The sequence below is a fragment of the Xiphophorus couchianus genome, chromosome 23 (genome assembly GCF_001444195.1).
Source record: "Xiphophorus couchianus chromosome 23, X_couchianus-1.0, whole genome shotgun sequence".
In the NCBI taxonomy this organism is placed as follows: Eukaryota; Metazoa; Chordata; class Actinopteri; order Cyprinodontiformes; family Poeciliidae; genus Xiphophorus; species Xiphophorus couchianus.
Window position 1 is genome coordinate 7,264,987 of NC_040250.1, and position 104,907 is coordinate 7,369,893.

Here is a 104,907-nt window from a genome sequence, read left to right on the forward strand (position 1 = left end):
GAGAAATTGGGTAGAAATGGGTGAGTCGTCACACTAATAAACACGTTTCAGGTAGTAATTATTCACTGACATGTGGGAGGATGGAGGTTTGATGTGGGTCAGAGGCTGCAGATGTGGCTCATGTGGTGTTCTGACATGACGGCTATAAAATGTGATCTCGGTAGCTGCTATGTCACTTATCTGACATATGGGAGAGAAATATGACAGCATTAGTTACATTTTGACTCTGACCAGCAATATTTCTTTATTCGCTGACTCTTTCATGGTCTTTGAAATTAATTTCAGACTTTTGAAATGTAAAACATACATTTAAAAAAAACATTGATAGTAAAACATTGTTTTCTATAATATTGATGCAGTCATCCATTTTGAACACCTGTATATTAAAATACACAGACGTGTATGCGATCTTTACTGTATTTTTCTTTTCAAGTTTGAATTTGGCTTTGTTGCACATTATTACCCCATATTGTTTATTTATAATAAATAAGTGAGCATGGAATGCAGTATTTTAGCCCAGTCTGTGCTTATGACCTTTGTAAATTCGTGAATGCCAACTTTAAGTGTTGTTTCCAAACCTCATATGTTCATATGACATTTTTTATATATGAAAAGTATATAGTCTACTTATTTAGTCTACTTGTGTCTTTAATAAAATTGATGATGATTATGAAATCTCTTTCTACACGGTCACCTCCTTAAATGTACTCAGCTTCTTTTTTTTTATTTATTTCTCAAATGTCACCTTAGGTAGCAACCAAACAGTCCTTGACCTCACTGATTAAAGCTGGAAACTGTTGTCATTAGCCACAATCATGTAGGAGAAGCCTGATTATCTCATCAGCGCCACCCTGAGTGTGAATACAGTGGGCTTTGTTTAATTTGATAGCTAACTGACACAGCAATATCCAAGTGGTCATCAAAATTCAACCACCAACAGCTTGCTCCTGAGAGAGAACTTTAAGTTTATCCACATTACTCATTTTGGCTTTTCTATGCAATGGTTCTGATTTTAAGTAAAGCTTCAAAGTGTTTAACACCATAAAAAACATAACACTGTGTTCTCATTGGGTCAAAAAAGGTGATAAGAAAACAATATCAGCAGCCAGCTTCAAGTTTTTCTGGTGGGTTTTATTCTTTAACATCTTTGTTTTCTGACGTCCCTCCCATGTATCTAAAATCTTACTAGAATTGGCAACACATCTGCACTTCATTAGACCAAACCAAACCACAAAATCTAAACAAAGAAACAGGAATCAGGATATTAATCTAGTTTACAATTTCATCTGCATAACTAAATGGTCTGCAAAATTAATAATTTAATGTGTCGAAATTCAAAAGGTTACATGAAAGAAACCAAACAGTACAATAAAAAAAAGAAAACCCTCCATTTGGCTGCACACAGTGATGCAATCAGTGACATCATGCAATCATTTAAACAGGAAATGCTGGGCCGGCCCCTCCCATTCACCTGCTCTGGCTGTAGCATCTAATGGGTCAAACAATGGTGAGTATAAAAGAAACAAACAAATAATTAGACTAGACAATTTCAGACCCAGAAATTAGAGTTGGTAATTGTTTTCTTGAGAAATTATGTCTTTATTTTGGAGTTACCAATCTCATAATTTAGAAGAGCTACACATCTGACTACACAGACACCTCTATTAAAGACCTTGTTGTCAGTTTCATTTTAGTTATACAAACTTAAAACTTTCATTTACATAACATACACACAGCTCTAAATTATTTTAAAACTTTATCAGACATTTAAGATATTTTTCTAACATTGCTAAGCATTTTGAAGGGATTTGTCTGTTACATGAAAATTGTAATTTTGCAAGCAAGCAAACTTGTCTTTGTGCATGTGTGGCATAACGTTAGTTGAAAGCATTGTCATTGTTATCCGACTGAAATATCGCAATCAGCAGCTCAAAACAAGTGATTCAGAGTTATTTTGTGACATGGGTGGACACTGCCTGGGTATGACAGAGTGTGAGTCAGGAGCTTGCTACTGCCGAATCAAACATGCCTCTGGGCTTTGCTTTAAACAGACTGAGGACGGACGCAGCTCTGCTGGAAAGGTCAAAACAGGTCACAGGCCGTGGACACAGTGGGAACACAATCCAGTGACATTTACACTCTCTCTAACCCTCACATTTTATGCAGTAGCTTGTGCAAGTGTCCATCTTGTGAGGCAGATCTCTGCACTACTTCAGTGTTTATGTTACTCTGTATAGACTTTCTTTGTTTTATAACTCGGGTCAACTTAAACTCTGAAATTATTATTTTTTTAATTCAGCATAGGTCATTCTTTTAATCCAGAGACCAAAGGAAGTATCTTTGTGTAAAATCTGCACTGACCATTTGAGGCAAAAGCACTTTACAACACATTTGAGTGTCCTCAGACAAATGGAAGAAGATCTGAGCATGTCAAGAAAGTTCAAAGAGGTTCAAGTTTCTTCTAAAAATAACAGATCTTGCGACCTTCCAACTACAGGTCTGTTTCCTTGTACACCACTGAGTAGCACAGACCTGCTCAACCTGGATGGAAATGTCACAACACCTCTGAAAATATCCAGCTGGGATTGGACTGGACTTCTGGATCAAAGCTAAAACTTTGCTGTGAGTTGTCTTCTGACGTCAACATTGAAGCTCTAATGACAAGTCGAAGTGAACTTTCCATGTGGTGACGTTACTGCATGAAACTGGAGACTTTAACAGGAAGTTTCAGCTGCAGCTCCCAGGCTTCTCCGCAGTGTAAAGGTAAGGACTTTATAATATCCATACCCTTCAAAATCGAATGTTACTGGGAATAAAACTATTTAATCACAATTTAATCATATATAGTCACAAAGCAAAACAATTATTAGTGAATGGTAAGAAATAGTCAAATAGCTGCTGCATGCTTTTTGTAAAATTAACCCAACTTACATTAGATGTAGTTTGTCTCCTGAAGATCAACATCCTTTGGTCAGTTTTAGTATTTTTTTGTTTGCTTCTTTGCTATTTAGCTGTACAACAAAATGCAAAGCCCTAATCGAGCTTCCATAAACTTGTATCCAATGACATCACAAAAGGGGAAAATAATTAATTAAAATTTTTTTTTAGTCTATCCATTTGTACTACGCTTTCTTTTATTTTTTTTATGTTTCTAATTCCACTTCTCCTTCACCAATAGTTAACACCTACAGTGTTAACTATTTTCAGCCTGACTTGTGTGCCTCTTGTGATTTCTTTACCAGTCTGCTTTTTAAAATCATTGCATTTTGTGAAATTTCACAGTGGAAATTCAGACTTTATGACCCACTGTGTCAGTGTAAATTGGTTTTGGAAAAATACACCAATGGAAAGTTAACTGACAGTTAACATACATTACTTAGCCACTATTGCTATGGGATATTAAGATGGCAACCTAAGATAAGATGCAATTCAACACAAGTGTTGGCTGTTCACATAAGCAAACATTAAGAGTAAGTACAGGTGGAAGTGAATGTGAATAAACTGATACACATATTTACAGATTGACACCCTCCATGATAAGTACAAACCATAAATGATGCTGGCTATTAATAGTGATGTATCCAAGCATATTAATGGAAAGTTGATTGGGAGAAGCAACATGGATTAACCACACTCTGGAGAGGAAAAAGCTGGGGGAGATTTATAAAGCCTGGTGTCAGCGGTTCGAGAGCAGCAACAAGACGTGTCCCGGACATGGATCTCATTCCTTGTGTGTGACACTCGTGAACCAGAGACGATCTCAGAAGCCATCTGCTGGTTTTGTTTGTATTTTATTAAGTCTGTGGTCCGAGCAGCTGTCTACCAGAAAACTTTAGCTCGCCTCATTCTTCCCTCTGCGGACGAGCTTTATGGAGGCACAGATTTCATTTTCCAGCATTGCTTGGCACCGGCCTACATTTCCAAAACCATCATTACCAAGTTTAATGACTCGGTTATTGCTGTGCTTTGCTGGCCGGCAAATTTGCTTGGCCTAAATCCCACAGAGCATGTATGGAGTATAGTCAAGAGGAACACGACAGACACCAGGACAAACAATGCATATAAGCCAAAGGCTGATATTAAAGTAAAATGGGCTTCAGAACTCCCAATTACCTTTAGGCCACAACATTTTGGTGCAATAAATCACAAAAAGAAAGCCCTGAGGGCATATATTATATGGCATAGATAATATACTGGAAGCCTGATATTTCTGTATTGCAGTCATGTTTGCAAATTCTTTTTAATTAAAAGCTTCAACTGTGCATGTAATAAATCTATATAAGACATGAGCTTGTTGAGCTTAAATTGCACAAAGTGATACCTTTTTGCTTTAATTTACTGAGATGCAGCTACTTGGGCCCGATTTCCAAACTTTAGGCACCTGGCAGGTCACACAGGTTTTACAGTATGAACTGGTAACACTATCTCATAAATCACAGTTCTTAAATTATTTATCTTCTGTTTTTGCGTTATATTAGTCAGAGCCACTGCTTCGCATTGTAAGTTATGCCTTTAATAAAGCCAGTGTTTGGAGAATGCGCAGCCTGGATGTGAATGGGAAAACGCAATGCTCCGCCACTGAGGCGACTGAATGAGAGCAACAGCAAGATGGTGCGCGCCATGCAGCAGCAGCAGCAGCAGCAGCAGCTCAACCCCCTGCTGTAATTCTTCACCGCATCGACAGCACGGCTCACACACACCGCTTTTATGGATGGGACAGCTCGTTTACATCCCAGCAGTGATACTGAGGTCCAAAAACCAACGTCCGTTGCGTGAATCGGCGCAGAAACGGGCGGAGCGCTCTCACTTTGTGTATCCTGTTGATTGTGCCTGCTGAGCGATCAGAAGAGCAGGGCAGAGACAAAACAAAGAGGCAGACGCCAAAAACAAAAAGCTGGTGGCAGGAGCTGCGCTGGATGGCATTCCTCTCTGGGTTTGTTAGGTGGTGTGCTTCACTGTTTTGACTTCAGAACCTCTTGGGGGGAGAGAAAGGCTGCGCTCCATTTCGCAGCTTTTTTTTTCTTCTTTTCTTTTTATCTGCTCTGGTCCTTTGTCACAGTAGAGTAGGTCGTGATTTTCTTTTTTCTTTTTTGGTACATAACAGGATTCATGGTGGGAGCGCTTCCTTTCATCAATGTGCATTGATGTAGCAGAAAAAGTGGAGGAGATAAGGTAGGCACGGAGATGCTCACAGTCCTGGTTCCGGATGTTTAATGAAACTGTGCTACTCCTTTTGTCTTGTTACATGTGAGTGTGTGCAGAGGACAGCAAGAGTTGGATGTTTTCATTGATACCTAATTGAACTGAATTGGGTTGCACCCCCCACTGTCCTTTGTTAGGCTTCATGATGTGTCTGTCACCAAACGCTGCTCTTCTCTTGTGGAAAATAAAACAATAATGTGACTCTCATCGGCATTTCTCTCCTCACAGAACCCTTATCTCTGGGAAGGATTTCACTGAGGACGGTCAGCAAATAGGGGGATTTCGATTTTTACCTAAATCGGGAATTACACATCCAAACTGGGATCTATGAGCGGAAAAGTGGCGAAGGCTAAAGAAGACAAGGATGCTTCCAAGGGTAAGAGACGAGCCTTGCCTTGCACGGACTCCTTTCATCCCTGAAGGGGAACATGCACCAATTATTTCCCCCTGCATGATCAAATCCCCCTCTGAGGTTGTAGAGCAGCCACTGGATGGGGAACCATGCCCAGCATGATGCATTCGGGTCGCGAGAGCAATGCATTTGCTTCTGTAGGCCTACATGCTGCACACTAGTTTTAGATCACATGCTTCAATTGTATTCACAAACGTGGGCAATTTGGACAATACATCCTTCTATGGACCTGGCTGCCTTCTCATTGAATAGAAACCCACATCTACAGTAATGTTTCCAACGCTGGGATGGTAATTATTTCATCCTGTTGTGTTACTGGCATCCTGTTGAAAGGTCCTTTTGTGTTTCTCGCTCGCGCCGTCATTGCAGCGCGTGAGATCTCGTAGCCTGAACCTGTGATCTGTGACGCAACATATCTATATTTAATATTAATAATAATAATAATAATAATAATAATAATAATAAAAGTGTTTTTACATTGCCACAGAGACAAGGTTGTCAGAGAAACATGGCAGGACTAATTAGTGTACCCGTTTCATCCACGCCGTGTATTTGCGCGACTCTTACCGTCTGTTGCACCTTTTCTGTTTTCTTTTAAACACACGATACTTATAAAATATATATGTATACGGCGATAATTATTTTTAAGATGACATACCTTTATTTCCCAGAACTTTAAAGCGATACTGTAAGGTGTTAAACGTCACCGATAAGTATTTAGATGCTTATGGAAAATTAGTAAATTAGTTTTTGTTTTTAAAGTGCAATGTAATAAAGCAACATTAGTAATGTGGCACCGGAGCAAGCGCTGTTTATTTACAATACATAGAAATATAAGTGGATCTCCTTTTGTCACGTTCTGGATCAGTTTAAGGTGTTCAAACAAATCAATAACCCAAGTGGCTTAAATTGGCAGCACAGCTAAGATATTCATGTTACTTGTTGTTATTATTATGAAGGCTATAATTCACAAATAGCTACAGTGTAAGCCAGATGGTTACATACACATTATAAAAATTATATATTTTTTTCACTATCTGATGTTAAATTAAGAGTAAATTTTGGCTGATTTAGGTCAGTTGGTTATTTCTAATGGTTAAATGACAGAAAATGAAGCAGATTGTTTTTTTTTACTTCAATTTCAAATGTTTGCATACACCAAACATAATATTCAATTTTGGCTATCCGGTTGAGGACGCTATGGCTGTGCAGGCTTCTGATAGTTTAATTCACACAATTTGTGAAAACTGGAGGCAGAGGTATTAATGTAAAGCAGATCTAAAACACTCTTCTTTGTTGTGTGACGTCATGGTTCATCCTTTCAGATGCAAATGGTGCCACATTCATCTGAGCAAACAATTATATGCAAGTTTAAATAAACTTTCAGAAAGAGGAGAGGTTGTTTTGTCTTGTGACTCAACCCCAGATGCAAGGCAGAAAAACTTGAGATTCTGGCTGAAGGTGTTAAATGAGCATCATTAGCCGCAGTCAAACAAGTCCACTGACTGAAAAACCACTGAGAGGAATAGATAATTTATTAAAAAGCATATAAAAAAGTAGAGTACACTTTTCAAATTAACTTGGCAATAAAGAGCTTCATTTTAGGAAATTTGTAAAAAAAAAGAAAAAAGATTAGCATTCTCTTCCTCTTTACAGTTGCATGCAAAATGTGGTGATGCAAGATGTGAAGGATGAGCAAATAAGAGGTTTATGGATGATGGACGGTGACAAAAGAAGACAGATGATCTGTGGCGACCACAAAACGAACAAGAAGAAAAACATTTTTTTAACACTCATTTATTCGCACAATTATACCATGAAAACAACAACATGTTAATGCTCACAGCAACTTTAAATTATCAACATCTGTAACTCTACAAAGTATGTCACCTTCCGTCCTTAAATCTAGCCAAACTTTGACTGACTGAGTGAAAATTAAACTCCAGAAAAAGAAGAAGTTTGAGATAAACTAAGGTACGGACAGTTTTTCAAGGTATAGCATTTCCTAAAAGATACCAAATGAAAGGTAAAAGCTGAGTTTCCCTACTGTTTTCTAAATTTAGAAAAAAGCCCTTAGCTTTCACCCCAGTCATCACTGACATGATCACGCCGGTGAAAGCTGCCCTTCATCATGGACTTGAATGGCACACAAGCAGGGACTTGCATGGAGAAAACCACTCCTGACCCTGCCAATGTTGGCAACCACCCGGCCTGCGAATTATTTCAGAGAAACAGTCCATTAAGCCAGAAGCACCTGCCATCTCCGTGGCAGTTTTTCTGGAAGCTCTTGGCCTACACTGGTTTCTAAATCTCCCACTCTTTCATAGCAGAAGAAACATTCAAAACATTTATCACTCACTAGCTGCTAAAATTACCCTCAAATCTCTACCATCATTGTTGTTTAAATAATAGATTAACTTTCTAATGAATCTTGTATGCAGTTATTAAAGCCAGTAACTGATTTGCCATAATTCACATTGACAGTCAGTCTCATAGTCCATCTTAGTTTCCGCAGAACTTGGCAGAAGAATAAGTGAGTGGTTTTAGATTCTGTAATAAAAATGTTATTAAATATATCAGCAGGAACTCATGATCATCTCATTATGTTTCTGTATGATTTTACATATTCTGGACACAGGAAACTAAATCAGAAAACCTTCACAGTTCTTTTGCTTCAACTATAATAATACTCAAGTCATCCGCTTTGTTTATAACCTTTATTTAACCACACTTGTACAAGAATTTGGGCTATCCAACAGCAAAACAAGATAAAAACAAGATAACTTCAACCTTTAAAACATTTTAAATACATTATACTTTAATAAAACAAATTACATAAAACATCTACAGCTAGAAGTTTTTGTGTCCTTGTCATTCAAGAGAGCTTTAAAACTGTTCAGTGAAACCATCTCTTCAGTCTTTAGATCCTTCTGTAATTGGTTTCAGTAATGAAGAGCAGCATATTTAAAAGCTTTCTTTCCCAGTTCTGTCCTGGTCTTTGGTTAACAAAGAAATAATATCCTGGTAACAAAGACTGGAACCACTTGAACTTTTCCTCAGTAACTATTTTCTCAGTAGTGGTTCCAGTAATAATCATATCAAAAAGACATACCAATGTTTTAAGTTTTAAGTTTTGTGACAAATATGTCTCTTCACCTCTCAGAAAATTTACTGCCTATCTTCTGCAGTCCATGTGAAAGGAGGAAGCTGAAACCTGGCGGGGTAGAGGGGGATGTTGTGAATCTGGGCTGCGGTATCAACATCAGTGAATCATGTTGTGTTAGTTTTCTCTGTCCTTGTGAAGGTAAGCTGTGCAGACAAAGTGATGTGTCAAAGTGAACAGGACGTACACACTCTAAGCTTCATGTCTCTTCTCGCTCAGAACCCACAGATAGATAACTTCTATATATGCAATTTAACAGTTTTGCACTGAAGCATCTTGCATCAGTTATGCAGGAATTTTCACTCTGCTTGTCCTCACTGTAGTCTCATATCACAAAAGATCAAGCCTATCCCGATTTATGAACTCTTTTTAAACCTTTGCTCACGAAGATAAGATCAGGGGATAAGATCAGCTTCACATGTAAGTATCAGCAGATCACAATCCCCCAAAATTAAGGAAATCGGCGCCCAGAAATCAACTGGTCAATAAATCAGTTGGCCAATAAATATATCCTATTATACATGTATATAATGTAAACAGCAATGCCAGAGATGCAATAAGTTTATGGTAGGTATGTGAATAATCTAATGATCGGACTGCTGATTGCAGCCAATCCACATGGTTAGCAGAACTAGAGGGCCCCATAACCAAATTTTGCTTAGGGCCCCATGGAGGCTTGGGCCGGCCTTGCTTCTGTGCAAATAATTTTCTCTGCTTTTCGGTCATTCTACTCCAGCCTCATCCCTGTGCAGCGTGCTGATATACTCCCCTCCTGGGCTTCAAGTGTCAGCCAGCCGATTCACTGCTGCCCCAAACTGCAGATATGAGTAAAGCACGGGGCATAAGTCTCGCATATTTGCTGGCAGATTAATTCAGTGTAAGAAAAGTCATTGAATCAATGGATGCCCAGAGAGAAGTTTGTAGCTGCTTCATTAATCACAATGGCGGCAGCTCTGCCCCCCGCAACACTGACACCTGCTCTAATCTCATCAGCAGAACTGCACACAGTGTCATTAGGACCCTGGTTTGCTCTTTGAGGAGATACCGTGAGTAGCCTGTGGTCAAAGGAAGATCAGCTGGTAATAATTAAGAGAAGATTTAACGGTATAATCATTAAGACACAGGATTAGATGTCAGCACCTGAACTGAGAGGTTTTATTTAACTCTAAGGTCTTGCAAAGAGTTTAAAATGTAGTTCTTGCAGCCCTGAATGTGGAAGTTTCTTGAAGTTTTGATGCTTTGTTATGTTTCAACGTCAAACTTAAAAGAATTTTATTTGGGATGATACGTGATTGATCAATGCTACGCTGTGCATATGCAAAGACACAAAGTGTTATCAAGTATTTTTGTCTAGTTTTTAGTGTTTCTAGTATCTTTGTACACTTGAAATTGTACACAAATAACTTAAAAGTAACTTTTCATCAAGAAATAGGAGCTTGTTTTAGGTTAATTAGAAAATATGCTGAGGTTTTAATGTGGCAAAACCCAGTGGAGTATGGATAGTTTTGCAAGGCACTATATATTCCATAGTATATTTGTGGTTTTGTAAATTGCTCCAATCATATTTGAAAACATTTTTGTAAGATGTTCACTCATGCATGTGGCACATTTTCTTTCCTTCATTTATCTTTTTTATGCACTGGTTAATCCTGTTTAGCATCAGTGGAGGGGAGCATCTCTAGAGTCTGTTTGTAGCTGAGAAGAAGCTCAGTAAATTCTGGACAGTCAATTAGTGTTCTTGTCACTTAGCAGTTTCAGAAACTACAAATAAATTAGGATAATTTAATTGTCTCACCAAGCTATTATGTTACTTTGTGTAAGGATTTACTGTCAGGAATGGTTACACAAATTATAACAAGATATGTTTACAGATCAGTGTTTGTTCTGTTCCATTTCATGAGGTTTGCCGGATTTAGCCGGTGTGTTTGGAAAGGATGTGATGTATTTCCGGCGACAGAGCGGTGAAATTGTTCCCTGTCAGATTCCTTCCTGGTACTGACGCAGATCTGATGATCATGCCTGGAGGAAACCGTCTCTGAATGGCGTCAGGGATCCGCCACGCTTCATCTCTCAGTTGTGTGCTGATTGCTTTGAGACTGAGGACCCATCTCTGTCAGTGACCCAGCATGGCCTTAGATCAGTGTGTTGTAGTTCCAGTTTTTGGTTTGTTGGGATGATCCACAACATCTTCTGATAAAGCACAGTTCTTTATTGCATAATGATAAGTTCTTGGATTAGAAATGGTTCGTTTTCTGTCTGACGTCATCATTGCCGAAGTGTTCCCTCCATAAAAGCTCAAATGCATTAGTCAGCTTAATAATCCACAAAGCTGCATGGCTTCTGAGGTGAAAGGCTTTGTGAGTTGTCCTCAATTGAGATTTCAACACACTTCCTGTAGATGTTAATTTGTAGGAGCCAAAGAACAGCATTTTAATTATTTCTAGTTATTCCTTCAAGCTTTTTTCTGTTAAATGTCTTCATTATCTTCAACATCTCCATCTTTACTTATTTTCTAATCTTAATAACTAAAAATAAAGGAAAGAGGTCAAGAGTTAACAAAAAATAGGCTATTTAATAGATCTAGTAATATCATAGCAACAAATGTATTCCTATGTTTTTCTGATCAGGTGAAGAAAGCCTTCCTCTTTCCTAAATGTTCATCAGTGATTTTTTTACCTTTGAGAGGTGAAGGGAACTTTTAAACTTACCTTAAAGCTGCATTATGTAACTTTTAAAATATGTTTGTCTCTTAAAACTCTCACCATGCTGTGACAGTATAACATGAAACAAATAATCTGTGAAAAAATTGAGCTCCTGCGCCTCCTCCCTGTGGTTTATTTATGCTATATGCATAAATGAACTGCTCCCAGTCAGCAACAACCAACAGGAGCCAGGGGAAGTGTCTTAGTGCTGACAGTCACGCTCATGTATGTGCTCCAGCTGTGATAACGGCAGAGAAACAACTTCTCGCAACATGACAACTGTTCACCCACTGTCATCAGCGGCCATGCTAACTAGCCTGTGCTATGGCTGCAGGCTCTGTTGTGAGGATGGAGCTGCACTGCTCAAGAGAGCAAAGGGAAGGGTGTGACCAGAAACATTTATAGTCAGAATCTTTCACTTGTGCTGTGATATTTTCAGATAACACCAGACAATAACAGTAACAATTCCTAGAGTCCTGGTGCTTTGAGAACCAGTGCTGCCTTTGTTCTGGAAAAGACAGTTGAGCAAAGTTTAAATCTGCTGTATTTGTGTTGTGTTACACAGGGAAGAAATTGAAATAAATGTTGAGCTGCAGATGTGTCAAAAATAACCTTTATGAAAAATCATACTTTTTCCTACAAACTGGTTTTTTATTACATTAGATTATTTTAGTTTTAATCAGTATTAAACACTAGATCTACCCAAATGATTGCGTGTTGAGCTTTTCTGCTTCAGATTGATCAGAGGTCATTGAGGTTAATCAAAGATGATTATAATGATCTAATTATTTACCTGAATTAATTCATTATAATAATTGTGGATCCAAACTAAAAACATACAGTGGGATTTGCTGATACCTGTACGCTTTGGATTACTGCAATTTACTTTCAGATATGCACTTCAGAATATAATCTCATCTAACTATAATCCTCCATAATTGTGGTTACATGTGTCAAACTGGCAGATAACAATAAATTATGTTAATCCTCAAGGTCAGTATTGTGAACTGTGTGGCGGACTGATTTGCTCCCTGTTCTACGATGGTACAAAGCAAATTAAGGTTACAGGTGCATTGCAGATTAGAGTTTTTGTAAAGGTGAAAAGTTCAAGCATTTCTATACTCAACCAAAAATATCGGCAGAAAAATGGTTTTTAAACTACTCCCTATCTGCTGCAGTGAATAATTGTTTTGGCATTTTCTTTTAACTCAAAGTTTTAAACAGACAAACTGTAGTATTACTGAAAACACTTGTAATAACTTTTTTAGGTGTGCAGCAAGCAAACTGTATTTATCAATGTTGTACTGAACTGACTTCAAATCATGTTACGTACTTTGATGCTAAAATCAGCCATAAAATCAACTGTCTCTTCAGGATTTTGTGACGGTCTTCTGGGCTATGAAAAATGAAATTCCCTGAATTATAGATATGCAAATGCTTCCTGTGGAACAGGGCTCCAAGCTGGTGAGAAGCATGTACAACTCCAAATTGTGCATCTGGTTTCATGGACGGAAGCTGTAAATTCTCAAGGCTGCAGGTGAAATAGAAAATGCATCTGTAAGACTGTGAAAAAAGTGTTGCTTATATTTAGTAAGGTTTTGTTTTTAGTAGGAAAAGGAAAATAAGTAAAGGTGGAGAAACCACATGTTGTGCATTACAGTGCTTATTAAACTTTACCATTACCTAAAAACAACTTCAGATTTCAGAGTCACAGTGTGATGATCAGCTCAGAGTGACTGCAGTTCTGGCTGCACTTGTGAAGATATACAGTACACACATATAACTTTTTCAGGGTAACATTTTGCATAAAATTGCACATTGATAGTGGACTACATTAGTGCTGAAAACTTTTGTGACTTTGCCACTTGCATTTTCAGACTGTAAGCTAACTAAAATATTGATTATGTCATCTCATGCACTGCACAGTTAAGTTTATGGTGCATGCGCAGAAACCTCCCATATTCCTGGTAAAATTCTGCAGATTGTAAGGCACACCCAGATGCAGATCTGATACATGTGGGAGTATCGCTTTGCTGAGATGGTCTAGAAAGTAGCAGAAAAAATCCTGACTAAAATTATTATTATCACAACTTCACTCACAGTTAAATCACATTTACCAATTTTTTGCAATTCAAAATGTCTTGAATGTCAAAGTGGGAAAATGCCCCAACGTTTTCTACTGTATTTGACACATAAACTGAAACTCGTCTTCTTGCTGCAGTTGGAACCAGAGTTTTAAAGTATTGTATGGATGAAAAAATAGTTACCATAAAAGTCTTAAGTCAGTTTCAGTCCTTCATGGCTCGATGTCCAACAGTTGCTTGAAGTTTGTCAAGATTTGAAAGGTTATTAAGGTGGGGTAAGAAAAAGAAAACTATTGGCAATAAGTAAGATATCTGGCTGGAACAGAACAGGCCTGGGAGTCTGGCCGGCAGGCCTCTGTGGTGAAGATGATCGGGCTAAATGATGGCCCGGGGATGTAAGTAAAGAGCAGATTGCTTCCTTCCAGTTTTCTAACCTCTTCTAACCTTAAGGCATGATTTCAAAAGCCTTCTGAATTCACAGATGTTCTTTTAAAACAGGCTATTAAAAGCAGATTTTGATGTAAAGCGAAAGTATAAGATGATTGATGTTCAACATTAATTCCTGACCTTTCCTGATGCAGTGAGGAAGGTGTAAAAAACCTAAAAGGTGAAAAAGCTCTATTCTGACCTGAAAGGAGATGCAACCAAATGTTGCATCTGATCTTACTGGCTTAAATCTTGACAACATTGTGTTCTCTGTATCAGCAGGCACACCGTGCTCTCTCAAAACGTGCAGTGAGTAGTTAACAGGATTATCCGCTTCCTGGTCTTCTCCAGTCCTGCAGCTGATTTCACAAGCAGGTTACAGGTGGCGCATCACTTCAGTTTGCATCAATGTTTCATCTAACAAGAGCACTGTACCTATAAAAAGAAACTTCACAGCCCTGGAAAACAGGATCCTGAACTGACCTGATGGACTATTAGATAAATTTGATTTTAAAATTAAAACAGTGAAAATGTTATGAAATTAGATCTATTTGTAAATTAATCCAGTTAAAATTGTCCAAACGCTGGATGTGTGATATTTAAATTGTGTTTGCTACATTGGAAAAATAAGCAGTCTAAATCTAAGCTGTGTAGAAACTGTAACATACTGTAATTTCATGTTGGTATGACACACATCAGCTTGAACACAGATTTACACTGTGGACTTAGACATTGTGTGCATTAAAATAAATGTTAATTAAATATTAATTAGCTAAACATCTTTTTTCTCATTCCCTCAGTGGTCAGAACAAATTTAAGTCATTGTTGCAGAAAAACATTTATTTATTCAGGTTCATAAAAAAACACTAACAGCTTTTCTCAGAGAATTTGTTAATGGGCTGAAGCTTTGCCTTTTAAAGTTGTTCATGGATGTTGATGGAAACTGGAGGTGTTAAAATAGGGAAGCAGTTTGCTTATTAATTAAAGTCTGACTGACTGTGCTGAAGTCACCCCGCTGTGACTCTGCACTCCAGACGATAAACATACTACGGATACTGCTGTAACATCTCTAAGTAAATTGATCTCTTGGTTTTTATTAGCTCAAACTATTTTTATAACTGTTGAGTAGTGGTGTAATGATAAAGGCAGCTCATAAAAAGGGAGGATACACAACATTCAGTTCACAAAACAGGCTGAAAATGTTTTCAAAGATATTCTTGTAAAAACGTAAACTTTACTTTACAAATGTTTCACAAACTACAGTCTGTGTTTTTATACTTTTTCAAACCTAAGATGGTCCTAATGCTTAAAAACCTTTTCAAACATAATTTCATTTTTTTATAAAAAATTATTGGTTTCGCATGTATGTTTCAAAGACTGCTCAGTGTAGAGTGACTCAGCTCAGGTTTGATTATTCTAAGTATATTACATCTTGATTTTTCTCTTTATGTTTACAACTTTGTGTTTATTTTGTACTGTACTTTAGGTGTATTATGTGCTGGTTAAGAATCTGATTTTGTCATGAAGTGTGGTGTGAGGCGGTTAGGCAGCAGGCAGTAGACCCAGGATGAGATAAATAAATGACTTTAATGCAGAATGTCCAGAGAAACTCAGTCCAACATAGTCCAGAACACCGGGCAGCATGGCTGAGCGGAAGCCAGGGTTCGACACCGGTAGCAACCGGTAACACAAGAGACGAGAGGACGGACTGGGCACACAGAACGACAGAGACTCGATGCCGAATGAAACGAGAACCCGACAAAGACACAGAGACACGGGTGATATTAAATACATAGGAAATAATCAGGGAACGAGACACACCTGGGAACAATCGGGGGGAAGACAGGACAGGACAGCACAGCGACTCAAAGACACAGAAATTCAAAATAAACACACAAAGAGCTCAAATCACAGCAGATTTTTGTTGCAGTGTTTAGTTTGGCAGTCAGGTTCTTTTAGTACAGTGTTGTTTTGCTTCTATTTTGATTAGTTTTAGGGTTAGTTCTGCTTAGTGATTGTTTAGGTTCGTGGTTTCTGTTTCCACCTTGTCAATAATATTACCTTTTCTTTTCCAGTAGGCTCTCTGAGAGCATACAGTATATCCAGTTCATTCAGTTTACTCCTAATTCTTAGTGTTTTCTGCTCTGTGTTCTTAGTATAGTTTGATTTTATGGTTTGGATTTGAAGTTTTGAACATTTCAGTCTTTTTATTTGCACTCAACTTACATTATGCCTGTTGACTGCATTTGGATTCTACATTTCCACAATTAAACCACATAACTATAGAGAAGCTATAACACACATGCTAACTTCAGCATTGCTAACAGTTAGCCAGTCACCATATTCCCACAGTGCTTTATAAATCATTTTTATTCTTCTCTAGCTCTCTCTCACCATTTAATTTTTTCTATTGAATACCCAACATGCTAAAACACAAAGTATTTTTGTAACCTGGGCTTTTGGAACTAATGTTGTTGATTGTGTCACACTTCCTACTTCTTCACTTCTAAATCTTTCAATCACAGGTGCAAAGATGTCAAGTTTAAAGCACTCATCTGCAGGACTCATGATTAATAAAATGACTTATTATAGCAATTATAAGTGTGTTTCAATATAAACTTTACTCCACGTTTTCGGAGATTTCTTGACTGATCAAACGGTGTCTGACACTTTATACTGTTGTTTAAGATATTAATATTATTTAAGATGATAATCACTGACCTTTTAAATACTGACAAATGCTGACAAAACAACACTTCTGCTTAATTTAAAGATAGAGAGGCTATTTCTGATTGAGTTGATGTTATGCTAAGTAACTAGTGGACTAAGTTTGGCTTTAGCTAGAATATACAAGACAAAACATAGTATCAAAGCGTTAGTACCATTTCTCAGAGAGAGCTTACGTATTCATAAATAATAATGACAGAATTTGCAGTAGCAATTTGTAGAAATCAAAACCAACAGAGTTGAGTGAGCTGAAGAAAGTCACAGATTCTTTGAAGTATAAATGTCAAACCTACAATTATAATGTACTAAGAGAGAAATATTTCAGATTTCTTGAGGTTAAAACGATGAAGCAAGGGTCAACGTATTTCGATTTGAGAATGAATAGAGAAGATAGCTTTAAGATGCTAAATATAGCAACAATCCTTCTCCAGTCCATGAAGGCAATTTTACAGTCTGGAGAAATGAGTATCATGCCTGCTCCTGCCTCCTTCTCATCAGGGAGTCTTCATTTACATAATGACATGCAGCTACTGCTAAAAAGACCCCAATAAGCATGAGAGTCATCAGTCAAGGATACCTAGCTAGCTTGGATTATTCTTATGCCAAGTCATGCATACTGTATTACACACATAGTGCAACACATTAGTTGTGAGCAAATTACCAAGACAAACTCCAAATGTGAAATGCCATTCAGTTAACACTTACAGTATATGCTTTCACTTCTAAGGAAGGAGCTAAGGAAATATATTCCCATTGGTTGGTGCAAGGAACTAGTTAGCGCCACATTGAGGAGCGCAACATCCTCCTAGCATCCTCTGTCGCACTAATTCGCTTTAAGTGCTTAACCTGCAAAACAAAATGCATCAGTGTTGTGTTTGCATTTGTGTTTGCAAAACTTTGCTTGGATATGAAGAACGTAAGAGCAAAAAACACTGAGAAGTGAATGATGTGCATTGAATTAAATAAAGAAATGATTGAAAAAACATGACAACGTTTGCATGTAGTCAACTTGCCACAGCAGTATAACCGTAGCACATCTGCCATCTGCACCATTTTGAAACAGAAAAAGATGAAAAAAGTTATACCAGCCAAACGAGTTATAATAGTGTTTAAACAATGGACAACTATTCATGAAAATATGAAGAAGCTGCTGATAGTGTGGTTGATGGAGAAGCAGCTCGTAGGTGTTGAGAATAAATAATTCTGTGTTTTCCTCTGTCTCTTTTGGCTATTTGCATGCTTGTTTACACATACATGAATTTACATAGATCACATGTGCGCAAAGCTAAGGTTAAAGGAAATGACACACTAGGGAACGCCCGCTTTAGGGCGGAGCTTAGGTACAGGCTAACAAAGGGAATTACAAACTGTTGTTTGAGGCCATTTTGCTCTGTTAGCCCATAAGAATGGACCTTACCAAGCTCCGCCCACAACCGACCCACGTGACCGCAAGTCTCACAAGCAAAACCTCATTGGCGCGTTGTTTCTATGTAAACATGACTCGATTAGTGCATCATTTCTACCGGATTTTCACAATATACCAGCTACTACAATGGACAGAGGAACTAACAAGTTCATGTCATCATCTGGGAGGAGGTTACTGGTTTCTCAGTCACAAGCTGGTTGCAAACCTGAGGCCAGCAGGTGTCAGTCAGTTATGGTAGATCTGAAATTTGGTTTGATGACGTCAATATGAGAAGCTACAGACTGATAGGAGGAACCAAAGAGCTCTGTAAAGGTAAAGACAAATCTTCTGAAGTTGGGATATAATTAATTTAATTTCACATAATTACCGCGGTAGAAGCCATTTGTTGTGTCTGAAATATATTTGTTCTATTTGATGTTTGTTGTGAATCACGTAAACTCACAAACGAACGAGGTAATTAGTCCAACGTTAAGAAACTACAGCGGCTGTAATGCGCCACAGCAAAGGTAAACAAAGGTAAAATAACCCGAACAGGTGATCAACTCAAAACCACTCTTACCTTTTTACTCTCTCTCTCTCTCTTTGTAGTTTAAGCACACCTGTTACCGTGGCAACCGCCTGCGCCCCGCAAGACGAGCAAAGATTACGTTAAAAACATAACATTCAGTCCGTTACGATATCAAGTTTCCAGGCTTGATATTTATTTCTCGATTATTAATCAGCGCTTCCCTGAACACAGCGATGGTTGACTGACTAGCTGTACTTGGTGCTAGCGTGGCTAACACGAGTAACAGTTTAGTCCAAAGCCTTTTCTGCTAAAATAAAATCGTTAGTGTATGTCAGATACAGCACACATTGCATATTGATCTGTTTAGCTAACGTAAGACTGTGTAGCAGACAGGCTTCAAGGTGTAGAAGTTGTATCAGTGCTGCCATTATGCTGTACTTAGCTAACGGGAAGCTAAGTGTGTTTGTGAGACGGCCACGCACGTGACCACGTAGAATGGACATCAGCCAATGAAAAGCGGCCCCTGTGGTAAGGTTCATTAGGATGAACAAATGGAGCAGCTGTATTTAATCTTAATGCATGCAATTCATGAATTCAACTCACTGACTCTTCTTCAACCTCATACATCAAGAACCTAATGGAGAAAGGATAATTCTCCACATAGACTATGATTTGCAAGAACAGATGAGCTATTTATGATGAATTTTGAAAACAATTTATTGTAAGATATTGTATTGCATTATGATTTTGATACAACATTGGTTATTTCTAAGTGTGTTTTTGTATTCAAAGACTTCGAACAAAAAAAATTGGAAAATTGATTTGGCATACTCGTAAATTCAGTTATGAGCTCCAACATGGAACAAGTAAAACTTGTAAGCTAAGTAGCTACTGTAAACTTATGAAAAGGTAAATGAGCACACAGTAGTGTTCTGAATGCTCCCGAAACCCCTCAGTAGTGCTAATGCCTCTGATATTTTCCTTCACAACCCTTAAAATCACAATCAGAAGACCTGTAGCAACTTCTGACTTTAGGACGATTCAGTTTCCCTCTTGACAAACTTTGTCTTTGTTTTGTCAGATGTCAGAGAGATTCTCTGCAGTGAATGATCACATCATTTTCAATGTAATTAGAGGAGACAAGTCTCTGCCTACACTGCAGAGAGGGACAGATAAAGTGAAGGAGAGTTAAACAAAGGGATAAAGAAAGGCAATGTAAGAGAGAAATGGCAGCCGGTGATCTAACAGTAATCCATACCAGCAGAACCAGCGTCCTATAGAAGATGAATAGTGCTTTAGGGGAGATGAAAAGGTTACATGCAACAAAATGCTTCCTTCATCTATGCTTGAAATTTACAGCGAAATAATTAGGACAGGGACAATGTGTAAATGCGTCAATCCCTTTATTTAAATAACATCTTATGTGTTTCACCAAATCCCAACGTGTCTTTTTTGTTTTGATTAAACTGCGATCCATGACACATCTATATTAGGTAGCCTAATTTTCAGGAGTTGTGTAAGTGGTTCTTGCGTGTACTGACCTTTACGTCATGTCTGTGTGTCTGGTGTGCTGTGTAATCAAATGGTCAGTTGTTAATGCCAGTGCTTTGATGTGTTCTCTGCATTTGAATATTACATTGCATTATTATAAGCACAGCGACCTTTGCATCACATTAACCTTCAGAATATATCTGACAGAGATGGAAATGTGCTGAAAATCTACAAGATGTCGCATACTGGTTTGTGATTATCTCTCTGAGCTCATGTTGCCGTGTCTTTTTCAGCTATTTTAAGGTTTTGTCCTGCTTCCCTTTTTGCTTATTCTTTACAGACAGGAATAGAAAGCGATTATTTGAGCAGATTGTTCTTTTTTTCTGCTTTTAATACCTTCCAGTTGTGCTTTTTTTATACGGAAGAAATAGATTGAAGTTTTATATTCATATATTCATGTTTGACAGCTAACAATAAACTTGAACCATGTGTTGAACTGGTGACCTGTCCAGGTGTGAACGCCCCAAACTCTACATTTAACCAGTTTTATTTAAAAAAAATCCTTGAACTTCTCTTTGGGTAAACATCAAAAATAAAGGTAGAGTTTCACAGGGCTATAGAATCGGGTCAAAATGTTACCTTACATATTCACCTGTAAGAGCTGTTTTTGACGCAAAACTAAGATTTTAAAGTATTTAAACAATTTTCTGTCTTCTCAATGGTGATCACAGTAAAAAGGGTGCAGGTATTTGAGTTATTTACTGCTTAAGAGGAGAACTTCTGTGTGTAAACCTAAGAAACAGAACAAGTCTGTACACAAATTTTTCTGCAGTTGAAGAATATAAAAAAGTTATGTACACAGTTTTTAAATTTACTGGCTAACCTTAGTTGGCTCAAGCCAAATCACTGTGGACGTTGCACTAACAGTAAAGAGTGGTCACAATCATTTAATGGTGCCAGAGTGGTCAAAGTCTAGTTTATTTGGTAATCTATTGTTACAAAACACTTCAAAGCTAATTTATACCTGATGATTTGGGAAAAAAAATATCACAGTAAAGCACAATTATGTCACAGAGTTTACTCTCTGATATCCCACACCTTTTATCCAAGGAAGCGCACAATGTGCATTATCTGCAGGACAAACTTTCAACTTTTCTTATCTGATGTAGCTGTGAAGATGGATGTTTAATATTTAAACATTGTGTAAAGTTTTATCTTCTGATTTTCAAAATCTAATCTTTTGACTGCTGTTGAAATTTTCACTGTATGCATAATTGATGGGGGAAAAAAAGATAAAGATTAATGTTGTTGCCATGTGCATGGCTGCACGTGTACAAGAGGGTTGCATGCCACATTCCCCTGCTCTCTGTAAAACATCTCTGATACTCCTTCCTCCTGTCTAATGGGATAAATTCAAACTGACTAGAAAAAAAATAGAAAAGCAAGAATCTCAAACTATTTGCTGCAGATATTCTTTCTTTATGTCTGCAAAATATTGTCTGGCTTCATCCATTTGAAATGTTAACACATTCAGTCTCAATAATAAATAATTCAGAATATATGAAGCAGCTTAGACACCGGCACATTTTCACACATCTTTATGCACGTCACCGCTTACAATAAGGATGCTCCGTTTTAAGGAGTTGTGTTTTTCAAAGGTTTTTCAGATTTTTAGTGTTAAGTACTTAGATGAAATAACTTTCAAACATAGTCAATCTGAGCATCATCGGAAGTCCCTGATGCTTCCACAGTTTTCCCTTTTATGGGAGGATGTTGGGTTGTTTGTTCGGAATCGAGGACCCTGTGGGCATCTTTGGTGGGATGTTGTTAACACTGTGTGGAGGCAGACCTCACACTTTCTCTAAAATCAGTCATCACACTCAAAAAATAAAAACATCCATGATTCTATATCTGCGAGACAAAGAAAAGCCAAATGATTAAAAATATTTACTTGTCTGGTTATTGAACCTCATTGAGTTTTTATCCTTTCTTGTTTAACAAGGTAAAAGGCAAACATAACAAGTTTGAGACTCTTCCATTTTCAGGCGCTATGTACAAGCATTGATTCATGTGATTGATTCATTCAGACCAAAAACTTTGCTTCAGTAGCTAACCAAGGGGAAGTCCCCATTTAAACAGAGTTCACATTTACGGATCTATTAAAAAAAAAAGCTTGTTTTCACATGGATTTACAACACCTAACTCTGAGGATTGAGTCATACGCATGTTTTGCAAATGCAGAGTGTATACCAGGTAAATGTGTGAGGTGTGTTTTGGTGGAGATTGGATATGTTTGTGTGGGTGATTGGAAGCTCAGTGCTCTGCACTGCAAAACCCTGAGGGACAGATGGCTGCTTAGTTTCTTTGCTCCACTGCTTTCTTAGCTTTGGCACAGGGTCTCCATTCTGACTTGGCATTAATGTAGCAGCAATGCATACAACTCCATACATTGAATAATGTCATACTTAAATAAAATGTATTATATGGATTCCATACTGCACTGGCTTACCTAGCTGCATTTTCTTTTGAATATTTTAGATATGTGCTACCAAAAAATATGAATAGAGAGATTTTCAGCAAATAATTGGTGGAGTTGGGTTCTACGGAAAAATCTCTGAATACTGAACCATGTATAGGCAGGGGTCCACTGTTGTTTGGAGTTAGCAAGGTCGGACATTTGCTCATGCAGTGATCACAGGCTAATCAAGCAGTGCAGATTGCTGTCAATCAAACTTGAGTGTAATAATGGCTTAGTGCAGCTTGTTCTACCCCTGAAGTGGTTGCAAAAAACCAGCAGGAGGATCTGCTAATGGAAACAAATCTGGCTGGGGCAGACTGGGACAAAACCGGTTAAAGCCGCTCCTGTGAGAAAGCAGCTTTAGATTATATTTAGACAGCAGGTCTTGATGCTCAATTTAAATTTTGTCCTGAAATAGTTTTTTTTTTTACTTTGTTATTTATATTAATAATTAAAAGTGACCCGAATCAAGCTTATGTGTAAACACTTTGTTTACACATAAACCCGCATGTGCTGAAGAAGAATGTAGAAGTCACATAGCAGCGCACTGCTTAGGGAAGTAATAATGGATGCTAGCAACTATACGTTTAATTGTTTGGATTTTTTCTAAAATATTTTTAAAAAATTGAAAATACCTAGAAGCACTGCTACTTGACACACAATTTGTGACGTTTCCAAGGGACCTAATCTACGAGTGTCACTTTCTGTATAACGAAGAATGGAGATAAAGAAGACTATAGATTTTAGCTGCTGCAATAGTTTCAAGACAGTTTCCACTGTGCATATTAATGCATATCATGAGATATTTTGTGTTTGTACCATTAAAACTGTGGTTTGTAGCTGTTTCCCTAACCCCCATGAATACCAGGGGCCCGCTGTGGTATCTTTCCAAAAAGGAAACTTATGCTTTGATGTCCAAAAAAAATTAAATAAAATCTTGGAAGCAAGATTAGCTTTCACCTTAAAGAGTGAAACATTAGTTATTAACAGATTGGAAGTTCACACTAAATTAAAATTAAAATAAGTTTAAAAGTTCAGGTATATGATTTGAGTGTTGTAATTTCCACAATGCAGTATTATATTGATTAGAGAGTGATAATACATACTGTATCGTATTCAATTTTATGAACGATCTGCTGCCTTTATTTGTTATGAATAAAGTTACAACTGCTGGAAGGCTGTGAGTAAATCTGCAGGTTTGAGCAGTTGTTTTGAATGTAAAAGCGTTTATTTTCTTAGTTTAGTTTGCTTTCCCTGGCAGCTCATTCTTAGCTCTGTTAAGTTGTTGACAGCACACAGGAAACAAAGCACATTTCTTTCTTTGCAAAGAAAGTATGACAGATGCATACAACGATGTGGATATTATGCTCTGTCATTCCGTTTGCACATTAACAAGGCAAAGCATAAGAGTTTTTAACAGCTCTCTTCTACTGCGCGTCCTCTAAATATATAGATGGCATATTATTATAACTGGTTATTCCATAATATTTAAACAAAATCTAATGTATGTATGTATTGTGTCACATTGAAAACAAAGGACAAACAGTACAGGGAAGTTGTGGGTGGTAAGTTAGGAGTCAAAATGTTGCCCAGCTATAATTACAGTGCTTTTTTTTTTTTTTTCACCAGCCCTTCCTAACTATTTTGAGCTGAACTTATTAAGGCTTTGCCGCCACTAATTAAGTTGTTTGTCTTTGCAAAGCGATCTCTGCCTGCCCACTGCTGCTTCCTAATAAGTGGTTGTGTCAAAGCACCCTGCCTATTAATTGAAGGGGAGATGAAAGCAGAAATATGGTGGGAAAGTGACCTGGTGATGGCAGATTTTCTAACAGTCATTACTGAAGCTGCCGTTTGAGCCACCTAGCTGGGCCTGTTTGGGCTTGTTAACTGGAGGTTGTGTTGTGCCTCTGCAGTGTCTTGTGGAGGTTTTGGAAAGCACAGATATTTTTCTCTTAGATAGTGGAAGTTTTACTTGTATTGATTTGAAAATTTTGTTCAATAATACAACCTTATGAAGGAAAATGTTGGACTTTCACAAGCTTATTTATGCATTTTCCATCTATGGAAACCTCTTGCAGTTACAAAATGTGAGATTCTGAAAAGGGAGATCATACTTTTTCTTGTATGTTTGAGAAACATGTGAGGGACATTCAAAATAGATCTCAAAAACTTTTTTTGTCCTCTTCTTATGTAGGTAATATATTTACAATATTTGATTAGGTTTGCCTTTTGTTCAATATAATTGGCTAGTCTTCATAACAAAAACATGAATTCCTGAAATCTTGGACTTGAAAATTGGACTGTACCTTACATTGCTTGCTTCATTTTTGTTTTTTCCCCCAAAACACAAAAAAATGCCTGCAAAATGCACTGCAAAATGCAGTTCTTTTTAAGCTGGACATTACCTGAGTAACAGGTCTCTATTAATATACTGAGTTCAGTCGAGTAAAATGCCTCGATTGGGACCCTAAAGTGATATTTGAGATTGGACTGGGACATTGGTGGTTAAAACACTTCAAATTAATAGTATGTTTTATTTTTAAAAAACTTTCATATTTTTTAAAACATACAATCTCTTGGTGTGTTAAACATATTAGTGCAATTTTGTACACCTTTTCAAGGCTTCAATATTTGAAGGAGAAAAATAGATTCTTACTTCAAATTGTCACTTTAAAGTAAGTTTATTATTTCAAGTTTTTGACTTTGGCTTCTGTCAACAAAGGTGACTGAGGCACAGGAGTCATCCTATGTTGAGTAGTGGATTAGATTCTCACTAGTAGTTCCAGAAAGGTAAGTTCTGGCTTTTGTTTTTGAAAGGTTGAAGTTTGAATCTGTATAATTGCACAAAAAGAAAACCTTGCAAACCAAGAATAAAACTGTGTTGTAACGGTCCTGTCTGCTGCGTCTAGGGAGTGTCAGTTTAGGTTCTACTGGGGGATTCATCTCCCATAGTGCATGTTATTCATAGAGCAACATTACTAAGGTACAATGCAAAGCTATTACAGTCAAGAAAGTGTAAGCGTGGATTCAGAAACATGCAGTCATATTAGGAAAACTGAGTGAGAGTCCATAATGAGATAAGAAGATTTTCTTCCATAAATGTTGATGGAAGTTTAATTCAAGGTTGATACGTCAAAGTGTAGGAAAGCAGCAAAGACAAAATCAGTAATTATTATGTGAAAAACACTTCCACTGAGTAGTACAAAATAAAGCATGAATGTTGCTTGTGTAAAATAAAAATACATTTATCGTGTGACTAGGAATCTCTTCTAATACACATTTCTTTCTTTGAATACTTCATGACTACATGTGTTTTTGTAAGTTTGCTTCATGTAACTTCTTTGACTGTGAACTTTGTCTCACTCCTGTTTCTTTCCTCCTTTTCTTCTCCCTGTCTTTCCAACTTTGCAGCGTGCCTTGCTGTAGGAAGCTGTCTTACTGAGGTGCAGTCAGAAGGCTGATGAGTGTCTGCACAAATACTCTGTCTTATCTCTCTCTCTGTATCTCGTGTCAGATTGACCCCCCAATAACCATTTCCCAAACATCCACAGGATGATTGTTGAGTACACTAACTCAAGCGAAGCTTTTGAAAACTTTTCTTGCAGGCATGAGGCTTTAAGAGTTTAGAAATTTACCTCATGTAGAATGTTTAGTACTAAGAATACCCCACTACAATCCCATGTCTTAAAACTCTTAATGATTTTTTTGTCTTTAAATCTCCACTCTCAATTTGCTGTTCTTATTCCTCACCAAAGCTCTATTTTTTTTAAAAAATATATCTAATCTTTCCCTGCAGTTACTTCTTCACTATATTAGTTTCTGTACATAAAAACTAATTGCTACACTTAATTTTGCTTTTCTTCTTCCCACATGTGAAGCTGTAAAATGTTTTCTCTCTTCTGGCTAAAACGTTGTGATATTCTGACTCTGAAGTATTACAAGGTTCAGTTGCTGCTTATACGGAGTGTGAGTGGTTGTAACTGCAGAGATCTGTGCCAGTAATGGCACCTTTTATATGTTCTTTTAAAATATTATCAGACATAATGAGTTGCATAGGCACTGAATGTTCAATCACTGTAAAACTATTACAGTCTATAAAAACCATGCAAGAAAATTATACTGTCATATTCAATAAATATTAGTTTTGATGAGGCTAGTTTGTCAGATTAAAAGTACTTTTTGAAAATAACTACTTTTAGAGCAGGTAATAAACATACTTTCCATTAATCCGGCATTTCTGTACTTATAGTTTTTAATGGACTTACAGTATGTAATATTTTAATCCTAAATGTCATATATTTATTAGCCATAAGCAGAAAATCATCATTATTAACAGGAAGAAAGTATTCGTATAACTGATCTGTATAATGTTCTGAGATGCTGAAATATTATAGCTTATTGAATACCACTATATGTTCTATACATATAGTGGTATTGTTAAAATTATCTTAGGTTCCTAATTCACAATTAATTCCCACTAAAGCTAAATTTGTGCCTCTCTGTTTTTCACTTCATCTGGGGGAAAAAATGACTTTTCATACTTTGAAGCACCAAGTTTAGGACTCATAAATAAAACAGATAAACAGAAACAAGCAATAGTTGCTAGTAATTGATAAAATAATGCATCTATTGACCTTATTATTCCGTCCACATTTCCTCCAGTTATGTCTCATTTTCCCCACTCTTTCTTAACCAATTTATAAAAATTTTTTTTTTTCTCAACTAATATTCAATTGGAAATTTCTGTTTTGGTCTATTCTTTGGTAATTTTTTAACATTTCACATATTTAAGTAATTTAATTCAATTATTTTGGAAAAAAACTTACTGATGTGCTTGCACATGTAAAACAATCTATTATTTAATACCTCTATTTTTAATGTATAGAAGTACATTAAATTTGAAATGCATTTATATTGAATATTGCATTATTTTGGATCAAATAAAATATGTTTTTGGAAAGCTTATTTCCAGACTGTAAAACTACTGTACATATGGAGTCACACTGTAATTGAAACAATCTCTGTAACAACAAAAAAGGCAAGATATTTTATATAAATATAAATAAATATATATATATATATATATATATATATATATATACACATTGCTCAAAAAAATAAAGGGAACACTTAAACAACACAATATAACTCCAAGTGAATCAAACTTCTGTGAAATCAAACTGTCCACTTAGGAAGCAACACTGATTGACAATCAATTTCACCTGCTGTTGCGCAAATGGAACTTTGTACAGAACAAAGTATGTGTTATTTGAGTGTTCCCTTTATTTTTTTGAGCAGTATATATATATATATATATATATATATATATATATATAATTCGGCCCTTTTTATTACAGCACAAACAACAGTGAGGAATCATCATAAGGAGTCTATAAAAATGAATCATGACTCAATGACTGAACTTCGGATTGATTTCAAAGATGTTGTGAAGATAACAAGTGTGAGACAGTTTTCACTAGTTCAACATTAAAATGACACTGATGCCTTATATGTTCCACCGTGACATAAACATATATTACACTATAATGTTACAGTGGAAATCCACCAATTTGCTGTTCAGTCATTTCTGTGGTTCCTAACCCCCTACTTTAATATACAATTCAGAAGAATGGATCTGCTGACTCACAAATTAAAGCCTGTGCTTCAGTCCACACAGAAATTCTGCAGATGTGAGAAGAACTCACATCTGCACACTCACACATCTGCGTGTGTGTGTGCTCTAACACACACACACACTCACACACACGTGCGCACACACAAAACTTTATTTTTATGCCTCAGTGGTACCTCGTTCCACCTCTCTCCACAGACGTCTGGGATGCTCTCATCTTCAGGCTTAGCAAACACACTGATGTGTGCACGTGCCTTCCACTGATATCGCTCTGTATGGTGTTTAGGAGGAGATGCTTTTCGCTGCGCAGCTTTGTGTCTCTGACTGCTTTGGTGCGCTCATCACAGTGCCTGCTCACATGCACTCGACGTATGTGGAGCTACGGTGACAGCAGCAACCCAAAGAGTGTAGATCCCAGGGTGCACTGGGAGTGCTTGAGGAAATGTAAGCAGCTTAAACAGTCCATGATGTTGTCATCTCCTCTCAGCTGAGCTCCCAAAATAACAGGCCCTCTGGGTACACTCTGACAGAGCTGAGCAGGGGACAGTCAACAGACATACGCAGAACAACCCGGCCCAGATTGGACCAGATCAGACTAGCCCAGTTCCTCAGTCTGTTTAAGCTCAGACTGGTCATTTTGGCCTCAGTTATTACTTTAGTGGAAGTTTTTACATTACATGTCAGTTTTCACCCGCAACACTCTGAAATGTGCACAGCTCAGCCCATTTTACCAAAGAGCTGAATACAGCAAACATCTCTCAATAAAACCATTCATTTTATGAAATCACAGGCAAATGATTTTATGTATTGTTTTTTTTTTTTTAATAGTGGCCAGCGAGGAATATTCTGGTGGACATGTGACTAACATAGATCGTTTATCTTACTTAATTATTATAGCAGTTTGAAAAGCAGAGCTGTGCTCTTCCAGTGAGACAGCAGATAGAGAGAAAAGTGTTTGAGTCCCTCTGCTGTTCCCCTTTCTTCCATCTAGGTCATAATGTAGGCTATAGGGCTAGTATACTCCAAGTATGGCAACATGCAGGATCCATTTCTGTAAATAAGGGATTGATTTAGAGCAGCTCACTCACGCTGTGTCATGCAGGGTATTCTCACCTGAAAGTTCTTTGCTTAATTATTTGCAAGCTTTATAGGATGCAGATTACAACAGGCTAACTGTGTGAATGAAGGATTACTTCCATGAGTGGATTCAGCCTGTGCTGTTCTGATCTGAGTATATTTAAAAACACTTGCATAGTTCAGAGTTTAAGGAACTTTGGTAGGTTGAGTGTGCATAACATAAAATAAAACAGCAACAGTTTTTTGCTTCTTGCTTATAACACTTTTGTATATAATGTTTATAGATCCTGCTTGAAATAGTTCATCAGTAAATCAACCAAACCAGGCGTTCATGTTGTATATCTGCCTAATTAATGTAGGGCTGGAAGCTTACTCCAGAAGTCTTGAGTAATGTGTATGGTGCACCTTGGAAAGGTCGCTAGTCTGTCACACGACTCCACACAGACACTCTATACAACAGCCGTGCACACACACTTTTAGATCTATGGGTAGTGACCAGCTAACCAAATATTTAGACCCATATCCAGGATTTGAATGCAAAAGCTTCTTGGTGCAAGACAAAGGTTGTAACAACACAGAGAAGAAATGTTCACCAACATTGGATATTTTCAACAGTGTTTCTGTATCTATTTTAATATACAATTAATTATTTATGTAAATATTTCTCCTGAATAAATAAAGATATTCAAATTAAATAGTAGATTTTTGTATTGATTTCAGTGTCAGATTATGCAACTGTAATACAAATTTTATTTTGAAACCTTTTAAGTACAGAAGAGTGCCAACAAAGGTGTCAACTTATACAAGTTGAAAGTTTCATAGTTCATTTTATTGTTTGACTGGATTTTCTGCCAGTTTTCAAATGGAAATCTTAAAAATTCAACTGTTGTCTATATAATTACCAGAAATAAATCCTGAATACCAATAAATCTAGAGTGCAACTGTGAAACAAAACCTAAAGTTATTTGCATAGAAAGGAACAACAAATTGGAAAAATATCCAGAAAATTGCTTTTTCTTACTGCATTGATCTGCATCTTTTAGTTTAATTTGATTTCAAACCTTTACAAAACAGTACAAAGTATATTTTTCTGTATTCATGCAGCTATGTCCATTAACCTGATTACATCAATCCCATCAATCCAACATGTGAAAAGTCCAAGGTTGCTGATCTTGCCCCAATGTCCCAGATTTAGAGTATTTAGAGCACCTGATGTTTGGTTAACTGCTTCCATGCCGTCTGCCATGGACCTCAATGTTCACAGTTTTACCCCTGAAGAGTCTCAGTGGGTCTGGTTATGGTGCAGGTCAGAGGTCAGCACAGTGAGCAAAATGAGGGCATGCCAGGGATCAGGCATACAATGATGGATGCAGTAATGAGGTGGTTATCTCATCTTTCTGCATTACTGACCTCTGTAAACGTCATTTATTTTTGAAAAAAAAAAACCCCAAAACATTTGGAATAATCAAAACAAAAGTGACATTATTGAAGATTTACAGTTTAAATATTCAGGAGACTGTTTGTACCTTCCAGTCTCCTTCTGTTGTTGCCCTTATGAGAAATAACTAGCTTGTCTCTGCTTTACCCACAACCCTCTGTGACTAGTGAAACTGCAGATCAGCAGCTTAAAAGGTCATAGAAAACCACTGTTGCTCACTTTGCTGATAGGGTTTCCAGAGCTATAATTTCAATCCTGACTGAAACCGGTACTTTGTACTTGATAGCATTCCCTCGTCTCTCTTTGAGGCTTTTCTAATAAAGGGCATGGCGACTGACTTCACAAAGCAGACAGAGGATCACACATAAAAGTCACTATGCAGAATGATGAGCTAGCTCTAATGGCTTCTTTGCATTTCCTACTGGTCCCAGATGCAGAAAGATTCGGGAAAGGGAATTGTGCTGAATCAGAGGTGTGTTATGTAGTAAATTCTGTCCCTCAGATGGTTATGGTCTTCATCTATAATGGAGTGTTTTGGGTTGGGTCACAAGAAGGACAAAAGCTAATCCAGTCTGCATTAGATTTAAATCTGATAAACTGTGGGGGGAAATCCACTTGTAACACTGTGAAATCATGTGTACAGTTGTAAGCTCTTCTCACACTTGCCAGTGGTGGCATGTTCCTGTTTGCTGGCTTACTGCGCTGATATTATTGAGGGACAGGATATATAGAGTAGCTGGGTGGCCACAGCAACAGACCGGATTAAATCCTTTAAAAATTATACTATTGGATCTGAAATTTCAGAAAAACAAGATAAATCAGTTTTTTCTTTTCCATACCTGACGACATCAATTACATTCAGATTACTTCAATTCACAACAAATGTTGTATCGAGGCACTTTACAAAAAAAGTTATTTCAGTTCACTTGATCCTAGATATCGAACAGTACAGAAAGCTCAACTATTTATTCAAAGTAGTTTAAATATTTTCTAGAAACCTGGCAGATTGCATCGTCAGCATTATGCCATATATTGTTTTCTTTGAATACTCAGATATCCCACTCTAGGAACACACAATTACTCTTGTTTATCCCTGAAAATCAGTCATATTTACCCTAATTAATTTATCAGATTTGGTCATGTATTTTAAAGTTATTTTATTAGCTGTTTTAGTAAATATCCCTATTTTTACTCTCAATCTTCCTGCTGCCTACATGCATGTGGGTCCTCTGTTTTCTTCATTTTTGAAAACCTTCTTGATACTGAAAATAGCTACTTTAAACTTCCTGCACAACATTCACACCAAAGAGTGTGGCATTTATAGCAACCTGGTAGCAGTAAGGTATGGTGGGTTCAGTGATGTTCACTGTGATGATTTGAATTTAGAGTTCCTGCCCCATAAATCAGTGGTTAGAGCCAGACAAGTTGAAAATGAGCCAATTTGAGACACTTCTGTGATTTTCTGCCCTACAGTGCATAACCCCTCTTAAAGACATCTGTGATTTAGCAATCTGTCTCTGAGAACAAAGTAATGTGACCAAAGGCAGAAGACCAGAAATTAAATAGTAACTTATAAGTGATGATATGCATGGCAAAAATATAAGAAAATAAGAGAATATTTCCCAAGATGCTGGCTATGACTCATAAGAACTCTGGATGTTTCTTTCATTCTTTAAAGTTGCAAATAACAGAGAATCCTTGATTTATTTTCAGTATCTCTTCATCTCAGCTGAATGGGACATCTGGCATGGTAGCTTTACAGGCATAATAACATGAGGAAATGGATGCTTCATCAAGTATCTCTCCCTCTCTGAGCCATCTCTTCTGCTTCAGCGCGGCATTTGGTTCTGTGCTGCTTGGTTTTGAGTAAAAGCTAAATGGTAGAACTGCTATTGCAAACCCACCTATGAACCAGATGAGGAAGCTTTTAGTTATGATGACAGATTTGATTTTGAGGGAACATTTTAAAGTTCAGGTTTTTTGTTTTCTCCAGAACAATTTACCTTTTAGCTAATTTATACCATTCTATCTGCATGTTTTTTTAAATTGGATTGATAGTATTTTGACAAACTATGACATAACATTTTTCAGGAAACTTTTTTTGTCATTTGACTGTATTTCATATTATTTTCCAAAAATCTTTTTCCATTTCCTCCTTCCTTTGACGTCGGTTCTTATCCATTTTTGCATCAGTCAATTCTTCTGAAATATTAGAAAACAAATTCTTGCTCAAACCTTCAGAGAGTGTATATTGATTTGGGTTACATAGCTAACATCCTTAAAGCAGATCCACCATAGTTGTGAATCTTCCAGTGCAATGTGTCTACTTTTTGTGTCCCCACCATCAAGCACTACATCCTTGTTTTTAATAAAAGTCATGTTTATGGTGGCCTTGAAAAGAAAATAACAGTTGCTTCAATTATTATTAAAGAGTGCAGTCTAATGGGAGCCAAAATAGGTAAAATATTTCTAAAATAGCAATGACATGAACACCTATGAGTATTTTGAGAAGCAGATATTTATACGTGGCTAAAGAAATCTGCTGTCACACCTTGCTGGGGTTTTTTTCTATTCTTGCAGCTGACAGTTTCTGTAGGTGATGGATACACTGGACTGGAACATAAATGTGAAACTCACTTCAAAGAAATCAAAGCATCCTTTGAGGAATGACTTTAATAGAAATATCCGCTTTCATTACTCAGAGTAAATCTTTTGTAACTAATACTCAGTACAGCACTTTGCAGCGATTGAACCAAAGCCGCTCTTGTTTGCTCCAAATAGCATTTTGCTGCACATATATGGCCATCAAATATTTAACAAGGACTTGTACTGCAGAGTAGCAGCAGACAAACAAGCCTTTTTACGTCAGGAGTGTTTGTGTTAGTCATCCCTGTTTACACTTTATTTTGTTGCACAATCAAAGAAGATATGACTTTAAGACTTTGGGTTTTTACAAGTTGAATTGAATCCCAGCTTTAGAATGGTAAATGAAGATGAATTACCAGTTGGTGATGAATACTTGATTGATACATTGATATTTCATTTCCCATGAGAAAAAACAGCCTAATCTGATCGGTGACTTGTACATAAAATCACACAGATTGCAGTATTTCTCCTCCAGCAATTCTATCTCATTTCTAGCTGTGGGTGTTGTCATGGTAATTATCTGCAACACAGAGAAGCAGTTTAGTGTTTTGTGGCCTTTTGTGTTTGCACGTAGCATTTACTGTTCAAATATACACTGGCACCCAAACAGCTGGTGGGGCCATTAGCGACGGGGTAACACTGTAATCTTCCTCTGCAGGAGGAAGAGACTGTAAACACGAGGACGAGAATTTATTTGATTCATTTCAGTTATCCTTTCATCCAATCCATCTATCTATGTGCGACATGAATGAGATCTGCAAAGTACTGGAGTATGATGGGACTTGGCTCTCTCGTTTCTTCCAGTAACACCTCAGTGTGGACTGTTCTGGAAAAGAGCAGGGGGCTGAGGGGTTGGACCTCAGTTACAGAATTATTTTCACATGAAGATCATCAGCGACTGCTGATTTCCCTCTGCTCACATCATAGTTCCCCGAGGCTGTTTTAAATCTTACATGCTGTCAATACTTGTTTTGACAGCATTTGTGTTGGTTTAAAAATAGCTGGTGGACAACCAGAAACCCCCTAATTGATTTGTTGCATTGCATCATTTTCTACTTTTAACTTTACTCTGAAGAAGAAAAATAATTAATATGTTGAGAATTCATTCTGATTCAGAAGCAAAATCAAAGGTAGTTAATGTTGCTTATGGATGGTTGGATGAATATTTTTACCTCTTTAATGTATAAATATCATGCACATCAATAATAGAGATAGACAGGTAAAACAAAACAAACAGAAAAACTAAAACAAGTTAAAAATACATAAGATGCATCCGAGGAATGGAGGGACTAGAGGGATTATGCTCAGGAGTAGGACATTAAATTTGGGACCAATTCATGAAACCAGTTTATCACAAAACACGCCACATGTTTTAATATTTTGTCATGAAATCTTGCAATTTTTGTAAATTTTAATCTTAAATTTAAAAGTATTAGTTGCATTATAAATAAAAACAACTAAAACAAATACATTTGAAACATTTTTTTTTGTCCTCATTGTATTTGTGTCTGTATTACATGGTCTGATCTTTTGTGTTAACCTCCAGTGTTGGATTATTTTTATAGATTTATTTGATGTGTTTTGCCTACCAATCAGGTTTCAAAACAGGTCACTTTCACTACTTGATTGAGTTGTAAATTATTGTGTATTGGAGAACTTTTTTGTTGGTGAATAACATGATTTTGTATCTCAGGCTTCCTCATAATTATATTTTAATTACTCCAACCCCACCAGCCTCATGGTTTTCTGATGACTTTCTCCCCACTTTGTGTTGTTTGATGACTTTGCTATCATAAAATCCCAGTGGTAGACAAAGTGCAGCTTGTAAATTTTCCTCACATTTTACAGTTACAAAAGATTGTTTCTATGCCTTTAGAAATAGCTTTTCTTCAGTCAGTCAACAAAGCCGGTCTCTTAAGAGAGACCGGCTTTGTTTGTACATATGATATGTTTTTAACTGCTGCTTTTAGTTGCATCCAGTGGGCTCACTGGTTGTAGGTCACTTTTCTCATGACTTATGACCAGTGAGTGGAGAATTATCTGGGTTAGTGTGTGAAATAATGGACTGCTTGGGGGGGGAAGAGTTCTCTACTCTAGTACAATTCAATGCTTAAAACGTTTCCCTAGATTATATAGTAGATTAGATTCACACTGACTTTTAAAGTTTAGTTCTTAGCTGTAAGTGTCAGTTCTTTTACTTTGTGAAAAAGTAAGTTAATATTTAAGTTGGTCAACTCTTTTGCAACCATTGCTGGAAATAGCTTTTCTGGTGGCTGCTCACACTCTTTGAGCCAGCTATTTTTGTACTTTATGATGGGATAGTTTCAGCAGGGGTAAAATCGCTACTGCACCCTGCAGCAGAAGGGTAGTTTTCAATTTCATTTGAAGCAATTTAAATCTGTTACCAATCATAATGAGAGTAGAAACAGAAAGAGATTTTAACCTTTGCATGAATGCTATAAGTGAGCAATATTTAGCTGATTCACTGTTTTTTCTCGATACATTCCTCACAGAAACTACTCCCAATCACAGTGTTACATTTTTAAAGATATTGCGCAATATTTAAGAAAATCATGTTAGTCACAATTAGCTTTAAGTATCCTCAATTAAACACAAAAAAATCTCTTAACAGAGACTGTGCTGGTATCCACTCCTATTTGTTCCTTCAACTTTCTATAATTGCTGAATGTTGATATATTAATAAAAAATATTTACTGTCGATCTACATTCCTTTATGGAGGTCAGGGATCACAACAATCCATGAATAGCTAAGTCAACAAATAGTTGAGACCAACTCTAAAAGTGCTTATATTTCTCTGTTTCAATAACTAACTTGTAAAAGTATCATTACTCCCTAAATGTTTACATTTATTCTCCAACCACAAACTTCAATGTTTTGGGATTTAGTGGAAAATAGGAACACCAAGTCATGTTTCCTCCACCAGCGCCTGAAGTTCAAGAGATATAAAAACCTTTGCAAGACAACAAAGTAATTTTATCTTAACACAGCAGCTATACAGAATTTCCAGAAGCTACAGATTTGTCTGTGATGTTGGGAATTCTTATGACTTATACAATACAATAAAATGAAAAATAATGGTTTTCTTGGCTCTGCTGTTATTAGAAGCATCTGTATAATTGCTTATGATATGTTGTCGATGAAAGCTCCTGCACCCTTGATAGTCACCTGTTGCCAGTAAGTGCTCATAAATACCAGGAAGGGTGTAGATTTCTATTTACCACTTGTTGTGGTTGATGCCCAGTGTCAGCATACGGCATGTGTGGGCGGTTTGATATCGCTGAGTAACACAGCTGTCTTAAGCAGTTTCTGTGTAATTGTAATCCCTCTGATCCGCCACGCCGTAAACACCAGATAGTAAACTTAGCCTGCAGCTTGTCTCAAAGCCGGCCAGCATCATCTTGCTGTATATGCATACTTGCAAATAGAAACAAAAATACGCAGAAATACTCGTGCCTTTACAATAACACAGTTCACTTATAACGCGTTGTGGCCTCTGCCTTGTATGATGTTCGTAAAGAGTTCAACATAGTGGCTCTTTCTATGGATGCCAGCTCTTCATATGCGGTGTTACATCTGACAGAGGCTTGCTTTTTATTTTTTATTTTTATGAACACTACATTTGGGTTCAAATAGGAGAGAAGAAGAAATTTAAGTATCACTTTTTAAGTCCCTCAAGTGCAGCGCCTGCATAAGACTTATGGTATGAAGTCTTTTTGCTGCATTGCTCCTGGATGTCACTTTTTTATCTCTGCTGTGCCAGAAGCTTCAGCTGAGAACGCTCTCTCTCTCTCTTTCTTTTCTCTCTCTCTCTCTCTTTTTCTCTCTTTCTTTGTCTGTCTCTGTTTCTTTGTGTATTGTGCTAAAGTGGAGGAGAAAATATTAACTCAACTCGACTCTGTAAAGCGTTTATGAAAACTACAGGGAAACAACTCTGAATGGCCCAGCTGCATAATTAATGCTTAGGTATAGAGTTTAACTTTTCAGATGCTATCAGATCTTAAAATCATGATAGTTTGGGAGCCACTCATGTCTTCACTGGCCCCGTTCAGTCCTGGGACCAACATCCAACTTGGTTGATCTGATCACCTCCAGAAATTAGTAAATACAGATGTGAATTTTGATAAGAATTTAAGAATTTAAGCTATAAAGCACATGGTACATTGTGCTTTATAGATAAGTTAGTCAACTCTGCTGCACCTTTTGAATGGTTGACTTTTTTTTAAAGCAATTTACATAAATGACCATTAATTAAATAAAGGTACTGCGATTGTTTCTGCTCAGTAACAAGGTGAATTCTAGTTTAAGACAACTTAATTATTTGTTGAATAATTAGGATCAGTACATGGCAGATTTATTTATGGATGATTAATTTAGAACAAATATATATTTCTAGTGAGTTAGAAGACAAGTGTTATTTAAAGTTATTCAGTAAGTACCTGGTGCAGGTTTAGAAAAGGACAGGATTTTTTTCCAAATTTTGCCATCTATCTCTGTAACTGTAACTGTTTCAGCTCATCTCATCTACTGGAAATAGATAAATGCTTACTTTGAACTTGCTTTAGCTGCCTGCTTATCTCTTTTTCCAAGTTTTAGGGTTTGGTTCCTGTCTTTTGGGCTAACAAATGCTTTTAATATTTCTACAACTTGATACAAACAAAGAAGGAAAGGAAATTAATTTTCTCAAAATGCATCATGAGGAAATAGAATCACCAAATACTTATCGTAAATATTTGATGATTCAGATATTGATGTTAGCTGTTTGTTAATTACGTTTGGATGGACTTGAATCCTTTATGTAATCCTAGGCACCAAGGCTAAGATAGTTGAGTCTCTTGGGTCAATTGATATTGAAAGTGAATTCATGATTTTGAATAAAACAAAAACAAACAAAAAAAACAGGAGAGCATAAGCATAGTGGAAAATCTTTTTCTTGATATTAGATTTATGCTGCCATTATCCTGTGTTGCATTCTTACTTTAATTTTTTTTTCAATTGAAATCTTTTCCACACTTTAATTGAAATATGAAGTATGCATCTTACAGAGATACATTTATTTTCAGCTAACAATCATTTTTATCATTGAAAGAAAGTATTAGTTTCTATGATTCAAAAGAAAACAAAACTTAACACAATAATCCTTTTTAGGGGGCTACTGATTTATTAGTTCATCCCTAAACTGAATTCCTTCATTTTTCGGATTCGGTGAACAGCCTACTTACACGAGAAACCAATGTTTTCTACCTTCACAAAGGTTTGAAAGTCAGCCATTGCTGACACTGTTGCCAACTTAGCCTCTTTGTCACTGTATTTAGTGATTTTTCAGACAAAAACAGTCAGCACAGGCCAAAGTTACAATTTGCAAATCAGACTTTTTAAATATTGGTGATTAGCTAGAAAACTCCAGTCAGTGCAAAAAATATGCATGCCTACTTATATTTTCTCTTCTTTCACAGATCTAATAATGAAAGCCTAACTCTACCTCCCTGCCTCACATATCGTCATTGATAAAATACCAACAATAATGCGATTTTAAGGTCAAATCCATCTTCTCCACTCCACCTTTTACTCGTTGATCTACAATTTGCACATGACTTCACTCCTCCACTTTCACTCTCCACCCACTCTCCCTCTGTTACCTTCTTTCCTCTAACAACAGGAGAGGCTGTAAATCTGCATTTATGAACTAAACTGTGAGCAGTCGATGCCCATCTGGGAGCTGATCTGGTTGGCAGAGAAAGATGCTGCACTCCATATGCGTTCTTGGCAGAGGGGTTTTTGGATCAAGCACTTTTTTTGGTCACGTAATTAATAAAGAGGCTTCTCAAAATGTATGAAAACTTAGTAGTGATATGATTACATAGTGCTCATGACTAATAATATAGTTAATAATATGGTGGCAAAACACTATCTAGATGAAGTAACGGACATCTGAAAAGTTATTAATTGACTGAATGTGGTGTTTTATCACATGACCCAGAACAAAGGTGTTTGAGACAATGAGGTCATGAAAAGATAAGTGTCTCAAAGTGCAAAACCTCTAAATTGTGAAGCAAAAATCTACTGAATCCTCAGATAAACTCATAGCAATGGATGGAAATAGAAATGACCCATGCAATCCATGGGTCATCCATGCGTTTAGACATCAGTTTGTGCATTCAGCATCGTAAAACAGCAGAACATGGGGACAGGTCTCTGCTGGCCCTGACAGTACAGAGCAGAAGCCAAATAAAGTCAACATGTTACATAATGCAGCTAGTTCGTACACAGAGAAAGAAGACATTTGGTGGGTAATAATAATTTATCAAACACTGATGTTTCATATTATCAGCCTATGAAAAGTTTTTACAATATTTTATTTGAAGTAATGTGCATAAGACAGTCATGAAACATAAACATAACAAATGGTATGAAGTGTCATTGGTAAAAAAAAAAAGACATTTCTAATGCAAAGTTGTACTAAAAGTTGCATTTAAAGTCCATTAAGTGCCAACTTTACATTAAGTGTCATTATTTACTGAATTACACTTCATGACAACAGTCATAAACATTCATTAAGACTCCTTCATGTTCATGACAGATGTTATATCAAGTTTATGACAGCGTCATGTCAGTCTTATACGTGAATAAAGTGTTACCAAACTCTTTATTTGCTTGGATCATACATGTTGAGCATCTGATCAGGTATTTCTTAGTACTGAGCAAATTTGGGACATATGCAAACTTTAGATTATGTGATACAATTTAGCTGTAATTAAAAGATCAGAGGGGGATAAATGCTAAGAGTTTGTGATCTTTGAGACTGAAGTCTTAAGATAAAACAAGTTCTATCTATTTAAGTTTTGTCATTCCTTTTTGCTGGGAGTTATTGCGTAGAGGCACATAATTACAAAAAAGTGTAATATGTATGTTCTCCATAAACAGTTTCAAATGCTAGTGCATTGTTAAATTAAAGAGGTGGGTAAAATGGAAGTATATACAAGCCATCCAAAGTAAATTTGGTACAAGCACTGAATACACATCAATACTTAAAAGCAGCATAACAATGACAGCGATTAGTTGTTAATTAAATGGCCAAAGTTCACCAAGTCCACATCTTTAAGGGGTGCAAAACTGCAAGTCAGCAAAAAAAGATTATAGAAAAAAAATCTATTAACAAAAAGAAAAAAAGGCTTATCTTCCGACAGGTTAAATGCTTGCTCTGCTTCTCCTGAAATTCAGATCAAGGTGCCTCACCTAAGTAGTTAATTAACAACCCAGTTTTCATCCATCCATCTTCTATACCCGCTTATCCTTGCAAGGTCTCAGGGGGGCTGGTGCCTATCTCTAGTGCTAATTGGTTGAGAGGCTGGGTACACCCTGGACAGGTTGCTACTCCGACACAGGGCAACACAGAGGCAAACATCCACACACCCCCACACAAACACACACACACACACAATCCCTCTAAAAGGCAATTTAGGGAGAAAACTTCACTTAACATGCATGATTTTGAACTGTGGGAAGAAAAACCGCAGCCTGAGATTCAAAAGCCAGGATCTTCCTTTTGCAAGGGAACAGTGCTAAAAACTGTGACAACATGCAGCCTAAAAACCACTTTTGTCTGAACAATATTACTTAGGTTAGTGTACTTTATAGAAGGACAACAGTTTGAGTTACCTTTAGATTTTCTAGAGAACCTCCGAAAAAATCAGTCCTGTTTGATGCTCAGTTAATCATTTATTGGGAGTTATTTGAGACTGTTTGCATCAACTCATCTCTGAACAGCTTTATGGAATCTGCAACTGCGATGTAAGCGTCAGCACGAATGGAAACAACTAAATTGAAAAGGTCGATATGATAAATGTAATATTGTATAAACTACATCCAGTCCTTCAGAATGTAAAGTTCAAATGATCAGCAGACAGCAGCAGGTTAGATCCACATGCTTTTAATCCTCTTTGCACATGTCAGGTGTTAATTGCAATGAAAAAGATCTTAAGCATTAAGCAGCTTTACGGGGGATGTTTTTTCCCTTATTCCTGCCTGTTTCCAAGATGAAAAACCTGGATCTATGACAGGGATGAAGCTTGTTTATGTCATTTATGTGCATACTGAGTGCAACCACATCCCTTTGCCTCTTCTATAAACATTTAAATGTTATGCGTGTTGGCAATTTGATGAGGGCAGGTCAAGCTGAAAATCAGATGATCCTGGTCATCAGCTGATTTCTTGTTGCATCTTTAGTTTTCCCATTTATCTATGTGAAATAGATATTTTCACATAGATAACTGGGACAAGAGCAAATTACAGTACATCTCGCTCTTTGCCTCCAGTTTAAATATGTATTTTACAATAACACCATCATGAGAAATTAGATTATTAATAATAATTAGATTATTTACGTAGGCTAACCACCAAGTTCACAATAGTTAAACTACAAAAGAGGCAACATATCAAATTTAAGGTGAAATGAATGCTGCCTTATCTCACCAATAATTTTATTTGAAGTCCAGTTCAGTCTAATTTCAATATAATTCAATATAGCACAGTCTTACGCTGAAAGTAAAAAAAAAAAAATAAAAAATTCAACTTTTAATCCGAGATGCATTTTTGATCATTAATCTTTGTAAACTTTCTCTCGATAGTTCAAAGTGGGAGATATACTGTATTTCCGTAAACATTTTGCTGTGGCTGTACTTGATGTTCCCTTCATACATGTTTCACTGATGTTGGGTTTACCTGCTTTAACTTCACCACAAATCATTTATTGTCATTTATAGTGCCAAAAGAGTGAACTACTTCAGGTTTTCCAACTGATTTAGGTAGATGGCAAATGGCAATGGAAGAAGATTGAATTTGTGTCTGTTGAACAGTTTTGATTTGGCCATGTATTTGGGCTCATTATCCTGCTGAGAGACAATTGGACATATTTTACCTTCTCACTGTGTGGGCTGAGAGGATAAACCTGGGTCATCATCCAGCTTAGTGACCGATGACCAAAAAGAAGTCTTCCTCTGTGTTGCATAATGGTTACACCCAGAACAGGGGAACCCTGCTATTCATACATTTTTCTATACAACTTAGGTGATATTTTTATAGAGCATATCTAAAAAATGTTAAAGAAAATGCAGCTTGGGAAGCTGAAATACCAAGGCACAAAGATGCTGACTAATGGCTGCCATTTTCAAAGCAGCCAATATCAAAGCACCATTCATTTTGCTTGCTGCTGATTGGTTGTACCCCAAACAACAAAGATAAGGAAAACTGGAGATATTAGCATCTGCAGTAGTCTTAAGATGGTTTCCGCTGTGTGTATTAATTTATATTAAAGTATATTTGGCTTTTAAGCTGATAAGATATATTTTAGACGGGGCTTGAAGTATTCATGGATTCTTTGATATTCATGGGTGGTTCTGGTCCGTGACCCCACAAAAACCAAAGTCCAAAGTACTAATTAAAATATTATAAAACTAAAATCAGCTTAAAAATGTAAATGGTAAATATAAAAACAGATGTTTCAGTGGTTCAATTGCACCATGAGTGATTTTGTTAAGAGGTATTTCTTAATATGGCATTGTTTTTTTCACTAAATTAATGTACTCAGATGAATTTTCTACATTTTATAGCGAGAGATTATGTTAATCCAGTAAAATATTATTTAGATTTCAGTTAAGCCTCAAATTTGATTGGAATTTATTCATGTAGTGTCAATAAAAAAAGAATTACAATGAATTTTCACTTTAATTTAATATCACATTGGACAAAAATATCGCAGAAGGTAACAGTGAAGAATATAACCCATTTTAACAAGACACCTTCAGTAAAATCACTCCAAAAATGTAGGATTATGCCATGACCAGCAGGGTGGTTGGAAGGACAGGTTTCTGACAGACACAAAGACATTGGTCAGGAATATCAGCCAGAAGAAAACACAGCTGTTCCCTGAGCAGCTTCACCTTATAGCAGCATAACGAAAGTAAAAGGATTGTTCAGGGTCACTCTGTAAGCCCAACTATAAGCCTTATCACAAAGAAAAGTTTTAAGCCAAAGGGAGGGTGCCTTCCTCTTAAACCCAAACTGGAAATTGTTCCACATGAGAAGAGTCTGATAACCGAGAGCTCAGTCAAGTTTGCAAACTCAAAAAATGTAAGTTAACCTGAAAGTTGGAAAAGAATTCAGCTGTTGTGAAAATATAGCAGCATGATCTCTTAAATACTGTTCATGATCTTAGTGTGTTAAAGTCTTTAAGGTGGATTAAAATGTTATTTTGGATATAACTAAAGCAAAACTAAAATATTATTACAGAAACTTTTACTGCACTTCTGAATGAGTTTGGCAGGTAACAAGCGTTAAAAAAGCTTATGGTGATTGACTACAGTGTAATTATATTAAAATACATCAAATAAAGTTACAAAATAGAGTGGTTATTTAATCTAAATAAATTCAAAGTGGCCATTTAATTTTTTTGTAGATATTTTTGAACTCGAATATTGTTACAGTTAAATCAACTATTTATGAACAGTTATTGGTTAATATATCAGAAAACAAGAATATTTACAGGTGTTACAAAACTTTGGTTCATTGGTCTTTTTCTGTTCTACTTTGTTAAATGTCATTCCATTTTGCACTTCAGAAATATTCTGAGGTTCTTTTCAAGGCACATTTTTTACCAAGTATTTTTTTTCTTGTTTAAATTATATTCTTTTTGAATTAGTGTGTTATTCCACATATTTACCAAAAATTGACTCATCCTGCACATATGCTCACACACAGATAACATGCTAAACATATTTCTGAATCACCAAGGAGATCCTCTTTAGTGTGAGCACAGACTAATATTAGAAAGGCTTTAAAACATCTCAGAATAGAATCTTTAAGCCAGCTCTCTGACTCTTTCACAGATAAATAATTTTTGTTATGGATGTTAAGTTTAACAATTTTTGAGAGCTTATTTTCATTTAAAATTTAAAATACTCATCACTCCCACAGGTAACCAGTGTAACAGAGTGACTAAAAGATTTCTCAGATGAATTGGTTGAAACGGTCGTCTCATTCCTGTCTTTGATCATGTCATCATCACTTTGCCATGACAGGTTTATAAATAGTAGACCTCTATCAGTACTGTTCTATACTGTACTGCAATGTATGCAACCTTCAGAATAGAGCAGCCTATATGATCATTGTGTGCCATCAAGGTCAGCTCCATATCTCTCACTGAATTTAAGGTGTGAAGGCACATATAATCCTAACAGTAAAATTTAAGGCATCACTTCTTCTCAGTTTAATTGACCAACCTCGTTTTCTGTCTTAAAGTAATAGCATGGTTGGATGTTGATACAACATGTTTAAATAAAGCAAAATCTAATGGTATTATATTATGTAATATCATGTAAGGTAGATAATTTCTTTTGTACAATGAGTTCAAATTAGAGATACATGCTGATAATAATTGTATCTGATTTTGATTTCCTATTACAAACTTTAGAGTAAGATATTTGAAGACTCCATATTTTATTAGCCTTCTTGGGTTGTCCATTAATTATTTATTAAGGGGCATGCTTAATATTACATTTAAATTTGATTTTGAATCAAGGACAAAATGAGCAAAGTTGACCCTGTCAGCGGTTATTGTCAACTTATAGTAGGAATTAGTGCAGATGTGGTTAGCATTACTAAAATAGCAGTTTCTCTTGCTGTTCAAGAGAACAGAAATGCTTGAAATCGTTTTCCAACATGTCTGACTTTCTTTCAGACTGATGTCTCAACATTTCTAAAAGATACAATCTACTTCATAATAACCATCCTACGCTATCCTATGCTTCCTCCTAACCCTACCCCAACAGATGTTCAAGGTGACCGATAGAGTTGATTTTCACAAAGGAACCAAAATAACCAGAAACAGAGATTCCAGGCCTTTTCTCAACAGTGACGACATATTGCCATTTCATATTATACACCAAACAGTTGTAGCAAATGTTTGGTGTTTTTTTTAGTTATTTTTTACTGATTTCATTTTCTTTATTCTAACTACAAATGCCAAACTTTGATAACATACAGTATCTGTTGATAATACAGGTTATATGTGTATTTTGATATTTTCTTGCAGGAAACTAAAGGATTTTTTCTAACATAAAGACTAAAAATATACAATTTAAATATATAATATGAGAGCTGTGCTGAGAATGTGCATCTTAGTAGAAAATGTGCTACATTCTGCTCCTTGGAAAACCACATTTAGGCCAGGCTATTTCTGAAACAAAAACCCCAGGCTACAGACCTGTTTCTGTGCTTAATTCAGATTTTAATTCAGTGAGTATGCCTTTTGTCAAACCATGATGACTGAGCTCCACCTTCTTGATGCATATGAGTCATGACTTGAATAAATTGTGCAAATTGCATTCGGGAATCTGGTTCATTTTTGTTGACCTGACTGTGCTTTAGTTGATTACACGTGTCCTTGAACCCCAGTTCAACAGCGGCATATGTGAACATGAGTGAACATGATAAAGGCTTGGCACATTAGGCCTGCTCCCCTGTGCCACAGAAGTCCCCACTCGAGGATAAGCACTGCAGAGTCATTCAGAAATTGCATGTCATTTACTTTATACTGCAAATGGAAATTACTACAAGGGAAGATATCACTTTCACACTGCTCTGGATCTAAACCCATAAAGATGACTTGCAATAGTGGTCTGAAACAGATGAGCAACTAACCAAACTAAACTACCAACCCTCACCAAAACAGCCTTATTTGGGCCAGTTTCTTCCTCATGTAAGATTTATTTATGTCATTGGGGCAAGTGTATTTATTTCAGCTGAAGGTATAGTAGCAACACTACTACCTATAGATCACCAGCCATCATAAACTTGTGTGACAGCTCACTAGTCTCCAGCAGACTGTGGTCCCAGGCTCTGATGCTTAATCCATCATGTTTCTTTCAGTCCCAATGTTTGTTGTTCATCAAGGCTGGAGTAAAAAGGACAGCTGTAAAAGATGGAGTGAAAACTCCTTCCATTTTCTTTTCACTCACTGATACCTGATGATCTAATAAGTAGCTGACTCTTTAATTAATGCTGCTTGATATTAGATATTTCTTTAAGTTTTCCTGAATTTATACAATCTTTCTTTTGCACAAGGAAAATTGCTTTTTACTACTGCAGTACTGAGCTCAAATAGAAATATTTAATCATTAAGAGAAAAGGCAGAAGGAATGGTAAAAGAAAGGACCTAAATGAATAAAAATGTAAGATTCCATCCCTGACAATTAATATTATAATAATTATAGTGATTATTCTTCAAAAATCTAGCTTCCCATCACTGCCCACCAACCTAGAAGCCTACACACAACCTGCACACAGAGCAATGCCATGTGACAGTTGTTCAAGCTTTTCACAATGGGTCTGTATTTCTAAAGCTAATTGATGTAGCTCAAAACATGTCAGCACAACAGCATGTTTCTTACTGTCTTTCTGATCGCAGACGTTTTTAAAATGTCTAACAGAAGAAAATACCATAAGAACATTTTTTTAAACTAATTAATATTGATGGAATCTAAAGTTAGAAGGAGCAACTAAAAATGTTGCTGCTGTTACCTTAAAGCTCCAGAGTTCAAATGTCAGTCCAGGTTTCTGTGTGTAGTTTTATGTTCTCCTCATGCACAAGTTGGTTTTTATTGGATTCTCTTATTTATTCCCACAGTTCAAAAGTGTATTTTTAGGTAAACTGAGATTTTAAATTCTCTTGAATATGAGCAGTTCTTGCTCTCATACATGCATGTGATGGATTATATTCAATCTCTCACCTATTGACTGTGTCTAACACCCTGACCAAGATAAAGCAGCTTTAAAAGAATCAATCAATGCTTACCGCAGTGTGTTTACATTTATTCACAGCAATGAAACGTGACGTAACACACACAGATGTACGTCAAATAGTTTATGTAAATTCAAATGTATGTTTGAATTTTGAACACAATGTCAATGCAGTAGTCCTATCACATAGAATCACAATAAATTATATTGAGTTTTGAGGTAAATGGAAAAAAAATTCTCGGAAATTTCAATATTTTTGCAAGACATTGAGGTTGGATTTGGAGATCTGCACACTTGTTGAAGAAATCAGTATTTTGAATATTTTAGCAATTTGTTCATTCCTGAGAAATATTTGGAAGAAATAATAGGTGACTGATTGTGCAGAACGTCCTCAGAAACACAGGGAATTTCACAGGATCCCAGAGTTCCTAAACACACGAAGGAGTGTTATATAAGTTTTCCTTGCTATCATGGTATGCATGACTTCTTGACTGCAAATCTGCCATCCCAGCTGCCTGTGTGACCTGTAAGTGCATGAATCCAGTTGAGGGCCATTAAGGCTACCTCAGTGCCAGCAATGCTAACCTGCATGTTTGCCTTGCTATCCCACAACTTCATTCAATTGCAGCAAGTCCTGGTTTAATTTTAAAACCTGTCATAATAGTGATTCTGCAGATTGAACTGTTCTTGTTCGCTGTCTTGTATATTTTCTTTGTGTTATTTTAATCCTTGTCTTATTCAGCAAGCAGGATATATATAGATACAGTATATGTTTCTTTATTTGGTTGTTTTTGATTTGAGTTGTTCTGTGATTGTAGTATTCTTGATCTAAGTGTGTCTATTTATTTCTCTGACTTTAGTTCTCTCTCCTTCTGTCCTCTCCTACAGCAGTCATATTTAAAGCTACTACTGCTGTTAATGTTGTATATTTTTCATTTGCCTGTGTTTTTGCCTTGTGTTTTTCTTGTTGATTTCTTTTGATCCTCTGTGGTGAACCTTCTAACCCCAGTTCATTCTGTCATGGCACCGCTGCAGTCCAGGATGATGCTGCCCCAGGTACCCAGGAGTACATTATGTTACGGCAGGACTCCATCCACTCTGCGGATATAAGGAGTAAAGGGTCCCCTTTTCGTGCTAAGTGTCACGAAATCTTCTGCTGCCCACTGAAGCAAGTTGTCCTCAAAGAAAGTGCAGAGCCCGAAGGTTTGTGTGCACCACCTTCTTGTCTTGATTTACTGATGCTCACAGTTGCTGCTCTTTTCTTGCCCTCCCCATATTTCATATTCTGTCTAAGGTGATAGTTCTCCACCCCTTCAAACTAGGCTCTCCTTCATTTCTGCACCATTTTTAGAGAGCATGGCGTGCGCTTCTAGCCAGCTGTACCATGGATTCACTTGTGCTACTTTGTATGTGTGCGTGTGTGTTTGAGCACAGCATACAACTTAATGCTTAGGGGGTATTTCCTTGCAGAGAGCCTTTGGGACATTTTTTTCTCTTTATCATGCAAACAGACTGGTTTAGCATGCATTTGAATGAACGCATGTGTGTGTTTGTGTCTGCCTTCATACTGCTTAAGTTGGTCTGAGGAGCATAGCATCTGTTGTGCTCCTGCACATCCCACCCTTATGTCAACCCATTAACTCGGTCATTGCCACCCTGAGGCACATGCTCAGACCAATACAACGTGCAAAAAAAGGGGTAAAATATGGAGTCTGCTGCCACTCTAATGAGTTCAGTGACTAGGCAATTTTAAAAAGGAAGATCTACTTCAAAAAGCCTCATAAAAAAATGAGGCACTTTTTTTATTCACCCCTTCTGGGGAATTACACTTTATATTCATGACTAAAGAATGATAAGTTCAGCTAGAGAATGCAAGTCAACAAGACTCCCACCCTAAATTGTTCTATGTGCCTCCTTTCCTTCATTCTATGAATCCATATGCTCTGCAGCTGGTGTGTCTATCGTGTTAATTAATGTCCCTTAAAACCTTTCACACTTTGTCATGTTACAACCACAAACTTCAATGAATTTCAGTGGTATTTAATGTGATCAACTAACATAAAACAGTGTGTAGTTTTACAAATGAAAATATGAAAAGTGATGTATGAATGTGTATCTATCCACCAGTGTAACCTGCCTTCATATGTCACCTGATTTGTTAAAAACACATCTGTACTTTAGCCTCTATAAACACAACTTTTCTGTGCCTCAAATAGAGAACTAGAAAGGGCCAAAATGTGGAAGAAGGAACTATGTAAACATGTTATCAAAATGTAAAATATATGTTTTAGAAAACTAAGACTGTACATCATTGAAGATACACTCTGCCAGTACAGAAACGTGGTGGTGACAGCATCAAGTGTGATTGCTTTTCTTCAGCAGGGACAGAGAAGCTGTCCAATAACATAAAAAATCATTGCTTTCACAGTTAGTTTCTGTTTTTGTGGAAATCTTGTGCAGACATTGCATTAAGAGATACCTACTAAAACTTAACATTTTTTAATACTTTTATATAACAAAACGAATAATTTGTCTATTTTTATATAATTTTTGGCCAAACTTAAGAGCTCCTCGTGTGTCCAACAGCCTGAGGTGGCTCTGGAGCTGCAGGATACAAACCCATTAGACAACTAGAGTCCAGGCAGAACCTTTTGGAAAGACTTGAAAATGTGTCACCATAATTCTGTCTATGCAGTCTGAGTTTTATCTACTTAAAAGAAAGAAGGGAGAATATTTCCACTCTTTCCACATAGAGTGCTGATAGAGGTATATCCATAATAGATGGTTGCAGGCCAAAGGATCTCCTGTAGCAGTCAGTTTTACAGTGTCTGAAGAAGATCCTGACTGAGGACACTGTTGTATGACAATCTGATGGATAGGATGATCAGCATGGTTTATGTTCTTTCTTTTTTGAACAATCCCTCACATGATGCTTTACTACAACTACTACACTTCACAATTATGCACAACTTTGTGTTGATCTGCCACATAAAATACGTGTCACGATCTATGGTTTTTACATGACAAAATATTTTAAACTAAATAAATAACATATAAAACAATTCCAGGGTTTTGAATAATTTTGCTTGGTACCCTGTTCTAACGGTCCCGTTTCTTCCATCCCAGCCAAACATAATTTCCCGTCTCACACTTTCTTCCCTTATTTAGTTTTTCTGCTTTGAAGTTTGCAGATGCATGAAAAATGTGCAGAAACTATTTTTGCTTCCGGGCTTTGTTCAGATAAGGATGTGTAGTTATGAAAATATGTTTAAATAACAAGCATGTAGCCATACCCTGCTTTGTCTGGCTCTCAAGCTTTCTGCTCCCCATGCATTTCATCTGTCCCTGAGTGCTAAGATTGTAGAAACTGTCTTCTTTTTCAGACTTCCTGATAGGTAAGAACTCTCTCACTTCTGATGCGTTTGCTGCAGTGTTTTGGTCTGTTTTTGCTGCATCTAAAAATGTCTCATGTTTGGCCGTGTATCTGCAGTAAACATCGGTTAACCTGTTGATAGCTTCCTGTGTACTCTCTGAAGAGCTCAAGCACATGTACTTACGCTTGTGGGAAAGAGAGAGGAGGGTAAAGAGATACAGAAATGATGTGCGAGCAGAGGTCTGCCTGGAGAAGCACAGATGTATTATTCAGTTTGTCTGTAGCTCTAGTTGGACGTGACTGAATTTACAAAGCAAGGAGGGGAGACTACAGCTCTTACGTAAGCGGTTCAGAAGACATCATTAATGGTGATGTATGATGCGGATGGATATTGCGTAGAACTGTGTGTGTAGATGACACATGGAAATGCAGTCCCCGGTTTAAAACTGGGACAGAAGATAAAAAAAAACAAAACACACAAGATAGTATTTGTCTTCACTTTTATCAGAAAATGGATTTTGATCTAAAATCTTAGGTTTAAGGCAGTGTTACCATGACAACACTATTACAACTGGTTTGCAGTGCTCTAGTTAAAGCTTATCACAGATTTTAGATTTTATGATATTTGGCTATGTTGTAAACAGTTTGTAATTCACAGGGCACTGCAGCAAACATGTGCTGTCAGAACCGAGCCTGGCTGTCTGTCTTACCTGCATGATTGAATTTTAATCTCACAATAACTACTAGATTTTAAATGGAAGATGCACAACAAAGCAGTGGTACATGTACAGTATTTAGGCAATAGCACTGTAAATGATGAGTTCAACACATATCAGTGTGTCTCTGTAGATCTACAGAGAGGTGAGGACAGAAAGCCTTGGACTCCCTCTCTATTCCCAGACTTGTATCTGTGACCTTATGCTGGTTTGAGCTCAGTAATGATCTCTGTGGATTAGTCAGTGTCATTACCTCATGGCTGATTTGGAAATCATTTTGTCCTCTTACCTCCCCTTTTGTTTGGCTCTTTGACTCTGTTTTGTTATTCTACAGAAGAAGTGAAAAATCATGGTGCCTGAGGGGGGCTGATCTGTGTAAATATCCATCCATATTTCACTCAACTGCAAGACTTTGTTTACAATTCCAGGCCATGCAATATACAGAAAAGAAAGTCAGAGGTCCCTGAAGAAATCTAAATACATATTAAGGGCTTCTGATGTTTTCTATTTGTGTAATTCTGTTTAAAAGATAATGTGAAGTGTTAATCCTGTTGAGTGATGCGGCATATGGCTCAATATTCAAACTTGAAGGCTAATTGTTATGTTTATAAGGCCTCACAGCAGGTTAAAACTACCCAATGGTGTCCAGTATTCCCAAGCTCATTCCCATGTGCCTTTACTGCAAAACATGTTAAAAACTTTATTTCAATGTGAACCTGAGGATGGCACTACTGTACTGTCTCTATGCTGCTGTAACTGCGAAATAATTTCCCTGCTGGGATGAATAAAGTAATTCTATTCTATTCTATTCTATTCTATTCTAGTTCTTCACACAAAGGTATTTCCTCAATATTTTATTGGTCATCACAATTATATCAACACAAGATTCTTATCTGTAAGATTATTTTTTTTCTTACAATTTGAGTAATTTCCCTTTAAATATTATAGGTTTCTGTACATCTACCAACATTTTCAATCTTAGTATTCTCATGGAAATCATATCACTGTTTTCTCATATCAGCAGAACACTTTTTTCCCTGTTTTTTAAGGGCGTGGATTCTTTCTTTCAGCTAGTTGGCGAGATCCGCCTCATTGCAGTATGAGCATTGGCAGGACACCATGCACATAGCAATGACGAAAGCACTACAGTAAATTAAGCTACCTGGAGTGCTGCCATCCAGGTGTGAGTGTGATTAGGTTGTGGCCTTGGAAAAGGACCTGCATCCTCCTTTAAATTCCCTGATGACTAATCCACACCAGTGTGAAAAACCCACACATCATGAATCAGCTGCCACTGCTGCTGCCAGGCTCCTCCATGCAGCACCACGGATCCAAACATGCTGCCACCACAATGATTAACCAACGCTGAGGTTTTGTGTCTGCTCAAGCAAGTTAGGAGACTCTCAAGCTCCAATAAAACTTCTTCCAGTCTCTGCACTGACCATCCATGATTTGGCGGATTATTAATGGCACAGAGTGGACTTAGTCTGGTGTAAAAGGAAATTTAGTCAAACTCTTTGTAGATCAACCGTTTTAAATACATTTTAGGTTTTGATTTTGGCATCTCTTTTTGATGAGTGAGACAATGACCACAACATAATAACATAAACATATCTCGTAAGATAAAGTATCACTTGTAAAAATATCGCGTCCATTTTTAAAATTTACATATGCACTTCATAATTAACAGTCTAATAAGTCTTTATTGTCATTACAGCATCCGAACCCTTTTTATAAGTTGTAACCAGCTTTTTAAATGCTTTCACTGTTATGTTAACAGTGTAGCATAACAGTGAAGTTATGCTACATTGTTAACATTTAACATTTGTTAACAAATGTTATCATTTGTTATAACAATCATAACAAGTAAAGATCACAATCCAACTAACAGTAAAAACTGTTGAACACTTATAGAAAATTAACGACAAAAGAATTAAATTTAACAAAACTAAATACAAAACTCAAAAAAGTTATCAGGTAGAGATAGAATGTGGTCCAACATTCTGAGTGCTCAATCCTGAAACCTTCACTTCATTCCATGAGCAAAGTTTTGATTCGATGAATGAGTAGCAGCACCATTTATTTACTGGATCCAAGTAGAAAACTCTTGACAATGACTATGATAATTAGATGACACAATTATACTATAGGAAAGTGGTTTTACTTTTCATGACAGTGTAAGCTGTCTGCTGTTCTTATATTACATATTTCTGTCTTGTAAAAATATACACACACACTTAAATGATGCCCACATGTCAAATAAATTGCTTATTTCCTTTAAATTGATCTCTTTTCATGAGCTCTGTTTCTCTAAACAAGTACATAAATAGCTGATGCATGAATAAATCATGCGGATAAGAATGTCCTTTGGTGATTTGAGAGGTTGAGAGCAGGGATATATCAGTCTTACATCAGCAGTGCGAGTACTGCTTACAGTTGACTGTAATGAGGTATAAATTTGTCATGTTAAAGTAACTGTGACACCAGCAATGCGTGTGTTTTCTCCTGAGTAAACAAGTGTTAAGGTATTTAATAGGTGCAATGAGGCACGCTGCTGAGTCAACAGCATGGTAATGTGAGGCCAGCAGCAAAGTGGCTTCAACTGCTGCCAGGATGGAATTCACACATAAACATATATGATATTATCATGTTACCTTTTTATGATGAACGCAACTCCACATAAAGTTTACAATTCTGGATCTCTGATTGCTCTTGCAGTTTGATATCCTTTTTACTTTAACCCTTAAATTGTGTTGTAACTCTGTCCACAACATCCTCTTTGTTCTCAGCAGAAACAACTGGTGATACATTGGTTGCATGTTTTCTGTCCCAATTTCCGCCCACCAAGCCACAGCCTATTTTCAAAATGACAATTTAAACAATTTGTCCACCAAATGGTTCCCAAAAGCAACTGTGATTTTGTTTTTCCATTTCTGTGACAATTCCTAGAAGACTTTACTTAGTGAAAGAAACTGTTTTTCCAGACATCACTTTTTATTATTGCTCTTTGCTCTTGATCTTAATCAGATACACTTTACAAAATAATGGTTCACATGAAATATATGTCATCCATGTGGCAGGACAGTGCCTCATTGACTGCAGAGTAAAGTTCTAAAGTATTCACACAAATTTAGGATTTTGAGATTTAGGTAGAAAAAATTATTTGAATTCAATCAAGAAGTTTATGATAGGAAATAAGCCAGGTATCTCTCCAAATGTAATAAATGAATAAATGAAAAAAGAGCATTGATTTTACAAAAAAACTTGTTTTTAATTACATTTCATTAAAAATGTCATTATTTTTTATGCTTGTCAAAATTAAGTAGAAAAAATAGATGGTCAGATGGCTAATCTTAAATCACTTAGATCAGAATTGGAAACAAAAAATCTCTTTTTTTGGCTAATGGCAACTGTTCCAATTATGTCCTTTAATATTCACAAATAGATCACTGTAAAAATGTGGGTTGCTTCAGTTACTCACCACTACTTCATGTTATATTCATCATACGTTTGTGCTGTGTCATAGCTTTTAGCTTTTCATCTTTGGTTTATTTTGGCTTGTTGAATGGAGAATAAATCAGGAAGAGATGTTACCAGGCTCCACTGCTGCTGTTTGAGCAACCATAAAGCGCAGATTTTTGATTTTTGTGTCTCTATATTACCTCCTGTCAGATCAAAGAGTATTCGCATTATTCGAGTAGCCCATCCCTTTTATCAACAACAACAACATCAACAACAAAAAACATTACATTATTATTATGTCACAAAACAATTTGGCGTTATGCAGAATATACTAATAGATTCATATACTTTTAATTACTCTAAAATGTTATATTTCTTTGAAAATTATGTGTTAAGTCCAGTAATACTCTGTCTCAAATGTCCAGAGTATATTTAAACCAAATGTATATGAATAAGAGGCAATATTAATGTAATTTAATATGTTGGTCCATTCCTGCTTGGTAGTTCAACATTACATTTTCTTTTTAATTGCAGAAAATTCAGAACATGTTTTTCTTAGTTCAGCATCCAAGCTTTCTTTTAGTCACCATTGAGTCATGCTTTTGTAAGTTTTGCAGCTTGTGATTTCAAAAGCCATGCTTTTTCAATGGAGAAATGTTACCTGGATGGCAGTGTATACATCTGCAACAATATGTATCGTTTAGCAATATTGATTCAATCACAGTTCAGCCAGTCCAGTCAGAATTTAGGATCTCTGTGCTGGAGAAATCCAATGTTTCTTAAAGTCAAAATTCAAAAACTTCTTCATTAACTCTATGACTGCCATGATTATAAAAGCAGTGATGTTGCCGTGATGAACTATTTGCAGTTTGTATCTCATTGAATCGAGTACACATATTGTACATCAACTGTTGGGGAACATGTGCCTGTCATGTTTAAATTTACAAGCTGCGAACAAATGCATTGCTATTGTTTTAAGTAGCTGCTCAAGAGGCATGTAATCCCACTGGTTTTACAGTCTGCAGGAAAAATTGGGCCTCATTCCCAAATTCTAGCCATTCTTACAAATGTAAATGTTCCTGTCACTGTCCCCTGGCACAAAATATGTTGTGCCAATGGACTACAGCTTAAGCAGGCTATTCAACTTAAATAAATGTAAAGCTATAAAGTGCCGATTTGAATTAATTCAAAGATCAGTGTTTGTATTCTTAAGGTAACTCTAAAACCTGCCCTGTAACAGTTGGATCTATCATTTTTTAGCCCTCTTCACAGACGTATGCTGCAAATGTCTAAGTGAAATCTTAGAAAAGACTGAGAACACAATTCACACAGACAGTTGGAAGAACATCTTGGATACTTGCAGGGTTATGTAAAACCCTTGCATGTTTCATCTTAGGGTGCTTCATGTAAAGTGCCAGCCTGCCAACAGGGCAAATGCTGGCTGGGATTCATGCAGACACCCAATTTTCTCCATCATGTCACCTGCAACCAGCTCTGAATATAAAGAAAGTTATATATGAAAAAGGCCAGACCTGGGACTAAAAGATATTATACTCACAACATAAAGAGAGTGTTCCTTACAATGATACTGCCAAATCTGACAAAAAGAGTCACTCTTCAGAATATTTATAGTTCAGTGTTGAAAAGACATCAGACTTTTTCACACACCATGAAGAAATCTTCTGAAAATTATTTCTGGAAGTTGCACAAAAGACACATTATTTATATTTTTTTCCATATATGGCTGGGGATGATTTGAGTATTTGAGCACTTTAGGTCCATCTCTGTCTCATACTCAACTTTGCAGAAGCAGCAATTTCTAAAAGATAGCTAGAAATAATGTATTTCTTATGGATTATATTTCTGTTTACAATGAAATTGTACCTTAAATGTTGGGCTTACATTTATGCAATCTAGTAAATTTCTCATGATTCTCTGCCTAAGGAATATATTTGCACTAAACATATGAAACTATAGATATATAGATTTATTTTTTTTATTCTAGAATTGTATCCTTTTGAACTGCTTTCTCCAGCAGTCTTCTCTGTTTACTGAGCTGCACATAACTTGTATTTTTGCCTATAAGCTTTTAGATAACTAAGTTTCTCTAGATGACATGGCCTTTACTTTCAACAAGCTCTTATGTAGTCTTCCTGTGTCCTTTCTCTTCATTTTCAAAACTCAAGCACACCCTGAGTTGGATGTTTGGCATTAATATGCTGTGAACCATATCCTATGAGTTGTTTTAGGACTGTTGGTGTAACCTTAAATCTAATTTCCTAGGAAGCATACATGCAATGTATCAGGGATAAAATTGAAGCACTTGCCTGAATGTATAACAAAGGCTCCACAAATGTCTGAGTCAAATCACAACTATCCATTCAAGCATGAACACTTGGTCATATTTTTAAATAAAAAACAAATCAGGACAATTAAATAAATGTAACTTCTTCAGATTCTGGTCTCTTGAAATAGTTTTTTTAAAATCAGTTTTAGAAAAAGTATCACAAGACTAGCATTTCAAACCTGGGTTAGGTTGTATTATATTTAATCAAATACACAGCTAAAGAAATCACACCAGTGTAACAGGACAGATGTAATAAATTAATTTAGGAGAGACATGTAACATGTAACTGTGAGTGAGAGAAAACAAGAGTGGAAAAATGTGCAACAGCTGTCAGTGAATCCAGTCAGAGACTGATGTGCATTTTCTAATTATATCTCAAAGCAATGGATTACCAGGCAAGACCTGGTATTACATCTGCTATTCAGATGTAATAAATTAATTTTAGGAGAGATAATAGTGATATATGTTCTTTCCTAATGGAATAACTATTTCCTGACATGTCTGTCTGATCTACATTTTTGAAATTCTGTCTTCCTGTGCAGCTGTACTCTATGGCAGATATTTGGTCTTGCCTGGTAATCCATTGCTTTGAGATATAATTAGAGAATGCACATCAGTCTCTGACTGGATTCACTGACAGCTGTTGCACATTTTTCCACTCATGTTTTCTCTCACTCACAGTTACATGTCCAAACAAAAGGTCAAATCATTAGTACAAAAGGCTTACAGTTAGTAAGAATGCTAAACTGAAAAGGAAGATGGCTAAGTGTCTGTTTCTGACTAGCTTGGCTGCTTTCTTAGAGCAAATGCTCAGCTCTGTTGCTGTGTGTATGGGCAGAAAGCTACAGCCCTTAGATCTACGTATGTTCAGAATGATGTAATGGGGAACAATCAGTGAGCCAGAGCTCTAACGGTTCTGATCATCACACGTAAGCAGTCATCACAACAGGCCAGTGTCACGCAACCTCCCTCATCTAATCTGGGCTTCTGACTGCCAAAACATTGCTTAGTATGTCATAATCTTCTGATAGTTTCTCCTAAAATGCAAACACACACTCATCCTGTACACCATGGGTTGTGCACAGAGATTTGGCTCTGGTCATTTTCTCCCAGTCTAGTTCAAATTTGAGCCAGCAGTACTAAGACGAACCTGTTCTGACTCGTTGATGAGTATGAGTGTATGTTTGTGATAGTTACTTTTGCAAGCTGGCTAAGCTCTACATGTAACACTGCAGCAGCTGGGCTGCTTGGGAGCCACAGATTTGGTAATACGATACAGGCTATGAGTGTTTGTACTGATCATAAAGATGGCCCAGGACAATCAATCAATCATTTTGGGCATAACCTCTGACTTACTGTATGCCTGACGGATCAGCTGAATAGAAGAGCCTTAGAGAAAGAGGAGCTGATTGTGAAAAAGGGGAACTGGTATCCACGGTTCTTATTTTAGTGCCCACCTTGATGGCAATGTTCCAGTAGATCAGCATCTATACAAAGATATATTCAAAGCATGCGCTCTATGGATCAAGTGACTGTAGAAATCTGCACAGTGATTGAGCACTCTAGGCTAAATTGTGCCTTGAGAAACATATTTTGTTTTATTTTCACTCGCTAATTGTCTCTAACTTCAAGCTTTAAGCCACAGTAGTCATCATGCAGCGACTATGTAAGTATATGTTTATTACAAGACATAACCAGCAGAAGTGTTTGACTCATAAATGACCTTGGGCTTCATGTATGTTCCACACTGTTTGCATTTGGACCAAATCTATTCTGTTTTATAGAAATTTAAGGATTCAGGAATACATCAATACTGCAAAGAGTTAATTTCTATTTAACTGTTCCAGACACAAATATTAAATATATATGACTGCAGCGCTGCGTTTATGAAAACTCAGAATTCTCATATTCAGAAGCATGTCTGGAGCCAGCCTTATACATAAAAATGGTTGGAAAAAACTCCACAGTTTTAAGAATACATGAAATTAACAAAGCTATACAATTGAAAATAATTGATTTTATACACTCCAAATACACTAAAGGATAAAAACAGAATAAAGTCTACAACATTTAGTGCTACTTAAGTGAGAAGTCCAATTTCTTGCCAAAGTATTCTAACTGTTCTGAGATTTTGTGATGTTAAACATCAATCCCAGTGTATTTCATTCATATTTTATGTTATAATAGCAGATAAGTGGAAACTGTGACATGCGCATGTTCTTTAAATGTTTATTAAAACTATGACAGTATAATATGGGACAGATAATCTGTGAAAAAATCCAGCTCCTCTGCTTCTTTCTTGTGGTCCTATTGCAATCTGCAGAAGTATACCACTCAGTCAGAAGCTACCATGAAATGAAAATGTAACTATTTCCCATACAAATTTCTTGTTCTTCATTCATTAAATGGGGATCCATGTCAATGTGATTGTGTGTGGCCCTGTACACATCTCACGATTTAGTGCTTTTTAAATCTCTCCTGCAACTCTAAAAACCTCGCCCTGCTGCGGTATTATTACTAGAAACAAACAGCAATTAACTAATCATCCAGCTTCTGACTCTAATTCACTGAACACAAGGTTAATGGGCTTTTCACATAACAAGTTATCACATTTGCACTTAGTTTATTTTAAGTGAGGTGCTGCTGGAATTGCTTTGGCCTTACTGACTCGCAGCCAGCCACACATTGCTGGAGGAGTCCATAGCAAAATGAGGGGAGGTCTCGGCACCAGCTAGAAACCTCTCCAGATAGCTTTTGTTGGTTGACGCACAGAGTTTTTCCCCAGTTTGTGTGCCCTTTGGACGCAGTGGACACCACTGTCTGCTGCCTTCCCCTTGCAGCTGTGGGACCTGCCGCTGGGAGAAGGGGCATATGTTTTCCCAGCCTGTTTTTCAGAGAAACAGCACACACAGGCGTGCAGGTGCCAGTGTTTCTTCTGCAGCTGGGTAAGCCAGCTCCAGCCAGGCTTGCAACCAGGACTGTTCATGGCACATTCCCCAGCAGCTGTGTCCCTGATGACAGGAAGAGCAATAAATGACAGAAGTAAGAGGAAAGACATTAATACAATTAACTTACCAGTAGACCAAAATGCCCACTTCAACTTGTCATGTCGCTCTCAAAAAGGGTATTTTGTAAATGATCAGTTCTGAAAATTGAAAATGGAAGAGAGAATTTAGACAAAATGAAACAAATTTCATTGGGTCCCAGGTTAAGGCAGCTCATTGAGGTCAGAAGTTTTTACACCAGTATGAAAATTCTATGTTTTCAATTAATCTGTCTGAGACAAGAATGTAGAAAAAATGAAAGCTGTAATATTGGTTACAGTATTGGTGCTTGGTTAAGCAGGATGATACCTAACACAAAGCAGATGTGCTCCAGAATAGGGCTGGGCAATACATCAATAACAATGTATATTGATATGGACACATGATCAATATCAACAAGTAATAACTACATCTGATAGAATATTCAGTCATTTCACTGAGCCGCACAGCATTTCTGGGGGATGTAGACAGAGGAAAGGCTGTAGCTGCATAACTTCTCACAGCCAGCTAAGCAAAGTTGATGACATCAACTAACTCACTCACTCTTTCGTTACCTAGCAACAACTTGCTGAGTAACTTGTGGTTTCCTAGCAACAGCCTTTTGACTAACTTGCGCAGCAGAAGTTTAAGGTTTTGCCAATCTGCCTCATAACTGCTTAAAAATTAACAAGAGCTGGACTGAAAACTGTGGATAAAACAGGAAAAGTCAAGTCACCAGTTTGGAAATATTTCAAATATTTAAAACAAAAAGATAATCAATAATTATTGATGTGATGTCAACTAATAAGAAATGCTTTTCTCTTGATACGATCTAAAGCTATTCTGTCCAGCCCTTCCCCAGGAATAGTTTGAGGAGGGCAAAAATGAACGTAAGTTGTTGATTTGTCTCCAACATTCTCCAGATGTCAAAAATTTGTCTGATCAATGGAGAGTCCATTTTGTAACTTAGAGGATCTAAAGGAGGGGTAAGCAACTCCAGTTCTCAAGATTTCTTGCAACATACCTGAATTGTCTCCTCAGTGTGCAGTCAATTTCTCCAGTTCTGCTAATGATCTGATTATTTGACTCATGTGTGTTGGAGCATAGAAACATCTAAAAGTTGCAAACCCTTCACCTCTAGGACCTATTGGTGTCAGATACTATACTCCGTTCAGGCATCTTTTAGGGTTTTGGTGGTTCAGGACTATTTTGGCAGCAAAAGCTGGATCAGCTCAATATTAGGCAGGTGGCAATACTCCTATGACTGTTAGTATATAAATATTACTTTCAGTGGAAAAAATCTTAAATTTGATCTGTCACATGTCTTCCATGAAGTAGAAATCCAAGAAATATTTGTTCTACACTGCAGAGAGTAACCAAAATGGAGTGGCGATGCTGTCATTTTCAGAGTAATTTCCCCGGATCTGTCCTAATCCGGCCCACTTTTAAGGAGGAAAGCAGAACATTTAGTTCTCACTGGCTCTGTTCTTCTGTGAGATTGTTTTGCTAGCTCCCTCTTGAGAGAGAGATTGTAGATCTCAACGAGCTTTTTATCGGGTTAAATAAAAGTTATTATTATTTAAAAACAATATGCTTGCCAAGACCACCGAGGTCCACGTCTGGACTTTTCCCTTCATTTTAACACAGATGTAAGGTTCCAAATCAGCTCTTTCACTTTTTCTGTTTCTAACTAGGATTCATTACAATTCACTATCATTATGCTTTCATTGATTTCTCTGTGGGCCGTCTTCACCAGGCACATGGTCTGCACAATATAACTGGGATACAGTCTGGTAAGGGAACATGACCTATTTACCCACCCACTCCCATTAGTTGACTCCTGTCTGCTGCAGTTTCATTTCCTGCCTAGTTAATTTGTTCCGCATGATGATTTTGCAGAAATAATCTATGCCAAACTGAAACCATGCAATAACATCGGCACATTCACACACATTCTGATCGTTCTGTAAATATGCATAATCATTTTAATGTTATGTGTGGCGCCTTTACAGTAAGAGATATGACCATTCACGGATTACACGCCACGCATAATCTTCCATATCTGTGCTGGGGCATCGGGAGCCTTCCTGCTGGGAAATAAAACAACCAACTTCTTCACTGAGGACACTCCAGTGCAGGAGAAAGCTGGAGTGTGTGACCAGGCTAAAATTAGCTTCATTAATGTTCACATCCAGTTTCCCTCACTGCACATTTGACCTCTGTGCATAATGTTCACAGATATGCTGAGGCTAGTGAGGAGGTTACCATGAGGACACAGACCTGGTAAATGGCAAAGTAAATTTTACTCATTCATTGGCTGTCAAATTTTAGAGTCTCCAAGGTGTCCTTTGCTACCATTGCTTTATTAATGATGGAAGAAAATATATGCAGTACTGTTTAGTTTTTGCTTTTAAAGCTTGAAAAAGCTGCTCCAGATACCTGAATTCTTTAGTTTTTCCATGTAGTCTCCTTTGGAAACGACTTTTATTCTGTATAAGCTTTGTGTCAGTTCCCACATTTGTGTAGTTTGTGCTATCTACAGTTCTTTTAGGTCATTGAAGGACACCCTTCTAAAAACTAGAAAATGGGAATGAGCAGTTTAGTTGAAGTTAAGCATAATAAATGTTTTATATAAGGTCCAAGTTTAATTTAATGTAGTTTATTTGTACAGCACAGCACCAATTTACAACAAATGTAATTTCAAGGCCCTTGATATTATCTTTCATTTTTTGATAACAGAACATGAACAAGTTTCTTTTGGATAGTTTTGTTATAAAATGCATAATACATATGGCAGATTTTGTTAGTAAGTTTTATAATCCCTGTCCAAGGTAATTTAAGGTCTGAGATCAGAAGCTTTTTATTACTAACTTGAAGGCTTAAGTGGAAATTTGCATTTGGTTTTAGTTCTAAGACACAGGGAGCCTCTGTAGCCTGTAGTTTCACACTTTTGTGTGTGCTGCTTGGGGTAATGAATGCTAAAGCATTATTCATTCCAAGCAGGCTGCTGTCTGAACTCTGGCCATTTCACACACCGTTTGGTGCCTCTGATTGGGATTTCTGTGCCATTACAGCCTAAGAACTTACACACACAAAACATGGGGAAATACACACACACACAAGCACCAAGACCAGAGATCACAGACTGTTAATGCTCGCAGTATGCTTCCCTGATAAATTATCAACTTCTCTTGCGGTGGAATTAACGAGCCACATTGTGCAGTTAAAGTTGTATAAATATATACACCAGTGTGTTTTCAGTGTTTAATTAAAACATAGTCTAGTTCCAGAGGGTTAAAAATGTACAAAGTCAAATAAATACATCATTAAGTTATTAATTAAATTCACCACAAAATGGAAAATATATTTTTAAATAATGTTATTAAATTATTAAAATGCAAAAGCACAGTATAACTTACTAAAGGTTTATTTAAGTATTTTATGATTCCTCTTCCTGTAGCACAACTTTGAAATAATTGTATCTGTCAAACTCATCCATCAAAGTTGAGGGGCGGAGCTGTTGGGACATAATGATCTGTTAAACTCTGTTATTTAAGCTGTAGAACTGATTGAATGACAACTTTGTTTGCCATGAAGCTGACATTCAATCAGTTCTTTGACTTTATCCATCAAGTAGGCTGCTTGGCTATCTCCTGCTTCTACATTGTCAGCTAATTGTAAAATCTGTTTGAGCTCAAAAGAAAGTTCATGAAAACCCTTCATTGCAATGTCCGCCATTATTTTCAAAGAATGGGGCTAAACTAGTGGAGCTCAAAAGATCAGCGTTAGCTCCTATCAAAGCCTATCAAAATTTATAACGTCACTAGAGTCTTAGAAGAACTTTGGAAAACAAAGAGCAAACTCGCTGACTAACATGGTAAAATAAAAATCCTTTCACATTTAGACACAGAGATCTTTTCAGGGCCAATGTTTTCTAAACCTTTCACCTTTGCTGGTATTTGCCACTACTTAGGTTTCAAAGTGCATTATGCCTCATATGGATAGCAAAATATAATATTCCAATTTTATCTTCTTAAAGGCATTGTGGTGATACTGCAACATATTTATGCAAAAGGAAATACTTTAAATGTGAATTTGTAAATAAATGTCATTGTTTTCTTGCTGTTTCTTAAAAATGTTCATGGTAACTGAAATTGTTTATTGCACTTTGTATTTCCATGGCATCAGTTCACTGCTGTGGTCTGTAGTTCTTTTTTGTGATATGTAATTAGATAACTGCATAAAAATGTATGCTGTTTTTTTAACAACAGTTTGAGGAATTAAGATTCATTACATTTTCAGTTTCAGAGGTGATCATGGCCTTATTTACACTTTATGTCTCACATTTGCTGTAAGCTCCCAGATTCCAAACCTGTTAAGCGTTCAGCAGTGAACCACAATGGCTTTTTGTGTCATTTTCACACCAAACAGACCAAAAATGGCTGGCAGACGTGAATGTCCTCCATTTGTGTGAGTTCTGGGTCTCGCTGCCAAAAATGAGCTTTTATAGACATATGAAACAGAGATGAATTACTTTCTCAAATGAAAAAATTCTTGCAGTCTCACAATGTGTTAAAGAAAATATGGCATTAACAAGCAGATAGAACACTTTGAAGGCAGTTGCTGTACAAAAGGTTATAGGTTACAAGATAAATGCCGGGCGATCCCTGTGTTCCCATTTACTTCTGGCATTTTAAAGAGATAAAGAGCTAGAATTGGTGGTTTAATACTGTAATTTAAACTGGAGCAAAGATCAGAGATGAGACTATTAATACACCATATTAAAAATAGTTTTGCTTTGTGTTATTTTTGCCTTAGTTAAAACACCTTTCCTGACAATAAATCATATTGCGTTTTGAGTTATTTAAAAATCAAAGTGAGTTTGAGAATATAACTGAACTGCTTCATGCTTCAATAATCATAGGCTTTAAGACTTTTTGGAAAGATGCTGTCATGATGTTTCTAATCTTGAAACATATTGAATGTAGCGTCTGTGATGTTTGTGTGTGTGTAATTAATAATGGGAGTGAAATATAGAGTACCTTTGTGTTAGCAGAGTATATTATTTTTGCTGTAACATCACCATCTTTAATGTATTTTCCCATATTTATGATTACTTGACCATTAGGGGCTGGAGAGTAAAGCCCGTATACACACTCCATCACTGCCCATAGATGGTCAAAAGCTGAATTCATCAAAATATAGGTCAGACAGTTCTGCTGTTAGAGCCACTAGGAATTTGCCGTGTGGAGGTGAATCTTTCTTAATGCAGAGAAAATGTCCACATAGCATTGCATGAGATTAAGAAACATTATTTAGTCAGTGATACGTAACTTAAGTAGTAGTTGCATAGGTTAACTTGTTAGGTGTGTAAACATTATGGCTCAAATAATATTCATTAAGATGAGAACTAACACTGATGCAGAGACTCATTAAAAAATGGGGATGTGTCATGACCACATCCCTGTACCTGAAACAATAGAAAGATAAAGACTTCTTAATGTTACAGCAGTATCACAAGTTTCTCAAGACGTTCATGACACCAGAGGTAACTGCACCGAATGATCAAAAACAAGTGTGAAATGGAAACTGATGCAAAACATACTAATAATTTTTCTTGAAATATTTTTATAAAGCATTCAAATTACAACTTAAGGTAAAGTTGAGCTTTTCCGATGATAAGTTTAGAGGAACATTTAAGACTTTCTTACACTTTATATTGAAATCCTCTCTACTGATGGGTTTCTCTGTTGATTTTTGTGACATAAATCCTCAGGGGTTGTTGCCTGTGCTTGTGGTTGAGCCGTTTGCCCACAAAGGTTTATATTATATGAACCAGAATAAATAGCGAGCCTCATATTCTTCCATTTCAGTCCTCTAACTCATTTATCTATGCTATGAATACAGCACTGTTTTAAAATGAACAGGACAATTTATCTGTGCTGAAGCTCCTGAAACCCTGAGCGACTGATGGCTTTCTCTTTCTGTAAAAACCCAACCCCCCATTCCCAGTGTGCAACATGGTCTCTCCACCCCATCTTTCTCACACACCCTCTTACGTATGTGCTGTATCCATGGTAACGTGTGGTATCACCACAGAGCTGGTGGCCGAGCATGCTGTAAGCTGCTGTTGTCGTGGATGAGGCAAATTCATGGCACACAAGGAGGAGAGAAGAAGCACATTGTTGTCAAGGGGCTGAATGACCAAAGCAGCTACCTTTTAAGCTATTCTGCATTTTTCACAATAATACTGTCGTTTATCCACCACCGTGTATTACCACAATGTGCATCCTGTTACAGGATTTAGGAGTTATTCACAGATATGATTTAATTTCGCATAAACCACTGTGATAGTCAATAGGAAAAATCTTGAAAGCATCTTTTTCCTATTAATAAACAGCAAGGTTACTGAGTTCTCTGTAAACTGAGAATTTAATTAACCTCAGATTGCTATATTGACAATCTTGAGTTGTTTCAAAGAGGAAATATGTATAACTGTTTTGATATACTTAATACACAAAGGTTAACACAAGTGATTCACCTCAGCAGCATGCAGTCTTCCTGTTCTTTTTTGCTGATGTTCTGCTCTCTAGTGGCTGACACAGGTGATGACAGGTATGTTTAAAGACAAGGGTCCTCCTCCCTTGGGTGTACTTTCAGGTAAAAATGTTTGTATTTTGTAAAAGCTATGTTGAGACAGCAGCAAAAAGCTGAAGCTACAAGTGAAAATAAAACCATCGGATTTCTTTAGAATACTTTTTACATTTATGGAATAAGTAGACAAACAATAAACAATAATGTGTCACATTTAACTTCCTACTAAATGGTGGAAATATGAAGTTTATTTCCCTTGAACTAATTTTCTGTCGTTTAGGTTAAATTAAATGAGTTCTCTGAACTTAGTGTGGTTGCATGCTGGGTTCAATCAAACATGGATGCTTTGAGCTGCTCCTAATGATTTTTTTTACTCTCCCGCAGCGTGTATGGCTCCGTGTGCGTACAGTACAGTGACTGTGGCCCCATGAGGCCGCAGCATTCTGGGGCAGTACAGTAATTAATGTATCCATGACACATTGCTGCACAAGCAACACACATACCACGTGTAGGAATTTTCTATGTTTGCTCAAGTCCTTTTGCGGGCTGTGTATGCTGCTGAGCTTTGGATCATTGCACAACCAAAGTACTGTTTTCTTTTGTTGTTTAAGACATAAACTCGTTTTCAAAAGAGTGATTTTGCTGTATAGATTTGTTGAATTTTCTAAACGCTTTTGTTGTTGAAATTGCCAAGACTTGAAATTAGGCTAATATTGCACAGGCTTAATTTTGACATTTTAAAACACTGCAGACAAGCTTTGTTTTTTTCTGAAACTAGTCAACACAAACATCCCTTCCAGATTTTAGATAATCAACAGATAGCTGGTTAGATTTGTGAACTACAGGCTTCTTGCTTTCTGAATATTGCAAGCGTAGTTTCTTCCTATGTAGTTTTTTTTTGTCTCATTTTAAATGCTTAACTTACATCACTGTTGAAGAGCGCCTCCTGACTCTATCTGTCTTCCGAGCTGTCAGTGATAAAGCAGTCATTCTTTTGGAAGGCCAAATGGTCTGCTTGAGTGATTGTCTAAATTTATCAGTCATGGGGATGACCGATGCAAAACCTTGGATAAGTGAATCAAGTCATCTCGGTGTGTTTGCAGGGAACAGAATCTGATTTTAAACGCAGGGTTGCTATATGGGAGCACAAGCATTTCTACATTACAGGTGTTTCACTTTCACACGTAAATAATTTAATACAAATATGTTACAATTTAAATATGTACTTTTACAACTATGAAATTCGGACCAGGCTCTAATTTTCACATGAATCTTTATCTTGACAGATCTATAGGGTTAAAAAAAATAATTAAGAGTTTTATTTAAAAGACTTTACTTACAAAAATGTACAGTTGATCATTAGACTAGACTGCACTGATGAACATGCCCATTTGCAGAAAGTTGCCAGACTGACATTTAACACATTTCACATGAGCTTTGCTGCATGTAGACAGAACCGTTAACACATCACTCTCCAGCTCTCTCACAGCTCTCTGGTCTTCCAAATTATGAAAAAAAAGTGTTTAAAACATCAAATTAAACTTGACAGGGTACTGGTTAGAGGTTATTTTTGTAAATAAAAAAAACAAACATCATCAAATGTCATAATAGCTTAAAATCTTTCCCTGTATTTGCCCTAGAAAAAAATGCTGTCACATGTAAAAGGAAAAATGCTTTTTTTTTGCATGTGTGGTTGCTCTTGGTGTGAAGTTTACCATAAAACTTGAGAAGGAAAAATAACTAGATATTTCTATTTTAATGATTAACATTTTAATAGCTTTGTTACTTTGGTACTTTGAATGTCCTTTCTGTGGTACATATTATCCCAACTGAGGAAATCTACTTTTAGGAAACAGTTTAAGATAGAACCAAACAGTAGTAATCAAAATGTCTAGTACTGTACAAGATTGAATTTTATTCTGTTCTGGAATGTTTTATAACTTCTGTACTATTTAATATCTTATTTGACCCATTTTGAAGTATTTATATTGACACAAAGATGGGATTTTACATTCTTACAGAATTTTCTTTGCAGTCTGCAGGTTAGTTTATTTTGTGAATTAAGGTTAGTTTCTAAATTACAACTAGAGACCTTTCACCTGTTTGTAAAACATCTGAAACTCTGTTGGATGGGTGGCATCTGTGAACATTTCCTTTCCTTTCCTTTTTATATCAACTTTCAAGTCCTGCTATAGATTCTGATTTGGATTAAGGTCTGGAGTTTTATCAGATTTTTGCTTTAATCTCCATTTTTATAGTAGCTCTGGGTATATATGTAGGGTCATTTTCCTGTTTAATTTGAACTCCCATCATCATCTGGACTTTTGAACCCTCTGCCAGACTTTCTTCCAAGATTGCCATTAGCTTTCTGTATCTCTTTCAGTGAGTGCCAGAATGGTCTCATTTGACATGAATGTTTTAGTCTATGTGTTTTCTGAATACCCTACATGGCCAGTCTGTAAAAAGGACTTTCTGTGACTTTTTTCAATGACTTCCTTCTTGACCCTCTCTTGAGCTGCAGGCAACTCCTCCAGAGTTACAACGGTTTCTTGGCTTCTTCTCTGATTAATTTGTTTTTATGGCTTGCCAGTTTAGGTGGACCCATGTCTTTGTAGATTTGTGCAATACTATTTTATTTTTTGGATAATGGGTTGAATCACTGTGTTATTGATAGATTAGGATGCTGTTTATGCCTAACTTAAAACAACTGCTTTAAACTTATCTGAACATTTTTCCTGACCTGTCTGGTGTGTTCCTTGGTCTTCATCATGTTTGTTCAGTAATGTTCTCTAAAAGAATAAAAAAGCCCTGAACCCTTTGCAAACAACAGTATTTATATTGAGAGGTGGGGCAGTTGCTGACACTTCATTTTATTTAGGATTAAAAATAATTATTTTCTCATTTATTTTTTTGTATGTGTTTGTTTTATCTCTTTGTTATGGAGCTTTTATGTTTCAGTAATAAAGGTAATGATGATGAATTATGCATATATACACAGTCTGCACTTCATACTTATATTTTAATTATATGGCATTTTGAAAAAAAAGATATTCCACTTCCAAATTATGAACTCAGCACAAGAACACAACAAAATTTGAAAAAAAAAAAAAATCTTTGGAAGACACAAAATTTACATGTTGAGGTTATCTTGTGTTTTGAGGTAATTACTGAAACGGTATAGGATCATAAATATGGTTTTTGTAATGACAAGTTTGGATAATGAAGTTCCAATCATCAACCAAGAAAAGTTGATTGTTGGTACAATTACCCCATCTAGTGTTCAAAACAGTACACAACTCTCAGAGCAGACACCACAGATTACTGCTGCTGAATCACCCAATCTGGGTTTACCATGGGGTCAAACTCTTCAAAACACTAAACACCATGGTGCATATTGGAAGATAGGTTTTTCTGAACATTGTCTTGGAAGAACATTTTGTGGAGGTCGCCTTTTTATAAGTGTTATGACTTAATAGGATAAAACTGCCAAAGAACAGAGAATTGTCTTTGCAAAAAGCATTGAGCCTAATGTAAAGATTCACCATTGTCTCGTCGATATGTTCAGCCAAAGTGGAAATGTCTGAGTAACCAGTTTAGACAGCGCATTAACGGATCATTTTACATCATTTTTGTAACAGGAGAGCAAAGTCTTCAGTGCCCCAAGAAGGAAGTAGACAGTCGCAGCTCGCATTTACGTCCACTTTTCTCTAATCTGCCCTCTCCTCCCACCACCACTAAACTCTCCATCTGAACCCAACAACACACAGAACTGTGTTTGCTGGATCCACAACGACGACTAAATGAATCTTTAATGAGCGTTTTAGAACTTAAAATGGCATGTCGCTAATGTCCTGTAATGATCCTTCCTGTTGATGGCCACGCCTCGATGCTTTCTCCTCCACTGCGCCTCTGACAGTTGTCTGACAATGCTTTGAACTTTGGAGAATCGAGTCTCTTATTCTTTTCAGCAGCATTTTTACAACTAATGCAAGTATAAAAATATCTGCTTCTGGGTTTATCTGGGAAAAAAGATGACTTTTCCTCTGAGAAAATCTGTTTCAGGTAGGTTATTTATTCCTGATGTTAGATTTAGAATGCTCATGCTTCTTTTTTAATTATGCGTTATGCGTCTGAAATCTGGTTTTCATTCAAAGACTTGGTTGCTGTGCATAAAGGAATGCCAGGCATCATGCTGCATATCTTTTCTTTGTTTTATTTTTGTTTGGTTTTACATTTTACTCTGAGATCAACTCTTGGTTGAGTTTATGTTGCTGTCCATGGTTCTGAAATTAATCTTTGCATTATATTTTTGACAGTTTTTGATGTTTACAAAGCTTTTAGTGTGAATGATATTTATACCAGTTTTATCCTTGTTGGAATCTCAACTTCATGTCCCTCAAATTGTTGTATATGAAGCTTCTTGTGTTATTTATGACAATTTCTAACCGTAAGGTGTGGCGTTCCTATTTCTTTAAAAGGTAAAACAAACCAACAAAAAAAAAAAAAAAAAAAAAAAGAAGGTTCAGTGTCACTTTTGGTCTTACAACTGTAGATGGCACCATTGGTTAATCTTTTAAAAGTGTCCAGTGGGAAGCGAAGGTAACCTGGTGATGTTTGCATATCGCAGAATCAAACCTTTAAGGTGGAGTTTATTACGTCTCATTATTGTTAAGTGCACTTTTTTAAATTCTAGATTTATTCTTCTGGCTTCGTTCCTTGTAATTTTCAATTTTGACAACATTTTAGGATAATTTTAAATTACTATAAAACCACAAATGTGTTCAAATAAAGTCTCTTCTGTTTTCTTACTATTTTCACATATCTTATTAATTACATTTAGTTCTTAGTTTTTTTAAAGATATTAAGGCAGTGTGTAAGGTTAGGATGCTTGCAATTGTTTTCAATCACAATTTACTACAATGTTTTACTCTGTTAAAGCTGTTTGTCATTTTAATAGATAACAATCTGTGATGTTCCTTTACCCCTCGTTTGGATTTCTTCACTTCACTACCCACCCATTTTTTTTTTTTTTACTTTTGGTACTTAACATGAAACATGTCACATGGCAGCTTGTGTTTTGTTAGTGGTGATGTTTCTGGTCTGTGTTTGTGTCAGTACTACGCGGACCGACCGTCTTTCCTCCTCCCCGCTGCTCAGTCTCCAGGTTGCTGTAGGTGGGGACGCGTTGAGCAGCGCGGCTCACTGGGTTTGCGCTTCACGCCTATTTACTGATTCAGCATGGGGCGCTTCCTGCGACTCTACCTGGGGTAGCCTCGCTCTAACTGTACAGGGGGGGGGGAAAAAACAATACTAACCGGATCTCCGAAGTGATTCATTCACGTCCTCTGCTGTGAATTTTGAAGTGTCTTTCTCTCCGCGGCACTTTCACAGTGAGAGATTAAGGGGAACAGTCACAGAGGCGTCTGCAAACAGGTGTTTTCCACCCACTGCGCTTCATTCACCAAACCGGTTACTATGCATGTGCGCTGCTCTGGTGTTTTTCGTGGGATAACGCAAACCCATTGACTGAGACAGGGTTTGTGTTAGAAAGATGATCCTGTTGGAAGAACATGCACCGCGCTTTGGTGAAAGTCTTTTTGCATCTTCTTATGGACCGTCTAATTTTTGTTTATCAAACTTGACTTTTTTCTCGGAGATACACCGGGCAACTCCTGAATATCGCCTGGATTCGTGGAAAATGATCCTTTAGGAGGTTATTCGAGCGAGTTGGCTTTCCTCCCCTGTGGGACTATTTCATTTCACTGTTTGATGCGCTTTGCGAAATCTTCATCTCGAGCATCATCGTAGTTGCCTTAGACTTTCTTTAGCGCTGCGCCTGGAAGTTTTCCTGCCAGAACCCACTGTTCCGGATTCATCCACTTTTCTCTGGAAGTTTTCTTCCCCAGACCGCTGCCAAGCTGGCTATGGCGGCGGCTATCGCCAGCTCCCTCATCAGGCAGAAGAGGCAGGCGAGGGAGCGGGAGAAGTCAAATGCCTGCCGCTGCGTAAGCAGCCCCAGCAAAGCCAAAGGAAGCTGTGAGAAACCCAACCGGCTCAATGTCTTCTCACGGGTCAAACTCTTTGGTTCCAAGAAAAGACGAAGGAGAAGACCAGGTCTGTTGTCAGGATGCTTGTTCTCTGACCTCTTTTTCGCCTTTGACAACTATATATCAATAAGATAATTTGCGTAAAAAGTTTGCAGTGTTTAACGAGCCTCTGCAGAGAAAATTACCAGATGATTCTTCAGTTTATACAAAATGATTGAACTGATTCTAAGTCATATATTTCTAACTCCTAAGCTGAGTGTTAAATGTAAAAGAATATATATATATATATACATATATATATATTTTCCTGTTGCCAGTGACATTAGTTCACATTTGTTGTGACAAAACCAAACTTTTAAAGAGTTCTTAATTCCATAATTTTAGAGAAGCACCTGGTGACTGGAATCTGTTGATTTCCCTTTGATCAGCTCCCATCAGTGATACAAGCAAAAAAAAAAAAGAAAAAACGTTTTGCTTTGTCAGCAGCATACTTGAGTATGATCTTTTTAAGTTTAAAAAATAGATATTTTCCTCTTTGTATTTTTGTGCTTTAAAAAAAAGTAAATTAGAAACTGCCCAGTCGAGGTCTGTTGTGTTGTGTAGCTCTAACAGGACACCCACAGTTGTTCAATAACTTTTCTTCCATTACGAGCTGTATAAAAGACATAAACTGTAATAAACTTTGTGCAAGTTGCTGAGAAGATGACTGCAGAAAAAGTTGGATCTACATCCAAGAAACATTAACTTTGTTCCCATTATCCAGATCTGAAGGCCATACAAAACAGATCACACCCCTGATTTAATCTGACATGGGATAGGAAAAGATTTAATGAAGCAAATAATTCTGTTTGTTTGAAAGCCAGAAGTGTATTTTCTTGTTTTGTGTGTATAGGTGCAAAAGTTGTCATTTTTGCAGGAGTTACCATCAAGGTTTACATTTTTAAAAGAGAGAAGTCACAGTATAGTTGTATTTTTATTACTTTTATTTATTTACGTATTTTTTTATTTTTTGCGGTTATATTTAAAACACTTTTTTCATTTTAAACCCTTGAAAGTCAGGGTTCAAATCCCAGACTGGGGTTTTTCTGCATGGAGTTTGCATGTTTTCTCCATGCAACTGTGGGTTATCTCTGCGCAAACCAGCTTCCTCCCACAGTCCAAAAACATGACTGTTAGGGTAATTGGTTTCTGTAAATTACCCTGAGTGTGTGTGCTGCATGGTTGTTTGTCTCATGCGTCTGTGTTGCCCTGTGATGGACTGGTAACCTGTCCAGGATGTACCCTGCCTCTCGTTCAATCACTGCTGGAGATAGACACCAGCCTCTCTGCAAGCCTGCATGGACATTCAGGGATGGATTAATTTGATTAAGTGAATGTTTATATAACTGTTCAATATAGAATGTTTCCACCATCCATTATCTTCCTTAAATAGAGAAAATGACGAGACTTAAATAATTTTCAGACTCAGAAGTACAGCTGGTCATCAGACTTTAAAAAAAAAAAATATATATATATATATACATGTTCTTTTTTAAAGCTTAGTAACTCAATTAAGCATAAAAATGTTTACAATTACAATTAAAGCTCAATGTCATTCTTGGCAAAGGTAACTTTAGTAAACCCACAATGGTTTCACTAAAATACAAGTAGGACAAAAGAATAGATGAAAGGTGTGGTTGACCACTAAAAAAAAAAAAAAACACCCCAGCAGAGACACTAACCAGATAATGGAGGGCACTTAGCTCTAATTGGACATTCATGATGTAACACAGCACTAACAAGAATAAATACAGCGTTCTATTCCCCTTCATGTGAACATCTGTGACATGTGACCAAATTAAAAACAGGAGATTATTATTACAGTAATTTAGCTGTGATGACGTGCGAATGCACCAGTCTGATTACATCACAACAATATTCCTGCTATTGTTGTGTGAAGCGCCTTAGTGTTGGCTTTCTCAATGCAGGTGGAACTAAAAAATTTATGTAAACTTTCTTGGTTAAAATTATAAATAACAGACTTAATACTGATGATTACTAAATATGAATTTGCTTCCATTTGATTCAATTTAATTCTGTTCAATTTAGTGGGCCCAGTTCACAACAATCTCAAGGTTTTTTTTTTTACAAAACAACAAATTAGTTTGCAATTGCACTCAAATATCTTATGAATTTTATTTTTACCAATTTGATCTAGTTATATACACAGATTAGACTAACATCTAGATGCGAATTTAATTCTACAAGGACAAGGCGATTTGTTTAAAAATATCAGAATCTTGGTTATCAGTTATCATGACTTTATATGATCATCACCTTGTTTTATCTTTTTTCTTGCATAAAGTCTGAATTTTTAAAGAATTTGAGATTCAGCTTCCCTCCACATTTGATATTTACAAATAAGATTAAGTGTAATTTTTGTCTACTGTTTGCCAAATTTTCTTGTACTCCTCTTTGTGGTGTGGTGCATGACATTTTATTGCATATTTAAAGTAAAAAGCTGAAAGCAATGTGTTATGTCTCAATTTTGGAACCATGTTGAAAGGTTAAACCTAATTTTAGTATTCCTCTTGCAGTAATGTTAATATATTTTTGGCCACATTCATATTTTTTTGAGGTATTTTGATGATAAAACATAATATGTCAATTTATTGGTGTTTAATCATGCATGGAGTCAGTAAAGAAGTGGAGAAAAAGACAAGTGAGATGGAAAAAAAAAATCTTCAGCCATCTCTGACAGCTGCAGTGTTACATGTCCGTGGCCTGAGTCAGTTTTAGTTTAGATAGTCTTTGCTCTTGTCCATCTGGGGTCTTTTTCCTTTGAAGTCGTGCCGCTGGGGCTCCCTTTTTAGTCCACTCAGTTTCATAGTATTAACAAAGAACTCTCCAGTGCTCATTGATTTCATAACCAAAACATCCTGAATCAAATGAATTCCTATATACTTATATACAATGAGTCAATTAATTAATGATTTATTATTATTTTTCCTAAAGTGGAAGTCTTAATACATACAAATAAGTCAAAATGATTTTTATTCCTTCTATAGAAAAGCCCATAACAAGTAGATTGCTTCAGCTTGGATTGTTGATGTTTTTATTTTGGGATTTAAAATGTGACTGGCTGACTAAGTTAATCTAAATCATCAATTTGCTCATTTTAAGCTTTCCAGCTCCAGCTAGATTTGACACTAATCATTTTATCTGGTTGTAGTGCTATTTATATTAATGATGCGCTTTAGAGCTGCGCAATATATTCACTCACAACCATCATCTTCACACCAGCATGGTGAAAAATCACAATTGCAAAGGACTATTTGGATGCTATTTTTGTTCCGCTGGTATATTTTAAGTACAATTAATTTACACCTTTTTCTTACACCTGATGGCAATATTAGAATTTGAGGTGCAGTGTGACTTGATGATTAAAAAATAATAGAAAAGTAAAGATATGTGGATTATTTGCCACTGTCATCACTGCAATATTCATGTCACAATGCATGTTTTCTAAATGTTGCGTAATGCTAGTGTTCATTTTATTTTTCTGTTTTTGTGTCTCCTGTGGGTCCACAGAGCCCCAGCTGAAGGGGATTGTAACGAAGCTGTACAGTCGACAAGGCTTCCACCTGCAGCTGCAGGCAGATGGAACCATCGATGGAACAAAAGAGGAGGACAGTAGTTATAGTAAGTTCCTAAATTTCTGTCTCAATGGTGTTTTCTCCTCTACATGCATTCAGATGACAAAATAAGGATCCAGATTAAACTTTACCTTATCTATATTAATTCTATAAAGACCATCAGTCTGTCGGTTTCCACTGAATGGCTCTGATCAGTGAAATTATATTTTCTCTTATTCATTAAAGCTGTCAAAACTAAGAATTTTTTACATTTGTTGGTCTATAAGCACAATAATGCTATGTACTTTTATGCACTTTGCTTTCAATTTAATAAAAATATGATTTGACATATCTGGAAAAGATTGAGACCACTGCACTGATCCCCATTGAAAACCTCATGGTTATTTCACCAAATGGTGATTTCTGAACTCTTCCTGAGTTAAAACATTAGTATTGTTGTTTCTAAATGAGTATGAACCTGTTTTCTTTACATTATTTGAGGTCTGAAAGCACTGCATCTTTTTGGTTATTTTGACCATTTTTCATTCTCTGAAAATAAATACAAAATTTTTGCTTAGAATTTCAGAGACATGTTGTCAGTAGTTCATCAAATAAAATAACAATGTTAATTTTACTTAGACATATACCTATAAAAAGTAAAATCAGGGGTGTGCTGTGGTGGCATAGGGGATAGCGCGACCCACGTTTGGAGGACTTGAGTCCGTGACCCGGCTGTAGTGGGTTCGATTCCCGGACCCGGCGACATTTGCCACATGTCTTCTAAAATCAGAGAATCTAATCATTTTAAGTGATTTTTTTTTTTAAATTCCAGAGCTGTAGATGGTGATAATCTTGCACTTCCTCCATTTCCTAATGGTTTCCAAATTCTTACCACTATTGAAGAACCTAAAGAACATTTTGTTCATTTTTATGTTTCAGATCTTAAGTGAAATAAATTATAGTTAGTCAAAGTTTTAATTGTTGTGCCAAAATCTAAGGAACACCTGGAACTCTTTATCGTCCAATTAAAGCCTGATTGGTGCATCTCTACAATTGGATGCACCACAAGCATCCCTGGAGTTGCTATACTTCCCAACAACCCATCAATTATAACATAACTTTCTGCTCAAGTTGCAGAGAGACAGTTCAATTTTCAGTGTTTCATTCATTGTATTCAGCAGCATTCAAACTAAGTAAATAGGTCATTACACAGAGCAAAACAAAAGTTTGTTTGAGTACTTCAAGTGGCTCATTACTGAGAAGCACTTTAATTTCCTCTGATTAATCACTCTGTTGAAAAACCTGAACTTGGGTCACGACCATCATCTTCCTCTCCTACACTCTGTGTGAAAGACAGAAAGAGACAGCTTTGTCTTATAGCATGCAATGATGCATTCCTGCCGTAGCCGCAACACCCACCAGCTCTTTGTTTAATAGTTGAAACAGGAGATGAGTGGAGGAAAAACAGTCAAGCCACTTGTCTGGTAACAATGCAGCAGAAATGGATCACCTCCAAATTAGAAAGTACAATAAAAACCTTGCATGCTGGGGCAGTGCGGTGCTTTGTGACTTAATTAAATTTGATTTATTCAAAAGAATAATTTAGCAAACGGATAGATATTTGATCTAACAGTTATCTATGCTAAGTAGACTGCAACAATGAAAAGAAAGGTAAACTTAACACAGAACCAATTAGCAGAAGTTGGCATAAAGATACAGAAAGGATGTTTCAGTGTTTTAATCTTGCATACGCCACCTATTAGACGCTCCTTATGTAGCAAGCACAGCACACCTTACATGTACTTGGACTCAGTGTTTTATTAGGTTGCATAATAACTGGCCTGCATCAGCACAAAGTATTTTGTCAAAAGAAAATTAAAGGGAGATGCTGAACATGGAGGAGAAGGAGTGAAGCTCTTTGCGCTGCTCCAAAAATAGCGTTGTTAGGCACTGGGTGCGCTTGTCTCCATGGTGACGGAGAGTGCAGTCCTCTTGGAGCTGGTGGTGTCTTGTGATGGTGGGAGAGGACCTCCTCAAATCTGAGCACATATACGAGGAAGGATTTGATCTTTGCTACACTAGCTGGCTGAGCTGACAGTTTCTCGCCTGTTTGAATGTTTAGCAAAGAAGTTTGTCTTTTTTTTATGAAGAGGAGATGTGATAGGAAACGCTAAATAAATGTTATAGTCTCTCTCAACTCAGATATTCAATTGCATTGCATCACAGCTAATTAAACTGAACATCTGGAAAACTATTGAAACAAAAAAGCTACATTTCTCTACAGATAAATTTCAACCTATTTTTTAAATTTACAATGCCAATCTTGTAACTTTGTTGAACTCCAAAATTAAACCTATTAAAGTTATTACAGAGTCTCATAACCAGACTGTTTTAAAAAAGCAGTAATGATCGGGCCAGATAAAAACCAGCCTGTTGTTGTTGTTCTACGCTGTGTTTCCTCAGCTATTGAGAATTGATTTCTTTCTGGAGGCGATGGCACGGTGATGCTTACTGGAAACTGCATCCCTGTAAACAAGCGGAGAGAGAAGGACGGAGCCAGACGAGATGGCAGTTAATGTTAATTCAATGTTTGGAAGCGTTGCCAAACATGGACTGAATGGTTTTGTTCTTTTCCTTTGTTGCCTTTGCTAAAACTACCACCATATGCAGACTACAGTTCTAAAACAGCAGATAATCAAGGTCATTGACAGCTTCTCCTTCTGATTGGCCCGGTTGAAATTCAACTGGAGAAATCAAGTTCAATGGAAGAAATCTCAGATGGAGTAATGAAGGGAAATGAAAATGAAGTGGACTTACATAAGATGACAGTCTAGTAATGAACATCTAATATCTCATGTTCATTATGTTTAACTTTGTTACAGTGATTGCACTGTACACAGTCCAAAGGTTTGGAAGCAATATTTCATTGCATAAAAAACAAAAACATAATTATCATATTGCTTGCCACTTATTTGAATACGTTATTCTGATTATCAGATATTTGTGTTTTTCTTTCTTACACAGTCTTGTGCTTTATCACTAGCATGGAACCAATACAAAATTCAAAGAGTGAATTTTTCTTTTACTTTTGCACTGAATTGTGACTCTTACATATCTTCTCAGCCCTAAAACTAAGCCTTTCTTTTCTGATGGGCTTTTTTGATTAAACTAAATGCACAGTAGTCATAAAGTACAGCTCAGTGTATCGTGACTGGCGAGAAGAAAAGAATTACTGGGGATTAAAGTCCCAAACTTTTACCTTAGAATCAAGTGCAGTAGCCTGGTGTTGCAATGTGAGCAGCAACAATATTTAAAAGTAAAAAAATTTGTGTTTGCTTCCCTAGTGTTAGGTTGGATTTGCTGTTATACAAGATATAAGGTGTCACCACATAAGCTTCACCAACATAATCTTATTCTCTTAATCAGATTTTGGTTCCTTTCCAACTTTACTCCCCCGTTTTATAATATAGCAGGTTTCCATGCCGACCTCCTCATTATGGTAGCTGAATGATTTAGCCGCTTAAGGCTGTTTGAACATATGAAGTATCAGGTGCAGCATATTCCGCTTCTTATCTGAAAACAGCCTAACTTTGCAGAAGGAGCAGCAAAGAGCAGCATTTCATAGAAAACCAAGAGATAATAAGTGTAGCACTGACATAGAGGAGAAAAGAAATTAAAAAATGAGTTTTTAACCAATTATCCTCTTCTTGTAGTTGTTCACATTAGAGATAGAACTGTAGCACAGATAGCTACAACAAGAAGTTAGAAATTTAGTGTAAAAATGTGCAGTGCATTTTGCCTCTGCCTTTTTTTAACTTTGTTAGTTTTGGTAAGCTATATGTTTATGCATTTAGCAGATATTTTTAGCAAATATTTAACATTTTAAATTGAAAGAGGCCATATCAGTGCAGGTAATATTAAAGGTAACTTTAATTTGCTTAAGCAGAAGACAGATAGGTTTTGTAAGAGGTGACTGAGGTGAAACAGAGTGCAGGCATAGAGGGAAGTGCAGAAACAGGGTCTAGGAAAGCACAGAGCAACTACTTTTTTTCAAACTCGGAAAATGATTATGGGAAATGTTTATCAATTTATTTATTCTTGTGAGTTTTTTTATTAGGAAATCAGGAAAAGAGTGTGGATGTACTCCTTACACTCTGGGAAATTTCCAGATGGGTATCTCAAAATTACTACTTGAACCTAAAATGACTTCTGTGATACAGGCACACATATCTGATTTTATCTCAGTGAACTTCTGAGTTTTTTCTTAAAATCTTTTTAGTAAGTAATACCTTAGTTTTAATATTGTAAATTTATGCCTGGAATAATGGAAAATTAATTTTTTTCTCACAAATGTACAACTTTTCAACAGACATTTTCAAAGTTTTTCATTGAAAATATGCAAAATTAATCGAAAATTCTTTGACTCCAGTCAGTCCAGGTTATTTTTCTTGCTTCTACATTGGCTCTAATACTATTAAGTTAAAAATGATGTCTCATGTTTACACTAACACGTTCAACATTTCACAGCTACTAGTTTGAACTGCAGCTATTGTTGGGAGATTCAGGTTGATCGTCACATTGAATCGGTCATGACTGTTTATGTGAGTAGGTGGAACAGAGATGATCATGAAAGCTGTCCCTCAGGCCACCCTTCTCTTTCTCATTCCATGTTCCTCCGTGCAGCAGGCTGTCCGTGCGTGGGCGGCAGCCCTGTCACTCTTCAGTGTGCTCAGGTGTTTCAAGGAGCCAGAAAGTAATTGAGTCCCCACCCCTCCCTTTAAAAATCTCCATCAGTGCTCCGGCTGGTAATCCCTCTGAAATGAAGTAGATAGCAGATGTGTTCGTGCTGATCGTGTTGGAGGCACCAAGGGGGAGATCTGAGCGGAGACATGTGACATGAGGAAGGTGCCTATGTAAGGAAAAGAACTGTTAATACAACATGACAAGCAAGAGAGGGAACATCAAGCCCTAAGCTTTGAGGAATAAAACTAGACATACACACATACTGTATCAATCATAACTTTATGACCTCTGACAGGTGATGTTAGTACTATTTATCTCTATTATTTGGCCTTTCAGTGGGCAAACTATGTTGGGCAACAAGTGAACGTTTTGATGTAGGAAAAATGAAAAGAACTTAAGCAAGTTAAATAAGGGTTAAATTATGACCATTATGAACATCCCCAAAACTCTTGTGGCGAGTTCCTGGTCAGCAGAGGTCCGTATCTATCAATAGTGACTAATTACAGCTCGTGAATCTGGTCCAGTTCCACAGACGAAATATGTTAGATCATATTGCTGAAGAACTGAATACTGGCTCTGGTAGACTGCTTCAGACTACCAGACATTTTGAACAATTTTACGCTTCAAAACTTTGTTGAAATAGTTTTGGGATGACCTCCTTCCTGTTCTAACTTTACTACACACCAGTATACAAAGGAAGTTATGTATACATGAATTATGCTCAATAAGAAGCATGGACTGCCTGAGACTTAAATAACTCAAGAATTCTGACTTATTTACTGAAAATCTTGAATTGTACAACACAAAAGTTCACAGTGTTCATTTTCTAAGATAAACAATATTTCAGAAGCAAATCTGGTTCATTTCGACACTGGTGTCTTCAAGGATTATTACTCCCTGGGAAAAATTGTTTTGGTGAAAATAGATAAATCTATTTTTAATGTAGTTCTTTTTTAACTGCAGATGATTGTACAAGCCACAGTCCATTGCATTTGTCAAAAATTACTTGAATGATTTTCTATCTTATGTTATTGATGCTGAGGAGTAAGAAAAGACAAATGTGCTATTGTATACTGTACATAGAAATATAATCCAAATGTATCATTTCAAACAAACATATATCTAAAAACATACTTTGTAAGAGAAAGTAATAAGTAAGAACAGAGCCTTTCTTGACTGCTTGAAATGGATGTATTTCCCATTAATGCAAAATTAATCTCTCAAAGCTGCTGTAAAGTAAATATGATATACATTCTTCTGGCTGATGCTTTTATAAAGCAAACAGTAAGAGATGTCTGCTGCGCTTAGACACCGAGAGCAAATAAAATGACCCTTCAAAAAGCCTCTATAGTTCACTTCACTCAGAAGAGTTTGAGATGTGGATATTTATAGTGAGGATACACTGAACCAAAGCTTCAGTAGAGTTTAAGTTAAAAAAAAAAACATACATGGACATGAACTTAAAGGGATTGTTTAAAATAACATCAGCTTTGTTATGTTTATCTCCATACCCACTATAGTAAAACACACCAGGCTTTTCATTAATTAAGTCCCTGCAGTAGTCAGCTCACCAGAAAGCAAAGTTTGTTTTGTTAGAGACGGGTATTTATGTGGACATTTATAGTCAACCTTTGACTTCAATATGAGTAAGTTATAAGTAGAAACACACACACACATGCACGCCCACCCCCACACGCACATGCATAAAAAAGCACTGAACAGGCGGATGTTAATTAGGTGGAGATATACCTCAGTGACCAGCTGGGTTGCTGCTGCTCCTTTCAGACACAAAACCAATATCCAGCTTCCTAATCACAGACAGGTTTATATTTATTTATTTTTTGTGTATTTTGGCCTGAGTTCAATCCACAGTGTTTATATAAGTGACTATTGTCTGTATAAATGTTGGTGTGGCCACAAAGAATAGTCTTTGTTTGGAACCACACAAAGACATTATTATTTTTTAATGGTTTTGAAATCTTATCCTGTGCTCGTGTGTAGTGGTTAGTTGGAGTAAATTTAGAGTGATTCAGGTCACTGTTAAGTAGTTTTCAGAGTGGCAACTGTCAGCTATCAGTGACTAATCTGATATTTAGCTTGTGTGATATGAAAAAATGCTTTTAACTTTTTATCTTAATAGTTCAAACACTAAATACGCACAGTGAAAACCGTTTCAGCACATCTGCAGAAGCCAATTACCTAAGTCTTCCCTATCTCCACTTTGGCTGGGGGTACAAGAAAATAAATAGCACTTGTCTTGTTATTGACTTGTTATTAGCTGCAACCAATAACAAATCAAGTAGTATTATGCCTATAGGTATCTAAGCTTCCTCAGTGGCATTTCCTTTCATATATTTTAGATGTGTTCCACAAAAAGATCCATAAATCAGTAAAACATAATTATCAGTAAAACATAATTATTAAACTTTAGAAAATCTAAATAAAACTGTAAATGGCAGATTATTTATTTAAACGAGGGGGGAAAATAATATTTTAACAGCGGGAAATCTCCAAGACAGTTTGGTCCATTAAACAGGAAAAAATAAAACATTTACCCAAAACGAATGGAGGCTATACATGTTAAGTAGAATGAAAAAAATCATTGGGACACAAAATGTGTTTAATTACATCACTCTTAAAATACAAATAAAAATTTTTTAAATTCAGTCAAATAAATAGTCAACAATTTCAACACTTTCTTCCTAAAGCTGGTATATCATGTAGGTTGTTGCATTGACATGGTCTGTGAAATATTTATTCTTTCATATTTCCTTATCTTGAAAGTAAATGAAACATTTTAGGTAGGGAACTCTGACAAAGCAGTTTACATATGACAGCTTCAGAAATGTTATCTTGCTTGTATATCCCTTTTAGTTACTCTAAAAATGTTGTATTTTCCCTGTAAGTGATAAACGTGTTTCTGTTTTCAGCCATGTTCAACCTCATTCCGGTGGGACTGCGAGTGGTGGCCATCCAAGGGGTGCAGACCAAACTCTATCTAGCAATGAACAGTGAGGGCTACCTGTACACGTCGGTGAGTGTTTCACTCAGTGTCAGTGTCTTTATACATGGATGTGTTTGTTACCCAGGAGGGTTTTAGTCCACCTGTGTTCAAAGTGAATGTCTGGTTTAGATGACACAAATGGGCCAGAAAGTAAATAGAGAAATAAAAGTTGCCTGATGAAAGAATAACAGCCTTTTGCTGTTATCTTGACAATAAATAGTCCAAGGATTGTATAAGCCAATCAAGCGGTGAGATCTCTAAGGGTGGTTGTTGGCTGTTCATCTTTGATTAAATGTGCAAGGTTATGAATAATTCAGTTACCGGCCAAGTAATGTCAGTCTTTTTTCCCCAAATGCCACTGTGAGATTGGCGTCACTAACAAGACTGACAGGCTCGGTGGATATGCGACCGGAGGGGATGCAGACACACACATTCACCACTGACAGACAGGCTTAAGAGTCAAATTACCAATGATTTTTCATTTTAGGAAAAGGTCTTCAGACAGATTGCAACCAGCACAGACAAACAAAATCTGAAATCTAATAATCTTGTGACTTTTTATTGTGCGACTTCTGCTGTCAGATATTGATTATATAATATGAGCACTCTGTGAACTAAAAGCAGAAAAACACTCTTTGGATTTTACCTTTATTTTATATTCTTAGTTTCTTTTTGATGCATTTTTTAAAAAATACACAAAAAAATGTAAAATGACCATCCCAATAGACCTAAAAAAAGATCTGAAAAACTGAAAATAACAGCATAAAAAGTACTTTGTGCTGTTTTCACTCAATTTGCCCTAAACTTTAACTTGTCAAAGTTTAGTTTATATAATGTTCTTTCCTTATGACCCACTTTATGTTGTGCAGTGCAATCCTTCCTTGTCCTCCTTGCTTATATCTAAATATAATAATGATTACCATGGTAACACAGTTGAGTGTTATATGTCGCCAAAATGTTTTTTGATCGTGAGTGGATTTGCAAACCAAAATCTGCCCATTTATGTTGATTTATTAAATGTTACAGTGGATGTTTTTCGTGAGATTCTGCGCAATGAAGAATAAGCAAAAAATTTAAAATTAAAATATATAAAAAGTTGCAGTTGTAACCAGACCAAAAGTGAAAAGGTTTATAATTTTGTATGGCCCCATGGCCCAATAAGATAAGAATCCCCTCACTGAGTTTGAAAAGAGTGAAAAGTTTATTTTGCATAATGAGATACGTAACTGCAGCTATACACATTACTTTTCAACAAACTAAAACATTTTTCTAACATGATGAAGTTATTTGAACAGTGCCATATTTTGGGACAATTGACAAAATAATTTTGAACATGCAAAGTATTTGCAAACAGTATTATTACAGGCAGAGACTGCTGGCAGAAGTGCTTTTATCCACAGCCTTAGCAGGACAGCTGGCACTATCTGTTGCTACACCACCACAGCCATGGTGTTAGTTTTCTGTTTGGCTTGTTGATAGTATTGCCAGACATATCTGCTTTGTGGAAAAATAAACTAAAGGATTCAAACAGTGAAAGTGCTTTCTTTTTCCTTGTTTGTTTTGCACATAGTAAAAACTGCAATATTTCATGTATAAATTAAATGTGCATCCACATGTGATGATACATTTTGCATAAGAGAACAATAACGCTGGCACTGCAGGATTTTGTGATTTAATCATGCAGCCAAGAAGGTTTATACACACTATAGAGACATACAAACCACATCCCAAAATGCTTCTTGTCCGTTTTTTTGAGTATTTCTTTTTTAAGCTCTTCTATACCTCATTCACCTAGTTTCTGACATGTGAAATTGAACGATCCTGCAGCTAAAATGAATGCATGTCTTTCTGTTCTCTAATTTAATTAAATTAGAGAGCTTAAGTAAAGTTTCTTTTTATGAAACTTTACTTATACTATGTTTACCTGAGACTGATCTCTGTTTGGAAGCTGCTGGTATTTTCAGATGTTGATTGGGGAAAAGTTTAGATGAGACATTTATATTAGATTAGACCACTAAGACACCTTGAATCCGCTGTAGCTATCATGCCAGGGCTCCATGTGGCGCTGTGATTTTATCATGTTGTTGAAATGCGTGTGCTGTTTTCACCTCACTAGCTTCCAGCTCATTTTGAAAACAGTAACCCATCAGATTAAACAAGTGCTCATATAACACACACATATTCCTTATAAGAACTTGTGTAAAACTGAACAGGTTAAGTGGCATAAAACAGCCCAATGCTGTCCACCAGTGATTTTGTTGTTACCTGCCCAAACATGCATAGAACCAAGCCTGCAGCCATGAGTTCTTTGTATGTGCGCTTTCATACTTGCACCGTATTTCACACACCTCTATATGGGGTGTTCCCAAAAGTTTCACTCTAAAACCTGGCTTCAAAAAATTCCAGTGTCAGAGACTCTGATCACTGGAGACATGTAAACAAGTGGCTGGATTGCAACAAAAATGTTATGGTTTCTATAAAAACTGACTAACAGGAAAATCACAAGGTAAATTTAATTGGAAGCAAAAAATACCATGTGCTTAATTAGGATTGTACTTCATCGCCTTAGCTGGTTATGTAATAATGTGTGAAATCTTACTCAAACAGAGGAGAGAAAAGCTGGAGTCTAATTGTAACCATGTTGCCTGGACACCATGTATCATCTATGCCGTTTCAAATAATACCCTCACAAGGAAACCGGTTGATACTGATCTGTTAAATTGGAAGAATACAATTGGGGGATGGGTTGCAGGGCTTCCCATTTCACCTAAATTAGGGAGAAAATTGTACTGAATGTAAGGCTTGCTACCTAATAGTGCCTATCTTCCTGGGATTGCTGCTGTTGCAAAGTGCTGCCTTCCAGCCACACATTAAACCAACCAATCACAAGTTAGTATTTTGGGAAGAATCCAAATCAAAAGTAGAGAGACAACAAATGACGCAGTTTGGAGGGTGTACGGATGGTTGCTTTTATGAGATCTACATGTCTACATGTTTGCGCATACATGCATGCAAAAGGAGAAACACTGACTGAATGGTGAGCATGTATGTTGTGATCAAAAGTAAAACAAATTCATATTTTCATTCCTTTCTAAATGTGTTTCTAATTAGGACCAGGCAATAAATGTACATAGATTCCTTAGATTTAAATTAAATTCTCTATTTTCCCTTGCTAGCATTCATGTAATTAGATTTTGGTACACAGAGTGTGTCAGGGGAGTTCAGCAGCAAAAACACATGCACCTGGGTGACTCAGTCCTTAGACAAAACATGTATCAGTGATTTTGGGTATGCCAACTTACTGGTAAGATGGAGAAAGATTTGCAATTAATTGTCCACTTTTGGGTATGTGAGGAAAGATCTTTGGAAGGTGCTGCAGAAATATATTTTTGCAGGAATTTGGTGTGACAGCAGTCTAAGTTCTTCCACACACTGTGCAATTGGAACAATACAATGGAAATTAAACATGTCACTTTGTCTGGGTTCAATATGATGGAATCTAGAATTTCCTGTCATATGGTAGGATGGAAAATGTTGGTTCACAGCGGAAAGATTTAACAGCAGTTTTGGTCCAAGAATAAACCGAATGCAAAATAGCTTGTTTCACTTAATATCAGTCATAATCTTGAAAAAAAGAGAAGAGGAGAAAACTGTGTAACTTGGCAAAAAAAATAAAATAAAATAAATAGCTGAAAAATTTCAGGCAGTTCTTGATAGGTTTTCTTTAGTTGAGAAAACATAAAAGGCAGTCTGTTTGCCTCTCTCACTGAAAATCCCCAGACCACCAATCACAACTCATCACCAACAATTTTCTTTGGATTTTTTCACGAGCCACGACAATAGATTTTGTCTAAGATTGATAACAATCACAGTGTGATAGCAGCTTTAGGGGGCTGCTGGTGTCTGGACTCTTTGTTCTTTTGCATTCATCTATGTTCTGTATGCAGCATCCATGTTATCTATGGATGCTAAAACAAAGCTTACTGATGTCTGAACCTAACTACCCCTCCCTTTTAAACTGAGCATCACAAATTCAGCAAAACAGCTGGCAGCTTTCAGGAATTTGGAAGCATTTGTTTTCTGGACCATTTTTCAATCACTGACTTTTTACACCATTACTCAATTCATCTTGAGATTGGAAAACAACACAAGTAGGTAAACAGTTATTTGACTACCTGTAAAGAATACGTTTAACTATTGTCAGAGCATGGCTAATTATACTACAATTTACTCTGCATTTTTCTTTCATCACGGCCAGTTGTTGAATTAAAACATTTTATTTTCGTTTCCCCCACAAAGACAGTTTTTAGCTCACAAATGCATTATGTATATAGTGTTCTGTCTATATATATATATATAGATGGTGTGATGCGAGATAAACAGCATGTGTGTAGGTGAACAGAAGTCGCCAGTGATAATATATTCATCTATCACCATCAATGTGTGGGAGAGAAAGAATTCAGTATATATTTATTTTACTACCTATTTAGGTCTACTCATTTCAAAAAGTAGTGAAAGGTCTGCAGTATCAGAACTGAAGAAGCATCATCCTTCAAGAAAAGTGTTTCACTACAATCTGTAAACATTTGCAGTTACAATCCTTCAAACTAAAATAAAGGAAATCACCTTTTATTCATCGTTTATATCTGCAAGCTTGCTTTTGAGCCGATTTGCACATTTACTCTTATACTCACAAGTGCCTTTCAAGTGGTGTTATTAATTTCCTAGTGGGTCATTTTTGAATTAGTGTGAGTCACTGAGGCTCCAGCTGAGTCTTCTCTAGACTGCTCAGTGAGAGTGAGAGTGGACTGAACCGTTCAGCTTTTGTGAGGTGGAAATATTTATCAAGAAATCTCTGCGATTCAACAAGAATACTATTTTTAATTTTATGTGTTCAATGTCAGATATTTAAAATTTAAAAAGCTAAACCGGTAACACACCTATTACCATCACATATTACATGAAAAATGCTGTTAATGCATTTTCAAATGTAAGTTACTTATCAGCTCTGCCAGCAAGTAATGTTTTGGTTTTTTTCTAATTTTGCAAAGTTCAGTGTCAGCACACATACTCTACACATATGCTCTACTGCCACAAAATTAATGCAAGAACTACTAAAATGTCACAACAACAACCCGAAAATAAGAATACTAACTCTTATGATCTATACAAACACTTGGTCTTCACTAGTAAAGATTCACTTACAAAGGCATTTTAAATACCCGGTGAAGCTCCAGCTGAAGGCAATCAGATCTGAACAAGCTACAAGAATTAATTATAAATTTTAAGTCCCTTAATTGATTTTAAGACAATTAATTTAAAGACTTTTTCATTTTTTTAATGAAAAAGTGTAACTGAAAGGAAATTCCCATTTCTAGTGTTTTATTTAGATTTTAATTGGTACTTGTGTCTTCCTGTGGTAATTACGCCTACAGATAATTTGCTTTAAAATCTCTTTTGAAAAAGAGCCCTGAGTCACAGTCAGACTACCTGGGTAAACGAAGATGCTAAACAAACATAAACTAATAGGCTGAACGTGACAGTAGAGAAAACAATAACTTGCATGAGAAACACACAAGGCAAGTAGGACAGAGATAAGAGACGATCTGGCATGCAACAACTACCCTAAATATAATGAGGGAGTAAATAAATGACACAAGAAAGGGGGGTTAGCAATAAAGTAGGACAGGGGGAGCAAAACATGAATTAACTAATCACTGCCTGACATTATTTTACAAATATATACAAAATGAACTAGATCTATTTTTGCTGATGGATTCTAAATAAACTACAGATTGTTTCTGAAAATATAACAAATGCGTTTTGGTGTTTAGCATGCTAAATCACTAAATGAAGCATAACCTGGTTCAACTCCAAGCTCTAGATGTTGACAATGTGCTTCCAATATGATTCATGCTATGTGTTGAATATGCACCAACAGGCATAAGCGATTTACGAGGAAAAAAACCCTATCCTTTTTAATAAAAGGTCAAATTATATAATGAAGATCTCTACAAAATCTTAATAAATCTGTACAAATAATTTTGTGATAAATTTCTTTGTTGATTAATTATTTCTGAAGAAAAATATTTTTAAAATGTTAAATAATATTTTAAGTTATAGATAAGCATTCTGAAATTCAGGTGAAAAATGCATTCTTGTCTTCTTTTACTTGAACATGTGTATTAGCGTTTTAATGCACTCTTATGAAATATGTAATTAAATCCCACTCTTTTCAGCTGTTTAGTCAGCACAGTGCCATTAGTAAAGAAGCACTAATACTGTAAGGTTTCAATTTACAGGGTTTGTCATAAATTGCTGTGTTTTATGAGTGTTTACATGCCTCTGAATTGACTTTCAATCTTGTGTGGGTGTAACTTTTTGCCTGTTTTTTCCCAGGCAAAAAGTCATTTGGAAAACAAATAAACCATAAGAGGCCAGAAAAAAATTTCCTTTTAGATCCCATTTCAGTTTTTTCAACATCTGGCTTCAGAAGGACACATTGTCGCTACTCCACCTGATAATTGTTTTTTCTGAGTTTCACTTATTTTGAAGTAGGTGGGAGGAACTTGAGCGGTGCTCCGCTATGATTTTATTGGCATAATTGTTGTTCTAGTTTTCATATTGTAGCTCTTGTAACTTAGCATTGATTTGGCTTGCCTTTACATGATAAATTAAACGCTTTATGACAGTAATTCACCTCCTGCTGGCTGCACATTAAAAAATTTTTTGCTGAGGTATAATTACTTCCTTTAAGTTAATAGAACTGTGCAATTTGAAAGCTACTCACAATTGAAAGTTCTTGTTTATATACCTGCCTAGCTAATAAAAGAAGCATTACACAATAGGTTGTGGAGCTGTTTGAACTGTAAATATGCCTCAGTGCAAGGTTTCACTGGGAGGTAGCTTTATATTCAGAGAGAACAAAAGTACTAAGAAAGCGTCTGACATCCAACACCTAACTCGCACAATGATGCCCAAATCCCACTGGCTATTTTACAGAGCTTTGGCAAAACTGACAATTATTGTGCTAATTTCATATAGCACAGAAAATCAATCTAAATGACTCTATGTCACAATTACCTGATGACCAAAAAGATGTATGAATTAGATGAAATGTCTTTACTAGCTTTTTAAATATATAAATTGACTCCCAAGTATACACATCACAGAACCTGCCATTTTAATATTTATTAAGCAAAGAGGAAGCTACTAAAAGCCCTAGGGTTGTAATTGATATATAAAGTCCTAGAAAAAGAAAGTCATATTTTCTTTTTAATAATAATAATAATAATACATTTTATTTCAAAGGCGCCTTTTTGGCACTCAAGGACACCGTACAAAGAGCGAAAAGTAACAGAAACAATAAAATGTAGCAATTAAAAATAGATAGAATAAATACACAACAATGTATCTATATGGAATCTATATATAAATCTATGTAAAAAATCTATATAAAAAAAATCAAGCAAACCAATTGTGTCATATTGAAAAGGCAGATCTAAAAAGGTGTGTTTTAAGTTCGGTTTTAAATTTAGGGAATGACTTTATGTTTCTAAGGTGAGGTGGTAATGAGTTCCAGAGTTGGGGGGCAGAGCGACTGAAAGCTCTGCTCCCCATGGTAGTAAGACGGACAGAGGGGACAGACAAATGGATGGAGGAGGATGATCTGAGGGAACGAGAGAGAGTGGCAATATGAATAAGATTGGAAAGATATAGTGGGGAAAGATTGTAAAGAGCCTTAAAAGTATACAGAAGAATTTTGTATTCTATGCGGAACTTGGTAGGCAGCCAATGAAGTCTTTGCAAGATAGGAGTGATGTGGTGCATGGATGGGGTTTTAGTAATGATACGGGCAGCTGAGTTCTGGACCAGTTGAAGCTTATGAAGAGATTTCTGGGTGAGACCAAACAGAAGGGAATTGCAATAGTCCAGGCGTGATGTCACAAGACAGTGAACAAGAATGGCAGCGGAATGGGAAGTAAGGGAGGGGCGAAGACGGTTGATGTTGCGTAGATGAAAATAAGCTGAGCGGGTAATATTGTTAATATGAGACTGGAAAGAAAGGGTGCTGTCAAGAATAACACCCAGACTCTTTACCTGAGGGGAGGGGAAAACAGAACAGTTATCAATTTCAAGACTAAAGTTTTTGATTTTGGCCAGATTAGATTTAGTACCAATGAGAAGGACCTCCGTTTTATCACTATTAAGCTTAAGTAGATTAGAGGAGAACCAGGATTTAATTTCAGTCAAACAGTCAGTAAGCGAGGATGGTGGAAGGTTGGAGGCGGGCTTACTGGAAACATAAAGCTGGGTGTCATCCGCATAACAGTGAAAATCAATGTTATATTTACGAAAAATATTACCCAGGGGAAGGAGATAAATAATAAAAAGAAGGGGCCCTAAGACAGAGCCCTGGGGAACTCCTGATGTAACAGAGGAAGGCTGGGAAGAAAAGGTTTTGATCCGAACGAACTGAGTGCGGCAGGAAAGATATGATTTAAACCAGTTTAGAGGAGTCTGAGTGATACCAATGGAAGACAGTCTATTAAGTAGGGTGACATGACAAATAGTGTCAAACGCTGCACTCAAATCAAGCAGGATAAGAATGGACAGCAAGCCAGAGTCACAGCGGTAGATATTTCTACCTGAATTGGACATGTATTTCATAGCAAAATAAAAAGTTTTAAGGCAACATAGAAAGTAGCATTTTCAAGGAGGTCAATCAATGTGCATATTTAAAGCTAATATTACTTGTGCAAAAAAGTCCATGAAGTGGAATCGGATCATTAAAAGCTGATTTGGCCAAAGCACCATTGAGACTTCAGGATATGAAGATGAGTGTGCATATATTATTTTCATGCAGATTTTGTGCTATTTCTATTGAGATTTTCTTCAGTCCATTTGGCACAGAAGCACTGATTAAAAAAGTGTCACATTTATTTTATTATTTCACATGCCAGTTGGTTTAATGAAACGACATGCGACTCGCTGAAAAAGATGCTTCTTAAATTCTTTCAAGCATCTAATGTCCATCACAGTCTTGTTTTAGGAGAAACCGTGGAAGGAGAAGGGGATCCCCTGCCATTTTTGTTCCTCTTTGTGTTAGTTGGCACAGGCCTGCTGTCTAGAGATCCGCTCCAGTTCGACGCTTACAGCCAGCAGCCTCTCCTGAATCTTGGCTCTGGCTGTGAGAGTATCCATCTGCGTCTGTCTGCTTGTCAATAGACTCTTATTCTTCATCAGGACACGTGTAACCAGCCAAATCCACATAAGCTCATTATTAGAGGTACAACAGAACTAAGCTCAAGAGCAGCTTGTTGTTTTGCTTCCAATTACTGTTTGTGCAAAACTGTAATGGACGCTGCCCAGTCTCTCCACGACCCTGAAGGTAAACAGCTTGGACAAAAAAGTGGTGCAGTAAGGAAGAAAGAGGCTTTGATGCATTGAAGCTAAACAATATAAAAAAATGTCTATAAAGGATTAAAAAACAGCAATCAGAGACAAAATGATGGCTTTTATAGTTTTAGATTAATATCTTAATCTTAGATTGATTATGATTGCTGTATTTACATCAGAGTTTTTTCACTAAAAGTAGTGCTGTCAGTTGTGTTTTCAGGGGCGGGGAGCTCTTATAAATACCAGCTGGTAAGACATGCTCAACTGCACATGGCTATGTTGAACGCGACTCAAACTAATGAGACTCAATTTTATGGAGTCACTCATACCAGTTTTGAAGCAGCCTTTTTTTAATTGTCTCTCTTTTTTGTTTTGCAAAGATTCACTGATCAGGATAAGTTGGCAGGCTTTGTAAAGCTTTTACTTGCCAATACAGATTTTAACTGATATGTTTACTTGAAAAAAATTATAAATGGAAGATATGAGAGCTGCACTGACAATGTTTGTCCTATCCTTCCTGATAAAGTGTATTTTTTAATTATTTAAAACAGAAGCACATGCTACATTTGGCAGTTACAGTAAAAAAGGAAGTAAAAAATGTTATTTGCATATTTCTAAGTTAAGTACATGTGACAGTTAATCTGTGACGAGATCGAACTCCACCACCTCCTCCCAGTGATACTGTTCATTTGATATACCCTAAAAGTCTTGGTCTCAAGAACTATATCACTAACTGGCTGGAATTGTTAAAGAAGGAAAACATGAAGGAAAAAAAGACAGAAACCAAGAATAAGACCACAAAAGACTGACACTGAAGAAAAATTAGGAACAGATGACCGAGAAATCCAGATTATATCAAGAACATCTAGATGAACACCTCCCAAAATGTTCATCATTTGATAATGTTTGTTAATTGAAAATAAAAATAAAATTACAGAATGCTTTACACTGCCCCTGCAAAGAAAATAAAGGCAAAAATCTAAAACTGATGTGATAAAAGATCAGTTTTAGATCTACTACGATCGTTTTGAAGCGAGACTACAAAATGATTTTACAGCTACACTTAAAGAGCTATCTTAGGTGTAGCTCTAATATAAGATCAGCCTTTTGATCTTATAGTCTAACTAACGTCATTTGGATATGATCAAAAGTCTGTCACGTTTGTGCTTTATGTATTTTTGACTACACAAAAATGTTGCCTTCTCTTTCGGAGCTAATAAACTAAAGGTTTCCTCCATGGTAGTTAGCTACAATGCAGCAATTACTGCTGTTTATGGAAGTGACTGAAATACAGAGAAAAGATGAGTGAGTGTTACAGGAACAAGTCTGTGTTATTATTTTGTTTGATTATTCTGTAAGTATTATAAATTATGTAATAACTCTTCTGGTGAATTATTGCCTAATGAACCACAACACTAATCACTAATGGTTCTTCATTCTTCAAACAGCCTGTTTATAGTCTTTCTACAGCCAGTGCCTTAGTGGTTGAAACTAATGAGCACCTTCTTTGTGTTAATTGCAGAGGCACTGCACATAAACCTATTAAAGCTCCTTTGTGAAAGAATTTAAAACACTTATCTGTCAAATTAGACTATTAGATCCGTACAGTAAAAAATAAATGTAATGGCTGTAAAAAATATGCTTGTTTATTAAAATATAAAATTCAACAAAACTCTGAAAGACAAGGAAGAGTCCATACATAATTAAAAAATAAGACCAAATATGAATGTACAATTAATTTGACCTGTATGTTTTATTAATGCTCCTTGGTAATGGTATCTTACTATTATCTCTGCTATGAGGTGCTGCATTATTCATAACAGTGAATGGAATAAAATTATTTAGAACGCTGCTATAAAGGCCTCGAGCCTTGGGACAGTTCATGTGCTCTTTTCTTCCTAACAGTGTGTTTTCTTTACACCACAACTTTATTAAGCCCTCCTTGTATAGAAGGAACAATAGTGTATTTGCTGCGTATGTTATTTCCAAGACTCTTGAGACTTTGTGAAGTGCTGGCCAGCAACTGCTTGAAACTGTCCCTGCTTCTCCCCTTCTACAGGAACACTTCACTGCAGAGTGCAAATTTAAGGAGTCTGTGTTTGAAAACTACTACGTGACATACTCCTCCATGATCTACCGACAGCAGCAATCAGGCAGGGGCTGGTACCTCGGTCTGAACAAGGAAGGAGAAATCATGAAGGGGAACCATGTCAAAAAGAACAAGCCAGCAGCCCACTTCCTCCCCAAACCTCTGAAAGGTAGGCCTGCACACATCCTCCATTACATTTTGATTCCTTGATGTTTAGGTTCAGAATTAGTTCATACTACACACCACAGTTACAGTCGGGGAGTATTGCATCCTTTCTGATTTCTTCTTATTTTTTTTGCTATTTTTTTGCACTTGAAGCTTTCCAATCATCAACCAATTTTTAATATCCGGCAATCTAAACACCATATTTTTCAGACTAATAAGTTTAAGTAGTAAGTATTAATCACATCCGTCAAAAAATGCTTTATGAAAAGGAAAAAAAGGAAAGTTGCACTGGATTATAAGTCACATTTATTTTGAAAATGTCACACTTTACGGGAACTTTGTCCACATTGGTGACTTATTTTCAGAAATTGTTGACTTTGGCTCAGAAGTCTACGGAGTCCATAAAGGGATATTCAAGGAAATCCCATACAAAATGTATGGGCCTGTGAAAGTAGAATATTTTCAGAGATCTGTGTCTGATTACATCTGTGTCTGGCTAAAATCTCTAACATTAACTTTCAGAAAAATAACATAATGCAATCACCAATCAGTGAACAGTTGGCCAATTCTGATCTCTGGATAAATGATGTGTGCATCTCTAACTGAGAATTACTGTTTTTCTAGAAGGATTTTTACATTTATTCATTGGTTTATGTTCTGTTTCTTCTACGATTGCTTTACTAAAAGCTAAATGTGCTGTCAAATCTGTTATTGTATATTTCTCAGAGAGGCTGGCATGTGCCTTTTCAGTACTTTATTCCAGCTGGTCACAGTCTGTTACAAGTCCTGCACAGAATGAGGTTGTCTGTGACCAGAAGCTGCACTGACAATATGTTTCAGCGCTTTGAATAGTAGCACCAGCAGTTTATTTTCACTAAATGAAATTACAGAAAACCCCACCCACCCAGGCGATGTGTGTGGTAGCATGGAGAACACAGAAAGCTGCCAGAAGAGAGAGAGAAAGGGTTCTGTTCTCCCACAGTCCTTTCATCTTCAATAAGACTCTGTCAATGCAGAGACAAGAGAGAACGAGTGAAATACTGTTCGGTTTTTAGCCAGATAAAAGTGGTCTGTTGTTGGTTCTAATTTGAACAGTAGCAATGGAATTTAACTTTACATGTAAAACAAAAACAAACATATTTTTGCACCTGTAAACATTTCATATGGAGCTTTTATATGTTTTCCTTCCACCATTTCATTCACATGAGGTCCGTTAGTAACAGAGCTTCCTTTGTAAGGTAGATTTCTGTGGATCCAATATTACTTTAAATGTGCAGCTTGTGAAGCACCTCCTTTTCCCAAGTATCCATAGCAATCTCATAGGAGCTTGAGCTGTTCTAGTGCAGTAAAGTGATCACTTTAACAGAGGTATTTTGACATTTCATGCCCTGAACAGGTATGTCTTCTATGTATCTTTTTTCTCTTCAGTGTATACGGGGGCACTAAGAGGGACTTTGACAGTTTGCACTCGTTCTTTAAATTGGTACATTCAAAGAAATCCTGAATGTGTTGAAGTCTTGGAACCACCAAACTACACAAAATATATTCAAACCTTGATTTTATTGCTTTCGGCACAGTGGACAACAAAATGAAAAACATGAATCTGTCTTTAAAGACTCAAGCTCTGCAGATGCTTATTTCCCCACACTTGCAAAAATTACAATCAGCAAAAGTGATTTACTAAGTGGCTAGTGCTTTATTTTTGTGATTCATGAAAGTATGGTTGATTCAATCACCTGTCAAGTGTTTTTTTTGTTGTATAAATCAGCTTTTTCACAGCTGTTCATGCTTTCAGATGGTTTCAAACCATCTGTTGTGTCAGTTGAACACTTTCACACCAGCTTGTTTTTAGGGACGTCGTCAGTAGATCTGCGTCACCATGTTCACATGTGGGCAAAAACATAGTCCAGTAGACGTGCTCTCTCTACAGTCCTCTATTTTTAAATGTTAATATTTTGAGTGAGCTTTTCTCAGCCTCAGTTTGTTATTGATTATTACTTTGCACTTTGTGAGTAAACTTTGAAAATGATATAAAGTGGTGACCCTGAATAAATTATGTCATACATGTGGTCAACTTCCCTTTCTTTTAAATTATATGTCAATAAATGTATTTTCTCTTAACTCATAAATAATTATACTCTGCACTTGCCATCACCTTGGTTAAAAACAATTTAAAAAAAATCTGCTACTGCACTATTGTAATCTTTCATTCTTTGAAAATCCAACCTTATTGTAATAAAGTTGGACCACATTCTGATTGCAGCAGAGAAAAAAAATATTGTTTTTACTAAAATTAACAGAAAAATGATTAGTGGCATCTATTCCAGCAGACTCTGATACAGTAACAGTATCCATCTGCTGTGACCGACAAGTTTGAAAGCACAGAGCAGAGAGAAAAAAACATAATTATCCAGGATTACTTTCCAGGATAAAGAAAGAAAATCCTGTGGCATCATTCATTAGGGACCTGTCTTGGAATCTAACACTGCCTATGTTGATACTGTTTTGCCTTGATTAGAAATATAACTTGAGAAAAAGGCCCATTTGTCAAAGCATTTTACTAAGGCTAAAACTAACTCATATCTACTTTAAAAACAATAATTAAATGTTCAAACAGTTGTACCTGTGACAAACCAAGTTGGAGAATGACCAATGTTTATTTTGAAACCAACTTCAGAGGAAAATGGTGTGCAAGAAAAAACATCCTCACAGTTTACTGTCTTTTAAATGCCAGGTTATAGTGCTACTTGAAAAGATGTTTATTTTTAAAAATCAGGTAAATTTAACAAACATGTAATCTCATATTCCAAGATGACAATTAATTTAAAAACAGATTTTTTTACACACATAGTGCATGCTGTCACAGCCTAAATGCAAACATATTCATGACCAAATTGAACACAGAATGTTGTTCATGTTTTTTAATTATTTCCAATTCAGCATCATAATTCAAGGTGTAAAAATACCTGAACAGATTTGAAGGATTTTATTCATACTTAATCTGTTTCAAGATAATATTTTTGGTTGATTTGTTTTTACTCTATTTTTCTGAATGAATAAAGTGTGAAGTTGGCAGCTGAATTTCAACTGCCCATGTCTGAGTTAAGGTTAATATTATACCTACACTATTCAGGACTTCTCAAACACAAGGTTAACAAAATTATAATTTTCCAAAATGCATCTGAAAAAAAAACCCTACAGACAATTAGTAGTAAAAAAAAAAAAAAAGAAAAGAAAATCTAAAGCAAAAGATTCTCTTCTAGTCTGTGTTGTGATGCCAGATCAAATATACATAAAAACACCAGTTATGCTCTATGTTACTATGCTACTTGTACAATTCATATTTTGGTCATATTTATTCATTCACAAAGACTTTCCCACTGCAAAGACACAAATGGACAAAGCGAGAGAGAAAAAGAAATAATTTTTTCCAGCATCTCATAAAGATTCAGCGACCACAGCGTTACTGAGCACCAATTAAGAAGCTTCTTGTGCGCTGGTGATGCCATCGTCTCTTGACATTACTCACTGCTCTACTGGTTCCAGTATCTGAGGTGCAGCTCTTAGCCTCTCATTTCCTCCCACTTTGGATAAAGCATGTAAAGCTCACATTATTCAAACCAAACATGTAAATCCTCTTACACTTTTTGCAACACGCTCTGATATGAATCACAAAGTGTTTTTATCTAGAAGCTGGTCAAATATAGGGAAGTTTGAACAGCTTAATGTAGGGTGTTTCTTTTCATTTGTCATGTTTAAAAATGAAAACTTACTGTAACATCACATTAAAATCATAAACTTAAGTTTATTTCCGTACTAAGATAATCATGGAATATATTTATTTGTGAACTATCTTCCAATGGTCAGTTGTTTACAGTGAAATGCTGCCAATGATTGATGTGTGTAAGGGGTGGGGTGCGGTCTCTGGTTGCTGCTGCAACATAAAAGTGCTGGTCTAAGTGAACTGTCTGAAGGGCTGGATGTGCAGTTTCAGCCACAGGCCCCTGAGGAATAAACATCAAATAGCATTTTAGGCAGCAGGATGTTGAACACATCCTGAAACCAAAGACTGTGAACATCAAATTACTGATGTTTCTCCTGAAAAGGCAGCTGCTGAGATGCACATTGAGTTAGTCCTGCACACACAGCAAAGCTCAACCATTAGCAACTCTTGAATTTATAATGGCATGGTGGGAATATAGGTTTTTTTCCTTTTTACTTCACCACCAACACTTTTTACTGTGACCTCTTGAATCAGCAGTTTTGCAAAGAACAATACATTGTTCACAAAAATCTGTTAACTGTAATGTTAACATTTTCACATTTAAAAATTATGATTAATCTGTTAAACTGTCTTTCAGTATATCTAATCTAATTACCCAATTTAAGTTTTTCTGTTCAGTTTATTTGTAAACCATAAATGCAAAACAAAGGTTTTGTCACAGCGCTGATTAAATTTTGGGTTCTACAAGACTGCTTTTATTTATTAATTCAAATCCAGTTCAATACAATCAAAGTGCATTAGCTAATCATCTTTTCATAAAATGTTGTCCAACTAAAAAAAACTTGGAAGATTGTTTGAAGATGGGGATGCTCTTTTAGTATCAAGAAATAACATACGCCACACCTAACGGAAATTTGATCAGACAAAAGCATATTCATTTTTCCTTTTTATTTATTTTTTTTTATATTTAACATGAACTATTTAAAACTTTTAAACATTTTGATAAAGTTAAAATATCTGCTTTGAAAATCAGTTTAAAACTTTGCGTAGTTTTTGTCTTTAACATGCTAATGCACCATGAGCATTTCTAATAGGCTGAAAATATATGAATAAATCGAACATGTAGGTACTCTTAAGATACGCAAAAAAGTCTTAATTTAATCTTAAATTGCTAAAGCAAAATTTCACAAAAATGTGCAGAGTACAATATCTGTTTTGATTACATTTCTTAAGTAGAGGAGACAAAAGTTACTTCAAGAAAATAACCTGTTTCACACTGAATGGCATATAAGGTGTTTTTTTCCATTCTTCACTACTTTTACCCGTTAGTAAAAATCAACTGTGAAATTGCTGCACGCATTCAGATGTTTACACACCAATTATTAAAATAAGTATTAATAATTTTAACATCTTAAAATGATTGCAAATGTGGTACAACATGGCTGGAGATTTAAGGCTCTTTGTGCACATTGTAGAGAGTGTATCTGTGGCATCACGTCATATTGAGTGTCGGTGAACACAGCAAGAGGTGTTCCTGTTTGTGTTATAAAATAAGGATACAGAGAAATATGCAGATATATTCAGAATATTCTGATGAATCAGCTAAATGCCTTATTTTCTTCAGTTAAATCACCAGCTATGCCTTAATTTAGTATGACACAGATACACAGATTCTTTTTAAATAGTATATGTTTTCTTTTTAAAGGAATCTTTCTGATGTATTTTACTCCAAAAATTCTATCCTTGAATGTTTGCCAATTGTACTTATTATTGTTACTTAAAAATATTAAATTCTTTGATGTTGATTTTTATTGTGTGTGAGCTTTGATGTGGAAAACAAATGTTAAAGCTAATCTGCGATCCAAGTGAAGATGTGCATTACTTTGGGTATAGAGTGGAAGTCATACAGTGGAAACTACTTTTAATCTTGCAGGAAAGGAAATGGTGTAAAAGATGGTGCACAGATAAGGCAGCAGTGTTTAGTAAATGGCTTGTACTTGAATAGCACTTTATCAAGTCCAGAAGACCCCAAAACACTTTACACTATATTCAGTCATTCACACACACATTCACTAACTGATAGTGGCAAGCTACTGGATTGTAGCCACAGCTGTCCTGGGGCAGTGTGACAGGAGTAAGGCTGCCATGCACCGGCGCCACCGGTCCCTCTGATCACCACCAGCAGGTACTGCAGGTGAAGTGTTTTGCTCAGGAACACAAAGATGGAGACAGATGGACAGGGACTCAAACCGGCAACCCACCGGCCTTATTTCACACACAAGCAGAAGGAGTTTCATGGCACAGTTTGCCCCCAGTATTCGAGGGAGTTATGGACCACAATAGCTAAATCTGAAAAAGACTTATAAAAACTTTTACAACTATAATAGAATTCAAACACTAAATATACCTTATTATGAGTAAATACACACAGTGTAAACCCTCTTAGAAGGCACTAATATATTGGTGATATATCCGATCAGGACAAAGGAAAATGAATGGCACTCCTGGATTAACTTCTTTACAAATGCCAGCCAAGAAAGTACTTCTGCTTACACAGTTGAATGGCGGTTGCTTACTTTCTTGACTGTTAACATCTATCTATATATTGATATGACTTGGTCTGATTTAACCTTTCCTTGTCTCTCCACAGTGGCAATGTACAGGGAGCCATCACTCCATGACTTGACAGAGTTCTCACGCTCTGGCAGCGGCACACCCACCAAAAGTCGGAGTGCCTCAGCTGTCCTCAACGGAGGCAAAGCCGTGAGCCAGAACGAGTCGACGTAGCCCGGAAGCCGAACCCAGGCCTGGGGCCGAACCTTGAAACCTTACCTCTCATAGAGCGGGAATCCAAGCAGACGCCGATCAACGGTTCAGGACTAGCTATGACAATAATCCACACATTAATACCCAGATATCATCAGAAAAAAGTATTCATCAAAGCAGCATCTAGAATAACAAACATAATCTCACACAGGTCACTCTTGTCATACCCAAATTTTTGTTTTTGCCAAATATTTATTTAATATTGTTACCACATTCTTTTTTGTTAATGAGTTTAGTCATCCTTATCTATGACACTGTCATTTTTCAATCACTTTTTTGGGTCATGCAAACACCAATCACTTGTGCATATGTCACAGAGGGACAGCAAGGTAGATATGCAGGTGTTCAGGGCAGCCAGTAATGATTCTTGTCCATAAAGGCTGCAGTGGGACAATAAAAAAAGCCCTGATCACCATCTCATCCATGCTTCTGTGAATACAAAGCCTATAAACTCCCTGGCATGGCTCAGCCTCGTCCTCCTGGCCAGCCGGATGGTAGCTCTCCTGCGTCCTAATGCACACGCTCAGAGACTGAGCTCTTCAGCATGGGAAAGTGAAGCCTATGTTCAACTGACCTGAAATATAAGGAGCAGTGTGGCTCTCTTGTTTATTTATTTATTAATTTAAATTTGTTTTCTGTCTGAGAGATGCCACAACTGCACTTTTTTTTGTTGCTAATTTTCTGAACTAGCTGAGAGGTTTTTAATTGTTAACTGGTTTTTGTTGGAATCTCCTCTTGTTCTCTGTTCATGTCATTGTTTCTTTACTGTTAGGATGAGTTTCAGCAAACCAAAGACAGATTGAAAGAGTGTCCCTTTAAGCTGCTAAAAAAACAAGCCAACATACAGTAGAGATAAAGATGGGTGTTTCTTTTTTCATTGTACATTTTTGATGAAGGGAAGTAAAGGTTTTTTGTTTAGAAAACATAACTTGTTGGCAACCCGGCTCGATGTCTTGCTTTTTGCTGATATGCTCAATGATGGAAGAATGGAATGACTATTTATTGTCCCCATTCCCTTCTGTTACCAATGTGTCACACTGTCTTTTGCTCTTGTCCTCGTGATCTGTTTCTTCTTTGTGCACGTGTCATACTTCAGTCCTCCTCCCCGTTAGCCATTCTTGTTTCTTTCTCTACTTCTACTGACTGATAAATGTCACCATAGGAGGATGGTGGAGGACCCCGCCCTACCCCAACTATCCAGGATGCTTGTTATGTGTTTGAGTAACTTATTGTGGTGATATTTTCTATTAAAAAAGGAATACTGTGGACTTTTAGGTGGCTTAACATTTTATAGGAAACGTCAAATTTATAAAACTGAAAAGCAAACAAAAAAGTACAAAACAGACTCCTTCCCTTTCTTGCACAGGGCATGTACACAAATATGTACAAAAAGGACCCTTTTTGTGGGCTACGTACTCTTTCCTTCAGCTACATGACTTATTTCTAGTACATGCTTTTGGGAGACTTTTTTCTTGATTTCTTCTGGAGGTGGTCTGTATTAGGTGAAACTATCTGTTGCATGGGAGAAAGCAGGGAAAATACTGGTCTAGAGCTGCATGATGTAGGCTATGTGTATTAACCCATGTTGGATCATGTGTTCCAAACTACCAGGCTAAATCTGATAAAACAACATATACAGACAGGCACTACAGCTGTCTAATAGCTTCCAGTTGTTTATTATTTGTTGTATACACAAAAATGCACTGAATAAAATGTTTATATTAAGATATACTTTTAAAAAGTGTCTGATGTTCTTCTTTGTGTTTTGCTGTGTGTTCCTCAGAACAGCTATGGTTTAAACTGTCCACACCATTAAATTTTCTTCTTTTCTTTGCCTGTTAATGCTTTATAATGTTTGTCTCAGAATTACAGTAACTGGGCAAACTTAGAGACTATCCAATCAAATAAATCAATATCCCTCTTAGGACAGAGATTCTAGTTTCCACCTACATTTAGTAATATGTGCTGATTTAGCAAATTATACAGTAACTTAAACATCCCTTTCTTAATAGGCACTTTTCTTCTGGTATCTGTTCCTGCTTTTAACCAGTAAACATAATATTGATCATAAATAAAGTTTTATAATGTGATTTATAAATTAATCAATAAAGTCACTGTTACAGACATAACTTGTCCAAATTGTTAAGTGCCTGAAATTCCTGTGTGAATCAAGCTTCAGTTGGTAAGGGGGTATTTCATAATAAAAAAAAATGCTTTTAGTTGTGTTAAACCTTAAAGTTGCATTGCAGTGGACCCCTGGTATTTGTATTCACTGTGAATACCTACAATCTGCAGATAATTCAGGGTCCCTCTAAAAAGTTAATAGTTTAAACATCAGATATAAGTTCATATGAATTAATACATACAGTGGAAACCATCTAAGCAGAACCACAAAAATTTAAATCTTAAGTTTCCTTATCTCCACTCTCGGGTTTGCATTCAATCAACCCCAAGGAAAGTAAACGGTGCTTCTGGATTGGCTGGTTTTGAAAAAAAAAAAAGAATTCATTTGAAAT

At 36.4% G+C, this 104,907-nt stretch overlaps 1 protein-coding gene across 7 annotated transcripts; it reads left to right on the forward strand.

Annotated features, from left to right (window-relative positions):
* The first annotated feature begins 1,441 nt into the window (after positions 1 to 1,441).
* fgf13a (fibroblast growth factor 13a) lies at positions 1,442 to 104,132 on the forward strand. 7 transcript variants are annotated; one of them, XM_028009390.1, is made up of 9 exons: positions 1,442 to 1,507; positions 2,498 to 2,763; positions 5,105 to 5,172; positions 5,431 to 5,578; positions 48,301 to 48,468; positions 76,398 to 76,508; positions 84,115 to 84,218; positions 95,647 to 95,845; positions 102,216 to 104,132. In XM_028009390.1, the coding sequence occupies exons 4-9, from the start codon at positions 5,530 to 5,532 to the stop codon at positions 102,350 to 102,352; spliced, it is 768 nt and encodes a 255-aa protein (XP_027865191.1). In that variant the 5' UTR covers positions 1,442 to 1,507; positions 2,498 to 2,763; positions 5,105 to 5,172; positions 5,431 to 5,529; the 3' UTR covers positions 102,353 to 104,132. The 7 variants fall into 7 exon arrangements, with proteins under 7 accessions (XP_027865191.1, XP_027865193.1, XP_027865190.1 ...); XM_028009392.1 differs by lacking the exon at positions 5,105 to 5,172; XM_028009389.1 differs by lacking the exons at positions 1,442 to 1,507; positions 2,498 to 2,763 and adding an exon at positions 4,565 to 4,942.
* The last annotated feature ends 775 nt before the right edge of the window (positions 104,133 to 104,907 follow it).

Coding starts and splice junctions, on each gene's coding strand:
- fgf13a (XM_028009390.1), top strand. CDS start 5,530: ATGAGCGGAAAAGTGGCGAAGGCTAAAGAAGACAAGGATGCTTCCAAG. Junction 76,509..84,114: donor AGAGGAGGACAGTAGTTATA/GTAAGTTCCTAA, acceptor TTCTGTTTTCAG/CCATGTTCAACCTCATTCCG. Junction 95,846..102,215: donor CCTCCCCAAACCTCTGAAAG/GTAGGCCTGCAC, acceptor GTCTCTCCACAG/TGGCAATGTACAGGGAGCCA.